Genomic DNA, 121896 nt, shown 5'->3' on the forward strand with positions numbered 1-121896 from the left:
AACCATTTTCAAATCTGTATTTTTATTTTAATGATAATGATTATCATGATTAATAGCTTTCTATTTACATTATGATAAATTTGGGTGAGCATCACTTCATCGCAGGCTAGTCTGTGCTTAATTCCAGCCTATATACCCACAAATGAAGACCATGTAGGCCCTAAAGGCACACCAGCCTACACTGCAAGTTTCAGCTATAGGAAAGCACATGCGGCATTTCAGCATGCACTCTGGCAGTTTACCTTGATGCTTCACTACTCCACAGCTCTAACATCTCCACGCAAGAGTGGGAGATAAAAAAGAAATAAGAAATTACCCAAGCACACAGACATGCTCCTCTATTGTTTATGCAAAGGTACAGGGCATCTGCTTATATGCAAACATGCACACACCCACACACAAGAAAGAAATGTGTGGAGGGATTAGGTTGGTAGATTGCGGTGCGGAGTGTTGCCTCTACTGAGCACTGAGTGATTAGGTTTAGAGTTTCAACCTTGGGGCAACAGTGGGCAGGGAACATAGAGGTGTAAGTTTGTGTGTGTGTTGCCCGAGGCCAGAAGTATTATTGTACCGAGGCTGGGTGTATTGTTTCAACCCTGAAGTGTTTCTGTACACAGCGATCTGTTGACCCCTACCTGAATGCTCTTAAAATTGTTTTCACCACCAAAGCTTTGGACCACTTTCCCATAATCATCTGGAGAGAATGCATCATTTTGAGGGCAATTTCAGCAACAGAGAGGACCAAGGACGTTCTTTTATTACACTTCCATTTCTCTTCTGCCCTCTTGTTGTTGTTGTTGTTGTTGTGATTAATTTTGTCTCAGTTACTAATGCCTATGTCCACTGACAGTAATATTAGGACTCTATAATGCATTAGCTCTATCGTCTCTTAACCGGGTTACCTTATCAGCACCTATAACTTAACTACTTCTTACCTCTTTCAGCTTTTAACTGTATTGCCTATTCACAATAATGTAGTGGTTAATAAAGGCAGATAACATGACATTTTCATGGCCATCATGAAACAAAAACTGCTTCTTTTTTTTTTTACATCACCTTGAGGCTTTTTACCATTGATTTATATTATAAATTACTGTAAAGACATAATAATATTCTGTGTATCACCCACAAAATGTGCAATTACCTTTTTTTCTGTATAATATAATGGTATTTGAACTTGGTGGGTTTACCCCTCCTCTCAGCCAGTGGTGGATCTTCCTATAGGCTACATATATTGCTGCCATGGGCACCAAAAAAAAAAAAAAAAAATACAGCAAATATAATCCTAAAATCTATGGTAGACTGGCATTGTGAACATTTACACTTGTGCAGTGGTGTGTCTGTGCCGCTCTGCAGTTACACCTCCAAAACATTAGCTGGCGGTAGGGTTTCTGTGAAGTGCTATAAAGTTTGATTGGAGAAGTTTAGGAGTATAAGCCTATGACATTTTACATTGCATAAATTAGCGTAGTGGCTAGCGGACTTTCCTCTACTCATAGGCAGCCAAGATGACTCTAACACAAGACTTAAACTGCTATGTTATGGAGGCTTTATTGTCTTAACAATTTATTATGTCTTATATGTGAAATAAAAGTATATAAAAGCTTTGTTTCCACTGAGGGAAATGGTTTTCGGCTCAAAACAAATAGCAAGGAGGTCTGCGTCACTGAGATGTGTAGTTTCTGGGGGAGTGCACATCCGGCTACGCGGTAGGCTACGGCGTAGGGTAATCATCTACGAAGAGATTTATTTGTGTTGATTTATAATTTTTGTTTGTAATATAAAAGATAATAATAATTTTGGGGGGAGGGGCAGGTTTGGCACTGCTTACAGCCCTTATTGTTACGTCTTTTTTTTTTTCTTAACAAAAATGTTCTCTTTAAAAGATAGATCATATCTGTAAATTCTGTTGTGTTTCAACAGAGCAGAGACAATGGCCACCCCAAAGTCAATATAATCTCTTCCTTTTCCAATCTGCCCAGAATGGTCCCCCTTTTTCACTCACATAGTGCTATAGAGCTAATCTAATATTAGCTCTGCTCAATGGAGGTAGATAACCTTTGAGTCAGGGTACTTTTAAGCCTGCCATGGCCTGAACAGCTAATGGTGTATGTATAGTCTAAGCAAGTGGGCACAGAAAGCTTCATTGGCTACTTAATGGTGACTGTTTAATCGAATTCTTTTCCCTCTCTTAATTCCTTGTGTCTTTTTTATTGGTAATGTTTTTCAAAGGGAAGTATCCACTCACTGTGTAGAGAAGAAAGCGGAGGTGGGAACCAGATGTACACTCTGAGTGTGTGTATGTGCGTGTGTTTGTGTATGGGGCCCCATGGCTCAAAGGATAAGACATGGATAAGACAATGGTGTTTGCTGCTGGCACTAAAGGCTCATCATGGGCGGCCCCAGCTGACACACACAAACACAAACATATACACGGGGAGAAATACACACTCCAGCTGGGACAGTACCCAATGACAGGCCAGGGACTCACAGATGCCCAGGTGGCGCAGGAAACCCTGGAGCTATGCCCAGACTGGCATAGGAGAGACTGCCTACACACTTAAAAGAAAACGATCACACACACACACTCACACATATAGAAATGTGCACGTATACAGTTGCAACGGCTTACACACACCTATAAAGCTCATGTTCCTGTGCACTGACACACACACAAAAGCACACCCTTGCTCACTCCCCACCTTCTCGCAATTAACACTGCTCCTATAGCTCGAGGCACAGAGGAAATGAGGTTTTGGTTTTGTAACTGTGTGTGTGTATGAGAGGGAGAGAGAGTTGTAAGAGGTAGAAGGATTAAGGAGGAGGTGGGTGGAGGGTTATGGTTGGCGAAGGAAATATAATGTGTGGCATGGAACTATGTACTCAGGGTACGGTAATGACTGTGCATGAGAAGTGTGTGTGTGTGTGTGTCCGTGTCTATGTGTGCCCGGATGTGTGCATACCCGTGTGTGTGCATACATGCGCCCACATTAAGTCGTTCCCACCCATTCCCTCTCTAAGTATCATGTTCAGAGGCTGCAGTTCATTCCTGTCTGTCTGATTGTGTTGTTGTGCAGTCATGGCTAATTACCTTGATAGTCTGTTGACAGCGCTGAGACAATTAAACAGCCAAATGGAAAACAGGAGGGGGAACTTGTCTGAAATGTCCTCTCTGAGAGTTGAACTAAGGAGTGATTCATCTCCAACATGTGTTCATAATAGGAAATCGTTTACAGGCAAAAGGGATGGAGTTTGTTTAGTAAATTGTAGGATGCCTGCTCCGATGTTAGCTTCAGAGTCAAGGCGATTACCCTTTTGTTTGTCTTGCTGTTAAGACATCTCAATGTATACATCTCAAGCTTGTAAGAGAACAACTTATTCAACATAATCATGAACTTCTGAAGAATGGAGCATTATCCCTGTAAGGTGATCACCAGATGAGTTGATACGTTGATACAGGCTGCTGGTACAAAACAACCAGCATCCAGTTTGCCTGACGATGACTAAAACCCCTCCCAACCAAAAAAAAAAAAAAAAGTAAAAAGAGCCTAAATTAAATCAAAAACCAGTTTGCTTTACATGGACTAACAAGCACAAACAATTCACTTTAGTATTCCAAGTATTTAGGAAATAATTTCAAGGCTTTCATTTCAGTATGAAATTGTATGTCATTATACTGAACATCTGTTTCTCTTCATCTGTTTTATGATATTATAATCGGAACAATATTTGTTTGAACGTTTTGACCCCTTTTTTATAGTTCTTCCACATGATGTTTACTTTTTTTCTCTGCCTTGCTAGGGGCACGACTCTATGGATGGCAATGCTGGTCTGCTGATTGGTTCAAGACTTTGGTCTGGACTGAAATATCTTAACAACCATTGGATGGATTGCCATGGAATTTGGTAAAGACATTCATGATCCCAAGAGGATGGATCCTATTGATTCTGGTGAGTTTTCATTCAGTAGCACCACCAGAAGATCAAAGGATTCACTTATCCAGTGAAATATTTCAACATCCACCAAATGGATTTGGACAACTTCTTTTTACAGATGTTCATGTACACCTACATTTGATTTTTAATGACTCTAGCTTTTCATTTCGCACAATCATCAGGTCAAAATGTTAATGAAGTCCAATACTGTGGTTCATGACTAATACCTCTCAAAACTAATGAAATTCCCATCAGCCTCAGATGTACTTTGTGTTGAGTGCTAATTAGCAATGCTAACACGCTGAACTCAAGGCTGTTCAGTGAAGGCTGGGACATGGTCTTTGACCCGATGGAAGCTATGGGGTATGACACATGCAGAGTGTAACTGGAGCTAAGATGATGGAGGGTTACAGCAGATAACACTAAAAATAAAGCAATGGTGTCTGTTCAGGTGCTCTTAAGGTGCGCTTTTTTTAGCCTCCTTGGGTGTGCCTGGGCTAACATAGCTTTTCAGGTATGCTCCAATGGCGGCTGATATAACATACAATGTTTTCATATATAAAGCATGTGTTTATGGTGGGGACCTTTTCATTGCAGGACTGTAATTCTCACCCATTTCTTTCTTTTTTGTATCGAATATATTCTGACTCAAGGCCAACCGTGGGCGCCCCAGTGAAACAAATCAATCATCTCCATATTCTATGATAGTGCGCCAGCTATTGAGATTTCACTGGGCATGACAACTGCAGACTACTGTTGAGGACCAACAAACAACTGGTTGTTTTTTAGTGAGCCATTGCAACAGCAGCAACTGTTCCACCAAACAGGGTATTTCAAACCAAGACATGATCTTTTTATAACCATAAGCAAGTGCTGTGTAGTTATGACGCATAACCACACAATAACCACAGCATTGTTGAAATGTAAAGTTTCAACATATCTGCTTCATTATAACATACAAATGTTACATGTCCATGATCCACAGTACAATGGCAACATCTATTCTGGCGATTGCGTTGTCATTATACCTGCTGAACATCAGTATGTTAGCATTGTCACTGGGAGCATGGGGTTAGGATTAGAGTGAGCATTGTGTGGCATGCTAACGTGCCACTGTGACTAAGTCCACCCTCACAGAGCTGCCAGCATGGCTGTAGACTTTTAGGCTTGTTTATTGTTGCCCTGTCCTTATTTATGCAAAGACACAGCCCACACACCTCAGCTCTTTTTCAGACTACCATTTGAGATAACTTTGTGAAAAACAACCCGAGACAGCTGTGAGTGATCACAGTGGCAATGCTTTAACCAAATCTTATCATTATTTTACCAAACTATCTCTGAATATGACTCTACACAGCACCCCCAGGTTACAGTACAGTCTTTACATAATCAGATTTGGGAGCCTAGCTTGTCTGAAATATCAAAAACCCATTTCTCCCATCTGCAGACTCCACATATAATCTTTATCAGCCTCCCTGTAATAGAGAAACCTGCATATATAAGCCAGGTCTGTCCCATAGGTGATAGCAGCATCCATTATGTACACACATTACATACAAATGGAATTTGCATAAACATGATTAGGGAATTAAGAGGGTTAGGGGTTAGTGTCGCTTGGAGGCTGGGGGCTGGGCTGAGAAGAGGTTTAAAGATGCATTATGGGATTTCTAACAATGATTTTTGAGGCATTTCTCATAAGATTGCATGTATTTTATACAGATGAGGACAACTAAGAGAGGAGATGTCATGCAACAAACATTGTGAGCGGAATTTAAATCCAGAACAAAAGCCATAAATGGTACTACATGTGGCAGCTGAATCACCACTTCACCCTGGGGAGCAAATAAATTGCGGGTATGTACACAAAGGTTCTCAAAGGCTAATGGTTGCCTATGGAAAACAATCTCTTGACAACTTTGCTCCTAGCATTACACAAGATCCAGGATGATTTTGCTTTTGGAAGAATACAAATATTCTCAAACAATTCACAGCATGAAATGCATTTCGACCTCCAAGCGCTGTGATGTGTAATCAGTCTTTGTGTCGAGAGCTCAGTCAACCCGCGCTCTAACTCAGTGAAATATACACGAGCAGGGCCGGCAGCAGGGTGAGCTTGGCACCAGAGTTGTCGCTGTAGACCGATTCCAGATTGGGTCTCTAGGGGTGAGGGTGGATGGGTGGTGGGGGTGGCGGTTGTGGTGGGGGTACAGTTGGCAGAGTTGTTCACACACTTAGGGCCAGGCCTGAGGGTGTGTGTGCGCATGTGTGTGTGTCTGGCTCCTGGTGTGTGTTGGCAGGATGTGTGCTGGCAGCAGCCCCGTCTGACACCACTACAGTTGGTCCCCTCTGGATATCCTTCGCACCCCCTGCTCTCCTGCTCCACAACCTGCCCTCCCTCCACCTCCTCTCTTCCGGGGAGGAGGCCCGGGTGCCTTCTTCCCACTTTTCATACTTCTCCCTGTCGTCCTCCTCCATCGCTTCCCCCTGATTCTGCATAAATGAGTTTCAAGGGCCAGTACTGATATTATGAGACTAAAATTGCCAATGTCCAATATTTGCATGCGGCTATAGCTGGCATTTAAAAGGAAAAATTAATTTGCTAAAAAATATAACTGAACGCTAAAATAATGAAACATCATCTGCACAGAATATAAAACTTTATTGCGGGTCTAACAGGCTGTTTTCAGGCCGCTTTGGTCAGAGAGGAACTGCCATCATATTGCCAGTGGATGCCATTTGATATAATATAAAAGCAGTAACTGGCCGATGTAACTGCAGATCATCCATCATCACATAACTATAACCAGATATGCACGACAGACCCATCCTCCCTGTCTTTGTTTCTATTTGGGAGCTACGCCTGTGCACCAAAAAGTTTCCATAAAACATCTATGAATTTCCTTTTCAACTGGAACAGATTTCCTATCAATATTACAAGTTTCAGCATCGAGGAAAACCTCATATCTACAGTGGTTTTAATTTAATGAACTGTTTTGTAAGCGATTTGATAAGCCTGCAGAATTAGGCTGATATAATACCATCAATGGAAATTAAAACGTGGAGATGCACAGTTTTTACATGGCAACAGTAAGTTCCTCCTTCCCCCTGCCAACCCTCCCTCGCCTCTGACGTCTTTGTTCCCTCTCTGTTCCTCATCTGTTCTACATTCAGGACAGTAGTCCGCCTGCTTCTCTAAGTATTTTCTTTATTTACCATAAGAAGCCTGAGACGGCTCCAGTTTTAAGGAGACAGCGGACAGGAGGTTCTGTATAGATCAGCCTCGGGCTAACAGGAATACATTTTGTTTCTTGGGTGTGTGTGTTTGTGTGCGTGTGTCGTGTTGATTTGGAGGGGGAGGGCATGGAGGAAGAACGGAGGGGGGGATCTAAAACCACTAAAACTTCTCAAGGCACCAAACAGCACATCTGTGCAAAAGTGAACTGAAAATTTACCGTGAAGACACATTCTTTCTTTCCTAAGTTGCTCCGGTGCCCCACCCCCCCGGAGCACTTACTCACTCCCCCTCCCTCAAGACACCCCCACCCTTGTCCCCTCCCTCTGTGCCTCTCTGTGGCAGATGGGCACTGTGTGTGACAGCAGGGTCATTGGGTCACATCCACATGGGGTAGGGCTCTCCTTTTGTGCGTTTGTGTAATTTGACCTTTTGCATGCACACATGTATTTGCGTGATATTTTTCATGCGTGTGTCTGCTAAAGTACATGCTCGCGTGCAGATTTTTGGGCCTCCTTTTTTTAGGGCGTTTGTTTTTTATATTTTTACGTGTGTGTTGTTGCATATTTGTGTGTGCGGGAGCTACTGTGTTTGTGTTTGTGTGTACAGGGGTATCCAGTGCAGCCATGTACAAGGGAATTGGGGGAAATGGTTTGTAACCCCCGAAACAGTTTGTAACCTTAAGCAGCCCCTTTTAGCCTCACCGCACACACACACACACGTATGCAGACACACACACTCCCACGCCGTGCCTCCAGTCTCAGACATGATATGCGTGACTGTGTCTGTGTGGCACAGTCACGCATGTTTTCACGAGTGTCTGAGCATGTGTGTGCGAGAGTGTGTGTGGGTAAAAGGGACACAGACTGCATGGATGAGAGTATTTATATGCATGAGTGTGTGTGACTGAATGTTTGTGTGTGTGTGTGTGTGTGTGTGTGTGTGTGTGTGTGTGTGTGTGAGTGTGTGTGAGAGCCATTGTGTATGAGACAGAAGCCTGAGGGCATGCTCATCAGCAGAGAGACATAGATTTGCATAATGAAATTCCCTCTATCGCATTGCCGCAGAGGACAAAATAAAACAAGACCCTTAACAAACCCTTTAAACACCTAGGTGAATACAACAAAAGTACACACACGCGCACACACACCCTTATCCTTTAGACCTCTGATTGTACCTCAAGCCTTGCAAGAGGCTTTGAAAGTTTGTTACTATAGGTACCATTGCTGTTGTTCTGCATGTTTGAGTGTGTCCCTTCTCTTCTGCAACAATAACAACAATGCTATTCTGCTTTGCACTTGTTCTCCTCTTCACAACTGTATGTGAATAGCCTTTGTGATGTGTGTGTGTGTGTGAGTTTGATTCTTTCATAACAGCACACAGACAATCAGGAGCACATCCAACCTTTCATGGCTAGATTTGTCTGTAAAAAAAATCTCATCACTCTGACCCGGTCATTCAGTTGAAGAATCTACTCTCGAATGAGCATCGTGTGAACGCCCCAGTCGTGTCTGTGTATATGTGTGTGTGTGTGTGTGAGTGAGAGAAAGACAGAAAGTCTGTGCTTTCGTGCGCCACGGTGCTATCAGTGTATCTGTCAGGCGAAATGATAAAGGCAACCGGGGACCTTCACATGTGCACGCCTGGCAGACAGGAAATCTCCCATCACCACTGTTCTCTGCCTGCCTGAATGTAATGTGGTACACGCTTCAACTGCAGAGAGAGGAAGAGAGCGAGGGGGAAGGGGTGGTTGAGGTGGTGGTGGTTGTGGTGGTGGTGGTGGTGGTGGTGGTGGTGGTAGTGGTGGTGGTGGGGGAGTGACTGGCCGATAGAGGAGGGGAGGTGAGGGCACAGAAGGAGGCTGAGTGACAGAGAAAAAGGAGAAGGAGAGAGAAAGAAATCAGTTGTTTTGGACACAAATCATTTTTCCTCCAAAGGACACTGGCAGCTGTTGCGTGTAATGGTGAGGGGTGAGGAGGGAGGGAGGAGAGAATGGGGGAGACGGGGATGCCGTGAAAGAATTGGGGAGGAAAAGCATCCTTTGGCTATTACAGAGCAGACCTAAAGGGAGTAGGAATGTGTCTGTGTGTTTGTGTGTGTGTGTGTAGGGAGGGGGTGCTGGATCTATACAGAGACCACCTGTTTCATCAGAGGAAAAAACAAAAACATAGATTGAGCATGTCGGCAAACAAGGGCAGAAGCAGCAGAGGATTTCACAGGTCTTAAGGATGTTATTCCTCTCTGTGCTTATAGACAGCATTTAACTACTGCTGGCAGCGGGTCTGTTGAATGAGGCCTTCCACACACACTCAGCTGGCATTTCCAACCCCATAAAACAGTGCTTTTCCAAAACGCTCTCCACTGTGCATACATTCACATCCAGTGTGTATGGGGGGAAACCAATTGAAAACACTCATGTATGGCTGTAAACTTTTGCAGACGTGATTAGGCCCTTCTGTGTAGCAACCACATTAAGCCAGGTTTCTGTCACCTCCAATTGCCTCCGCGATCGCTCATTTTGTTTGTCAATGAAGCCAATCACAAGGTCTCAATGCAGTGACCCAGGAACCACTATTAGGCTGCGTTCAAACCAACATTAGCCCTGCGTAAAAAAAGCCCTTATTTATCTTAATGAGGCCACTAGGTTCAAGCAGCAGGGGTGCCAACGCCAACGTACAGGATAGCACACATTCCTGGTAGATTACTTTGAAATAGGAACACAATATTTCCTCTGTCTACCAGGTGAAATAAAAAATGATTGTCATTGTGATGAATTATAAAATCCTTTCTGGAAATACTATAAACCACTGTGCAGTGTTTCAGCAGTTGATAAGCCTTCAAACTCATAGATCTTTTACAAAAACGACCCCTCCTGAATCAGATTACACCGTCTTGCTGGTAACTGAAACAACATGCCGTGCACAGAGCAGGCCAAATTGCAGGCTTTTAACACATTTCAGTCTGAACGCCCACTTAGCCTGGGTTAACATGTAGTACTTAGAATAAATAAATTCATACAGGTCTAATGCCAAAAAAACAAAAGATCTGACAATGACAGAACATCTGTTGTGTGCTCTGTTACTGAAACAGAAAGTAGGTGATAACAGTCAGAGGTGTCAGAGAGGTCTGCCAGATTAAATTGTTCTCCTATTGTTGGGTTGTGAGGCGCACTGGCCGTCGTGGCCATAGCCAGAATTGCAGGTCATATGACCTGCTAAGTTCTCCAAAATACTTTTTTTCCATTAACCTATGCAATCACTACAAAAGAAATGAAAAAAAACCAAACTGTTTTTTTCTGACTATCACAAACATGACAGAATGGCATGTTTTTAACCATTAGATCTTATAAAAAAAGGTCTCAAAAAGCAGTATCTGTAGCCTATATTATTTTCATGCTACTCTTGTAGGTGTCATAGCCCTTTTCCACCAAATGAGCGCATGAACGTGAGTTTTTAAATACAGCTAAACCTGCTAAAAATAGGTAGTATTTTGTGCTGGCCTGTCATTGCATCTTACTGGTAAGGTAGCTAAAATGAACGCGTTCATCTGGGTGTTGTGTTTCCATCAATGCCAATCAGAACTGGAGCGAATAAATACCTGTGACTAAGGCAGAGTCGCAATTGGTGTGAATGCTGATTGTAAACTTTCCCATTACATTAAAAATCCAGATGTTAGCGGGTGTCACCATTTTCTTTTTGTGCAGTAGAAAAGGGGCTTCAGTCAACAAAAAGTCAGTTAGGAGGAGTGTAAGCCAAAAATTGTAGACGCCTGATGAACCGGTTTGTGCAGAGCTTTTATTGAAATGAATGTGGCACCACCTTGGAAGAGTATCCAGTTCTCTTTAAGGAGCTGTACATGCAACATTCACAGGATATCTGTGACTCAGAAGCCCCTTTTACACTGCCAGATTCTCGGCGAATGTTGGGACATTTTGCAGGCAAGCTGCGAGCGTTTTGACACTCAGAGGCGGATTGGCGAGTTGATCTGAGGTGCCAAATCTTCCACCGTGTAGGGTAGTCATATTGGCAGAACCCTTTTCGGTTTAAAAAGAACAAGGCCCCCGCCCCTTCTGCCACGAGAGGGGCTGTTGATGACTTGTGGGAGGAGCTGTTGATGACGCCTGCGCTGATAGCAGTAATGAGCAGCTAATAGCAAGAGGGAAACGCAAACCTGAAAGACACTGTAAAGATGAGCAACTGGGGAGACAAGGAATTGCATGCCCTCCTTGCCCTCGCAAACGAAGAGGCCATTAACTGTCAAATGACAGGAACGGTGAAGGACGGGCCAACTTATGAGAGAATTGGCGAAGGACTGACCAGCCGCGGCTTCCCTCACTGTTTACATCACACGCTGAGCTTCACGGTTTGTTACTTGCTCATGCCCCCCATTGCCCCGAAAAAGGCGCATTCTGTATGAACAAAAGTAGGCAGGCGACATCTCGCTGCAATCCCTGATTTTGTTTTTATACTGCCAATGCTGAAAAAAGACTGATTGGGCTTTCCTGCACATTTGCACAATTCCTATTTAAAAAGGGCTAGAGTCTGGGGCAGGATTGTCTGCACATGGCTCTCAATATGGAGCTGGCTGTGCCAATGGTTAGCAGCTAACTGTGCTAACTCAGCTAACAGCGCTAACAATGTTAATAGTACTGACAGAGCTAACAGTATTAACCTGACAAGGACCCAAAGGAGTGGGCGCTATGCTTCCACAACCATATGGTCCTAATATTAGTGTTAACCATTATATAAGCGCAGTAAGAGCAGTGGCTATTAGCTAGCCAGTGGGATACACACTCACAAGGACACACATGCACTACCATGTACACACGACTGGATCATCTTCCACAACAACAAACAGAGAGGCTTGTATTACAACACACACAAAAGGATTGTGACTTCATTTTCTGCTCAGGATGCCATGACTCCACTATATCTTTACATCGCAAATAGCTACTCGCTGCTATATTAATGCTCTGAATGTTGCATACAGCTCATTTAATGCATCTCTGGTATGTCTAAATATGTATGTCACCTGACAATACATTCTGGATGTGTAAAACGTATGCATGTGTGTGCCTTGCATGTAATTTTCTCAAGGAGCTGTACATGCATAATGTGTCTGGTAACATGCGTGTATGAGCATGTGCTTGCATGTGTTTAGTGTGTGTACAAATGTATGTGCATATGTGTGTCTCTGTAATTATGTAAGTACTTTGTACTTAAGTGTCTGTGTAATGTGTTCATGTTTTTGCATAATGTATTTTATAGGACAACAGCACCATGTTTGTGTGCATACAAGTGCACTTGCATGTGTTTGGCGTTTAAGTATGCATAAGTACTTTATTGAGGCATGTGTGTATACGCTTGCTGGTTGTGTAAGTGTTTGATGCAAAATGGGGCGTGTGTATGAATGTCTGTATGTACAATACAGGCATGTACATTCCTACATGTGTGTGTTAACAGAACATCTGCGTGAAATTCCATGTTTTTCCAGCATCAAAGCCATACACGTATTTACTTTGTGTGTGCGTGTGTGTGTGTGTGTGTGTGTAATAATCGGTGCCTTTTGAGATGCTTTATTTTAGTGGTTTTAGTGGTTTTTCACATGTCTCTCCCCCATTTAGAGATACAGGAGTGTTTTTTGACCCCCCGCCCATCTCATCCCATCAATGCTGCCCCCATCCCAGAGATAAAATCTCTACCCAGAAGCCAAACTTCTTCACCTGCACCACTTCACAAAACTCTTCTCCTGCTATTACGAACCACTTACCACACCTCACACACCAGCTAGAAAATCAATACTTTTACTGTGTGTGTGGTGGTGGTGGTGATAGGGGGCTGATGCCATCCCCCCAGTTTGCTTTCAAAGCAAAACACCCTATCATTGAACCCCTGCTCCACACACACACACACACACACACACACACACACACACACACACACACACCACATTCAAAGTCTCCACTCAACTACCAGCACCCCCGCTCTCTTCCGCCCCTGCAACTATTCAAACACTTACACACACTCGCGCACCCTCGCACCCGCATCTTTGAAACAAAGCGCGATGAACACCTTTGTCTGCAGCCAGCTGCGCGGTGTGTAGTCTGAAATAGTTTGAACGCAGGGCATGCACACACCACGACGACACACACACACTCACAGATAAACTTAATGAGGACTTGGTGAATGTAAAGCGCTAACTGTACTGATGTCATTGGTACAGTGAGGAGCAGGGCCCCTTTGGTATGCTGGCCACACACACACACACGTCTCGATACTGGGCCTTGTGTTCTGTTTCCTTTGGCAACGGAAGTTCAGTATTTAAGAGCGCTGCTAGACAAAACAAATACCCTTCTGCACTCCTCTGTCTCTCACTCCCTCTCTCCCATCATTCTCCCTCTTACTCTCACCCCATCTCCCTCATGCCTCTGTATGTCTTTCTCTATCTCATCATCTTCCTTTCCCCCCCACAGTCCCCTCATCTAGTTTCAATCTCCATCATTTGTCTTCCTCTTTTTCCTCCCCTTCCTGTCTTTCTCCCTCTTTCGTATGCCCTCTCTCTGCCCGGTTCGCACACTAACACGGCTCAGTGCCTCCCTGGACACACACCATTCTCCATGCTTATTGTTCCCCCTGACAGCTTTTGTAGTAGGGAGAAAAAGCGACCTCTCCCCTCCTCCCTTCTTTCTCCATCGCCCAAATTCAGCAACTCACCCCCCTCGTCTTCTCCTCCCTGCCTGCCTTCACCCCTCTTCTCCCCTTTAGTATAGGCCCTCACCACCACTGATCCACACACACACACATTCCACAAGCGTAAAAGGTCAAAGGGTGCAGCTGCCTCAATAAAGAGATGGGGGAGGGAGAAAGGGGGGAGAGATGGAGATGGAGAGGGAGGCGGGTGACTCATTCACTTTCCTCCCTTTCTGCAGTGGGCAGAAAGAGCATCAGGGTTGGGGGGATTGTTCGGGGGGTTGGTGGGGGTTTAAGGATGGAAGGGAGGCTGGCTCGTTTTTTGGCTCGTTTCGCAGCGTTTTTAATAGCAGTTGTTGTACCTCTTTCTCACACTCTGTTTACTCTCTTTGGCTGCAGCAGATGTAAACACAAACGGTTGGTTACAGCTATTTACCAGAGAGGATCCTTGGCCGTGTCTGCTTTGTATTTATGGCCGCTAACATGCTGGATCTGCTGTTGGCTAATGGACAAAAGCCTCCACTGCTGGGCGTGTTTTGGAGCTGAACTGATTTGTGGGGCTGATATTGGCCTTTTTGTGTAATATCAGATAGCAGCCAGTCATGTCATCCACCTCCGATTAGATGAGGACTTCTATTTGACTGCAACTGCTTGACAGCTATTTGCAAAACCTGCAATTTCTATGTTGTCCATTACTTCATCTCCTAAATACAGCAGTGATATTTACCCAGGATTGAATAGATGTGGTGGGTCGCTTTTCTCGTAACGGAATTTCATCAGTTGCTGTTTCACTGAGGTCAGTAGGAAACGGATGTTTGGAGGACTACGTTTGAGAGAGAAGCAGATTTTCTCTGAGACTTTGAGAGAGGCTTGGTTGGCCACTGGAAGCTTCATGGAGACGCATCATGTAACCTAGCCATAGGCCCTTTTCATGGCAGACATCTTGACATGTCAAAGAAGAAACGCACATGTGTAAATAATCAAATTAATGATGGCTGAATTCAGTTTAGCTGCTTTGGTTTCATGGTCCTGGCATTGCGCATGCTGGCTCACTGTCACACTGTCATGGCTTACTGGGACACTTGAAAAGAACAGAGCCATCGTAAATGTTATTAGTAACACCTGCGCTTTTCCTACTGTGACAAGTCAAAATGTCTGCCAAGGAAAAGGCCTTTTGCACTACTGACCCATTCTTATTCAGTATGTAGACCTCTCTAGCCCCCTCTTTGTGTCCATATATGATGTGTCATTTGTTGTGTTTTGATTTGAAGTATAATAGTAAAAAAGTGGAGCTTTAGACTCTGTGATATTTTGAATGATGAGACTTTTTGATCCTGATAAACTCACAGTTTTGGAGATAATACTGAATAAATGTACATTTTAAGCATAAATCTTATCAAACTGGATACTGAGACTTTCCCCCAGCCCACACAACCTCATAGGTCTTTTGTTTCTACCCTGCAAGGGCTAATTTATATTCAGTTTACATATGTAATTACATACGTTCATTTCAAATACTGATGGCACTAAAGGGCAAAGTCCAAAGTTTCTGACAGCAACAAACATCGCAATGTCAGAGGAGTTTGTAATAATGTGTGTAATACTACACACTGCCCCTAATGTTTCCAGTGGTACTGCTCTGTTTCATCCGTATCCGTAAGCTTTCAGAAAACATGTGCAAATACAGATGAAATTAACACAAACACACAGAATGCTTGGTTTGTGTCCGTGTATGCATCTAACGTTGAGCATGAGATCATGAGATCAACACTTCCTCATATCTAAATGATAGAATAGGTTGATTGCCAATACCTCCCAAAACAATATATATGACTGTTGGAGAATCCCACAAGCACACATGTGGTTAACATTGTAATACAGTCGCAGTTTGGTTAGGTTAAGGCAACAAGACTGCTTAATTAGGTTCAGAAAAGAATCATGGTTTGGGTGAAGATAAATACAATTGTTACGTAACTTAAGTTAAATACATAAGTTAACTTACATTACGTGCATAAACTAAGTTTCATACATTACACATAGTGGTGCAAGTGAAATACGTTATATTAGTTACCTGAAATAACTCAACACTGACTTTTAGTTTCACACTAACATTGATCTCCTGGGTGAAAGTCCTGTGCTTGTTTGACTCATTCATCCACCCAAGCTCTTCCTACACAGACTTTCTCGCTCTGTATACCACGTCACCTGACTTCCCTCTGCTACCATCATCACTGCTATGGCTACTAGAGATTGCTTCACAATAAATGTAAAATATGGGTTGGAAAAAGCTTTGTACCTATGGGGTCATTTTTTTAAAGAAACAGTTTTGAATATTCATATCAACACTGGTATTCACACTGGCCTCCTACCACTACAACTGTAGCCAAATAACCAAGGTTTTTTACAGACGGTTTAAAAACATGGCCTACCTTCCAAAAGAGTAGATGGCAAAGTCCTTAAATTGTAACACAGTCCAGAACAACAGATCAAACTATTCCCCCTATTCACCCTCCTATCCATGTGGTACAAATCAACATCTCCCTCAGTTCTCTCCTGGCATCTCTCAGGTGTGTCACATCAGTGGCTAATTACAAGTCAGACCCTTTCCCCAATGCGTGACATCAGTTCTGACCTTCAAGTCTCTTTCTACACAGTCCCTGCTCAACTACAGCACAAGACTTATTGTAACATTTAAGTACAATCAAAAAGGAAAAAGGAATCAATATCTCAGTGATGCTAGGTGCAGATCATTACGGACCTTTCCTACAGTATTCGTCCTGAGATCTTGCAGCGGTGTTTTTTATACAATAAATATCACGTTAATATTACTACAGAGACAGATAATGTGTTTAAAAACGACACAATAAACTTTTCACAACTGCCACTCTCACACAATGATTGATATCTTTAATACCAAAAACACAGTGGGATGCTGCTGAAGGTAAAATATATCTGATTTAATATCTTTTAAAACACCTGGCTGTGGATCACAGCGGTTGTCCAAGGACTGTAAGTTCCAAAATCAGGGAATGAGCCAGAGAACTGTGAAGAGTGAGAGAGAGACTGACATTATGAATAAAATTCTACTCTCATGGACCGCTACTACCTGCAAAAGCTAATGGGAGGCTGCCACAGCACAAGTGGTGTGAAATCCTTCTTGATGGATTGAAAAGTGTCTTTAGGGATCCAAAAGCTCGCCTTCTTGAGCATCTCAAAGGGTGTGGTGCTAACCAGGATGACTTTGGCATGATCACATTTAGACTTGACTGAGTGAAAATTAAATCAGATTTCCTTTGAACAGGATTCGCTTTGAACTCTGCCCAGGCATCATTTAGAGAAAGGTCTCATGACACAATTTGATCGTGGAAATGTGTGCAGGTAGAAATCCGCCTCCCTGTGGTTAGTCCTAAACTTTGAACTTAACATGAAAAACTTCCCGGCTCTTCATGCAACCTCTCATCTCGTTATGCACACACTTCCTCGCAGCAATGATGATGCATTAAAGACTTGAAATAGGTGTGACATGCACCAATTGGTATGATGAAAACTGTTCTGTATCTTGCATGTTGCGCACTTCTTTGCAAAACAGAGCAAGTCTTTTATTGCTAATTAGTGTGGCTTTACAGTACATGAAGTTCCAGCACATTCCTATCAAATTCCTGAGATACTTGAAAAACAGCACAGATACAAAGGGTGATTCTGGTAAGGAAGTTCTGTCTTTTCTTCCTCCTCTGCAGGGAGGTCAGAAGTCAGGTTCTGCTACACAACACTGTACCCAGCTGGTAGAGATTCACATCTAGAATGCTCTGAGAGGGCTATCTGCATATTTTTTGCGCTTCAGTTGTTTGAACTATAAGTGGAGATTTCTCATCTCAGTCTTAGAAATGTATGCAAATCAAGTTGTGGCACAAACAAGCCCACGAAGACGAGCACTGCTCATCCAAAAAGCCCCCCTCATCACCAATCGCGAGAGCAAATTGCGTGCTTCAGCTGTTAAGACTAATCCAGCAAGTCTGGCACCCGTACACCCTAAAGCCCCTACGTAACTGGAGCTTTTTCTGTTCTGATTTGAGATTCTAAGATGGAAAACCCTTTCCAATGCTTCTACAGCTATTTCTGATGTAAGTTTACAATGACGAGTGATTCAGAATGGTGAAATTGCACAAAGGATTTCATCCCATTTTTATTGAAATCTGGTAAAGAAATATAAAAATATGGATAAGTATTGTAGTGTTTGAGAATTGTACGCAACCTTGATTTTTTCTGACCTTGCTTATAAATACTTCAACATGTAAAGTTACTAAGCACATTTTCTAAATAAGCACAACATTAAGTAATAATTTCCTCCAATATTTCAATAATGAGAGACTTAATGTTTTAATCCACTACATCACAGAGGTAAATATTATACTTTATTTTGGTTTGACGGCATATTTACCTGACAGAATAAGGGCTTAAAGGAAGTTTGTAAGATATAGGAGGATTTAATTGCATCTCGCGGTGAGGATTATAGACAACAACCAGCTGAAAATTCTTCCAGTTAATTTTCGTTCAGTGTTCATCATTCAGGAGGTTTTTACTAGGAGCGAAATTATCCACAGAGGCATCTTCCTCTTCAAAACAAACGGACTAGGTAATTAAAAATGTTAAGAACACTGAATAGATCAGTTTCACATTATAAATCTGTGCTTCTCCACAGCTGTTTGGCGCATCACAGACAGGCCGCTTGTGCCGCACCTGCTAATGTGAGCTTACGTTTTTCTCTGATAACTTAATGAGTGCTCACCTTATTTCTGATCCAGACGTTCAGGAGGTTTTTACCAGGAGCCAAATTACCCGTTAAGGTCTCCTCCTCTCCAAAACAAATGGACATGGTGATTAAAACCATTAAATACACTGAATGAAGCAGTTTAACATTACAAATCTGTGTTTTTCCAACACTGTGTGGCATGTGGGAGCGGGCTGTTAGCTCAGCATCTGCTAATGTGCGCTCACCTTTTTTCTCTGATAACTTGAGATCCTTGCAACTTGCACGTGATACCTGCAGAGGTCTCCACCTCTAACTACAGTGGCCGGTGTGAAAACGTGAATATCCCTATGAGCCAGTGTTTGGTTTGTCTGTTCTGGGCTACTGTAAAAATATAGTGGTGCAACATGGCCTCCTCTGAGGATGAGGACCAACTCCCTATGTAGATATAAACGGCTCATGCTAAGGTAACGAAAACACAACACTTCTTATTTACTCAATTTTTTACACACTCAAGAAAACATATTATATTCCATTTTTGTCAATATATCCTTCTAAATCCTGCACACTGGACCATTAATAGATAAAACATACACCGAGCTTTTACAATATAAAACACTGTTATAGTGTAGCCAGTATGACAGACAGAATTGTGTTGGCTCCGAAAGAATTTTCATTTTCATAAAACATTTTCCAAGAGCTGCTTTATGGTAATGCGCAGTTAGTAATACAAATGTTTATTTTTGCACATTAAATCTTTAACTGTGCTCAATATGCCGTGATTGTTTCATCATTACTTGACTGGCAGTGCCTTGGGCTTTGTGTCCCTTCACATAAATTTCCTCCTTTGAAAGAGTACAACAGCAGGGTTGTATAGAGCTGTTAGACCAACTACGAGCTAGAATACTTCTCACAGGTTTGTGCAATAGTCATGTAACACTGTGAAAGAAAGTCTTCACAATGGATGCATATACTTCCATACTTTATGATTTGGTCATTTCGTGCATTTTCTTCCTGGCACAATTGACTCAAGGCTCCCGTGTCTTGCTCAAGGACACGTTAGTGGAGTATATGTTTGTGAACAAAGAACCCACAGCCTTCAGCTGTGGCATTCTTTAACCACAGGACCACCCCGATGCCAGTAACACAGCCTCTTTGTCAGAAAGCGTATGTCAGTTTCACAGTGAACTTGAAATCTAAGAAGATTTTTTAATAAATGAGGTTCCTGGTAAACTGTCAGATGAAACAATAGGAGGGTGTTTTGGAAATAAACTTCAGTCGTGACACACCCGCTCACCAGTATGTAGGGTTTGTTTTGCAGGGTTAGATTGGAATGTCTCTGAGAGTGCGGTTTATGTAAAGTCTGCTCCAGTTTGTTTATCTGCTCTGGATGTCTGTGTATGAGTGTGGAATGTATTTGTGTACAGTATCTGGCTGTGCTGGAGTCCTGTGTTGTTCTTTTGTGTGAGTGCGAGTGTGTGTGTGTGTGTGTGTGTGTGTGTGTGTGTAAGAGAAAGTGACACCTGGAAAAGTACTTTCACAGTATAATTACTTACAATACCTGGATAAAAATAGAATTAGTGAGATAATATACAGGTTTTAGGTTTTATAACCAGATTACTTTCACAGTTTTCATTTGAAATCTCCACATGGCCAACTGAAATTAATTCATCCCACTGCAAAATATTACATTGTGAAGTGCTATTGCCACGATAACCACATAAAAAGTACTCTTATGTAAAGTTGGTAAATTAGGCTATTACTACTTGCAGCATTAAGCATTACATAGCATTTAGACTCATGCATTTTATTGCTTAGAACATTTAAAACCCCAATGAAGATTTAAGCTGCTATCTAAGTATCGTAAAATAGTTTGAAATTTTATATTACAAAGTAGGAGTTGTTGCACCAGTACATTCCCTACAACACAAAATATTGCTTTGCCTTTTTGTTATCAGGGTTCAGAGTTAATGCTGATAAATTCACTTTATAACTAATCTAGGTCACCCTACATGGACACAACTAATGGTTACAACTTAAGAAATTACATGTGAGCAAAAATGAATATGCAATATATAAAATTGTTCCTTAACATCAACCAAATGTACTTTCACCCACCATGTTTGCCCATATTATGACGTCAGCCAGCCAGCCCCCTGTCAAGTTTTCTGTTCTTGCATGTCACAGTTTACAGTAATAGGCAGATTTAAAACTCAAAATTTATGGTAATTTTTGAAATAAGTGATACCCTGGTTTTACCCAGAGGTAGACAAAAGCAGGTTTCTCATCTCTGATCAAACTGGCATTTTTTTCTATCTGTTGCTTGCAGATTTTATCAGCTGTTGCTAGCTAGCTAGCAAATCAATGCTAATGCTGACTTAGTTGAAAATACAGTTTCCAGCTGGAGCTTCATTTCTGAACAGGGCATTTTCTAATGTAACTTGTACCCCTACAAAATAGCTAGTGCAGCACGAGCCACTGATGTGCTAATAAGCCTTGGAAAACAACACGACTTCAGTATGTTATTATGATAGGTAGCCTAGGAAGGTAGTTAGCCAGATGTGCTAATGTTTACATCTTACCTGGGGCCTGCAAATTTGCGAATCCTAGAATAGTGATGGAATGACCTGCCCTACTTTTCCTATGATTGGCTAGTACCCGTTGCCTTTGTTGGTTGGATTTCTTAGGTGTAGGCAAGAAGAGTGGGATTGGTTAGGGTTAGGTTATATCAGGGTAAGCAAATCAGAATAAGGCAGAGTAAGGATTGCCATTCCTTCAGTATCATAGGATTCATAAAATCTTGTGGGGCCCATAGAGCAGGCCGTGCTAGAGCCAAGTGGCTGACTTCCAGTTTGGCCCTCCACTAACTTGAATAGAAACAAAGCGATTTAGTTAGCCAACCGAAAGGATCAAATCCTGCTAGTGAAACAAGTTATTTCGCAAAGGTCATTGTAATTTGACTTTTGGCCACTATGTAAAATTGACTTCAGCTCAGCTCAGCTCAGCTCAGCGCACTTCCTGGAGGCTTAATCTGTCCTTTACATTTGTGTTTTTAAAGCCTTATGGACACTGCTTCAACATGTGAAGAAATCCAAAGCATGACAGAGCTGCTGTGCCTAGTTACAGTTGCTAAGTTATGATTGGACAAGTTCTGTGGAGGGTTTAACCAAATGGTCAATTTGATGTGATTACTCCCTGGACCAGAATATTATGCCTCCTATTATGTCTTATTTTTTAAATGCAAAGAAAGAGAAAAAAAATAGGCCTAAAAGCAGTCGGGAATAATGATGAGATCTTTCTAAAGCAGCTGAGGATCAAATTTAGAGGCAAGGCTTTTAAATTGAACACAACCTACTTTGTTTATTTCCTGCGGCTTGAGTTGTGTGCATAATGGTGTGTGTGTATGTGTATGTGTGGTAGAGGGGGTGGGGGACTTTGGGGGAGTTGTTTGCGTGACAAGCAGAGGCATTACAGAACTTTTGCTTGTCTCTAACAACGAGGGCTGCAGTGGCACAATCCACTCAGGAATATTAACAAGTTAATCATCTGAAATTAATGCCGTTATATCCTGAAGCCAAACACATAATGTACAACATGCTCCCCCCCACCCCCCCACTGTGCAACCAAGCTATTTTCTAACCGTTTTCCCATCCCTCCCTTTCACTCTCTCCATCAGCTCTGCATTTGCAGATCGCAGCTGCACTTGTCATCAGGCCTGTTATTAACTGCAACATTTTTCTCACTCTGAGATGGAGGGAAAGGTACAGAAAGGGAAAGATTCGGGGAGGTGGGGAGAGAGAACAGGAGAAAAAAAAGACAAAAGACGAGTGAGAGACAGGTGGTGAAAGAGGAGAGAGATTGAGTTAGACGGAGAGCAGAGAATGGTGGAGGGAGGGAGGAGGGCAATGAGAGCAATCTTGAGGCAGAGAGAAATAGCTGCCAGCATCAGTACTGTAAAATCATGGATTTTCTACGATAATTCCTCCTCTGCTGAGGTTTAATTACCCTCTGCCAGAGCTATCTGTCCGCCTCCAGGTCTGGCCACACACTAAAGGCCTTTGCATCCAATCAAACAGCTTGACCTTTTAACCCTTCATCTCTTCTCCAATCATGACATGACATTTCAGGTCTGTCAGGTGCGAGCCATCCGTGCACTCTGTGCAGCTCTCCTCAGGGTGTTAAGGCGCTACACTACATTAATCACAGTGACATTGTAATCACAGCAGTTTTACCCTGATTCAGTATGCAGATTCCTGGGTATATTTCTTTGATTTAGAGCGTTGTCTCCCTCTCTCCCCACTTCTCCCTTACTCTCCTCTTATCCTTGACCTTCACTCATTCCCATGGTAACTGCGTCTTACTCGAGGATTGTTTCGTTGGTAAGTCAAGTGGGCCAATCCTTAGGTTTTAAGTTGCGCATCAGCGCCGAAGCTTTTCAAAATCTAATTTAGGGGATTATCTCTCTATTGATTTCACTTAAAACTGATTCTTTTCTCTTTCCATCCTTCTGCTGCTGTGATAAAGTATCAGGGAAGGAAGCGGTGTGTGTGTTTCTGTGTGTGCGACGTATCAAGCTTTCCTTCCTCCACGGAGTTGAAGAGGAGGCTCAGCCGTCTCACTTGGCAAAGCACATAGAGCACGCAAGATTGCGCGTGTTCGTCTTTGTGTGCCGCCGCGTGTGTCGTTCCAACTTTTTGGCGCCTATCTGCATCTGTCTGTGTGTGTTCATGCAGCACACACACACACACACACACAAACGGCTATCATCCTCCATGGCATTAATATTCATCTGTGTGTGCATTGAGCAGAACAGATTAGCAGGAGTAATGATGAGCATGTAATGATAAGGGGACCACAGCAGTCCCGATAGTCTAAACAGGCCTCCTTTAAACCCGACTGGAAAGAGGCAAGCAAACTCATTACGGCTTAACAGCCATTAGATTAGCATTAGTTCCTCTTTGAAGGGAATATTGCTGCTGGTTTCCATGGATTAGCAACAGTGGTGAGCCATTCAAGGAACATCATCACTACTGGTTTGGTATTACAGTTAGTGATTTGTTGGCAGCGACCAGCTGTTTCCTATTACTATCCAGTCAGGGTTGGTTTTTGCAGATTAGAAATGCATACCGATCATCCAGGTACTCTACGGGTAGAACTAATGGACTACTGACCCACTGGCTTTTTTTCTGAGTATAGGAAGGCTGTGGCAATATCATGGGATGAAAATTAGCCAAATAACATTGCATACGACTATTATGGACTGTAAAAGTAGTATAAGCCTTAAACTATAAGTTACTTGTTATGAAGGGCCATAGAAATATAAAGGCTCTCAATTTTAGGGCTCTGCAATTACTTTATTCTCCATATTTTGCATCACTTTGGAGAAAAAAAAACAGTTACTGCTCGCCTAAATAGAAGCACCAGTTACCGTATGCTTATATAGATGACATAAACAGGAATGACACCAGCAAACCAGGACATCACTTTCAACGTCACTGATGACATCAATGGATTTACTGAGTCTGTGGTGGATTTTATTTGTCAATCAAAAGAGGCAACTGTATCCAGAACTACAGTTAAATCATTCCACAACCAGAAACCATGGATTACGAGAACCAAACACACACACACACACACACACACACACACACACACTCTGCAGCCTACAACTTCAGGCTGCAATCTGGAAACATGGACAATTATAAAGCAGCCACCTATAATGTATTAAGAGCAGTTAAAGAGGCAAAAAAAGGACTATGGGAAGAAAGTGGATCTGCAATTCTAAGACGGCAACCCCAGAAGCATGTGGAAAGGTCTACGAGCTATCAAAGATTACAAGACACAACTGAGTCCGTCATACCCTTGTGTGTCATAAAGTCCACCATCATTCCTGTGCCCAGGGAAAAAAGATCAGCCTGTTTAACACCCCTTTTCTACAACATAGAATGGGTTCTGTTACAGTTCCTGACCTAATTTTGAATTGTTCAGTGAATTTAGACCAAAAATAAATTGGTTCAGAACCCACAAAGTTGGCTCTCAGCTTGCACCAAAAATGGCAGTTTTTTCTTAACCTGAGGAGTCAGTGGGTGTGTCATAATCTATGCACTGGGAAGAGAGTATAGATTAGGAAATAAAGGAGAAATCAATTGAGGAAGTGTTGTCAAAAAAAGAGCAGCCAGTGTTCTCAATAGTTGGTCCATGCTTATTTTTTGGACAAAATTAATCACCTGTAATAACAGAACAAAATCTCACAGATAATCAATGCTAGCTGCAATTTTGTTACTACTGTTTACTCCTGTTGTGCATTGTGCAGCACTATGTGTTGATGACACATCCTTGATTACAGTGGCTCTTTTTTAAAATGGTAGACACACGGGCTGGTTGGCTAGAATCCTGAATGTAACCTGTTCACGAACCACAGCTAATTTAGTGGAAAAGGGGTATGAATGACTACTGCCCAGTGGCACTTACCGCTGTAGTGATGAAGTGCTTTGAACAGCTGTTCAAGGGTTACATCTGCTCCTCACTACCCAACACACTGGACCCACTACAGTTTGCCTACCATGCCAACCAATCTACCAAACAGGCCATAGCACACATCCTCCACACCACCCCATATCCCCTAGCTATGTCAGATTGTTGTTCACTGACTACAGTTGAGGGAATTGACAGGATTACATTTCACTGGATTTGTAGGTTATATGATTACATTTGATGTTACTGTTGCAGACCTCTGCTCAGGTTGAATTTGGGTGGAGCTATGCAGGGTTTGTGATGTCACCAAACTAAATGTATAAATATACATTACAGAGGTGTAAGATCTCAGGTGCAACAAGAGTGTGAAGTAGATGTAAATCAAGCCCAGTTTGCACATGACCACATTCCTAAGAAGAGGTCTGTTAAGGTAAAATGAGTGTACATTGGGTGTGTAGGAGCTTTAATGTTTCCAATGTGCAATGGCGTTATAGTAATACATAGGTTTTTTTTTGGTTTTTTTTAACAGAGCACATTTTGACATGTCACAGTAGGCAAAGCACAGGGGTACATAATCAAATTAATCATGACCGAATTGCATTTACCTGCTTCAGTTCCAGGGTCCTGGTTACGGAGCATGCTGGCTCACTGTCACACAGTCATGGCTTACTGGGACACTTGAAAAGAACAGAGCCATCGGTAATGTTATTAGTAACACCTGTGCTTTTCCTACTGTGACAAGTCAAAATGTCTGCTGTGAAAGAAAGGCCCCACAGACGCTGCAGGAAATGACAGGAAGTGGTTTAAATTTGGCCAAGCTCTAATTAGAAACCACTTCTGAATTCCAAACGCTAGTCACAGTAAATAACCAGTTTTGTTTACAGACAGGTTATGATTATGGTTTATGAGATTATGGTTAAATAACTTGCTGCTGAAGTGAATTTAAAAAGGGAAGAAAAGGGGAGGAAATGACAAAATTGCTGCAGAAGGAAGCAGTGGCACTGACTGAAGGTAGATTAGCAGCCTTAGCAGGTTGCTGGTAAATGGAGGTTTACTGTTTGCCAACTTTCATTGTACTTGCCCTCAGTTTCAGTGACAGGTTGTCATGGCAGAGGCAGTGACAAGTGTCTACTAGGATCAATGCCGGTGTGTTGCAGTGTGAAAGACAACACACCGACATGTGCTAGTGTTTGTGTAGTTGAGGTCAGTGAATGTGAGTGTGTGTGTGGCATGTGATCTACTCTCACACATCACAGATCAAAGGGTAAAGGCAGCTGCCTGGTCATCTCACCCGAGGCCACCCTGGTGGCACACCACGCTATGGAAGGGCCTTTAAAACACACACACAGATGTACATCCACAACCGGATGAGGCAGATTTCGGAAGGGAGCAAAAGACGCTACCAGTTACCATAGAAACGTGCCACAAAGCCAGAGGGAAAGAGGGGGAAATAGAAGAAGAAGAGGGGTGTTAGAGGGGGAGATAGAGAGTGAAATCAGCTCTGTCAATACGTTGCCAAGCAACACTCAACACTAACGAAGCTGGGTTTGATAACTTGTTGATAACACCAGTGGGGGAGCCAGTGTGTGTGTGTGTGTGTGTGTGTAATGGCAGTGTTATTAGCAGAGGCAGTGAAAGAGCCCCTGCTGAGACAAGCCCAAAGCAGAGATAAGGGGAGAGACCTTCTATTAAAGGCAGGGTTACTTGTGGGCCTCAGGAACTCTTGCTCGCTCTCTCACACTCTCTCACACTCACACACACACACACACACACACACTAGAACAAAAGACCTCAGCAGACCCTCACACAATAATGAATCACACAACAGGACCCAAAGAGTGGTGCTTAAACATTTTTGTTTGTTTTTTTTATTCAACCTTTTTTTCCAAACCAGGAATGTACTAGTTTTTTCCTCTCTTTTGAGGTGTGTTGGGGGGGGGGGGGGGGGGGGGCAGGGAGGGAGGGGAGGAAGGAAGGGGTCGCTGTGATGAGTAGACAAAGGGGTAAGGAGGAGAGAAGAAGAGGAGGAGAGGACACAAAAAAAACCCTTCTCACACAGAGGTGTCCCAAATACAAAGTCTCAACACGTTACATACGAGAGCCACCTTCGCTCCGCGGCCTCCGCTTGCTGTCTATTGGCACAAAAAAACCACACACGCACACTCACACACATGTACACACACATACACACTTTCACCAACGGTAGAGGTGAGGGAGCTAGGCGGTAGCTGCTGCTTTTTTTTCTCTCCCCCGTTCCATAGAAACAGCACTTTTCTTCTTTCTCTTTTCAACATGACAACCAGTGGCTGTGTCCGTGGTTTTTAGAAACACGTTGAGTCGACCAGTCAAACACAAACAGTGAGAGCCAGAGACACAACTTGAAATAACATCGACATGGAAATCAAACAATAGAAAGGAAAAAAAACTGAGTCCGAGAGATACTTGACATTCTGCTGAGGGGGAGGGGGGACAGGGAGCGAAATGGACTGAAAACGGGGCAGTGGCTTCTTCATCAGAGTTGACGCCGTAAAGTCCGAGGAGATTTGTTTCCCCCCTCGCAGGCAGAGGCCATTTTCGGATGAAAAACACTGTCATTTTGGATCGGAGTGCTCCAAAGTGTTGCAGAAGTTGTTGAAGAGAGAGAAACAGACACTTCATTTGGCTTGGAGGATATTTTAGGTACTCTGAGCATGTTTAAATAGACATAGACTTAACAGCATACATAAAAAAGAAACAAAACACAAGTCGGTAGTTGTACAAAAAGAAGAATTTGAGGTGTTTCCAGCCTCATTTTCATCTTTGAAATCAATTTCGATACAGTCAAATACAATCCAAACTCATTCATGGTATAAAAACATATCTGAACATCATCATCGTGTTTTGAACAAAGTCATTTGGGACGAATGTGACACTTAAGTATGAAAGATATCTCATTATATGATGTTAGATACTGATACAAAACACAGCTGAGAAATGTTGTAAGGTCCAGATTTAACACTGGCTTCACACAGAAAACATGGCTACATCACTGGAGGCCTTATGTGTCTGAAAGGAAAAATAAAAAGCTTAAGCTCTCCACTGCCACCCATTTTACACATAAGCCATAAACATGTTTGAGCAACACAAAACAGCTTTTTTTTTAGTATGCACATGTGAACATATTGCACCTCTGAACACAGCGTTGTGTTATTGCCCTCGAGGTCGAGGTGCTGGGCACTGCGTGTTTGTGTGAGTGTGTGTGCGTGAGGGCATGTGAAAGAGAGGAGAAAACACACGGCACACAAACGCTCTTTTCATCCCTCCCGTGTCCATCGGGTTAGTCTTAATCACAGAAATAGAGTCATATGAAAGCAATCAGCGTTTCTGTTGAGTGTGGGTGAAAGTGTATGAGAAAGCAAGCGGCAGCGAGAGAGAATGTATGTCATTCAATGCAATCAGTAGGCATTTGTGACAGTCATTAAAAGGTGTGAAATTTGTGTTAGGTTTTGTGGGAGGGGGGGTGTGTGTCAAACAGAGTGTACCGACTGCTGGGGGGGGAGTTCTCCTGTGTGATTTCTCCTGTGTGCGTCCGCAGCTAGGACTGTACTGTGTGTGTGTCGTTATAATAAACGAGAGAGCGTGTGTGTGTGTGTGTGTGTGTGTGTGTGAGATGCATTTCAACACAAATTTTGGCGGAAAAGGAGGAGCAAATCTGAAATGTGCCACCTCACGTTAAGTGTGACCGAGTCACAGTAGATGTGTGTGTGTGTGTGTGAGAGAGAGAGTGAGTGATGAGATCTCTCCTTTCCGTGGTTAAAGTTCAACTCCTCCAAAATCCGTTTTGGCTGTTGGTTCCGTCGCCTTCGTCGAGGAGGCTCAGACCCCTCCGTTCAAAGAAAATGTTTCTCTCCTTTCGCCAGTCCCTCTGTCATCTGCTCTCTCCATCCTTCCTTCCTTGGGATCCTTCATCTCTCACTCCTGCCGCTCCCATCCTTCCCCTCCCCTCAGCTTCTTTTTCTTTAGTGTGCAATTCCTTCACAGTCTTTTCTTTCCTTGTCTCCCTCCCTCCCTTCCTCTCTTTCTCTCTCTTTTTTTTTAAAGTTCTGCATTCAGACGCCGCTTTATTCCTCCTCCCCAGACAGCACTCTCTCTCGCCCTGTTCTTTTCCCTTTATTCTTCTTTTTCATTTCATCCCCTCTCACCCCCCCTCTACCCCGCCATCACCACCCCCCCCCCCCCCCCCACTTCTTTTCACTTCTGCGTTTCAAAAAAAGTGTTTGAAAAAAAAAAAAAAACTTTCATAGATGGTTCTACCTCAACACTTCCACAAACGAGGTCTAAACTTCAAAACTACAGCATAGTACAAGGAGCTATAAAAATATACACAGAGTTCAGAGACCCTAGAGGGGTGGGAGGGGGGGTGGGGAGAAAAAGGGAGGGAGGGAGTGAATGAGAGAGGGAAGAGAGGAAGAGAGACACAACCTCTGTTCGCCGGGAAAATTAAAAAAGGGATTAAATTAATATACAACGCAAAGGGAAAAGGCAGGAAACAAGGTCGTTCTAAGTTGTGGAAAAAAAAACAAAAACAGCAGATAAAAAAATGTCTAGCAACAGAAGTGTAGTTTAAGAGAGTGGGTAAAAATAATAAAAACAATAGAAAACAGAAAAAAAAACATCTAGAAATTATTTACTGGATATTCATATATATAATCTATAAGTGTTGATAGCGATAAAAAATCTCACTTTTTTGATATTCGCTCACTATTTTGTTTTGGTATTTAAGACAAGTCTAAAGAACGCACACGTACGCACAGTCACTCACACACAAAGCGTAAGCACACACACAAACTAAACCCCACGCGTGCATATGCAAACTCATATGCAGACTTGCTGTACTGAAAGCACACTAACTGCACGCACACGTTCTAATGTGGAGCAGCAGCGCCATAATTATTATCCAAGTTGTATGCACACTCGCGCAGTCACACACGCACATTATTAAAATATACAAGATTCTGAGTGTCACCGATTGGTCAGACCTCCTCAGGCCTGGGCCTGGTCATGTGACTGCCGCCCGGGGCTTGCTGATTGAGTGAGTCCGAGGCCCCCTATTTTCTCAGGAGAAACGAACACAAACAAACTAGAATCCTATTGGTGAGTTAGTGGCAGGGGCCGGTCTCTGGTTGGCTGATGGAGCTCTGAGGGGTGGGGCGTTGGGCTAGGCAGGTATGGCCTCTGGGAATCAGAGTTCTCTGGCGCTAAGTGGGATCAAGGGTGTAGTTTTTTTTTAGTTGTAGTCCTTTTCTTTTTCTTTTGTAAAACATCTCAAGTCCCAACGCCAGGTCCATACTCCTAGAAACAAAGTGTGTTGCCACACACACATACACACGCTGGCGGTATGGGGACGACTCTTCAATTCAGCACGGGTGGGTCTCGTTTAGCTCTGAGTTAACAAGAAGGGGGCACTCAGAGGCTCTTGCCCATTCGTGAGGGCCTTGTTAAGAAGGGCTACGACTTTGCCCTTAACACACGCTTGGTGGCCCAGTTGTGTGGGAATGGGGTGGGGTGGTTTATTCAGCTAAAACACAACTGTGGCCGGGCTCACGGGGCAGTGATTTGGGGGAGGGTCCATGGGGCAATACTGGTAGTATTGAGAGGCTCAGGGTCGGAGCTGTGATGGCGAGCTTTGCTGTGGCTTCATTTGGAGCAGGGGATTGGTCGGTAACGGGTAGAGGGAGGTGGATGTGTCCAGTTGGCCAGAGCAACGGCCGTCTCATACTTTGTAGTAGATATTGGCCGGGCTCTGAGGCGGCATCTCCTGGACGATGTAGACGGGGTGCCCGTAGTCTCCGCTCACCTTCTCGTAGTGCGGGCAGTAGGCTGAGTCCGACGTCCTCAGTGGGATGATGATGTCGCTGGGTTCGGAACCGTTGTTGTTGGAGCTGCTGATGCCTCCGCCCCCTCCCCGCTTGGGGCTGGTGAGCGAGGACAGCGACAGCGGAGGGTGGTGGGTGTCCGAGTGCTTGGCGTGCCGCCTCCTATAGCACACCACGCAGATCACGGCGGTCACCAGCAGGAGGAAGGCAGAGCCTCCTGCCGCGCCGGCGATGAGGGCGATGTTGGAGGGTTGAAGGGGGCCGTTCTCACCGCTGCCCTCGCTCCCAAAGCTGTTGGGTCCTCGAGACTGGGTGGAGTTCCCTGCTCCGCCTGAAACAAATCAGAGCAATCTTACTCCAACATCCACAGTATCACAAGCTGCTTTCTCTTTGATTTATATATGCATATGAATCATCATGAATATATCAGAGCAATAACACAGCTTGCTTTCACAATTTGTGTTTTCATGAGCTTTTAAACAAACATACCAATCCTTATGGTTCTGAACCACAGTGACATGAGTAATGGCACTGGGTTAGCTCTGCTAGTGAAGGCTGCGGAGACTTAACCCAGTGGAATGCGGCAAGTATGCAGCAAATCTCACAGATGCTTATATGTGGTCTCTTTATTGATGTAATGAAGTGGACAGCAGCGCTTGTAAAATGGAGAGGGATGTCCATAGACTTGGAGTGAGAGAGCCCCGTGCAGTATATACTCCTGTGGACAGCCTGGCGAAGCCACAGTGTGTATCAAGGTAACACACTCTATTTCCCTAACCTTAACAACTGTATTTACTTAGCATTACAGCCGACCACATGAAGAGAGCCTCCCCGGTTCAGCTCCTACCACCAGACCACACACTCTGCCTGCCTGCTGGCCTTCCCGCCTGCCTGTCTGTCTTTCTATCTGTCTGTCTGTTTATCAAACTGTCTGTCACGCTATCTTTCTGTTTGTCAGCCCGATTGCTCCCTCTGCCTGTTGTGTGTCTGCCTGAAACCTAAGATCTTCACAGCCTTGGGGCTCCGAGTTTTCTCTGCAGGAGGTCGGGTCAGAACTCAGCAGGTGAATGATGGTCTGGACGTGTGTATGTGCATCTTTGTGTGTGTGTGTATGTTTATAGAGTGAGGTGGGGTGGGGGGGTCTAAGGCTCTGGCACAGGACCGTGTGAATGTGTGTGGCGTACTGCTTAAGGCCGGTAATGTGAGTCCCTGCTATATAGAGCCTTTGGATTGGTCTATCATTATTCTTGGCACACATCGCTTTCTTCTCTCCCTGTCCGTCTCTCTCCTGCGTCTCCTCTGCTTCCTCGCCCTCCCTCTCTCCGTGGTTCTCTCTATCTTTGGGTTATTGTAGCTGTAATGACCTACCTTGCTCTGAGCTCAGTGCCTAGCAACACAAAACACACACGGACACACTAAGGTCTGAATATACACAACCACGCAAGGAAATACATGCAAACACACCACCTTGCTGGGCCCCCCTGTTGGGCTGGACTGACTGGGAGAGCAGCGCTAATACCAGACGTCGATTACACTCCCTTCTCGTCCTCCCGCTGTCTTCCTCCCTCCATTAACCCAACATCCCTCATTCTCCATCTCCATTATGATCGGCGCCTTTCACCGGCTCTCTTTATTATATCCTCTTCCTTCACCTTTCCTCCTCCGCCTTCTCTTCTCGCTCCCCCTATTTTCCACCTCTCACTCCCTCTTGTGTTTCCTTTTTTTCATCTTCCAAGTCCAGACTTTGACACCTTCTTTTCCCCTTGATCCCACTTTTTTATTTCATTAGTGGATTTCACCTCAGACAGAGACGTTCAACAGGTCAAAAATGAAAGAAAAGGTCAAGGTGATAACATAGTTTTGTCCTCGCTGTTGAGCCAGCTGTACTTCCCCCTCTATTTTTTGAGTGTGATTCACACAGTCAATCATATATACAGTTTTTTAAACATATTTTTTGGAACTGTTTCATAATGCTAGAGACACTATCATTTCCCACCAAAGTGTTGCACATGTTTTATGCAAATATCTGAAGATTTTGTCAGCATAAAGTGTGAATCAGTGCGTGTTTCCATCAACAACCTTTATATGAATACATTCAGGAGGATCCGAGAAGATTACATAATTAATGGAGCACCAGTAACTCTGATGCATCGTGGCATTTCATCGCAGCTTCCCACACAAGATAGCTTTTTTTTGTATGAATTAATTTGTCTCTATCCATGTGTGCTCTGTGGTGTTTTATCAACCACTATGGTGATACAGAGAGAGCTTGATGTGCACCAAGGGCCCCTGCCTGGCCTCGCACCGGGGACTTTGTGGTTGCATACGCTCCTGACACCCTTGCTCTTTCTGTTTTTTTTTGTTCCTAATGAATACCTTTTATTTTTATACAATAAAAGATGCAGAAGCAGCGCATTTGAAAAATCCATCCATTCTATCTTTTTAGTACTTTTGGATAAAAAATTCTCACAGTTTCACTCATGTTATCTGAAAAGCACAGTCTCAAAATGAGGAACTGCCCCATTGACTATGGCAATAAGGGTTGAATTTCACGTCTTGGATTGATTGGATATGGGGTGTTATGCAAAGATGCTATCAATCTATATCTGTTTATTTCACACAAATGTCTGTATTCAGCTTTATACTGGAGGTAAGTGTGGTCTAGGTTGGAAGCTGTTAAAAATGATTAGATTGCTCATTGCTGTGTTAAACTTGCATTATTGGCATCATTGTCTTATTACTGTCAAGTTGTGCACAGTGCCAGGCTTCAATATCAGATCATGAAGTAAAACTATCACCTGTGCAACAACAGTGAGCTTCATCCTGCACGGTTCAACTAATGTGATAAAAACTTGTTGAGAATGAATCTTGCCAAATGCCTGAATATTAAAACTGAAAAGGATACTTCACCCTCCAAATAACCATTTATGCATCAATTACTAACTGAGTGTTATGTTGAATTTCTATAGAAAACTTTGCTTTACTTGCATGCCTCCATGATAAACAAAGAATCCAAAAATTCCTGATTGACTTAAGTCATTGGGTCCATGTTTAACACCCGAAAAACTATATCAAAACATCAATTTACAAACTCTAACACAACTTGTGCGGTATAATCCAAGTCGTATTTACCCAGTTGTATACTCAGTACTTTTTAAACAGACAGTCCTGTTGATGGGGATCCTAACTAAAGTATACACTCTTCAAAGCCAGACTCCATTGACAAAAACTGTAATTTTACCTTGCTGAATACAGGAGCTGCTGGTCCATCACTGCCTTGATCTGTTAGTTTGTTTATGTTATTGTGTGACTTTGGTGTTTTGAAGGGTTAGTTTGGATTCACCAAAGTCACACAATAACACCAACAAATTACCGATCTAGGCAGTGGTAGACCAGCAGCTCCCGTGTCCAGCGAGGTAAAATTACTGTTTTTGTCAATGGAGTCTGGCTTTGAAGAGAGCATAGATAAGTTTCGCTTAAATCAGGCTCCCATCGGAAAGGGCTCTCTGTTCTGGAAGTACTCAGCATATGACTGGATAAATGAGACTTGGATCATAGTGCACGAGTTGTGTCAGAGTTTGTAAACGGATGTTTTGATATAGTTTTGCTGTTGTTAAATGTGGACCCCTATGACTTCAATTCATCAAGAACTTTCTCTGTTTCTGTATCCTTTCTTCACCGTGGAGGCATGCAAGAAAAACAAAGCTTTCTTCATGAATTCAAAGTAACACGGGGTGAGTAATTGATGCATAAATGGTCATTTGGGGATTCAAAGTGTCCCTTTAAACTACCTACACCTCCATGCTGAAGGCTATTAGTTTACATTGGGCAAACTTACTTACTAGCAGCTCCTCGTTACATTGAATCAACTGGATTACTGTGATACTGAACAAAGACAAGCTCTTAAGTTTTAAGGAGCACCTATTTTCTGTGATTTCTAAACAGATTCACGGACTTTTATCCCCAACAGACAACTCAGATCCAGCCACCACTGTAAAGAGTGAGTTATTGGTCTGTGTATGTGCTGTCTGTGTGTTTTGATTTGACTGAGTTATGACTCTGAGGAGGAGTTTGGTTTTGTTTGTAGAGCGTTATCCGTTCATATCCCAATCATGCATTTGTTTACATCCCTAGAGAGGACCAGATGAGACAAACAAACAAAACGACTGCGGATAGCCAGCAATATTCCAGTTATTAGCTGAGATGATTCACATGAGGATTAGAAATTCTGGCATAACTATCGTGTCAGGAGTCAAAACAATCATTTCAGACAAGTGTGTGCTAATATGTCCTCGTCGGAGCGTCACGAATGTGTAAAATCCCTCATTATGTGTGTGATGTAAATCAGTCCTGCAGTGTGTCCAGTGCTGTTTGTCTCATTCTAGTAAAAACAATGCATACTATTGTTGCTTCCTTCACACATGCAGTTCTCACCTACGTGAGGTATGGACAAGTGATGGGACAACGTGTGAATGCCCTGATTCATGCATTTGGCATTGTACACAAATTCACCACCAAAAACGGGGGGAAAAAGGAGAGAGGGAGAAATGAACACAGCTGAGAGCAGATCATGTTCTCTCTCCACCACTGAATGACTTTGAGGGAGAGCATGAATCTAGCCTCTCTCTATTTCCATCTCCTTGTTCTATTCCCTTCTCCTTTTTGCTTTTCAATTATTCTTTTCGTTTTCCTCCTTATGTGCCTCCCACTTCTACCCACTCCCTTCCATCACTCCCCGTCTCTTCGTCTCTCTCCCCTCATCTTTCCGTAATTCTCATTTCTTTCTTTCTTTTTCTCTCTTGACGGAACTACAGAATCCAGGCCACCCAAACTAATGACAATAATAACTCTCTGAAATGTCGCCGCCGGTCTAGCCCTCTCTCCTGCCACCCTCTCTCCCTTTCCCTGCCTCTTTCTTCCTCCCTCTCTTTTTCTTGTCCTTCTCCCAAGGTAGCTATTAGCCATCCATTCCCCGCCTGCAGCACTTAGCTCGGGGGGGCCGGGCGCAGAGACCGGGAGGAGAGGGAAAGAGAGCAGGGGAGAGAGAGAGATATGGAATTAAATAGAGAGATCCACAGATGTCACCGCTGCACATTCTCCATCTGTCGCCTTCTCCCTCCCCTCTCCCCACTGCTTTTCTTTCTATCTACCAGTCTTTGCTTACTCCCTCCATCCATTTTGTGTATGGATCCGCTGTGGATTATCTTCACTTGGTCTCCTGCTTACCTGGGTTTCTGCTGGTGGTGCGTCCCGCTGGCGGCTCCTTCTTCGGAGGCAGCCCATATGGGCCTGTGGAGGGAAAAAATAAGGGTGGAATATGAGCAGAGTGGAAGAAATACAGAGACTATCTTCCGCGACAGCCAAGGCTCTCGGAATTGGAACCAATAAGTGACATTAGCGAAGAGGGAGCCAGCCAGAAAGAGAAATAGCGACAGAGGAGCTTTAATAAAGGCTTCCCCCCCTTCCATTCCCATTATAGGAGAGCACATATTGATTGGGCTTCAATGTGCCGTGTATGAGCACTTTTCCATTTGTTTGAATGGGGAACTAAAGAGAGGCCGTTTGTTGTTTTGGCCAGAGTGAATTTACACAAGGCCATAACGGCTTGTAATCTGTAGTCGCTAAATCAGGCCATCTGTCTAGCAAGCCCTCAGTAATGGTGATGGCATTAAAGTGCGTTTATGTGACACATGCAAGCACACGCACGCATGCATGCACGCACGCACGCACGCACGCACGCACACACACACACACACACACACACACACACAGATGCAACCATTGTACAAGTGTCACTCCTCACCGCTGAAAGAGATGGTTCAGAAAATACTAATTTTGCTCGCTTCTGAGCCATCTGGCTAACAGTAGGCTGCAGGAATAGAGTTTTATATCGGGATATGACTATTCAGCTCTGCCATTTATGCAACATTTTAAGAAGAAAGGCTGTTATTGGTCATTGCAGCAGCAGGGGAGAGCTAAATGGATATGACGATGGGGTGCTTATGGATAAAACTGTACAATAAACCCACAGAAACCACTCACTGCGTCACACCCATGCACAATCTGGTGAATGTGTGTGTGTGTGTGCATGTGTGTGTGTGTGTGCACAGCCATCAACCTATACATACTGACATTTAGAGAAGTGTGAGGCTATTGGCTGGTTGCTCCCTCATGACAGTCGACCAAACAGAAGGGGCGGTGCTGTCTGGATCAATAGAAACTGCTGTGTGGTCAACAGGGGCTAACGGAGGGAGGTTCAGGCTGTGTGTGTCTGAGAGAGAGTGTGTGTGTGTGTGTGACAGAGATGGAGAGCAAGCAAGATAGATAAAGAATAAAATAAGGGAAGACAAGTCAGTTTGTGTGTGTGTGTGTGTGTGTGTGTGTGTGGGGCAAGGGTGCAAATGTGTGTTTCACGAGTGTGTGTGTGTCCCTTGGAGCGAAGCAGAGCGGCATATCTCATCAGAGATCACCACAAGGCAGCACGCCGCTTATTTAGATGACAAACAATACAGACGTGACCTTTCAGCCACATAGCAGATAAGACAGAAAGACAGAGGAAGAGTGGAAATAACAGAGAGGGGGGACTGAGAGGGAGAGTTGGAAGGAGAGATGGCTGGCATGCAAAGTGAAAGGGAAGTGATGAGGACGGGGAAAAGGGGAATTTAAAAAGGAAGCAAGCAATGTTTCTTGAATGAAAAGGGGTTAAAAAAGGCAAAAAGGCAAATGCAGAGGGAATCGAGAAGAAGTGGAGGAAGTACAGAGGAGAAAAAAGGCAAGATGACAAATTAAAAAGAGGTGTGTGTGTGCCTCTTCATAGTAGTAGTTGTGTAAAAGTGGCAGAGAGGCTTGAATGTGTGTGTGTGTGGGGGGGTAGCATTTCCATCGCCCATGTGGTGAAAAAGCCATGGGAAAATGAAAGTGTGTGTTTCTATTGAGCCGAGCTGACAATGCTGATGTTGTGGCCTGATAGAGCCACAGCAGCGCCACTTGGCTCTTTTGCTGAAGATCACCAACAATACATAAGGCCTGATAACACAGGATAGGCTAAAGGAATAGAAATAGGTGAGTGTGTGTGTCATGTGTGTGTGAGGGGGGTCGTGTGAAGGACAGGTGCCTATTATGTGCAGGAATGCGCAGGTCAGTGAAAATGCTTAAATGCACCTTTTTTCCTGCCGCCTCTCTGAAAAGCCTGCATGTGAGGGTCATTACCTGTGAATATTTCTCCAAACAAATTAGAAGTGTGCGCAGCTACGAGTCATTAAAAATCCCTGACTGCGTGCTTTAACACTGAATGGAGTCATTTTGTTATCGTGCTTGCTCCTGGCAGGTCAGCTGTGAGGGGAAATGTGTGTGTTCTGGTGTGTCCGCACGCCTGCATGAGCACCTCAGTTTGCATGTCTGCGCCCCATGTGTGCGCTCATGCCCTCGCGTATGTGAGCTAATGTTTATACCTGTAATATGAGTCCCGCGCAGGGATGTGTGAGTGTCAAAGTGTGGGTTTGAGTGTGTGTGTCCAGCGTGAGTCAGTGGTAGTTAAAAGGCAGAGTGAAAAGGGAGTCAACAGGGCTCATTAGAGCTGACTGATCCCACACTTCTCCGCTGTTCTCACCACTTAATGATTCCTAATATGCTCAGAGAACACACGCGCGCCGAGTAGTGATGTACGTGTGTGTGTGTGTGCGTTTTGTATGTGTGTGTAAGAGAGCGGGAGATAAGAGGGATGGCTTAAAAAGTGGAGGAGGCTGCGTGTCAGATAAGGAATGTGTACTGCTCGGTGCTGTACAGATGGGAGATGGTGTGAGATGCAGTGGACTGGAGCCAATGGTTGTAGTCACACTGTGTGTTAAGTGAGCGGTTGTGCGTGATGCATGAATAACAATGTGTGTGTTATGAGGGAGTGTGTGAAGAAGGGTCCATGTGTGGTGGCGTCCAGGAGTTACACATATGGGAGAGCTCACGTGTGTGTGTGAGAGAATGAAAAAGTAATGTAGGACGAGAGAGTTGAGAGGACTTACTCTGCCCCACTTTCAGGACCACCTTCATGCCTTGCGTGGCACACACTCCTCCTCTCATGCTATCCAGGCCTTGACGCGTCCCATCTGATGTAGCTGGAGGGGAGGAAACACAAAATTGCACAATTAGCCAAGTAGCAGGGTGGCATACACACAGGCACACACACAGTGAAAACCCATCCGTTAAAGCCACACAAATTCACTCTCTCTCTCAATCTATAGCCGACGCCAACAACAGCTTCTATTCATATGGTCAGCCATTCCAGAGTCAGCGAGTGACATTTGCAGAGGCAGCAATTTAAAACTCCACCAGAAGCTCTGAAATGTCAAACTACGAGGCGGCAGCACTTTAATAAGTCCTCATTTAGCAGTCCGCTGGAATGCATTAACACCCCTGCCGCGCCGCATGGACTCAACCGCTTTCAGTCGAATGCAATTGCTGCTGGGGCTGGGAAAATAGCAGGAGAGGGGGGTAATCTAGACAGGCATAGACTGGCTGATGGAAAAAAAGGGGATGTAATCCAATCAAGGGCGCATATAAAATAAAATGGAGCCCCTGAGACACAAAACACTGTGTGTAGAAAGAAACTGGACCGGTTAGAATACAGACTGTGTTGAATGAGTGAGAGCTCCAGTTTTAAATACCCCATTACTATCACTGCTTATGTTTTAATTACGCGAATTAAAGGGAATTTTTCGATTTGAAATTGAGGGACTGATGTGGTAATACAGGCAATGAGGGATTTAATATGCATTTTTAAGCTATTAGCGCTATTATTACACTGAAAAAATTGAAACAATTCAATCAGAACGGCAGTGTCACATTTCAAATCAGCATCCTAACCCGTATATCGAACAAGCTTCCTTCTAGGGGAGCCAGGAAGGAGGCCGAAGGAGGTCAAGCAGTGCTGACTAAGTGCACAGGCAAGAGGGAGTGTGTGTGCGCGCATCAGTCCCTGTAACACTTATTCTTACATAAAGCATGTCAGCGAATGCATTACAGATCACTGGTCTGCAGGTCACAGAGGCTGGAGGAGGAGGAGGGAGGAAGACACAGAGGGAATCAGAATGGAGGGATCAGACAGAAAACAGCGGAGGGATGGAGAGATGAAGATGCAGGGATGAGTGTAAAGGCCCCTTTCACACCTGCAGTCCGTCCCTGAAATGTTCAGGAGCAGGGATCGATATTCGGGAAATCTGTACTGCCAGTTTCCTGCCACAAGGACAAGCACATAAAGGGTTATGGCGATCTGACGAAAAATCCTTTTACGAGACATATTTGAATCTGTGACTCTGCCGTTTAGCATTATGCAAATGCTTCTGTGGGTGTTGACTGATAAGCAGGGGTGCACCATCAGGAGAGGCACACCAGGCAAATGTTTAGGGCCCACACAAAAAAAATATTCAGGAAAAGGGGCCCCTGATTACACAACATTGGCACATTTTGGCAAGGACAACAATAAATTAGGCTTGCCGGGGTAGCTGGTGTTACATGGCGCACACTGATTACATTACTTGCCCACTGCCCCTGCTGTTGCTTTGCTTTTTTAATCTCAACACTTGTTTGGACAGATGCTTCAGTCGCAGGAGTCAGATTTCTGTCATCATGTGATGAGAGTGATGAGAACTCACCAACAAGATGGTGGCAGAAGATCTGGTGTCCAAGCTAAAAGCTAGGGGCCTTGAGGGGCTTCTTTGTCTGGGGCTCCCCCATAGTCTAGGATCACCTCTGCTAACAAGCTTTTCAAGAATGCATCCGACCTCACCCCATCTTCTTATCTATTATCTATTCATTCTTCTGTGGTTTTAAGTGTTGCATTACAGCCATCTGCTGTACTGTCCCTTACTCCATCTATTTCCCGGCATTGCCACGGTATGTGTGAAAAGGCGCAAGATGAAAATATTCATGAATGTAGCGCATGTGTGAACAGTGAAAATCACTAGTACGGCTTGAAAGCTTATCCCGGTAATTTACTGGGAACTGTGTGACAGAGGTCAGACAAATGAAAGGAGGATGAAAAGAGGAGCGAGGCCTTCAAAGTGAGAATCACACCTCTGCAGCTGCACACGAATGTTCACTCATCACTACAGCCGTTCAATCACATTAAAAACAGTTCTTGCTGATGTGTAGCCAGAGTGGCTGGTAGAAAATACAGAAAACATATTCTTCCTCTGTCCACCAGCTCGCCCAAACACCCCTGCACACACCACCCGTCTATCCTTATTTTCCCTGCGTTAGCCCTCGGGGCTAACCCTCACCTTGTCTCCTTAAAGAAATATAAAAAATCATTTTCCCCCCACCACTTGGCTTCAGGCTATAGATTAGCCTGTCTGAAGCGAGGCAAAGAGGGAGGGATGGCGGATGGCTCTGGAGAGAGAGATGGAGGGAGAGAAGGGAAGGTGTGAAAAAGAGGCAGCTTTACTTCTAACACCTCCGTCACTCTCTCTCCCTCCATCTCCGCAGGATGCAGAGTGTGAAAGCAGGAGGAGGAGAGAAGCAGGCGGGGGTCAAGGCGAACAGCAGTACGGTGGGAAAACCAGGAGACTGGGATGGATGAAGGGATAAATAAAGAAGGTTTAAATGGAGTGCTGTGAAAAGTTTCTCAAGTTTTGCTACTATTTGTTGTGTCACCAAAGTATTTTAAATTATAGTATTTTTTCCCTGTGTGAGACCTGTGTAATAATTTCTGCTACACTAATGTAGGAGGAAAATTAAATTTATTTCAATGAAGTTCAAATAAATGGAAATGGAGTGTGCCAAATTCAGAGCAGCTCTAGTTTCATCAGGGCAAAAATACTTTTCTAAAATATCTCTGGCTGCTCAGATGCCAAATTCCGGTTGTAGCAACATATTTTGAACATTATTCAGGGATGCTCAGAGGCATTCCAGATATATTAAAGATTGGGCCTCATGCAAGAACCACTATTCTTAAAGTGTGTGTGTGAGACATCTTACAATGTGCACCTTTCATAAACAGGTGGCACCAGGTTTGTGCTGTTGGTGAGTCTGACTTGTAACACTCATACAAGCAACGTCACAGAAACAAAGTAAGAGAGGTTTGCGATAACATTACAAATCTATTCATGCACAGGGTCCAATGTATTGGATGAAACAGTATAACAGTATATAGAACATTTACTCTCCACCCACTCCATCTCAATTTATGCCCCATCTGATATTTCGTTGAATTTCACAACTTGTACTTAAGTGTTTAAGACACCATTATGCTATTTTTTTTCATACAAAAATTACCATAACTGTTTCATTTTAAAGCATAATAAAATAGACATTAAAGAGGCAGACACATGTGGTCCTAATAACTAATGAAACACAAACAAAACATATTTATTTGTAGTATTTTTCTGCATCTGTTTGTAGATTTCCACGTAATAATGACCAAATCAAATATGAAAATATTTTTTAAAAATAATATCTATTTCTATGTGGGACTGTCTCCACTGTAAATGTATAAAAATATCTATTTTATTTAATAAACTAATTGAATGAATTTTATCATATTTAATTTTTACATTAACTACATATTCTTGTGCAGAGGCACAGTGTATGACGACAAAATGACTCGGTTAGTATATGAATGATTTAATATTTATCATCTATCTTAACTGTCTTAAAGCTAGAAAACATACATACCCTAAACTGCATCCCCAGACAACAGGGTACCAATGTGATGAAGATGGGCCGAGGGGCAAAAACCAAGCGCTCAACCTCTGACTAAAGAAATGGATGAAGGATGGAGTAAATACCCTTAACTGGTCTGAGAGAGATGTGCTGAGGACTGTGATTCCTGAGAGTAATAACTCCTGACACACGAAGGAGGACAAGAAGGTGACGGGAGACGAGGGTGGTGAGGAAGACGAGGGCGAGGAAAGGAGGAGGAGGCCATGCAGGGAAGCGAGGCGGGGAGACTGATTGCCTGTGACAAGCTGTTGGTGATATGATGGGGACAGGAGACTATGTGAGACGATCGAGATGACCCACAGCCCAGTGGACGAAGAGGAGAGGAGAGGAGAGGAGAAGGAGGGAGGTTGACAAGATTCATAGAGAGAGGGGAAAGTGGTAGAAGAGACATAAGTTAAAAACAGAAAGTAAGGAAAGAGTTTAAATGACATGATAGATAGCAGAGAGGTAAAAGAGTCTAATGTCTCCATTATGGAAAAGTGGTGCGGTAATGGATACAAAGAAGGGGGAGACAGAGACCGAGAGCAGGGGAGCCAAATTGAACCAGGAGAGCCTCCACATATGTGATTTTGCAAATGCAAGTTATTTTTTTAACATCGTAATCAACAGGTCACAAATACCACAAAAGCAATTTTTGTTAAAACAGTGAACTGTATCACCACAAATCCTCTTAAATCCATTAGGCGTTTTACAGGTGCCACTATTTCTGTAAATCTCAATTTCACAGGAACGGAGTGAACAAAGAGATCATGGGTGCTTTGTCCTTGGATCGAAAATATTCCACTTTACCCAATCTTGGTTTCTAAACACAGCAAATGCGGAAATTTTTCCTCGCACTTGAGGGGGAATAGATATCACAGAATCAAGGTAGAAATAATCACAGAACATCTGTGAAATCCTGATGAGAGACAGAGATCAGAGCGGGAAAGATGGAGAGATGTAGAAATGGCGTCAAATCTTTCCCGCCTCACTTTGGGAGGACAGAGAGAGAGAGAAAAAAAAAGAGAGTGGGGAGGAGAGCAATTTGGGATGAGATAAGAGGAGAAAGGGAGGGAGAACAACGGAGAGAGAGAAAGAGGGAGACAGGGGAGGGAGAGGAGGGATGAGTAATTGAGACAATGATCAGCAGTGATGGGGGGGATGTGAAGCGCCAGAGGACAGAGGAGAGGAAGGGCGTCGCTCTGCCACCCTCGTTCGACAGGAAGACAGGAGGGAGAGGCGGAGGAAGTGGAAAAACTTAATTAATGAAATAATACCGCAGTCAACCTCAATCAGACTGCACAGCGCCGTGGCCCTGCACACAAGGAGGCAGGCAGCCAGGCAGGCCGGGGGAGGAGTGTGTATCTAGTCCATAGAAAAGATCACAGAGTGGATGAGAGTCTTTCTTTGTGTCTCTCTTGTTATTACCAAGGTCAGTGCTGGGCCAAACCTCGCCTCTGCCTCCATTCTCACTGCTGAAGTTGACCCTACTGTTACATAAAAGTGGAAGATGACCCCAGCGGAATCATATCTCACATCGTTCAAACCCCCACGCCTGACATGCGTTCAGCTCTATATTGACTGCCACCGTCTGCAGTGGACTATGCAAAGCAACTTCATTTGCATAAAAACGCAGCCCCGGACCTCAATGTTTGCCATCCCACTCTATTCCTTCCCCCTCCTGCGGTGTGTCTTGTAGCCCTGGTTGTATATTCCGCACATGCTGAGTGACAGCCGGCCTCCCGCAGCAAAACACTTGCTCCTATGTGAGTGATGTGAATTTGTGTACATGCTGATGTTGTTATTTCCATCACGTCCTTCTGTCTACTTTGGGACACGACTCACATTTCACTTTGCTCAAAAGTCACGAGGAGTGCTGGTTTACTGCCTGATTTCACATATTTCTGGTTGAAATTGGATTCTACAGTGGGACACGGTGTATACAGTCCAGGGTTTGGCGCAATATGTTGTGTTAGGAAATGGAAACAAAGTTTTTTTGGGGGTGATTAAGCCCAAAATGTACTGCTCCAAAGCTGCATTATCAACCAAGGAAAGTGGGCAGCTGCCCCAAGGCACCACAAACACAGAGGCTCCAAAAGTCAAAATCTTTGAAGAATATCCACCAATTCATTACAGAAATGAAAAAATAAGTGGCTATAGCTAATATTGTCACTTAATCCTGATGCTGCTGTCATGCTGAGGGTCCCTGTGCCCAAGAGCGTAGGTTTGGTTTTAGAGGTGGGGGTAAACAGACACGTTATTGGGGCTTAAGTTGGATTGGGATTTTCCAATTGATTGAAATGCTTTGCACATTGCAGTATTACTAATAAAAATCACATTGTTTTCTTTCATAGAGATCACATACTTTATAATGAACATATTTAATAAAAAACATTTGCATCTGTGCTTCAAACAGCTATGTCCTTGTGCTGAATTAATGTTTAGTTCTAGCATCTATTCAGAATACTGACTGGAGATCAAAGGCATGGGTTTCATTTCAACAACTGGGGGAACACAGACGTCACAGATTCTACTGAATTGTTATGTACCAATTTGTAAATAAAAACCTCTGCTACTGTCATGTTTTTATCGGGGGGTCAAATGCACATGTTGGAAATATTGAGAGGGACGTGTCCCCTGCGTCCCACCTGAAATCTACACCCCTGCTGGATATCAAGTTGAATAAAATGTGTTTTTGGTTTTCTGTCTCTTTTTTTTAAATACAAGGAAAACATTTTTGGTATTTTTTACATCAGCAGTAGTGCCTGCAGTCTTCCTCTCAGCCTGTAGTTAAGGCAGCAACCTGTATGTAGCCTGGAAGGCAAAACTGGGGCAATAAAATGGCTGTTAAATAAATATGTGTTCAATATGTTTTACTTGAAGATGACAGAATACATAATGCACTGAGAGGAATGGGGTAAGCAGGGGCCCGCAGCTCAATTTTTCCCCAGGGGCCCAGGCAGATTAATGTCATTAAAAATGCTATGAAGCTGCAGGTTTTTTTATGATAGGAGAGATTGAGGTGTAGCTGTCCAAGTACTGCTCTTGTGCATAAATACTGTATGTGTGGCCAAGCTATTGCAACAGTCCAAGCTCGCTACTGTATCACATACACACATCAAATTACACACACATGCCTGGAGCGTGAAGTGGAAACATCTTTTCCGATGACAGATAGATTAAAGGGAGCAAAGCTGAGAATGTGGTGCGCAGCAAAACAGCAGATTAAACAACAAACGGAATGAATAAACAAGCAAACAAGGGCCAGGGAGGAACAAAGCTCGCTCGCGCTGTGCTGTCTCACGTTCCACGAGCACAGCGGCGCCCCCGCTAGCCTCTGGTGTGTGATGGCGTGTTAGCCGCGTCACAAGTGTGTCAGGTTAACGAACGCGATGATCTCGAATGCAAATGCAACGTGAAAGACACGAATGCAAGTGGGTGTTTTTGTTTTGCTCGGGGCACGGTGTTGCATGCTAAGGCTGGAGAGGTTTGAGTGTGTATTTCTGTGTGTGTGTGTTTGTGTCAGTGTGTGCGTGTGCAAAGTGTTCCCATCTGTGCGAATCAACCTAAAACCAATGTGTTGCTCCACAGCAGCTTTGCCTTTAAAATCCCCCATTTAGTTCCACTTGTTTGGCTTTTGGACCACATTCTCCACCACGAAACTAAGTTTGTCACTCGGGTGGACTGTGAGTGCGAGTGTGAGTGTGTGTGTGGGTGCAGAGAGTACTTGGGGGTGGGATTTACAGTTGCCTTCCTGTTTAAATTTGTAGTCCTCACTCTCCAGAGGTTCCATGAGCTCCATGTGTGTCACCTAGATGATGAAGAGCATATAACCTGATCCCCTTTCCCTTGAGGCAAAGCTGAAGGATTCATTTTCTCTCTCAAGTCCGAGCTGCCCCCCAAAAACTCCTGGATCTCGCCATCGAAATTTCCTGTAACTAAAAACGTCTTCATAAATCTCCTATGGCGCTTTTATAACCTGGCTATGACACATTAACGAAGCGATCGCAAGCCATTACCTCGTCGCGGCGGCAAAGAGGGGAGAAGGCATTAAGTTGTGTACTGAAACAGAACCGGCATTATTTTAGCTCCCCCTCGAAAAAACACACCGGCCAAGTATTATTTTCACATTCCACCTCCAAAAACACAACACACTACATTACTTCCAACCTAGCATGAGGTTTTCCAAACTTTTTTTCTGCTAAGAGTGCAGGTTTCTTGTTCTTTTGTTGCACACAAAGGCCCACTGTTGACTGTGTTGTGGTAGCACTTGATCCACAAATGGGACTGGCTACAAACGAGGACGACACAAAGACGTCTGCATGTTTGGCGCCTCTGTTACACAGCGACATGACGGTATGTATGTGTGGTTTGGAGACAGGACAAGAATGATGATGTGTTTGTTACATGAGCCAATGCAAGAATGGGAAGAGATTTGTGCTGATAAAGACTTGTGTTGTTGAACTGTTGGCTTGTTAAAGTGCCTCTTATACCTTAGGCGACATGCTGTGCTTAGAGTGGAAAGAGCACCAAAATATGGCATTTAAAGATACTTTAGTTACTATGGTTACTGTTTGAAAATCTTCTTACTTGTCTTTTTCTTCAGAAGAGAATATTTAATCTGACCCATGCAACACTGAAAGGGTTAGATAAATCTAATTACTTTACTACCTAAAGTGCACGAAAAAATTAAAGCCACATTTCTGCTGGCAACCAAACTGGCTGATCCCTGATGGGATGTCTTCATTTTTCATTTGTACTCTGCAATAATGTGATTTAAAATGCAGACAAAGTATAAAATTTGTACTTGTATAAAAGAAAACTTGCTAATGCAATCTGTGCCATTTTAAAGGGGTAGTTTTGATGTTATGAAGTTGGGTTGTATGGGGTACTTACCCATAGCCAGTAAATTACAAACAATAGATGTCAGTGTGAGTCTGAGGATGGGGACCAGCTACAAAATGTATTTTAGTCACCTTAAAGAAATCTCACCTAAACAAAATCATTATCAGTTTAAGTGTATGCTATATTGAGAGTATTTTCAGCACTTAACCTTTCTGTCAGACAGCCTGTTCCCACAGAGAAGCCGTTGATGGCTTAATTTCCCCATCTATGCTCTCGTCAAAGCCACCAGACTCCATTGAGAAAAACAGTAATTTTAGCTAACTGAATACTTGAGCTGCTGGTCTACTGCTGCTTCAATTAGTTAGTTTGAGTCATTGTGTGACTTTGCTGAATCCGAACTAATATTCTTAAATGCCAAAGTCACACATTAAGACAAACTAATTAACTGTTCCAGGCAGCGGTAAACCGGCAGCTCCTGTGTTCAGCAGTATTAAATCACTGTATTTATCAATGGAGTCTGGCTTTGAAGAGAGCTATGTAACAGCTTCATTTTCCTGCTGGAAATCGCTGTCTGATGGAAAGGTAAAGGCGTGAAAGTATTCTAAATATATCATACGCTCGAGCTGATACGGATTGTTTTAGGTTGGACTTTTGTTTGGTGGTCAAAAATACATTTTGCTGCTGACCCCTCCTCAGCAGTAGATAGCTTAGCTTCTATGTCAGACTCCAGCTTGCTTCTCCAAACTGGGGGCGTGCCTGACATATCTACTGTATGTAATATACTGTTTATGGATATGTACCTCATACAACCCTATCTAAAAAACCCCCGTAACTTTCCCTTTAACCTGTGTCCTGCACAAGCTTTTGTGAGAGAGCACCAGAGGCAATGGGACCTGGACAGGCCGCCATCGGGAGCCAAGTCATGGTCACAGGTTAGACTCACATGATGTGTCACATGCTGACCAAAAAGACACATACACACATACATTCAGTAATAATCTCACGCAAGCCCCCAATTTCACACATGCATCCACAGAGGACACCATACCACAAAATCTGGACATGTCACATACACACACACACACACACACACACACCCAATCCACCAGGGGAAAATGATCTCAGTGTCTTTGCTTGCGTGCGGTTGATCTCTCCTCTGTGCCCGATGACATTTTAATTCTCAGCAGTTATTCGCTTTCCATCCATCCCGTTCTATTACAATCATCCCCCCCCCCCCGCCTCTTTATTCGCCCTCTCTCTCTCCTCTACCCCTCCCTCCCTCTGTCTCTCCGTCTTTCCGTGTCCCGTGCGCTTGGAGGGTGGGCGACTCAGAATCACATCGCATTAACCTCCAGCACCAAAACACAACAAACTGGGCCACAGCACAGCAGCCTCCACCCCCCTACTCCCCCTCCTACCGCCCATCAGAGTCCCGAAAAGGAGGACTGGAGTGTGGAGCGCACCTGATCTCTACATCTGACAAACACACACATGCATGCACGGCGCTGAGAGGGACTTTGATTGCTTGTGACAGATCCGCTGCCATTTTATGATTTAGTTCTGAGGCGGTGAGCAAAAAATATTGTTGGAGGCCTGAAAAATGCTGCTGTTTTCTGTCACATTGTTGTTTGCCTTTGACTGAATTCTTATCATGATTTATGAGCCAGTGTTGCTTGTGATAATCTAGTTGGGTGTTGTCGTGCTGTGTGTGTGTGTGACCTCACTTATGCATTCGCTTACATCTAAATGTTTGCGGATGTGTACAAAGGTCACATGTGTGTATGTGTATGTATGTAGGGCTGTAATCACCTATTTAACTGTGGGGGGTGGGGAGATCATTTTCAGTGTGCATCTTCTGTGATGAAACCCTCCTGGAGGGATCTGGGGGGAGTTTCCCAGGGAGAACAGCTAAACTCACCACTCTAAAGCATTTTGAAAACCCTATGTGATTTATGTAATGTTTCTTAAAAGGTTAAACTGTTATGATCATAGAGGGGAAAACGTATGTAACATTCAACAAGTCCTCGAACCCATTCGACCACAAAGCTAATTTGTTCCTACCCTCTAATACCACACACAGGAGTGTTTCCTACATTAACACCTCTACTGCTGGGAGGAAATCAACACGTCCTTATACCTAAACAACAGAATACTGTTTGTCAATGACTCCCAAAACATCATATATGACTGTTAAGACTGTTAACTTATGTTACGTATATGATATAAGTTAACTTACATGTGTAAATTAAAATAAGTCAAAGGTGACTTTTGGTTTTTAGATGGGACATTAACTGCTGTCTCCTGGGTTAAAGTCCTGTGTTTGTCTGAACCATCCAACCACCCTGATTTGCCCCCTACATGGACTTTGTGACTCTTTATGCTACATCACCTGACTTCTTCCTTTGCTCCCATCATAATTACCACAGCCACTAAAGCCCACTGTCAGTATGGGTCATAACAGGCTGCTTCACAGCAAATTAACTATGGGGTTGTTGTTTTTTGGGTGGAGGACAGTCTAATAATTGAGGTGAAATATCAAATCATGGGAACATCAACGATTCATGCGTCAGACTGACCATCCCACAACCGACAGCGGGCACAACATGAAAACTTCAGAAGATGTAAACAAGTGTCTATCCTATGACAAAATAGAAATATATATATACATATATATATTGAAATTATAGATAACCTTGTTCATGAGCTTTCCAATAATCAGAGAAGCACACCGATATGTTTATTTTTTGATATCGGTGTCGTTAGTAGGGGTGGGTCAACTTTGAAAGCCCCTTTCTCCTGAATGGTTGGTGATTCTGGTTGATCAAACCATGTTCTAACAGTCTATAACAGTCTCATTAACATGTTGGGAAAAATGGGGTCAAATCGAAAGGAGTGAGGTCAGAAAGGTGATTGATTTCTGTTGAAATGCTGGTTGGATGTTCAAAAGTTGCAAGCAATGTTTCAGATGCTCGGCATTACAAAGCCTACTCGCAAATCAGGGTAAAACAATTTAGGTAAGTGTGTGTTTTGACATTTATTTTTAAAATTCTATATGAGAAAAGATACCTTACTCTAAAGGGTCTTATGGCCCTACTTGAAAACTCCTGTACCTTAATAAAAAGCATCCCAATATTCCAGACTTCTTCATGTGTTTCCAAGTTTTATTTAACTTTTATTTACACATTGTCCAAGAGTCCCTGTCCACCTTAAGATCAGACTTGAACAAATCATTGAGCCACGAACAAATCCCAAAACTCTTTGGTCTTTAAATGTAGATGTAGACAATATATTGTCAAGTACACGAAGTCTAACAGGTGTCTGTGTTCACCTCCTCAAAGTCACCTGTGCTGCCCTGTCTTCACCTTCCTTCTCCCCCCGATTCATCTGGAGCAAATATGAGACTGTCAGTGACTGTGTGTCTAAGCTGGCCTGAAGACTCACTCACTTCCTCCACGCTACCTGTGTCTGCCCTTTCTCTGTCACTCCCTCTGTCGCCCTCTCTGTCCACCGAGTCCATGAGGGTCAACATGACATTATTTGGTAAACTACTGCATGCTGTTCATATTTATGCAGCATGGGACTACATGATGGATGACGTTAGGTGAATGTAGGCTGTTTCCTTCTGAAGCTTTAGGTTGATCCTCTCTTATTTCCCTCCTCTGCTGCCATCTCTCTTCTCCTTTCTCCTTTTAGTTTGCTACTTTATAACAAAGTTAATATGCCACAAAGAGCAACTTGGTTAATATAAGAAACTTCCACAGCTATGGAATCAGCTGCTTATTTTCCTTTTTCAGTTCACTCGCTTTTGTGGTTTTCCAAAGACAAGCCTGACGTCCTTGTTTGCTTCTGGGGTTATCGTTATGGCGTCAAACACAGGCCAAAAGGCCAAAGTGCAAATACTGGGCACGCAAGACTGCAGATTTCTTGCAAGAGCTTGAGAAATGGCTGGGAGCTCATGCCAGCTGTTTATTTATATTAGTAGAATGTAGGCTTACCCCAGCATCACTTTGCTGTTCAGTTTAAAAATATTACAAAAATAAGGTCACAGATTATGTAACCTATGCTTTGCAGTCTTGACAGAACGAGTATCCAGTCTAGCCACAACCCGAGCAAGTGTTGATTCTCTCTCCTTTGATGCCAGATCAGTGCGTTCTCGTTAAATGCATTTAAAGGTTCACCGTGTGCCGGAAATTTGAGTCAATTAGTGCCACATTTTATGCGTGTTATACGAGCCTAAAAATGGTCAAAAATCTATATATTATCGGGGAGTAGGGGGACAAATTGATATTTTCTGAACTGTTTTGTGATTACGCCCCAGCTGCAGTTCATAATCTGGTTTGATAAACAGCAGCATAATGATGACTGTCGAACGCAGCATTAACACAGTATGGTTGCTGTGTCTCTGCACATCAATAAACAATCTACGCACAAGCCCCTAAAGCTGCTTATAGCCTCTATAAGAGATATATATAGGGCAGCAAGGGGTCATTGTCACTGTCAGAGAGTGTGGGGGGTGGGGATAAGTCATCAGTAGGCATAAACACAGCGGCCAAATTCTTCCCATTCATTCTAACGTTAATTAAATGGCGAAAAACAAATCGTGGACGAGCAAATGTAATAAGTCTGACTGCCCGATTCGGAAAATAATCCACGCCGAATAGATGTGACCGCCAGAGCATAGACATGCATAATGGACCAAAAGAAAGGCAGGCACAAAGCGAGGGAGGGGAAAAAAAAGCAAAAGAAAAGAGGGAGCCATTAAAAAGAGGCCTAGTGACTGGGTGGATGAGCCTTGTGTAACATCAGTAAAGTGCTAGCCATGTAGGACAGTCACGACCAATGTTCCTTACAACTGGGTCAATGTTCCCATCCTGGGGCAGCGAGGGCATTCTGCGTGTTTTTTTTGTGTGTGTGTATGTGTGTAGTGAGTATCTATCTGTTAACTTCCACAAACCTGCTAGAAACTGCTATCCCTGCAATCCCTGTCAAGTGCACCTCTGAGTGGACCTCCATGCATATTGAATGAATACTTCAATGACTACTTATCAATACTTAATGAATACTTATCAGTGAATCCCTGAGTGACTTCTACAGCACTGATTTTTTTTAAAGGCTTTTAAAAAGGCATGCGGAGCCCTTTTTAGATGCAGCTCGGTACGTAACACACCCCAACATCAGCGGGGTAGAAAAGAGGAGGCTGAGCGGGGCCCGGTGAGTTCACGGTCGCGTTTGAATGTCTGAATGTGAGATTTTCCAGTGCTGGCTGAGGTGAGCTGATTTGCTGCAGTCGCACAGAATGAGAAGTAACACGTGAAGATATCGCGAGGAATCTGGCTGCTTGCAGACTGTCTGTGCATGTGTGTCCTCGTCTGCTGGTGTCTGGTGGCATGTGTCCGTCTTAAGGTTTGTGTGTGCGTGTGGGTAGCCGTTGTGCATTATATCAGACACTAGATTGGAGGCCTGGAGAAATGGGTCAGCGCCAGCCTTGTCGTTCCCTCTCGCTGTCTCTCCTGCTCTTTGCTCATGTTTTTTTTTTTTCTTTCCCAGCCTCTTTTATTCCCAAGTCGCTCCCAGAATAAAAACGAAACACCTCCGGTTGTCCACTCCTCCTGCGGCTGCCTGGATCTGGGTTAAACCGGAGAAGTCCATCACTCGCTCCCCTGTTCCCCCTCCTTCCTTTCTCTTTTTCCAATTACGGTGAAACACTTGCCATCTCCTGACAGTAAGATTGAAGAACGCATGAACATGAGCACCGTTGAACAGTGTTATGATCAACAATGATGATTTTGATGAATGTACATTTGTCATGTTGCTGAGCCGACTTCTATGTCTCACAGTCGTGGATGGATTACTTCGCAGGCCTGCCGGGCACAGGGGCCTTAAGTGTCAGCACCCCTCAATCCCCCTTCCCTGACTTTTACCTGACCAGCACAGACCAGCCAGACTTAAAATGACACCAAGACTACAGAGAGCCAAAAAAATACCACAAAGAGTGCAAATGAGCTGAAATGAAACACAAAATAGCTACAAAAAAGGGCAAAACAATCACAAACACAAAATGACCACAAAAGACACAAAAAAACCCACAAGGAGACACAAATCAACTACAAAGAGACACATAACCAAAATTTACAAAAAATACCATAAAGAGACACAAAACAACCACAAAGAGACACAAATAAAAAAAAAATACCCCAAAGTGACACAAAACAACCACAAGGAGATGCAAATCAACTACAAAGAGACACAAAATGACCAAAAAAAAACAAGAAAATCACCTAAAGGCGAAATAAAACAACTACCAAGAGACACAAAACAACAAAAAAGACAAAAATACCTGAAAGAGACATAAAACAACTACAAAGAGACACAAAAGGACCAAAGAGAGACAAAAAATACCTTAAAGAGACAAAAAACAACTATGAGGAGACACAAAACAACAAAAAAGACAAAAAAATAACTAATAACTAAACAAGCAAAACCACCTCAAGGTCTGTGTGTCTGTGGGGGAGGTGGTGGGGCCTTCTGCATGTCTGAGCCCAGGGGCCCACTGTCTCATAATCCGCCCATGGTCACAGTGGATTTCCACCATACTTGGTGTATTCGTTCAACCTATAGCTCAGGGCCTGGTTCATGGTGACCGGAGCTAAGTGTTTCGTCAAGGTGGTCACAGTCTTACTCACACACGCCCACACACACCTGTTGCAAAACCAGTTGGAGGGGGGTGAGACACGACACAGGTAACAGGATACCACAGTCATGACTAATAGTACTGGAGAGATTTCTCCCTCTCCCTTTCTTAACATTAATGCCTCCATTATTCATCCTGTTGTCTTTTTTGGGCCAGTAAGTTGCCCTCAAAACCCTCCCCTCCACTCTCCCATGTACGCACACACTCCCGCACACACAAACACACCTGTGCGAGCGCACAATCACCGAATAAAAGCCCTCAGTCTCGCATTAGCCTGATTTACTGTCTCAATTTAAGCATGAATTCTGTGCAGTGAAGAGGAAAACAGGAGACAACTACACCTAACTCGCAGTTCCACGTCTTCTGTCACTTTGTCATACTTTCATCAGGGGGGAGGAAGGAGAAAAAAAAAAGCCGTCTGTTGCAGCAATCACTCGGTAGCTCTTGCTTTCCCTCCTCTCCAACATTTCCCTCTGCCTCTCCTTTCAATTATTGCCTTTATGTTTCCAGCCTTCCTGCCGTCCCCCTCTTTGTAGGGGCTTCCTCTCAGGCAGAACCTAGCTGTGACATTGTCTGTCATTGCGGGATTACAGCATTGGCGCCTCGCCACAAACATGCCGAAGACGCGGAGGAGGCGACCCTTACGCTGCGTGCATTCTGCTCTGCCACGGGGTACAAACCCTCTGACTAGAAAAACAACTCACGAAACACTGGATGTATCTGAAGCCAAAACTTCCCTCTGGGACACTGAGCTGTCAGATTGCCTTAATATAAGTGACTTTGAGTCAACTTTGTAGCTGATGGTGACTTTTAGACAATAGAGATATTGCTGAGAATTTGGCGCGATACTGTTTAGGGAGCGGTGAGAATACAGTTTGACCCTCATGGTTATTTTTGGATTCATTTATTGGCTTGTATCTTTCTATTCTTTTTTAAAATCAAAACAGAACTCAGGATTCAGTGTTCCCTTGAAATGCATTTGAAACAACACTTTGAACTGCATCACGTCCATCCGGCACTGGCTAATATCCATTTTTAATATCAATCGCGCAAAATTCTAAAGAAAACCCTAAAAAGCACCATCATGTTGGAACATCAAGTAATTCTGAGATTATATAAAACCTCTTTGAAGGACAGGCGGTCAAATAGCGCCGGGCCTATTTCTCGCTTTTGGGCTTGATATCTGGGTTATGCCTCTTTTGGTGAAATAGAAACTGGCAGTACAGGGGGAACAGGAAGGGGAGAATTTGCTCGACTGAAGGACAAACGTCTGGTAAAACAGGAAGCTAGGAACGATGCAAAAAAAAAAAAAAAAAAAGAGGGAAGTGGGTCAACGGTCTGAAGGGAGGAACGTGACAGCGATCTGTGACACGTAGCAGGAGAGAAAGGAAACGAAAGCAAGTGGGAAGATGGCGGCAGGGAGAAGGGAGGGGTTTCTAAATTAAGAAGAAGGGAAGCAGAAGGGTGTGAAGGAGGAGGAGGAGGAGGAAGAAGAGTGAGGGTGAAAATGTGAAGGAAAGATGGGAAAAAGGAGAGTCCACGGGAGGCAGGAGCTGTTAGAGAAAATGGCCTCATAAATGTCACTCCTTTCTGGGTGATATTAATGGCAAATGTCAGAACTTACAGGAGGTTAGGTCCCCTAAATACACACAAACACATGTATAAACGCTCCCAAACACAGACTTTTTTTCTGCCTTCAGACAATGACTTTTGAAAGGAGGCAGTGAAGGAGTGGGCCTGCAGAGGAGCTGTACATCTTAAAGACTGTAATTACACATAACTGTCAGTCTAATTAAGGCTTTTAATGAACTCCACCAGAGCTCAGAAAGGACAAAAACCGCCAGCCCGACAGAACGCGTGCGTGTTTGTTTGCGTGTGTGTGTGTGATAAATGATGCGCTCGAGGAAGAATGTGCGCATGAACGGCAACACAATCAAACATTTTAATGAGCCCGAGTGCAGCTTTGAGGTCCACCGTCTAATAAACATGAGTACCTGGGTTTCTCGTTTCTTACTGCAACACACACACACACACACGCACAAAGACTAATTATTCCTGTCCCACTCTCTATGGTGATAAAGTGTTAAAGCTCTGCCCACTGCAGAAGCGTGATCGGACCTATAGGAAAGACCTTTGGAACAATTGGATTTGCCATTAAGGAAAACTTTATTTAAGATTTTAGTTTAAATGCTTAACAACAGAGAGCTAATCTGCATTATACATCATTAAGCTCAGCTGCTGAAACTCTTGGCTGCACTCTCTTGTTGGCTGGCCAGGTATAGGAAAATAGATTGCACTCTAAGGCTGGAAAAAAGTGTTAGGTCTTGATCTAGTGGCAGATACAGGGCGATAACCAGAATCAAATCTTGTTTGATTTCGGGTGGCCGTGCTAAATCATGTGTAAAGGCGGCACAGGGTACAATCCCAGTTGTGTAGTTTTTAAAGGGTCAGTTCACCCAAAGTACAAAAAATAATTCTCACTTTTTCTCTGCTGATATAAAGAAGATCTGTTAAAAGCACTGACACTTTTTAAAGTAGATACAGAGAACTTTCCCCACTGTTCACCCCTTGGTGTTTCCAGTTAGTGTTATTGTTGCCACTGCTGTCATAAGGACAATTGGATTGCATTCAGTTTTCCTCAGAGCCTGGCAACTACCACAGTTTCCACCATTTCCACTACCGAGGATAGGAACTGCAAAAAACGTATATTGATACTCTTTGGTAACTGGGGATAGGTACCGATGGGTCACATGGATGGGTGACTAAAGGGGTCTGCCAGGCACAGAGTATAAGGGGGACCCCCTGGCACTCACCTGCAAAATGTAACTCAATTTAACACATACTGACCAGGAAGAGATTCAAAATGACCACAAAGAGGTACAAAGGAACTGCAAAGAGACACAAAACAACCAAAAATGACACAAAATTGCCCAAAAGAGGCACAAAACCACAAAAAGGTGCATTACTACTACGAAGAGATGAAAAAAAAAAAGGCTAAACAACTATTACGTTTGTCCTCTTATATAGCACCTGCAGGGGGCCTTTTGTATATCCGTGCCCAGGGGCCAACTGTCTGATAATCCGCCCCTGCTACCGATAGCTACCGGGAAAAACAAATACGTTATCCTGTTCCTGTTTAGTTGAGCAATGGTTATTGCACTTCCTTTGTGTCGTAAACTGAGCCTTCATTTTGCCGGGAGATCTTACCCGCTGCATAGTGAAAGCGAGGCTTATAGGGAACCAATCAAAGCACTGATGGTGTCATTACTGTATAGCCATTACATTGTGCAATCAACATTTACTTCATAATGATAAGTTGAAGCAAAAAACTTGATATCCACTTTAAAGGGGAACTATGCTCTCAAAATTCATACATGTTATTCCTATGGTCTAAGACAGTCCAAAAATAATAATAAACATGAGCAACTGTCTCCCAAATCCATAAACTAAACTGCTTAAACACATAGGGTATGAAGTCTGGAGCTGCTCCATAGACAATGAATAGGGAAAGACGTTATAGATGACACTGAGAGCCCCCAAGGGAATGATCTGAGTATATGGATACATCTTCTGTTTCAGAACTGAGAACACTACAATACAGAATAAAGCACATTCGGGTAGAAAAAAGGGGACAAACATCCTGTGGGTCCACAAAATCTCCCATTCATTCTCTAAAGAGAAGCTCCAGATTTCAAACCCTATGACATCACAAGTTTGAGGGAGAGCAGCTCATGTTCACACATACCAATAGGACTTTCGGCTAAGGAAATACTGGAATTCTTGATTTAGGTGGTTTAACTATTACTGCTATTATAATTATTCTATTACTCCTACTTTTACTTTTGCTATTATTATTTCTTTCCATGTCAGGGGCCACCGCCACCATCCATTTTAGGACCCCATATTCATAGATCAAGAAACACTGGAGACATAGAAAACAGTCTCTCTTTTCTTTCTCCATTAAGTTTCCTTCTTTCATTACATGCCTTTCTTTCAACCAGCGGCTATGTCATAGACTGTAGACACTGTGTACACACACACACGCGCGCACACACACACATACACACAGAAGCACTTTAAACCTGGCTCAGTTTGAGTGTTTAAATGCACCAGCCAAGACTGAGCTATAACACAATCCTGACGAGCATGGAGGTCCTTCTAATGGATCAACACAGACTCAATTCAATGCGCCAGTGTGTGCATACTTGCCTTAAATGTCCTTGAACCATGACTGTAATACTTGAATCTTGCATTTGCCTGCATGTGTGTGTGTGTGTGTGTGTGTGTGCCTTTCCTTTGTAATGTATGCATTAGCCTATACGGGCACATACGTTGTAATTCAGAAATGTTTGACTAATCTTTACCAGTACAGGCCCCCTTCCCATTCCTCACCTCCCCCCCACCATTATTCTTGTTTCCAAAAGAGGAAAGCAGGGGAAACACACACACACACATACACAGAACATGAGAGCCAGCCAGCCGAAATAATACATCTTGACATCTGTGCCTGCATACTGCTCGGGGGAGAGATTGGAGAGGGAGAAAGTGGAAAGAAGAAGGGTGAGATATGAAGGGAGGGATGATGGACAGCAGAAAGCACAGGGCAATTATATACTGTTTGTGTGTGTGTGCGTGCATGTATACTAAATGTGTGTGTCAGTGTATGTTTCTATATGTGTGCAACAGTGAGAGAATGGGAGTGATGACAGTTGTGTTTGTTTAGTTCCTCTGTGATTAAAGCAGCCCGCTAGAAGCTGTGTGCTTAGCTGTACAGCAGTCTGTCTGTTTTTAGCACGTGTGTGTGTGCTACGTGTGTGTGTGCACATGCATGTTTGTCTCTGCTTTTCAGAAACCAGGGTGTATTTGCACTCTGCATGTGTCAGTCTGTCTTCAGTTTTGAGTCATGGGAGGGTCTTGGGGTTGACGCATGCAAGCATGTGTGTGTGTATGCTGCAGTCTGTCAGCACCTCCTCCCCAAATGTGTGTTTTAAACGTCTAATCTCCTGGTCTCGTTTGCTTAAGTGAAATCATCCTCGGATGTCTGGTGCACATGGGACTGGAAAAACCTGTGTGTGTTGCCGTGTGTGCTCATTAACACAAGGTAGCTCTCGACGCCGTCCTGAGGTTTGTTTGCATTCTTGTCTGTTTGATGGAGACTTTATTTCATCTGACAGCTGAACGATATCTGTCTGTCTCTGCCTGCCACCTCAGTTTCAAGTTCAACAAGCTTTATTAGCCTGATAAGATCGTTTACGCGCTGCCATAGTAAAGTACACAACGCTGAATCTGTCAAGGTTGATGAAAAGTGAGAACAAACCTGTGTGGCAACTATTACTGTAAATCATACTAAAAACACAGAACATTCGTGTCACAAATATTTTATGGGTAGATGATAAAGTAACTGAAGGAATGTGACTCCACTTGAGAATGTGCAACTTATTCAATACATCAAGATCCGCCACTGAACGAGAATATAATGCTTCAGTAATCATGCCTGCCAGGATATTGTGATTCCAACAGTTAACACAAATTCAGTCAATCCCTGTGAATTCTGTGCGACCTTGCAATTTTGTCCACTCACCGCAACTTTACTGCAAATTTGCTGATTTAAAACAGGTAAAATGTCATTTCATTGTGGAGCTGCGTGCAGTGCATCGATTCTCTCAGCCCCCTTCTCTCTCTCTCTTTTTATCGTGAGACTACCACTGTGGGACCGAAGCTCTGTGCTTAGGACTGAGTCACACGGACACACAGTGACAGGGCTAACTGTTAGCATCACATGGCTAACATTATCCAACAGTTATTAACAGCTTTAACGACAGAGTCTGGCTGTTTTTTTGACATCAGTGAGAGATTAACAGCTGGGTGTCAGATGTTAACTGCTGCTGTGAGGCTTTCGCCCAAGCAGCAGAATATAACGAGTAAGGTTGAGATCCCTTTGTGCTGTGTTAGCTTGTGCTAGAGCAGGAGGAGAGCTGCTTATGGGCTCATTGTGCAAGAGCACTTTGGCAGGGGGATGCTTGTGTGTCTTTGTTCCAAATCAAATCTGCTGAGACAATCTTATTCACATGCAGTTTTGTTTGTCAGATAGAGTTAGTTACAAAAGTTCTTTGTATTTTAGGAAGTTTAAATCTAATATTCTCTTTTAAGTGTATTTTTCATCATGTTTTGATGGTTTAAAGTTATCGTCGTGTCCTGATCTGGAAACTTATAGCAAAAATTTCATTTTCTGATTTCATCTTTTGACTCATGCATGTGAAATTTGCAAGTGGAAAAGTCATTATTCTGCTGGATCTGATAGCAAAAGGAATGCATGTATCTCCTCACCGCTCACTTTTTCATGCTGTCTTCGAGTTACAGCAGAGAACCTAAAGAGGATAGAGAGCAACTAAAAGAGTAATGAGTGCGCTGTGCAGAAAGAGAGAGTGAGGGAGAGAGGAGGAGAGTGACAGACACGCAGGATGACAAAAAAAAAAAACAGAGAAGAAGAAAGAAGAGGTGCAGAGGAGAGTTTCCCACCTGAGTGAAACTTTTAACAGGGTCAAGTATGGGGTTCTAGTGTAAAAACAGCTCAGGCTAATTCATATTTTAAACGTGCCATTCACACACACACCAACACATCCAACTCCCGTAGGATCACCAGCCCACTACTCTTACCTCCAAGGACTGCTCGCAGCTCTTTTAAAGGCCTAGTTTAGAAAAAAGAAAGCTGCTGTAGCATGCCAAAACACAGCAGATGGGAGACATTTTCCACTCACAAACTGACTGTCAAAATCTCACATAACAAGAACTGATTTGGTGGTGTAAGGATTGATATAAGTGTGATGTACTCTCGACACTCGGGGAGCAAAAAGAGTGCACTTCAACGTCAATGTCTTCAATGAGGGGTACTTAGCTAAAAATACCAGTTCCACAGGAGTACTCGGTGATAAAAAAAAAAAAAAAGGTAGAGCACAAATCACAGCAAATAGACAGAATCGCGTTAGCATCTCACATAACGCACCAGCCCTAAATAAACTATGACTAATTTGTCACTCAGCGTCATATTTGTGGGTTGAGCGACCTTTTTCTTCCCCGACTGCCGCCGCCAAAACTTCTTCGATTACTTTATCTGTAATCCGTTTAAAGCAGCGCGCTCCAAGTGCCGTAAATCTGTCCCGCTCCTCTAATCTTCAATTCATCACACATTTCCTAATCACACTCCAAAAATAACAAACCTGGAATTACTTGCTCTCGTCTTTCTATACGATGAGAGCCGAGCCAAATGCAAGCCATCAAAGGTTTATGGCGTGCGTATGAATCACTAAAGACTAACAAACTACCCAGTTCACCTTGTTATACTGTAAAATAAAAGAAAAAAAATAGGACTTTATTCTTAATTAAAGCTTCAAATAATTTGAAATGGACCTGCAATAATGTAATAGTGCTTTCTTGGCAAGGTCAGGCTTGTAAAAACAGTTCTTAAATCTTCGAAGGGACAAACCTGGGTAAATAAAGGTTAAACCAATAAAACAGACTGGGCATTAAACCTTGTCTTCCCTCCCAGCCGGCTGGCTTCCAGAGGCAATGACAGCAGAGCAGTTGCTACAGATGAGGTAAGACGCTATTTGCCACAACAGGGCCCTCTTCTCTCGCAGCGCCACCAAGAGAGCAACCGAGCAAGGCTGGAGGTGCCAATGAATTAGTTCACTGTTTTCACTCATTATACCGAACTGACTGCCTCACTTTTTCTCTGTCTTTATTTACACCCTTTTCTTCATCTCCGACTTCTCTGGCACCACACACACATAGCCAACAAAGACCCCGCTCATAATGAGGGCATAGCGGTGTCTGAGTGTGTGTTATTCTTTGTGTAGTTAGTGTGTGTGTGTGTATGTGTTTGTCTGTGGAGGGAGGAGGATTATGGCAGCTCCAAAGCTGTGAATAGGGGCCAGGCTGGGCCTTGGCCCTGGCTGAATTAATTACTCTAATTAGCTTCTTAATTGCATATATTAAACCAGTGGTTAGCAGGGCTGGAGCCATGGTTAGGGCCTGGATCTGAAGCTGGAGCTGGGGGTGGGTACAGGCGGACAAAGGGGTATAACACACAAACACACACACACACACATAGAAGTGGCAAGCCAGCTCCACCTTCCCCCACCCACTTGAGGTAGTCTGAAGTGGAGAAACGAGACCAAGCACTCCCCTCCATGATGAGGGTATTCAATTATCCACCCCCGCTGCATCATCAATATATAATAAGCATATATAGCGGCGGCAGATGTGTGGTACTAATATGGACGATAAGCCCCCCCCAGAGGGAACAGTAAGGATTAATATTAGACCTACAGGGACTGCTTGAAGCAGTCTTCATCTGAACTCTTCACTGTATCACTTATGCAGTGCTCCCCCCTCCCAACATTCAAGATGCCAAACCCTGTCGCTGATTTGCGACTGTCGAGCCTCGCCCCGTCTGGCCCCCGCAGCGCGTCACACAGACTTACAGGGACCATGACAACATCAGAACCATTAGTTCCACTGCTCGTTCCACTTCCCAGCTTTTTTGGCTTGTGCGTTTTGCGCATTCTAAGCGATTATCAAAACCATTGGCTCTCCAGAGCGGACAACATGCATCAAATTAAGCTTTTTTGGCTTGAGTTGACCCTAGAGTAAAAATAAGCCAGACTGGGAGAGAGAGAAAGAGATCCTCTTGCCAGTAAAGGTGGAGGGTGTGTGTGTGTGTGTGTGTGTGTGTGTGGAGGGGAAAGATTTGGGCTCTGACGGTGAGAGGCGGGGGGGAAAAAATTGCAGAAAATGCCTTGTTGTATTTGTGAAATGCACCCAAAGTATCTCACAACAATGACGATTAGTCGAGAACAAGTAAACAGCCAGTCCGCTAATGAATCTCCCTTCAATAAACAAGTGAAGTACACGTGCACACACGCACCAGTGTGCACGTGCACGAGCACAGACTGATAATGATGTTCTTTGTGGAGTTTTTTGGGGTAATTAGGGCCGCTTAAATGGTGGTTAAAAAGGATTTGCAGCTGATTGTTTGTCCTTGTGTCTTTGAGCCGTGGGCCCTCTTGCTCCACCGAGTGTCAACACTGTCTTCTTCTACTGTCTCCTCACAGCACACAGAAATCCTCTTTCATCAGCCCGTCCACAGACAACCCTTCCTCTGCTTCCCTCTTGTCTTCTGTGCGCTCAAATTATTTTAGCTCGTCCGTTTCCCTGTAATTTACTCTCTCTCTTTCTCTCACTTTTCTTCCTCTTGCTCCTCCTCTTCCTCGCCATCTTCTTCCACTGAACAGCTGCCGCGTCCAATTCATCTCAGAGAGCACCATAATCTCCCTCACACATGGCAAAGATCACGCCTGTTACTGGCATACAAGCCCATAAAAAGCCCAGCAGTGTGCATCAGATTGCTGTGTCTTGCAGGGCTAGATCAGCATTGTGGAAAATATACTAATTTGTTTTCTTTCTGGAAGTTAGAGAGGTCTGATATCAATTTTGTGTCTGAGTCAGGATGCTTCCAGTTTCCCACTGTTTTCACTCGTTGCGCGTTGCTCCAACTATCTTCTCATCTCACTTTCGAAAAGAAAGCATGAGCAGATACACTGTGTGTCATAAGACAGCTAATTAGGCTAGCAGTTTTTCTGCTGTTTTCACTCTTTAAGCTAAGCTAGGCTAATCACAGCATAATTCCAGCTGTCTTCTTGTCTCACCTTCTGGAAAAAAAAAAAAGTATAGATACGTGTAAATGATCAACTAATGTTGCTTTTTGATTTTTATTATGGACAGAGCTAGGCTAGTAGTTTCGATCTGTTTCCACTCTTTATGCTAAGCTAGGCTAACTCTGCCCTCACTCCAGCTTTTTTTTATTCCACTCTCAAAAAGCCAGAAAATAGGCGCATTTTCTGAAATTTCGAACCGTTCTATTAAATGAAAAAGGGAGGACAGATGGTTTATCGAGACACATTTCAACACAAAGTTTGTCTGTGTGTGTAAGCAAACACACACACACCATGTCTGCATGTTGAGCTACGCATCTGTCTGTGTGAATGTTTTCATTATGTTGATCAGGGGTCATGTTTGCGTGAACCTGGACACTAAATCAAAGCTATATTAGCAGGATAATGCCTTCTGCTGATGGCAGAGGTCAGTTGAGAGGTGCGCTTGTTTTGAACTCCCCCATTTCTGATTGCTGGGTAACACATCCTTCTGCAAAAGGTTCCCCAGCAGAAGGCGACAGCACAATGATGCCTTTGTCTGTCAAGCTGCGGCTGAGAGCAAGTAAAGTTTGTGTATCTGTGTGTGTGTGTGTGTGTGTGAATGTGTGTGAGACAGACAGACAGTGTAGGAAGGTTAAATGAATCATACAATGTTAACCAGGCCCAATCCAATTAGGGAGGGATTCTTCTTGTCTGACCTTTAACAGCAGAGACGTATTCACACTCACTCACGCAATCAACCCCCACCCCACAAACACAAGTATGCGTACGCAAACTCTCACAAACTACACAGTCACACACCAACACCCACAAATGCACACTCCACCCAAAGAGACACACATAAGCACCCAACCAACATCACACACATACCAACACACTCACACACACACACACACACACACACACACACACACAGCCGATCTCACAGACAGTAGCGCGGCTCTGATTGCTGACCTAAATCGGCCAGGCGATCTGTCACTTTCTCTTACTCACACTCAGCACACATCTTTTTTTCATCTTTTTTCCTCCCCTTTCTCTTCTCCCTCACTCTTCTTTTTTCTTGCCCAAATATCCCTCGCTCTCTCCCAGTGTCACTTTACATCAGCTAACTCCCGTCCCTCTCCTCTCCCCTATTATCTGTACCACAAATACCTTGGCCTCATTTGTATCCCACAATATAGGTGTCACATGCAGTATGCTGCATGTTTACAGTGTTTTCTCAGTGATCTGCATACTGTATTTAAGTATATGAATGTATTCTCATGCATATAATGAAGATGCATACAGTGAAGCTCGGGGCGATCTAACGCTTAATCATTAAAAACACTTGAGTTGAGTACAATCTTTTTAAATAGAGTCATCTTTCCTACTCTCCACTTCCCCTTATCCATTGAGAGATGCAGATAAACTTTTATCTCTAGAGGGGAAATTAGCTGAATCCATTGCACCAAACCCCTGCTGGCCTATTCTATTCCATTTTCCACTTTTGCACTTTATTTGAGGCCATTTTCACACATGAGAGTTTAACTGAAGCGGTTTGCCCCAAGAATTCGATGTGTTTAGTGGAGTGTGAAAAATGTGTTGCGGGCTAGAAAAGCAGTCTCAGGTCCACCTCAAAAATAGCTGTCAGGGGCGAACTCGAGGCATGATGTCTCCTGAGGGCTGCAACAGATGTGAAAGTTTTAACACAGTTGGAGTCGGAAAACGTGTAACACAATTTCACTTGTGTGTCACTGTATGTACAGTAAGACTCGTGGTAAAATGAACAGGTAAAAGGTTTGGCACATCATAAAGTCATATGACATAAGGGCATAGGACCAACAAGTCTGTTTACTGATGGGAAAGAAATCCTTAACATTATCAGCCACATCATTTGGTAAGGGTTTTCCTTCATCAAGTCATAGGCTCAGTCCCAATACACTTCCTTGCCCCTACCACTTAGCCCTTACCCCTTCGGTTTGTGCGTTCACATCTGGGGGTAGGGTGCCCTGATTTTTATTGGGATAGAGGGATGGGTGCAATTTCAGGGCTACATGACCCAAACAAAGGATTCCAGAGGCAGAGTCCAAAATTCAAGATGGCTGCACAAGCAACAAAAAAACCCCCCACAAAATATATTTTCTTCATTATCAGAGATTTAAAAATGATGATAACCATCATATTATCATAATTTATTGTTGTTTTAATGTATTATGGTCCTTTTCTTTATAACAGTGGTAAAAATAAGCGCTAGTAGTATGCTTATGTCTAAGTAGCTAGCTAGCTGGCTACACTGCTATTGCTGATTTGGCCAAGACAGAGTTGCATTGTGACATATTTACATGCTGCATTACTCCCCTAAATGGCATGTGATGCCTGAAATTTAACTGAAGTCCAGCAGCTAAGTTGCTGCACTTGTTCCTGCTCCTCTAATATCAGTGCAGACTGGCAGGGTGGGAGCATGGGTTGCTAACGTTGGCCTACATAGCTCTGGTAGTGGCCTGGTAATGAAGCAGTATTCTTTTTTATTTGATTACTTGTTTGATTGATTGTGAACGAATCACAAGCTTCTGTTTTTCCACCAGATAAATGGCAAATGTCATTGTGATGATACCATTATTGCCATAGCCGCATCTGTTTACGTAAATACCATTGGCGACTACTGACGACGTATCAGGATAGGGGAAGATTTCAAACACCATCCCTTGTAAGTCTGTTCCAAATGGCAATGGGGCGCTCAAAAATAAGGGGTAGGGGTAAAAATATGAAATGGGATTGGAACATAGTGTGGGATTTCTGGTTCCCTCTTGAGATTACCAATCACATAGTTTGTTACCCTACTTGAGACGGTTAAATATCTGGTTAAGTATGTGCAATATTTTGACAAATTCTATACTCTATGAAAGCAGAGAGCCTCAGTATTCTGCATGTGTAAACTACTTTGATATCTCAAAAGAAAAGCCTTACTTTTTCATGCCTGTGTGTGCTGCAGATTTGTCTTAGTATCACTTGGATTAATTTGGACTTTTTGATCATAAACTCCAAAGAAAGCTAGTGCACAAACAAAGGTGCCGCTTGTTAAGGGGTTTAAAAGCATTAAACACCATTAAATTAATGAGAGAAGTGTATAATACGCTCCATGTTTAAATGAGATGTACGACCACTTTCCCAACACGTATTCAAGTTTATCTCTTTATCTGTGACAGAAGTAAAAATGGGATGCTACACAACCATTTAGAATTCAGTGGGATTACTCTGTATGAAACAACCCTTTGCCTCGCTCTAAGCCCCTCACTGTGGTCATCTCGTTTCTGCCTCCTTCGACCTCTCTTCTCCCTCTTTCCTGCAGCTTCCTCTTCTCTCCCCTGTGTCTCTGCTTGCTTTAGAGCCTGGCAGGAGGCTCAAATCTGAGGGCTTAAACTTGATCAAATATTCAGCAGATATAGATTTCTCACAGTCCCTGGATTCTTCACCTCTTCCACCCAGCTGCTTTCCATCGCTCCCCCCGCCCGTCCTTCTCTCGAATCTCTCACTTTTGCTCCCCTCGCTGCAGTCGCAAACAAAGTTGTGCGCCGCTCACAAACATACACACACTCGCACAGACAGCCACGCACGTATGCACATGGGGAATCATAAACTAACGCGGAGTGGCGGAGAGGTGCAGCTCATTTAGGCTGCAGTGCAGTGTTTCTCTCCGCTTCCTCTCCTCCATTGTCTCTTCTCTCTCCTCTATTTCACTCTCCGTTTCACTAATGTTCCCCCATCTTTCTCTCTCTTCATCTGTCTCTCACTCTTCCTCTCTCCCCTCTTTCTGCCCTCCCTCTCCCCCATCTGGATTCTGTCATTTATTTCAGCTTAACCCTGATAAATAAACCAGTGAGTACCTCTGCATTATTGAACACTTCGACATTGCTGTCTGCACGCACTGCGCTGGCCCTGTGCTGTCCAACAATTAGACCACACACACACACACACACACTCGCACACACACATGTAGCCCCACCCTGTCCCATGTTGCACACAGAAACACCAACCAAAACTTGCCATTAAAGACACACAAATTCGCATAAAAATACAGCAGGGGAAAAGAGACAGATGGATGGACAAGCAAGATAAACAGAGAGACGGAGGAGAGGAAAACAATACCGAGTCAAAGAGAGAGAAAATAAAGTTTGCAGAAAAGAGACTGAGACACCATGGTATGCAAACAACTCCCATACAAACACACACACGCGCACCAACACACCATTAACTTTCCCGCAAAACTTAGAAACGTACCCACACATGCAAACATGCACAAACACACTTATTTTTCTAGGTGTGCAGGCCCCCGTCAGCTCTTCTATTATTCATATTAGCAGGGAGTTGTTTATCTCCGCTATTGTGCGACAGCAAGCACCGGGCTCTCCGCAAAGCCCCAGGGGGCCCTGCTCCCTAAACACACCGCTGGGAGTCATTCATGTGCACACAGACACAGAAAAATACCTTCATGTCCATCCTACATAGGCATACATGCACATGCTAGCCGCATAGTCGCACACAAAACAGACACACAATTTCATACCTCTACCCATGCACACACACACACTCACTGACTCACACACGTACACACTGCCATCTGTCTGAGTATGCAACAACAACAACAACACTGCAGTCCCATAGCGACTGACCCGTTCACTGCAACCAATCTTTCTGTGTGTGTGTGTCTTTTGGGTGTGTGTGTGAGCTATTTTCAGATTTGTGTGTGTGTTTACAACCACAAGCCTGCCTGTATGCCAATGTGTGTGTGAGTGCATATATTTATGAGAAAGCCCCCGTGTATGGCGATGTGAGCATGCATATGTTAGTTCGAGCACCAAGGAAGATTAGTGACATGTGAGTGTGTGTGTGTGTGTGTGTGTGCGTGTGTGTGAGTGAGTGAGAGAGAGAGAGAGAGAGAGAGAGAGAGAGAGAGAGAGAGAGAGAGAGAGAGAGAGAGAGAGAGTGAGAGAGAGGTCACAAACATATGAGGTCATATGTATGTTGGAGCCTGCAATCATTCACTGCTGGTGTGCACACTGCTGTGTTTAAACATATATGTGTGTGTGTGTGTGTGTGTGTGTGTCCTATTCTCCTGACAGCAGCAGCGGTGATTGAAAGTGGCCGCGTTGTTTCAGTGTCACCCTGCAGATGAGAAGCTGTGTCTGTGTGTCAACTGACACTCACATCCCATTGCCACCAGCCACACACACAACGACAGACCTGTCTCTGTCTGTTGCCATCGTCTTCTATCTTTCTTACTTTTTTCTCCCTCTCCTTTTCTGCCCTTTCATCCCCGCACATACATCTTCTTACATTTTGTTACTCTTACTTCGCATCCTCCCCATCTCTCCTCCTTGTTGTGTCGCTCAGCCACTCTATATCTTTCCAGCCTTCACTTCCATCTCTCAGTGTACAAAGAAAAAGACATTGGTTTGACAGCTATCCAGGCCTCTTACTTGTAATGTTGTTTTAGTCCATTTTTGTACTTGATAGAAGGTGCTTGCCACTTTGGACCATAAACTGAACATGATTAATATAAAAAAATATATAGAAAAGTATATTTAGGCGCAATTGAATAACACTTGTAAGCCATTTTATTTTGAATTTGCCCAATTTTAAAGGTCCAGTGTGTAGGATTTAGTGTGTAGAATTTGCCACCAAATTCTACACACTGGACCTTTAACATATCTTTCCTAATTTGTCTAACAAAAACAGTACATGTTGTCATCAGGTTTTACAGTACAGGGATGATTTCTTTAAGTAAAAACAGTTCACAGTGAGGTCTGTGGATTATCCAGAGCAACATGGACGCTGTTTCTGAAAATGCTGCTGTTGATTTTTTTAATATCAGCAAAAATATCAGGAGGAAATATTTCAAAACCTGAGCAAATTAAACTAAAATGATCTGCTTGGCTTGATACCACAAGGAATATGTGAGAATTTTTTTGTTTTGGTAATTTGAGAAACCAACTCTTTAAAAATCAGCTGATTCCTCCCATGTGTTCCCTGTCCTTCAAGTTGCAGATCAGCTGCACGGAGACGGTTTCCTCTCGCAGTTCTCATTAAGTAAACACGTCATCAAGGCCGCACTCTGATTGTGAATGTGTGCGAACATGTGTGTGAGTTTGTGCATGCATGCGCGGAGTGTGTGTTACACAAGGCCCTGGCGCCTGCTTTCAAAGGATTCATTAAAAGCAGTGAAAGGCTTGATCTGCGGTTTGGGTTGATGTACTGAGCTTGTCTGTGTGTATGTGTGTGTGTGTGGTGGGATTTGAATGGGGAAAAAAAGAAGGAGAGAGGAGAAACGAAAAGGGTGGAGAGATGGAGTGAAAGACAGACAAAACTAACAGAGAAAGAGAGGGGGAGAGTGTGTGTGACAGAGAAATGGGTTTACATAAACTCTGACCTCGTGTTATGAATGAAAACATCAATCAATGAGTATAACTAATCAATTTCCCCACTCTTTCTCTCCTCTCCACAGGATACAGAAGCAAAGAATTACATTTAATGGGATTCAAGTAATCTGATTACAAAACAGTGGCATCTGTGATGCATTAGTGGCTGCAAAAACAAAGGAAACTTTGGATTTTCTTCAGACTGCTTCCTTGATTTTCTTAAGGCATTCTCTCTTCAAGTGATCAATGATACCACTTGTTGATGATGTCAGCACAAATTATGATGCGGAAATGACATTTCTTTGAGTTTTTAGTATCACTCACCGTGCATCACAGTGGCAAACAGCAAAGGAAACTGATTACCCAGTGGACTTTAAGCAAGTTACTCGTAATCTGTAATAGGTTTAACTTTGAAATTAACCTCCACTGCCTGGTCCCCTCCTGCTGCTCCACCATCCAACCCCTCCACATCACCGCACATACACTTTCTGTGTGTGCCTGCATGGTCTGCACTGTGCAAATTAAATCACGTCATGCTATAGGTTAATTAAAACACGATTTCCCTGAGGCCTGCACATACACGGATGCCCTCGCACACATGCACAAACATCCATTTACTGTTACTGAAGTCAGGGACAAGCCAGTCCACAGTGTGTTCAGTATGCATGAAATCTTCCATATAAGGCCAGTAAGCACACACACGCCACAGCAGATACGTGGTTCTAAATGATTAGCAGGATTAACAGTTATTAATTATCTCACAGCCTCATTAAGTACACAGAAGCTCTGGTGAGAGACTAAATACAATTCTTCATTAAGAGCACATGATCAAAGACACACTGCACGCAAGCTATCTGGTGACGTTATCAATAAGATAACAGCACCAAATGCTCCTTATGATCAGCTACACCCCCGTCTCTTCACCTGTCAAAACTCTCTCTCTCTTTTCAAATGTGTGAGTACACTTGTGTGTGTGTGTGTGACCTTGTGTTGCAGCCGTCATTGATTGGGCTAGAGCTGTCAATCGATCAGTCTGGTCTGTGTGTGGAGATAAAGGTGTTTCTATCTCTGGACACTTCAGTTGCCAGGTTTGAGCACAGAAAAGAGGTGGTAAAAAATGAGGACTGTGGGCCACATTTGGCCCTTTGTTTGCATATTTCCAAGCGTGTGAAGGGTTTTTATGACTGTTTTTACTTTACTGCAATGTAATAAAATTCAAGTTTAAGACAGATGTTGTGAAAAAAGACTTGTTTATTGATGGAAGTTCTCCAGTGTGTACTGGCTTTGTGCACAATAAGCAGTCGACTGGGTGTGTTTGACACACAACCAGCCCAGTTGCCAGAAGAGAATGTGAGCATTGTACATTTCTGCAAAACACAGATACACTATGTTTGTACATTTCATATGTATCATATCAATGTTTCTGAAGTGATGTAGCTTAGATTACATGTATATATGTTGAATTTCTCATTAGGAGGAGGGGATGTATGCATGTTAATATATCAATAAGCCAATCTTTTAACATATGTGCTTTAACATAACATATTTTAAATGACAAGATAATCTAATTTAGCTATCAGTGTGTTTATGTATGCTGTGAGTGTATCTTGCAGCCATATTTGACGTGGCTGTCCAATATCTATCAGTCATGGAATCAGGTATCAGAGGGTATCACACTGCATTAATTTTCCTCCCTACTTATCACGCCAAAATTCCTGTATCGCTGGGTCCCTGGGTGCAAATGCGGCGCACTGATACACACACATGCATACATGGTGGCTTACTGTACTACCGCATTCTGTCTCACCTCCTCATATCTAATCTAAGCGAAATACTTGTATGTTGATAATGATGCAGGGCGCAGGAGAAATGTGCCCAGTGCCTCACCTCTCTTCATAAATACACCGGGTATGAGGACTGATAGCGGAAAAACCAAGCGCACCTGAAACCGGCGAACAAATATAGAACACAAAGAGGCATGAGGGACTTCACAGACTTCGAGAGATCTTATATTCTCTTTGTCTCTTTCTGTCTCTCTATCCCCGTCTGTCTCTCCATCTCTGTCCCAGCTTCCTGCTCCTCCTGGCTCTACTCGTTCCGTCGTTTTTAGGGTTTTTTTTTTTTTTCCAACTCGCAGATGAAAAGAAGTGAAAAGAGCATTTGCACACCTGAGTGAATAGAGCTTGCAGGTGTGTGGGAGGAGAGCTATGGGAATCAAACAGGGTCTCTCTCTCTCTCTTTGTCTATCCTGCTCACTCTCTCACTCCTGGGGTGTTTTTACAGTGCCTGTGTTTGTATTGGAAACTTGTGGGTGTGCAAAAGTGTGTGTATACATGCATGAGTGTGTGTGCTTTGTGCGTGCCTTGCTCCAATTGTGAGCGCCGAACGCTCTTGGCTCTCAGTTCGTATTTAAAAACAACCCACAGGTTTCGGTTGACGCGACCTTTACTTGCAGATTGTTCTGTCCGATACAAACGCTTGGCCTGGCTCGCCTTGATGACCTCATCAGGTCTTCACACAGGCCTAACTCCAAACAAACCTTCTGGATAAACCAAAACAAACTGTGCTGCGCCATTTGCGGTCACTGCGAGGCTGGCAGTAACAGTAAACAGGCCCGAGGCCAGCACAGCAGCCGAGCAGGACAAAGACTTAGCAATGACAGACACACATACACACACACTTAGAAACGACACTGAAGCACAAATGTAACCATACTTCACTAAACACAAAATCCCACACAAGCTGCACAGAAGGACAAATCCAGGGACATGCTGCAAAAAATGAATAGAATAGAAGGTAGGTTTTTCTTCTGCTTAAAGAAACATCGCCGGAAGTTTGCTTAATTCCACAAAAGTAAAACAAGTGACATTAATAAAAGCCAATCAGATAACCCGCAGCTACAGCAAGGTTTGATTTGGTAAAAGACCCTAACGTATCCCAAAAACAACTGGCTCATCTGGTCATTTTTTACAGTGTAAGTCATTTACTGTATCCACCCATGGACCGGATCACACACAATTCTCAAACCTAATTACTCTAAACACACCCGCCCAATCATCACCATCATCACTGAAATAAACAAACACATTCAGGCACAATCAGAAATCAGCCATGCAATCATAACAACCCCCCCATCACCCCCCACGCACTGCTGCAATAAAGCAAAACACACACGCCCACCAACACACACTCCATCCCCTCATCTCCAGTGCTCGTTCTGCCTCCTCGACTCACCGATGATGTAGTAGTCGTGCATGCTCTTGAACTCGTGGCCCCACAGATTGGGCGAGAACTCCTGGAACTTGATGGTGAAGCGACGTTCGCGGGCGGGCTCATCGCAGGTCAGCACGATGTTGGGGGCACCGGTCACCTCGCAGCGGTCCGCCTGTTCTCGCGACGACACGAGGTAGAGCTTGTAGAACTCGTACTCTGGCGTGGACCTGGCAGTGTCCAGCGGGGGGCAGATGAGGTCCAGCCGGTCCCCGATCTGAGGGTACAGAACGTAGCCCTTGTCGTCCCTGAACCTGGAGGGAGGAGAGAGGGAGCAAGAAAATAGAAAGAAAAAGAGAAGAGGGAGGGAATAATTAATTAAAGTGCTCTCTGCAATATAAACCAGTACAGAGCCACCTGTCCTTGGTGCTGAATGAGCAACAGATGGGTCCTTTACGTCTCTTATTTCTCCTACTTCTCTCTTATTTTCTCTCCTTCAGTGGGAACAGGTGCTTTTACAGAGGAACTGCTGTGCAATCAACTGCACAAATAAATTTGTACCACACAATCTCACGTAATCCCCTGCTGACCTCATGAAGTGGTGGAGACGAAAGTAGAGAAATATGACCACCAGTTGATGATCCACATAGAGGAAAATAATCACCAATCCAAAACCAAAATGAATTCAGTTATTAGAAAAACATCTTCTTATTTCTTATCTCTTTTTCCCTGTCAACTACCCCACAAAAATTACCTTCTGCTTAGAGATGTTTTTCAGTGATCAAAATCTTGTACAGGGCTCATTTATGCTAAACGATAGATTACACATATGGACACTGATGGAGCCTTCTGTGTGTACCATGCGTTCATGTCGTCCATATTTCTGCACATTCTCTGAAAGCTTACGGATACAGACGAAAAGGAATAGTACCACTGGAAACCATGGGGGCAGTGTGAAGTAGTTCAAGCGAGCCACGACCACAAGACAAGACAAAGACATTTAAATCAGTAATATTGCATAAAGAATTGACCATCCACATGTTGCAATGTACTTAATGGCTTAACCGCATTCTATAATGCTGCCTCCATTAAAAGGTACATTATCATGACCTCCTCCACTGTTTGCTGTTGTCAAAACCTTAGCGGATGTGTCTATCCCAACATAAAGGTTGCACAGAAATACTTGGAATGCATATACATGTAAATGTATGCATGGGAAATGAAAGTGAAATATTATAGACAACAACAAACCAACAACGAAAACTTTTACTTTTCCACTTCTTGCAGAACTAATTTCCTTGTGTTTTCAGCTCTTCTATTTGGAAGTAAGAACTGAGGCGTGTCCGTAGAGGAAGAAACAGGCAGACAACTATCGCCGCACATCAGCAGAACGAGGCTGCCGATGCCAAATCTCAGGTATGTACAGTTAATTAGTTTGCTAATGAGCTGGTTTGATGTCTGTCATCCACTTCTGATATGAATGATGTGCAGTCTGTTTGTTTATAGCCGAGCTGATGATTTGACACCTGTCACGTATGGGAAACCTGCAGCCTGAAGTGATTTAAATGCAACTGTTTGACGTATGGTTTATTTATTATCATCATCATTAGAATGTAACTGTGGCGTTTCAGTGAACAGCTCTAATGGAACATGGTCTTAATGAGGTTAAATGGCTTTCCTGGGGTAAACACTGCAGTAGGTTTTGAAGAAATATATTTCACATAAAAATGGAAATGAATTGTGCATATCTGCAAAAACCCAAATTGGTCAAAATCCAGCTAGAAGCCGACATCAAGTGTTTTGTTTTTTTTGCAGCAAGGACTGCTGGTGGGCTCGCTGTGGCTGCACAGCTTTCAGAGGTCTTTCCAGAGCAGAGAACATGAAACCCAGCAGTCAGCGGGACATAAACTCAACAAATGACTCAAACTCTGTCATTCCCCTCACAGCACAGGGCCATCTCTTGCTGATAAGGCCAACTACTATGAGTTATCAACTTAGCTCCCGAGGCCTGTGATGGCTTTAACACTCCATGCTAGCATGATTGGCTAACAGTGGGAAATCAGAAAGCGGTCTATGCACACCCATAGTGACTTTATCTCAGGTTAAAATAAATGTCACTACTGGCAGAAAAAGAAGGGAAAGTGTTTATAGTAGTAAAAGATAAAAAGGAGGAGGAGATTTGCTGGATTTTCTTGACTGTTAGAATTCTCACAGAATGCTAAGTGACACTTTGATGTTTAAGTGGGAGGAAGCAAACGCCTGTAATGTTAAGAAGCCCATTTTCTGTTAACTCTGACTCAGACGCTGCTTCTGTTTCCAACAAATCCACATGAGCGCTTGGGAGTCACAGCACTCAAACCTGCTTAATTATTCTCTCTGTTCTGCTGTCAGACAACTGTTTGACCATTAAATAATAAACAATACAGGATCACAAAGCATGAACAGAGTGAGAATTATGTTGTGTAACTGTTCTATTAAAAAGACTAAATAAATCCTACTAATGTCACTTCAGCAACAAATTACACTTGTATTTGCCTAGATGGACTAAATCAGTGACTATTTTCTTTCAGGATTCCCCTCAAAAGCTGAAACAAATAAATGCCAAGTAATTATTCACATTATTAGGTAATAATGAAAGGGGCCAAAGTGATCTTAACTGATATAACTTCATCTGGTAAAGAATAAACCCTCTTTTTTAATGCACGTTTCTCATAAGTTGTACTTGTGCAAATTAAAGGGGTAGTCCAGAGAAGTAATACTTCACTTCCATAAAGTTGAGGGACTTGCGAGAGGCAGATTTTTCATCATACCTGTAAGAATTGAGGCAATAGAGGCTGAGATATGTTTGATTTCAAGCAGAGTTTATACTTCTGCATTGAATGGACACCGTACCTACAGCATAGGCTCTGCGTAGACTCGTACCTTCCACTGTAGCCTGATGTGCACCTCACCAGAAATGTAAACTGAAATCCATTTCCCTCTTTGGAAACAAAATATTCTTTACTTTTATTTCCCAGATAAGAAACAATAAATTGTGAAGACAATAAAGCCCCCACAAAAAAGCACTTTCAGTCTTGTGTGTGATTCATTCTGGCTTCTTATGAGTAAAAGAAAAAGTCCACTAGCTGATTAGCTAATTTATGCATCAGGATAATGTCAAAGGCTTACGCTAATAATGTTAGCATGTTGTATACAGTAGGTTAGGAAAATGTTTCAAGTGTAAGACAAATGTTTTATGGGTAAATCTTCTTTTGGATGTGCCAATAAATTTCATCTAAGGGAGCAACAGTGTGCGGACATTTTTTATGTTGTTTATTGCTATTCTTTTTGTCCTGCACCTGCGTTAAACAGCTTTTGAATGTGCGCGTCTGCTTTGTCTTTTATGTAATTAATGCAATGTAAAATGCCATAGGCTTATGCTAATAATGTTAGCATGTTGTATTTGAGGGGAAACATGTCTAGCAGAGGGCGGTTGGTTTATCTATGAACCTTATGAGTTGTAATGGTGCCGAATTTTGTGCTTTTGTTTAATATAGTTGCTAGCAAGCCATGTTTTATGTGAGTTTCATATGTTATTTGAATCAATCACACTTTCCTGCACTTCACAGAGGCTCAGTCCAGAGGCATAGAAACCTGACTAATGACGTTATTAACTAGTGTTTGGGAGGTGTGATTGCAGAACGCCTCACAAGTTTTACTCGTCACAATGGCGTGGGCCCCTTGCATAGGCTACAGCATAGGTCCTGCATAGAGCTTACGTAGGCCTACATTTATAAATCAGCCTTTGGTCCCCGGTGTGAGTCAAGCTCCAAAAACACGGGATCCTACATTTTCCATAATGCAACTTTATAGCATTTTTGTTAGACCCTCACTGCCTGCTACACGCCCACATCTGTAAAACTCCACTCCCTCACTTTTAACACAGGCTTTCAATTAAAAATATTGAGGTCTCTAAGCCAAAAATGGGATAACTGACATCGCTATGACATCATTAGTGTGAAATCTCTCTGCAGAGCCACAAAAGACATAAAACTGTTTTCCCAGGCTGTGTAGCACGAACCTTGACAAGTAAACTGATCTGCATGTGTAAAATCGGTGGAATGCCCCTTTGAAAATGACATTTTAAAAAAATAAAAGACTCAACGCCCCCCCACCCCCACCCACCAATATTTTAACAGTGAACATCAGAGCAAGATGAGCTTAATTTTGCTGTCAGAATAAATGTTGTTAACCTGGAGCTTGATAGCCTTGCTGTTATCAGATCATCTTTGTTTTTGTTCCCATGTGAATCAGATTCATTTAACTTCCTGTTCCGCGGTTTTCCTCTTGGTCATGCATGCCCTGGAGCTGACAGAAATGTCATTATTCTTGCAGCTATTTTGTTCATGCTGCGAGACAACACTGTACTTGTGTTATTTAAAGCACCATTAAGGTCAATATCAGGTTATACAGGACACATTATTAGAGGGATTTTGTCTCTTTGTTGTACCTGCATCTTTCTGACCAATCCTCCCCTTCCATGCAGGCTACATCTCCCTATAGTACTGCGAGCTAACAGCCTTAAACCTGCTGTAAATTGAGATGTACGCTTTATCTGTTGGTGTGTTGGCTGCCGGCGCACACCGGAGGGGAACTTGAGAAAGCAGACTTGAGCGGCGGAGGAGCTTTAGCTGAGGCGGGCCCAGAGGCCTGCTGGGAAGCCACTGTTCCACTTCTCATTACCTGGGTCACTCGGGGTTATCAGGCAATACTTAGACTGGAGAGGCAGGCACTCAGCTTCACTCAACACGTACGCACACACACGCACATATTTCACCTTCCTGTCGGCTTCAGACAGGCAAGTGCAGGCACTCACACCATTTATAGAGTATGAACTGTAAACATGGTGGTGGTTCCTGAGGCGTCTGCTGCAAAGCCTAAACAGAAAAATCTATTCAGCACACACACACATACACACACAGAGGCCCATACAAATGCTCTTCTGCTAAACACAAAAGGTTTGCCCAAACACATCCACCCACATCCAAACACACAGGTTTAGTTTTCCCTAAACATGAGCACTGGAACCCACTGACACACACACGCACACATGCACACACTCTTCTAAAAACAAGCACCTTTTGCTTCCTGCATGACGCATTCTGTGAGTGTATCTGATGGTAGCCTGAGTCACAGTCAAGCTGCATTGCAGAATGGCAGAGCAAACACACACACACACACACACACACACACACACACACAGACACACACAGAGGACGGTATGAGTGTTAAGGTAAAATGCCACCGGGCAGGTGCAGTGCTCGAAAAAGAAAAGAAAGAAAGAGGGAGAAATCAGTGATGTGAGAGAGAGGGAGGGGAGTGGAGAAAAAAATATTGAACATGTCAGGCAAGGTATGTAGCAACAACAAAGAAATGTGGTGAACAAGCAGAAAGGAAACGGAGACAAAACACTCCACAGAAGGGAAAGACCTTAAAATATCACATGGAAGAGGAGGAAAACACAGACAAATGAGAGGGATGGAGAAGAGGAAGAAGGAAAGACAGACAGTGACAGTGAACTGCAGCATATTCCTGCTACAGAACTCAATTTTCTGATAGGCTCCGTGTTCAGGGTGTCAGATTTGCTGAGTTAACCCAGAGTTAACCTAGTGTGTTTGTGCACTGTAAACAGGATGGGGGTGGGGACACCTTGACCTAATCTAATCATGTGGTAGAGCAAGAAAAACAGCATTTATCTCACAATTCGCACTTTCCCTCTCTTCTGCGTGACATCCTCAGTGTCAACAAACCTTGACAGCATTCAAACAGCAAGTATGGTGATATACAGTCACTTACATGCAGCCTTTTTTCTCTGTAACTACATGTATTAAATCCACTCTTAAAGTCTTGTGTAAAGTGCGAGGCCGTTTGCGAGCCTTGTGAATCTCCACGATGCTGTCAAACACACTTCCAGTGGAGAAGTGCAGAAGAGAGGAAAGGGAAGTGAAGTGAGGTGAACTTATAAACAACTTTATAGAGTTCGTCTGTGACCACATCTAAATAAATCATCCCATTCAGACACAGCCCTGAGCACCATTACGTTTTCCCTTTCCTCTTTTCTTTCTACGTTTTGCTCTGAGAGAGACACTCTCTCTGTCTCCATCTGCTTTTTTTTTCTCCCCTTCTCCCTCATCTCTTTTTGGCTGTCCACTCTCTCCCTCTCTCCCCTTCCCTTTTTCTCAGCCGTTAACAATAGAGCCATTCATGTGGCCACACTTTGAAACACGGTGTGGGGGGGGTTGGAGGAGGAAGAAGAGATGGAGGGAGGGGGATGGGGGGGGGCTTTCCTCTCTTTTCTCCGCCGCGGCTCTTTTATGAGGGCAGAAACATCATTTTCTCAACCCAAGCGTCACCCCGCCGCGACCCCCGAGCTGAGCTGAGAAGACTCAAGTGTCAGTCTCCCTGACCTCCCCCTCCACCTCTTACACCTCCTGCTTCTCACCCACCACTCTCTCCCACCCTTTCAAAGCAGTTGTCAGCATATAAACTTGTAAGATGTAATAGATATTAAATTTGCAATAAAAATTAACGAACGACGACAAAAAAGAACACAAGAGATGTAAAGACAGCAATGGCCTCCCCTGTGAGCTCCATGTGTGTCTGTCTCTGTCTTTTCTCTTGTCCATCTGCATGTTGTCTGCAGTTGTACCTGCTCTGGGCGGCGTATCGGACAGCTCGAACATTTCCCAGATTCCACAGTGGCAACCCGAGATGTGTCCGGACCAAAGCCGGGGACACAGGTGCAGCCGACGGGGGAAGAGGAGGGGGGACAAGAGAGGGTGTGTGTGTGTGTGTGTGCCACTCTATGTCTGTAGGAACATGAGAATATGAAGGCGGGGTGAGGGAGGGCAGATGAGTGTGAGCATCGAATCCGTGAGAGAAAAATCCAAACAAACCGAAGATAGTGTGGAGAGAATTAGGTGGGAGACAAAAGAGAAGAGGTGGGATTCAAAGTGATAAAGCATGAAAACAAACACATAAGGACAAAGAGAGAGCAAGAAGTTGGACAGATTGCAACAGAGCATAATGTGGATAAATAAACTAGTGTAAAAAAAAGGACAGAAGGAGGATGGAGAGGAGGGAGAGGGAAGGACACTGAATTTGGCAGAGAGCGCAAAATAAACTAAAATGAAATCAGCGTGGCGGATTTACTCGAAACTCCACATCAACTTTGACCTCCCCCATCCTCTGTGGGGGTTTTGTCCTTGAGCTAACCACAACCTGGTGCGAGCGGGAAGCCGAGGAGAGACAGCAAAGGACCGATCTATTAGGGAATAATAAACGATGGCGGTATTCGGTTCTGTGGCGGGGGAGATTTATAGCAGGCCCTGCGCATAAAGCTGTCTGCACTAATCTCATGGTATACACAGCGTAATCACACACACAGGGGCCCTGAGTGCTCCCCCCCTTTTAATGTACACACACTGTCAGACGCACGGCGGGGGAGCACGCACACTAAAGAGTAGCAAACCGATCGGCTACGGGAGGAGCACACACTGTATAGGACAAGCGTGCACGCACACACACCCGCTGAGCTGCAACACCTGCAGGCCATCTAGTAGCTGTCTAAAGTAAATCCGCTGGGTCTCATTTGCAGGAGAGGTGCTTTCCAAAGAATGCCACAGTGAGCAAACGCACACACACACAGCGGAAAACGTCCATTTTGAACATGTCATTTAAGCCCACATGGAATTTTTTAAACCTCACTCTTGAAGTGAAAATTCTGCGCCATAATTAAATTTACTCCAATGCACTTTCATTTGCTTTAATGAATTTCCTTTCAAACAAGTGTTAGAGTCTTGAAAGAACAAAAACGACTCCTCTGGTAGGAAGAAAATGATTCAAGAGATTTGGATATGTAAAATTATCTCACTCTACTGACAGACTGTTTTACCTACTTTAAGAAAAATATTATTCTAAGCCTCAGTGCTGGATTAAATCACTTGCTACGATGGAGATTTTTTGCGGGGCACCCACACAGAGAGGGGACTGCGGCAGCTATCATTTTCCACTGTTCTGCTGCAGCAATCAGTACCCCTATATGCTGTGCAGCCCCAGACACACCAGCCATATATAATGTAAAACATATGGTTGGGAGTATATAAAACATGTATTCACCCGATGCACAATCCGTCTTTGACACAGTATTTGTTGGAATCAAATTGACCTGTTGTGCTCAGCACGCCTCACCTACATCTTCTGCCTGCTGCTCCATCTGATACGTTTACAATAAAAGATTCAGGAGCTTTTAAATTTTACTCATGTTGCGTTCTTTTATCTTGACCTCGTCTTTGATCGGCTCTGTAATCGAAAAGGGATTTTTCCACGTTGGCAGAAGCCATCCTGTGAAATATTACTGAATTAATGCTATGTTCGTGTTTTTATATAATTATTTAGTCATATATCAGTCTGAGAGGATTAAATTGTTCATTAAAAAATCATGAAGTACCTTGGTTCCCCGCTGTAGCTTTATGTAACACTCAAGTTAAAGGACGTTTCCCGATTCCTGTATCATCTCTGACACATTATTTGTCATCTTAAGCTGTTCTCGGGATTAATAATCAATGATCATGATTTAGTTATTTCAAATTCAGCATCATGCAGACACGACAGCCTCTGCTTCCATCAGTGCACAGGGCAGACAGACGGTTTTAAAATATCCATAATCATGATTACTGTCTTCATTAAAGAACCATATACCCTGGAGAAGAGCTGCAGAAAGTGGTCTTTGACTGTGTGTATAGAGCTGCAGAGGGATAGAGATACATTTGTACGAAATAGAGGGAGACAGAGAGGGGTTAGGGAGAGACGGGCGGGGGGGGGGGGGGGGGGGGGGGGGCTGTAATGTAAATTGATGAGAGTTTGAGTCTCTCTAGAAGGCATGGCCCAGATACCTCCGAACATTTCTATTATGGATGAAATGGTGGAATGGATGTGAGTTCAACGGGGAGAGAAAGAGGGAGAAAGAAAGTTACGAGCAGGGTTTCCATCCAAGAACTTTTGTTCTGGAAATGATCCCTTTAGTTAGAAAAAAGGGGGATATAAACAGAACAGTTTCGATCAACTTTCTTATGTATTACAAGACAAGCTTATCCTCACCAACCCCTCTGTCCCGCTGGAAGGTCAGTCAGCTCAAACTGAAGCCCTGTTTATATATCTGTGTTGAATCTATGCCTTAGGTATACCGTAGGTAACACAGACTCACTGTATTTCAAACATTTGTCTCCTGAGGAGGGTCTTACAAGTCAACGATAATATGAGACCAATAATATGAGAGAAATAATGAAAAACTACCAAGAGACACAGAGTCAGAACTCCAGACATGTACTTCTCTCAGTCTCAACTCATGGCATCCTGGGCAGTACGCATTTCTAAAGAGAAACTATTATCTTGCTCAAATGAATGAAGTAGATACTTCTTGGATGGTCAAAGGGAATGGAAAGTATCTATTAAAATAATGTATGTCAAAAGGTCAAGTGTGCCCAATACTGTGAAGTCCAAATACAGTAAGTCTATGTTACAATGTAGCTGCGTAGCCTCCACCATAGCCTGACGTGCATCTCCCCAGAAATGTGACTAAATGCCATGGCGACGCATACCATGTATTTACTTTTATCTCGTAGACACAATAAAGTCCCCACAAACAGCATTTGAAGTCTTGTGTGTGATTTATCTTGGCTTCATTAGAGAGGAGGAAAAGTCTGCTAGCTGCTAGGCTAATATATGCAATGAAAGATACCATAGGCTTATGCTATTAACGATAGCATGTTGCATTAGTGGGGAAAACGTGTCTAGTAAAAGCCAACAATTTTGTCTGTAATAGAGACAAGTTTTCTACATTTGTTAAACGTTGTTGCACTAGTGGCACAGAAACCCCTCTGCCAACTAGTGTTTTGGAGGTGTAAGTGCAGAGTGCCACAGACACACCACCGCACAATGCTAGCAGTGGTGTAGACCAATGCACAGGCAACTGCCTAGAGCCTACATACAGCTATAAATCAGCCTTGATGTGGCGCAGTCAAATTTTCCTCAAACACACACAACTGTATTTCAAATTCTAGTGGAGACCCATTTTAACAAAAGATACCAAATATTGAATTTGTTGGCACAAAAACTCAGCTTCCAGCACCCTCATTTCCAGCCACAGCAGGAAGCTGTTTTCTGTGAAAAATAAACCGACTTCCTGCCCAGCACCAAGCAGCAGACAGAAAAGTTAACAAGTAGCTGGTGAACATAGTGGAGCATCTAGCAGCTAAAGAGACATGTATTCCTCTCAGGGGTTGGTGGGCCAAAACAAAGCTAACAGCACGACTTATAATTGATGCTAACATGGCTAAATTTGCAATGGTTTGCTAACATTCGCTGTAACAAGGGGATGATACTTTAATGTTGTGTTTTCAGTCTGTTCCATTGAATCTTAGTAGCCAAAAGAAAAAAACATATACGGACATAACAGAAGAAAAATGGATATTGAAGAGTTAAATACAAAAACCCGGAGAGACAGAATGAGAGATAAGCCAACGATGAAGAGCAGCGTGAACAAGGAGAGAGGAGCACAAGGTTGATGTAAAGTCAGTGAGCGCTGGAAAGCCCTCAGGAATGTTGGTGGTGAGAAACGACAACGGCGGTAATAGTTTCCATATGGTGAGAGAGGCAGGGAAAGAGAAAGAGAGGAGGATGAGAGGAAAAGAGGTGGTGGAGAGAAAGGTAGAGAGACACTGATGTTGTTTGGGAGGGAGGGAGGGAGAGATGGGAGGTGGCAGTCAGCAGGTAGGGATGCAGAGCCTTGTTTGAATAGTTAGTTGGCATCATGGGACTTTGAAGGTAACTGTGTCCTTGTCATCACACTCACACACACACACACACACACACACACATACACACACTCTCTCACACACTCATCCTCCTGTCCAGAGGCGGTCCAGAATGCTGCAGCGTCTGTGTCACATCCAGTACATATCACACCCAGCGTAACCACGGAGACACGGGATGGAGGCACGCTGGATGCCTTGGCATTTGTAAAGAGCACGTACACACACACACTGTGTTTGCCTCTCCTATAAACACACACACACACACACACCCTTCATCTCCCTTGATGCTATGCTCCTGCTGCGCTCAATACCTTCCATATGATACAATGCAGCAGATGAGCGTATCACATTAAGTTGAAACTTGTAGCTGCACCATGAAGAGAAACTAGAACTAACTATGGAGAAAGACTTCTTCTCCTCTTTGAACAAAGCTGAACAACGCATCCATATTCAGGTCAACAGAAACTTTTCTCAAGCAAACACCTCCCTCTCTTTTTTTCCTCATCTCTTTTTCTCATTTGCATCCTTGTTCCTGTTTTTTTTTCTCTCTTCGTGTTTCTGCTCCTGCATCTCCAGCTCAGAACTTTTGTTCGTTGCTTCTTTTGACTCCAAACATTCGCCAGAAGTGAGCTCTACACACTGCTCTGTATTCAATCCTGTGTCTCACCGAGCCTCCCCCCTTGTTCTGTTTTCTCCGTCTCTCTACACCTTTCTTCGTTCCTGTCTTTCTTTTCTTTCCAGCCAATCATATGTCACCTCACTTGTTCGCAGCTTTGCTTTGATTTGAGTTCGTTCAAAAACACTTCAGTGGTACGGAAATGGAATAATGCAAAAATAACTAGATATCTCTGTGAGCCAGGAAAATGTGACATAAAAACAAATGGTTCAATAATTACATGTTCTTTCGCAGCGCGCTTTAAAATCCACAGTATGGTACCCCTGGGGCCTTTTAGCAACATACTTTTAAATATCAGTGTTTTAAACGTACTTGCTTTAGCTCAGTAGTGTCTATTTTTACTTTGGTGTAACATTTATTTTTATATCGATAATGTTCTACTTTGTATTATGGTCTGTATTAAACCTTGCTACTTTTATTGTAATTTAATACATATTACAGTGGTATTTTCTAAACCTGGCCTGATTTTAAAAAGGCTGTTACTGTCCTGAGAAAACCACATATCCCCACAACATTTACTTTTGATTTGTTAATAATAAACATCACTGTTTCAGCTTTGTGAATATGTTGGTTTAAATGGTTTATTCAGGTTGAAAAGTACCCACTAAGGAAGACTCAGTTTATTTGAAAAATTCAAAATCACAAAGTTAAGAGATTTTCATTGGACTGCACTTATATATTAATCTCTAAATTAATAGTCAAAGACTGTTTTCCCATGTCTTCAACTATCAATAATGATTGCTTTTATTATTCATAAATTGGTTGATTATTCAGGAAACAGTGACAAATATCCATCCAAATTTCCAGGAGCCCTGTGTCACCTCTTCAAATGGCTAATTTTGTCCAACTAATAGTCCAAAACCAGAGATATTGTTTCATATTCAATATTCAAGACATTAAATTTAAAGTTATATTACGCAGGGAAACCTACAACTCAAATGCCAGAATAAATATTGACATTATATGTTTCTGGAAACCACAGATATGTAACATTTGTACATCATTATGTAACGGATATGTTGAAATTTTACATACAGGCACAAAATCCACTTTGTTACCGTTAGGAAAAGATGTTTTGGCTTAAAATACACATTTTCAGTGGCACAATACTCGCTGGAAATGCACTTAAAAACAACCAGTGTTGTTGGTTGTTGGTCTCGAACAGTGGTCTGCATCTTGGCAGCCATCTCAACGTCACACCATCCACCATCCCATCCACCTCCAAATGACAAAGTCAGCTCATTTACGTTATCAGAACTATGTCACTTTAGGAACATAATACATATTAAATGTACAAATGTAATGTATCTGTGGTTTGCTGGACTGTTCACTCCCAATATGCTCATCAAGTGACTGGAGTGCACCTAATGTTTAGAGGCTGGAACAAGCAAATACTTTTCATTTAACCAATCAATTAAAAAGTAATCGGCTATGTTCCTCCTGTCTGAAACTGTTCAACCTTGAATATTTTGTCATTTTTCTAAACAGTGTCAGTTAACATTGGCAGGATTTCATGCTTCTGTCTGAAACTGAACATGATGACATGCACTAACCAGCAGCCATAAAGCCACAGTGGAGGCATGTTGTGTTCTAACTGAAGGAGCTGCTCCACCATGAAACCCAACCATTCCTCCGGGGGATCATGAAAACCTAAAATCATACTTTTGACGTCCCTCCTCATGGCTAAAATATCCCCCCATCTATTTCTTTTTCTGTTCTCACTCCTAAACTGTCTGAAACCACCATTTCCTCCTGCTCCTGTGTCTCTTTTCCTCCCACCCCCTCTTTCCCCATTTTCAGCATGTACTCCGGATGATTTGCAGCAGTCTGGATTGGGCCCATTAAGGTGGTCTAGTGGAGGTGTGTGGTGATAGAGCACTGCAGGTCCTGACAATTCTGCATGTGTGTGTGTGTGTGTGAGAGAGAGAGAGAGGGAGAGAGAGGGGAAGAGATTGAGAGGGCCCCCCCAGTTCACAAATGGATACACCTACACATGTGAACCCCTCAACGGTGACTGAAGGAGACCCTTGAGACAAACACATGCTACAGACCCCCTATAACTCCCAGTGAGGTTTTTAGTGTGTTTAAGTATATAGCTCATGGTGACATACGTGCGCACACATACATGGATAGTGGCAGCTGGTGTTTATGCCTGTTGTGGGAAAAGTCTTTGAGCTCCAACTCTTTCACTCCAACCACCTCACTAATTTAATTAGGTCACTCAGGGCTCTGGAGGACTGAAGGTTATAATGCATGCAGTGGCTTTTATTCTCTATGCTTCACACACACACTCACACAGACACACACACAGAAAGAGAACCATCCAAGAGCCGTCCCTCTGGGAGTGAAGGAGTGAGGTGAGACGCTGACCTGCCAAAGTGTGGGTCACCTACGTCTCCAAAGCTCCCCGTATGTGTGTGTGTTTCCACATGGGTTCATGCATGTGGGCGTTCTCCGGAGGGTCCCCTCTCCCCATCTGTGACCCCAAAGGGCCAGTTGTGTGTGTGTGTAGGCTCAACTTTGCTCCGGAGAGGCCACAGGGTGTAGGGAGTCTGAAACTTTAGCTAAAGGCGACTCAACTTAAGCTCCGTCAGGCCACGGTGTCAGGAGAGCAGTGTAATCCATAGGGGGCCCCTAGGGGCCACCAAATATGCAGGACCCCTGGGACATTTTTTTTTTTTTTACAAAGCTGCTAAGTGTGTGAGCAAAAGTGCATGCCAGTAGTATATTTATGTTTATTTGTGCTGGAACCTTAGCGTAAAAGATAAGGCTGGCGTTATTCTATATTTTCTTAATGTCAGCAAATCTCAGTGAAGACAAAAACCAACAGTGTTTCCTTGTCTCTCCAAGTAAAGTTTCCAACTCCTGTATCCTGTGAACTCAGCTCTAAGTTCCTACTGAAGACATTAATAAATATATAGTTTTAGAAAGGCATTATCATTTCTTAAAACAGCTGGGTACTGTAGTTTTTAACAAACATTACTCAAACAGGAGTAAATGCTTTTGCTGAGGACTATTTTTAATTGTGGAGTAATATGCATATCCTGCTCTAGTGACTTTTTCTGGTAGCAAGCATCCATTTTGCATGTTATCAGCTAATTAAATTAGGGTTATTAGGGGTTGTCAGCATCAAAGATATGGGTTAAAAGGCTCCACAGACTGACTCTGCACAGACTAGTGGGTTTAGAGTGCTGTTATCAGCCCACTGAATGACCATTACTATCATAAGTGGTTTTGTTAGGCTTCACTTTCCTTAGATTTAGGTTCAGAGACTATGCAGTTAGGTTAAGAAAAAAACATGGTTTGCCCTAAAATAAAAATAACCTAACGTTGTGGTTTTACGTGTGGTTTTACACAAGCCCTGTTCTCCTAGGGAAAGTCCTTTGTTTGACCTGTCTACTTAAGTGGACTTTCTTGCTCTTTATACTAATGTTACTTCTCCAGACTTCCTCTATTGCCGCATAACAATAAACACAGCAGTTTAATGCACTGATAATGACACTGTAGACATGTTAGTCAGTGTAGCAGGAGCCATCTAAACCGCATCTATGTCGCTGATAACCACTTGTGGTGCCTATTTAATCAAGTGACAACATTCAAACTGGGTGTAGCAAGACGGTATACTGTATGTGGGGACTTCAAGTTAACTACAGTGCCTATGAGCATCATAATGAAGGAACATCACCCTGGTTGCCAGAAGAAAATGTTGCCAGAAGAAAACATTGTTGCATGTTTTATACATTTCATATCAGTGTCTCTGAAGTGATGCAGTATATGAGGTGATTTTGTCATCGGGAGGCGGAGGGGCTAGTGGACGGCGTGTTACCTATACAAGTCACCTGCAACACTGCAGACCACTGTCCAAGACAGACAAAGAACAACAAGTTTTTCCAGCAGGGACAGTACCACAAATGACACTGCTGTTTAACCTTTCCTGCTGGGATAGTGCCACCACAATTGGGTATTTCAGACCACACCATGATCTTTTCCTAACCCTAAATGATCAGTTTTTTTGCGCCTTAATCTAACGACAGCATTGTTGAAATGTAAAGTTTCAACTTACGCACTACATAATAAAGAACAAATGGAACGTGTCCATAGTTTGCAGAAATGTATAACACCAACATGTTTTCTGGCGATTGGGTTGGGAACGTATCACCCAGCTTATCAGCATCGCCGATTAATGTGTTTCTAATAGTTTTTGTTGGTGAAGTTTTGTTCTATCCAAATGTCTCATCATTCAAGCTTCAGTGTACGAATGCAATGAGAAATATCTCTACATTTATGTTAGGGATAAGGCTAGTTTGAGGTATGGGAATTATTATACTCAAAAGAAGGTTTTCATAAGGATATAAGTCCAAGGATATGTGTATGTTTGCTGTGTGCATCCCAACAGGGGCCTTGTGCATCTGCAGCAGTGCTTAATCCACCATTCGAAATGGGAACCTGGCTTCCATTCCGTTTCCCCAGCGGCTCCGAGCAGCGCTACCCGACTCCCAGACTCTCTGCTACTCCGACTCCAGTGGAACGCATCTTGAAGCGATTTGGGGCTCAAACCCTCCGCTGCTCCCTCTTTTTTTTTCTCTCCTCTTTGGCTCTCTAACACCCCCCACCCTCACGCCTCCTCCCGTTCTCAGCTGAAGGAAGCTTTAAGGGCTTAGGGGAAAGCGCTGGAGCGGCAGTCCCAGCTCGACCCAGGGGTGGTGGAGCCCCGCGGTAAAATCAACAGTTAGCCTGCTGCAAGAGCAGGGAGTCCGAGCAGTCAGGGAGGGATGCGGCCATGAAAGTAGGACAGACAGGGTCTAGGGCTATAGCTGACGGCTGCGTCAATTGCAAACAGACACATATAAGTGCAATCACATGCATACACACACACACACACACACACACACACACACATGCCCGCACACAAACCAAAGAGAAAGCCTCCAGGTCATCAAAAATCCTATTCACTCCCGTCAGGATATTGAAGTGTGTCATGCCAATATTTCAGTGCTGATAGCTTTGCCAGAATGTGTGTGTGTGAATATGTGTGAGAGTGCACGGCTGTGTGTGGGCGTGTGCTTGAGCACGTCCGTGCGTGCACCTCGCCACTTCTCTCCCACTTTATTTTCTAAAGAGTGGCTTTTTCAAAAGTCGCCCGGGTATTTTCAAGGGGCCTGTCTAATTCATGCAGGTGAAGTGTTTTAAAGTTTCCATTCCCCGTTTACCTGCGGGGCCTGAAGAACACACAACAGAGGTGTTGAAATAACACCTCTCCCCCTACCCCCTCCTTCCTCCGCACTCACTTTTATCACAACTTCTATCCTTTTGTCCTTCACGTTCCTCCTCTCCCTCCACACCTGCCTCCTCCCGCCGCACTCCTTCTCTTTCTTGCCATCTTTTCCTTATCCCTCCTTCTCTTCCCTGCTCCTTCGCTCCCCACCTCCCTCCCTGCTCTCTTCTTTACCTCATCCATCCCTCATCCTCTCTCTCTCTCTCTGCCTCTCATAGTGTTTGAAGCAGAGTGTTTGTCTCTAGGGCTGGATGATTGACAGCTGAGAGAGAGCCAGGCAGCTCTCTGGTGACAGATAAGGACTTTGGCTCTATTACTCACTGGGTCCCACAGACACACACAAACACACACACATATAAACTCTCACTCGTCCTCCCACATGCACACGGATTCACTTACTCGCCTGCGCGCACACATAAACACACACTCCGGGTCCCATGCTGCTCCCACAGTTCGGCAGGGAGCAGACAAACCTATTTGCATTAGGAAGCAGCGTGTAAAATAAATAAAGAATCGGATGAATCGAGGAATAAATAGACAGGAGGCACGGCTGGGGATGAGTATGACTGATTTGCAGGGTGTGTGTGTGCTTGCTCTCTTTTTCAACCTCTGGGCTCCCGAGTGGGGAGAGCGGCAGTGCGGCAAAAGAAACACCCTGCACACCCTGTTGAACACACACAAACATAAACACACACGCAGTCAAATATACATGAAAAGATTCTACAAAGCCCAAATCATTATGGTAATGAAAAATGAAAGGGTCTAAAAATACTGTTTTATTCCTCCCTTTGTTTCGGGGGGATCTCCAGAGAGACCACTGGCTGACAATGAGAGAAGGAAAGAGTGAGACAGAGGAAGAGAAATAGTGCTTTTTCCATGAACATCTCCCTCCACAGCCACCCAAATCTCTGGATTGCAACACTCTCTTCAAAGAGAGAAATTGGATTGAGTGCAACTGGTTCAAATTGGGTGCATGTTTATGTTCTTGGCAAAAAAACAGAAACCTCAGTCACAAGTTGATTGACAGCTAAAAGTGAGAGGAAAGATGGCGAGAAAGAGAGGCGGCGGGCGCATAAGCAGGTGCAACATCAGATACGGAGAGGAAAAACTGAACAAGAGCAGGAAAAGAGAGCAAACGTGGAATTAGAGGAAAAACACAGAGAGTTCAGAACTTACGTAAGTTTGTGCAAGAGTGAAAAATAGGCTGAAAAAATTTTGGGGGGGAATGCAGAGATGCAGAACAAGGAGAAGAGAGTGATGAAGAGGAGGAGGGATGGATGAAAGACTGTGAGATGTCATGCTGGGTTACAGGTGTGAGGTGTCAGGGGGGAAACGAGAGGAGAGATGCGGAGAAAAAGATGAGTGAGGAATAATTAGGGCCGACCCCCGGCAGAGGAGCGTGGCAGGTGAATGGAGGGAAAGCGAGGGGAAAGACGGATGAACGGTGGGGAGATGAAGAAGCGAAAGGGTTGAAGGCAAGGACGTGGCGACATAGCAGGGGAAGGGGAGAGAGAAAGGGAGAGGCTAAGGCATGACTAAAGAGATGGCAGGCTCAGCGTGAGAGAAGGAGGGAAGAAAGGAGAGGAGGGCAGCCTGGAGGACAGAGGTTTAAAAGTGAGAGGAGAGAAGGAGGAGGAGGAGGTGACAGAGATAGACGCAGAGCATGAAAATGGCCTTTGTCATCCCTTCTCAAACACGGAGATGGAAGACAAAGGCAGCGTGAGCGCGAGCTGCTTTTTCCAGCATCTCTTAGATGACAATAGCTATTTGTCTCCTCATCAGAGAGCGCGGAGAGGAGAGAGAAGAAAGTACAGAACGCACTGTTCTTCATGTCCCTTCCTCCTCACTTGCTTCTCATCTCCGTCCTCCTCAATCTCCTCTCCACCCCCTCCCCCTTCATCTCTCTCCCCACGCCGCAAACACCCTCAAACATAGTTGCGCTCCCTCTGCGTGCCATGGATCTAACTCTCTGTTAATGGGTGTCAGGCGGGGGGGTTTGCAGAGGGACCTCCACACCCCCGTCCTCCCTTATTTGAGGTTAGAGGTTAAGGGTCACGCTTGAGTGCTGATGGTGCATCCTGCCAGACAAAGCAGATTAACACACACACACACACACACACACACACACAGGGCGAGCAGTGGTATGTCACCCCCCTCCCAGCTTGTTCCCAAGCCTCGGTCTCATTGGGTGAGATAGTATCATATGTTGCAGGTTGCACCAATGAGAGGTCAAGGCCTCGATTGTGTGCACGGTCAGCGGTCAAACCACCTCTTGCCACAGGCGGTGATGTCACTGCCGAGTTAGTATTCATAGCGAACAAACTGCAGATAAACACTGGGCGTCATTTGGTTTATTCGGTGCATTCTTTCTCATCTCATGTTTGCCATTTAGTCAACACCTCTATCCACCACACACACATTTATCTTATTATCAGTACTTAATGCAGAACACACCTGGACACAGTGCCATGCTCCACTTAAGATCAACCAAATTCAGTCTCTAAACTCAATAAGAATCAGAAGAATGTTATCTGGGCAGTGTTTAACTCTAAATTAATTTCATTCAGTCATCTAGTCTGACCCCGCACTGGCAGGGCATTTAAGATAAGATTAAAAAAAAAGCTTAATATGCAAACTCAATTTATGCTATCGGCTTAAATAATGTAATATTTCATATCTGCTCAGTGGGAAATTGTCCTATGGCTTCCCCAACCTGGGATCTCCACCTCAAGGAAAGTTTCTCTAACCACAAGGACTCAGTGTTGCTCCACAGAAATGTTAAGATATTATATTAGTAGGGCTGCAACCAGTGGCAGATCCTCCTATAGGTGGCACAGGTGCTTCTTTTTGTTGGAAATCCAAAGAAATCAAACATAATGGGATTAAATGTATGTGGAGGGTTTGAGTAAAAGAAAATGACATGGCAAAAGCCACACTGGTCGCAGTTAAAAAAAAAGGAAACAACGAGAAGATGGAATACCGCATTGACTTCATGTTTATTATTTTTGTTAGCTAAGTTGTTTAGTTTTGTTGATTTGTAATTTGCTCTAGTTCTTGTTAGTGATAATTACAATTAAAAAAAAAAAGTGATAATAATTGCTTTGGGGTTTGTTTGTTTTTTGGTGTGTGTGTGTCTAACAGTCCAAAACTCAAAGATAATACACTTGCAGTGACATAAATAAGATAAAATCTTCACAATTAAGAAGCTGAAACCACCAAATGTTTAGCATTTTTCCTTGATACTTAATCAATGAAAACTTAACTTTATTACCTTACTACTTTATTGACTTTATTATCCATTGTATTGACTGTTTTCTGTTTATATATAAATATATATAATTTCATAATTTCTTTTTCAACGTCTGGATTTTTCAATTTCATACAGACTTCTTTTTTAAAATTTTATATTCTAAATTTCATTTTAATTTAATTTTATTTTATTTTATTTTGAAAGAAAGTAAGTAAGTAATTTATGGGTCATTAAACCTTATTGTAAAAAAAGAAAAACAGACAACATCTGCCGAGGTAGTGATAACATTTAAACCACTTTCCAATACAAATCAACTTTTTCAAGAATTTTCCATACTGAAACAAGAAACGTTGCTGCACTCTAATTCTAAAGATGAAACTTAATTTTGTTAAATAACTGAAGAAAGCTGATTTGAATTGAAAACCATTTGGAAAAATCTTGCTGCACTGACACTTTTTTTTTTATAGTCAGACTTTAAGGACTTGGTGAGATGATTGTTCGCAGTGTAAAAGCAGTGTTGTGTTCAGCCGAAGAAAGAATGTCAAACAACAACAGGTCAGTTTTGATGTCCTTCACTCCACTGTTGATCTGTGTGTGAGGCCTTGCTTCTGATCTGGCATCAGTGGGCAGCTCTGCCAGTGTGTTTAGAAGTGTTAAATGCCCCCCTGACCTGCTGCAGTCTGTTATTAGGCCTACCGACTGCCAGGCCTGCTAACTCATACTGGCATCAACGCCCACGCCTGGCAACACACACGCACACACACATCGGTCAGATACACAAACTCACATGTGCAAACACTTACAGGCAAACATGTTACACAGACACAGACACACACACACACAACGGGCACTCAGCAGAGGGTGAATAGCCACTGATCCTCCTCCTCCTTCCGCCTTATCAGCGAGTTGCGTTCCGCCTTAGCCACGCATACTGTACAGTCATTAATCATGATTCTCATTAATTATCTATGCACCCGGCTGGCTAATTAACACATCAGCTCAAGCAGAACTAATGCTGCATGCTAGTTCACCTCCCACTCACACCCAACACTCCACAACCCACACACACACACAAGTATACACACCCTACAAACCAACTCCAACCCTGCTTCTCCCAAACTTCCTGTCTACTGCGAAGAGGAAACGGAAATGTGAGAAAAAGTTCTAATGTGACAACACAGTTACAGCATTAAAAAAACCCACCAGCTGCAGATTAAAGAAACATTCTCCAATGTATAACCAGTCTGTGATGTTTAAAGTCTTGTGTCGTAACTTAGCTCTTTACTTGAACCCATATTTGCTCTTCTTGTTGTGTCAGAGTCATGTCATCTCCTAATGAATGACCGTAAACTGCCACTATCTGCAGGTGAAGGCAGTAGTGCGATCATTATAAAAGCAAAGGCTGAATAAAAAATTTACAAAGCCACCATCAACCTTGTTTCTCCTTTTAAAGCTGACTTTGTAAGCATACTGTGGTGTATGCGCTGCTGCTATGATATTGAATGCATTAATGCTCAGTGACACCAGAATCAAAGGAACTGCATGCGACATCCATAGACTCAGTTTGAGACAGGATTGCCTGCACACGGTTCTCAACATGGAGGTGGCTAAACTAGCAGCTAACAGGGCCAACAATGCAAACAGTGCTAACAATAGCAACAGTGCTGACAGAGGTAACAGTGTTAACCTGGCGGGTGGACATTGGGCTTTCATGCCGCCACCATGGGTTGGGATGGTCTGATCAGCACTAAACATGATATGAGCATGTTTTAAAGTGGCGTCGATAGCTAGCAAGTGGGATACATACACAGGTACTCACTTTCACTAATGTGCATGCACAACTTGACCAACTACCTCAACAAAGAACAGAGGAGCTCAGATTACAACACACACACACACACACACAGAGGAAGTGTGAATCACTCTCTGCTCAGGACACCATTACTCTACTATATCTGGTTACATCGCAAAAAGTTGTTTGCTACTATATAAATGCTCTGAATGTTGTAGGCTTATACAGCACCTTTAAAGTAAGTCAAATTCACTCATAAGGGTGAAGTAACACCTCAAATCTTTCTTGTGAAGTTCAGCTTTGAAATGGTGACACACAAGTTTGTGCTGTTGAACTTTAGAATCACGGTTTTAATAGAGAGGAGAGATGGAGAGTCCAAAACAGCAAAATCGACCGTAGCCTTTTAGCTGTGTTGCATCACCCAATTTTAAATAGGCTAACCATGCTCTGCTGGTGTTTGAACTGCTTAAAAAAAAAGAGGCACGACAGTTATGAGACAGAAGATGACTATAAATACAGTACGTTCCTTAAATAAACTATGGATTAATTTTATCCCAGCTAGCTTGAAGCGCTATTGCAACTGACTAGCGTTAGCATGTTCCTGGCTGCCTAGCATGGCAGCGGTTGGCCAAGGTTGCCAGCTCTCATGTATCATGCTCTCACGCTGCCTGAACAAATGTCACACCAAATATAAGGGAACCTTGAAGTCATTCATGTAAAAATACACACGTTTCAGCAGAGCACAGGTTGCATCCTGAGCTCCATCAGAGCTGTCAGGACATTTTTAATTTACTGTAAGTAAAAGTCCGGTCTGTTTACTATGGAAAGTCCAAAATATTTTTCAGTTATGCTGCTTAAATTCAAAGTCTCACAGTAGTGGCATTATTGTGTGAATGGATACTGTGGCCTCCCTTATCACAGTCGAGTAAATGACAAAACATGGCAACACAATGTTACAATTAAAACACATTCTCTCATAAGTTACAGTAAACCATGATTATGCATAGGCAAGATTTTCAGTGTTTAGAAAATCCCACCAATAAAAAGACTTTGTTGTCAACAAAGAGAGCATCTTTGGGGTGATGTATATTCATTATTTGGGGTTTCATTGTGTAGTGGGACTGCATGCTTTTTTCCCAGTTGACCATCTATTTAGCATTTCAGCACAAATTCACATGCCTCCCATGTGGCTCTCTGCAGTGTGAATAACCTCTTGTTGTTTTTGTATCCCAAGGTTTATGCTGTAAAACTAAAGATTTGCCAGCACATATCTGCACTGATATTACTGAGATATTTATACCAATTTTCTTCAACAGTTTCTGATATTTCAAATGATAGATCCAAAAGGAAAACACTACATTTTTTATCGGAAATCCCCCGTACTAAAGGAGTCCAAATAGGAAGATGTGAGGAGAGGGACAGATAGTAAATAACATCCCAGTGTGTAGACACTGCGGTAATTGAACTGGATGAATTGGAAGCACCTCCAGCCTTTACTTGGTGGGGAGTGCAGGCTTTAACCACCTCACACCAATCACCACAAGGGCCTGATTTTAATTTGGTCATTTCTTCTTGGTTAGGCCATGTGGGGACACTTGGGAGCGGACAGAGATAACAAGCAGCGAGATGGATTCAAACCGACTCCATTCTGAGTTGAGGTGCCACATCCTGCTGGGATATCTGGCCGCTGCATGTGGTTTATATGCTGGTCAGCTTCCATAGTATTTACTCCCTTTAATCTCCCATGAGGCCTTGGGGCTGGAGTGAGATATGTGCCTGGGGGTAAAACGGAGGGTAATTCACACTCAGACATGGAATTATAATGTTTCCATGCATGAAGCCTCTGAATAATTTACAGCTTTCAATGGCTTAACATTACTCATCCTGTGAACATACACACACACACACACACACACAGGTCTGGAACCGCCCAGGCTGCGGTGCAGATTTAGTCATCGCCCTCGCCTCACCAATCTCTCACTGGTGCATCACTAAATACAGCCCCCCTCATCTCGTTCTTTCTGACAGGCTGTGCAGCATATAATTATGTCCCCCCTGAAACCAGGGCGGTAATCTCACACACTTGTCTGGCCATTATTATGGAGGCTCTGGCTTCTCTCTGCCCACACCCTGCCTCCCCTCAACCTCTTTCATCCAGCACTTGTTCTTTCAGCTGAGCTCTGATTTCTCTATCTCTTCATATCTCCCACTCTCTCTTTCTCTCTATGGGCCAAAAGCCTGAATGAGAGAAAGAATGAGAGAGAGGGAGAGAAAGAGAAGCTCTGACATTAACGAGATTGCTCGTTAAGAAAGGAGGGAGGGGGAGAAGGAGAGAGGAAGGGAGGTGGGAATGGAGTGGCTGTAATTGGGAGGTTTTTGGAAAGGAGAGAAAGAAAAGACAGAATTAGGTTTCCATCCAGTGCCTGTCTCCAAGTGTGTGTGTGTGAAGCAGATACAGAGGGGACTAAATATAAGGTGAGAGAATGACTTGTTGGATTTCTCAAGAGGTGCTAAAGGTCAGACACACCTATCAATCAGATTCATACAAAGGGCCCGGTCTGGCCCTCACCAGCTCCCTCCATCTCTCTTTGGAGACAAAGAAACACTTTACAGTAACAGGCTGCTGGAGACTATTTCCTCCCAGAGCTTGTAGCTGCTGCACTGTCAGCAGGTCCATTACAGAAATGCATTTCATTGGCATTTCACTTCTTGTTGGGCAAAGCTGCCTCACAACACCAGACACATCCTGCAGAGACAGCTCGGTTTATAGCAACATAAAGAAGTGTCGACTTCCCTCTGCATGTGGATATATTTACTCTTCCCCCAACATATTAAGCCTCAGTGAGTGATGCACACTACCTTTTTTGTGGATTTATATTTTCCTTTTGCAGGATCTGAACTTCTCTTCCAACTTTCGGCTCATAATACTTGCTAATAAAAATTTTGAGAAACTGATATCCCAGTGTCTGAATGAGCGAGCCACCCCAAATAAGCCCGTGTGTGGCTGAAAGCAAGGGGCTTTGCATTTCTTAACGTGCAAATATGTGCCAATAAATGTGTGTGTGTGTGTGTGTAAATCGGTGTAATCCCTCGCTATGGGACGCCCTCCCTTCTTCCTGTGCCAGATGAGGAGATATTCTGCCAAATTCGACGGGCAAGTGGGCTGCCAACTGCGAACATACACTCTCAAACCGCACACCAAAAGCATACACTGGCATGTGACGCATGCATATAGGACACAAAGAGCCGTGTGTGTGTGTGTGTGTGTGTGTGTGTGTGTGTGTGTGTGTGTGCAGAAACAGACACAAACACAATCTTGGCTGGGTGTGGGCAGGTTTATTCTAGTCTATAGGTCTGGAAGAAATGTTGGAGGATTAGGGCGAGAGCCCACAGAGAGGTAGATGGAGGCACTACAGGAGGGATGGAAGGATGATGAAGAAGGAGAAGAAAAACGTGAGATTGCAAAGAAAAGATAGACGGAAATTAGATCGAGAGGCATGATGATGGAGGAATAAAAGCAGGCCAAGCCGACGCTATGAAACAGTTAACTCCATGGTTTATACAGCAGGATGGATTATCTCTACCTCTCTGTTTCCCCCCTCCTGCTCCAATCTCTCCATTGTGTGCCACTATAGAGCTCTATGGAAGCAGCGGTGTGTATCTGTGTGTGTGTGTTGGGAGGAGAGGGGGGGGGATTGAAAGAAATTCCCTCTCTTTCTCTTTCTCCAGCTAAATTAATAATATGAAGCTCTCTATCCCTCTCAGTCTGCTTTATCCTTTTATTCGCCCCCCTTCTCCGCTTTATCTCAGAGTATTCCTTGATTCTATTATTCCCTTGGCTGTATGCTGGAGTTATAGGAGTATATGCTGGTGTGTGTGTGTGTGTGTGTGTGTATTCAAAGCAAGCTTGACAGGCTGCACACCAAACTGAGCATGAGAAGTTTTTTGCTGGTGAGAGACTGCAGGGTATGAAAGAGAGAAAGAGTGAGAAATAGCGAGAGATAGATACAAGTGCGACAAAGGGAAAGTGGAGGGTGAGAGGGAGAGAAGATGGGAGAGAGACGCGGGGAGAGAACGGAGGGGGGGAGAGGGAGAGAGAGGGTAAGGAGAGAAGTGAGAAAGAAAGTGACGTGCAAAGGCGGAGGTGTGAGATGAGACCAAATAGATCAGAGTCACAGTTTCTAATAAGAGGTATGACATGTTCTCATCTTTTACCTTTCTTCTTTTTTTTGTTCTTAACCCTCTATCCTCCCTCTGTTTTCAACCTTTGCTCCCTCCCCCTCCCTTCATCTCTCCTCTACCTTTCCTCTTCATCAGTGCCTGAACTGGAAAAAAAAAGCTGCCAGAACTCTTAACCAGCTGCCAGAACAGCATGCATGCAGCATTCGTGAGCACGAATTATGCGCAAGAATTGTTAATTTGAGGGTATAAATTGCTACTTCATGATACAAAACACTAGTAGAACTTCATGTGCACTAATTACCTGCTGGGCTCTGCGCATACTGTTTATGGCTAGAGGATTTTGCAGGAATCTAAGCTCTAATCCAGAAGCTCTTTGCCTGAACTAGACCTCATATTGTACCTCACACCTCCTCTCACCTCTCACCTTTTACCTCTATAGGCTTTGTGAACAGGAAACAAGCCTATTTTGGCCAGCGCTTATATTGTTTTTCCTTTTCCATGGCCCCAGGTTTGCCCACTTTAATTGTGCTGAAGTGTGCTGCTGCTTCACATTAAAAGTTTTACAACAGTGAACCGGTGGGAGCCATCTAATATGATGCATCTATGTCAAGGGCGTAGGTTTCGTTGCAACACCGGGAGGGGGGGGGGGGGGGGGGGGGGGACACATGTGGAACTGAGCACCAAATATTTTTCTGCATTCTGGTGAATTTTTTAGCATCAATTTGTGGTAGAAATGTCTTTAATTCCATCAAAATAAAAGTCCTCTGCTACTATCATGCTGCCATCAAATCTTCACCTGTGCTCTATGCAATGTGGCATTTGCTCTTGAGTTTCTTGAGTTTGCTTCATTAGCACTGCTATTCCTGCATAATGACATGCACATACATAATATGCACATATTCAGCACTATTTGCTCAGCAGATCAGTTTTCAGTATTGCAGGGAGGACAAGTACAAGCAGAAACAGCCACAGTGAGCTGTTGAGCTGCAGACAACAGGCGCTACATACACCTCATGTCATCAAGGTGAACTTTTTTTTCACCTTGTCATGCTGTGCAGGGGGAAAAATACTCAAACTCTGCCGTCATGGCTTGAATGGTTGCAGCTGCTCACGACTCGGCTCGGTGCACCCACCCATATCGAGAAACGGCAGCACTATGCCTAAATTCATCCAGTAGAAACTTGTTGTATTGATTACCAAGTAAAAGACCTGCAGAACATATTGTTTTTTTACTCATTATCGCAATGTCATCACATTGCAAAAGGCGATATTGGGATTTTTTTTTTTTTTTTTTTTTAAGAAAACTGCACTTGTGTTCAGTTCAATGTTCAATTTGTTCAATTAAAGAATGTTGGAAATAATAATTTCCCTTCATTTATTTAATTAAAGAAGAGATTTTTTTTGTATTTTGGCACTGTGCTGAAAGCAGCAAAAAGGCAGCACTGAGTAATATCTGTTTAATCTTTAGTAATATTGTTATGGTGATATTCAACGTTATCACATTTTCTAGGGCTGCAATAACTAATCATTTAGTTGTCAAGTGTTAAATTAACTTCCAACTAATCTGTTAATCAATTAGTCCATTTTTTTGTGCTTTTGTCTTTTAGTTTTTAAGAAAAAAGTCAAAACTCTCTGAAATCAGCTTCTTAAATGTGATTTTTTTACTCCCCTATGACAGTAAACTGACATCTTTGGGTTGTGGACATCATTTCGGGCTTTGGGAAACACTGATCTACATTTTTAACAATTGTTTTGACACTTAATTGACCAAAACATTAATCAGTTAATCAAGAAAATAATCTATAGATCGATTGACAATGAAAATAATCATTAGTTGTAGCCCCAATAAGTAATGGCACAGTTCAGGCACTGCTCCTAACCCTCTTTTTCCCCTCACTTCCCTCTCTGCTTTCCTCACCCTTCTTTCTCATCTCACTCCCTCCCTCCCCTCATCTCTGCCAGTGGATGTCTTTAATCAGAGCGTCAATCAGAGTGCGACGCGTGTAAGAGAATGAAGCTTAATCCAATATAAGATACACAAGATAATGCAGCTGTTAAAACCATCAGCCGCCTGCCAGATAACAACCCTGTCACACATTAAGTCTCTCTCTCTGTTGTCTAACATCTCCCTCACTTTCACTCTTTGTCGAATCTAGCTTTCTTAATGGTGAAATGAATGGCTGTTAAATGTCAGCATCTCTCCATCAGTTGCTTTTTTTTCTAATTGAAGTCTCCTTGCGTCATAGTCTCCTTCAGGGTTATTACTGTTAACAAGAAGTCTAAATCTAGCCATGAAAAACACTGCTGGATAAACTAAAATTAGATTTAAAATTGTGGTAGAAAAAAAGTTAATCAAATCTTGCCCGTGAAGATATTAAATTAAATAATGTTGTTTTTTTTTTTCCCAAAATACAAAAACAATCTTTAACTTTTAAAAGAAAGGACTTGTGACATACAGAAATACCTATCAAGTATTACATTATAAGAGGCTAAAACTAAACTACTAAGATAAATAACAGTGACCTAAAAGTGGGAACCCTTGAACCTGAAATGAAACAGAACTTTAATTAAGAGTTGATGTGAGAGTGTAAAAACCCTGACCCAAAAATCTCTTTCACTACTAACAGAAAGTTAAATTACTTCGATGCACGGCTGGCTGCTGGATGTTGGATTAAAGCAGCGGGAATATTCAAAGGATTGGGGCAGATTAACCTGTTAATGTGACCTACTGGCCAAACTGGTAAGATTATCAGTGAGTAGACACAGAGTAACAGAGATTACATGCAAAATAGAGAGTGAAGTTAAAAACAAAAGGAGACAGCGAGAGATAAAACAGGACCACAGGTGGGCCAACCGGTTAAAAGGGGTGAAGAGTGAAGCTTGTCTGCGCACTGACAGACGTTTAAACTAAACAGACAGTTAACAGACAGATAGATGGAGAGATAGTTGGCGAGGAGAAATGGGGAATTAATGGAGGGTGACTGCTGGAGGAGGGGCCTCTGTCACCACCTTGTAGGACCCGCTGGAAGCAGTGGTTGGGTTTAAAAACAGCATGGTTAAGGACGGAGAGATAAGATAGGACTGCGAGCTATTCATCACATTTATAGAAGAGGTGACATTTAGCCAGACGACAGCTTGGTGCATGTGTGTTTTCAAGGTGCACAGGCCACAAAAACACAGAAATTGGAAATCAGGTGCGCAACCCAATCACCAGTGAAAAACGTTGGCTTTGTGCATTTCTGCAAACCGAATATGTTACATTTCCCCAGTAGTTAACAACACTGTGGTTAACATGTTGTTAGGTTTAGGCACAAAAACAACTTAATTATGGTGAGGAAAAGATCCCGTTTTGGCTTTTTATTGCCACTTTTGGGGGCACAATCTCTCCCGGAAAAGCAGTTATGCATCTGCAAAAAACAACTAACTTTACATGCCACTATTCTTGCCATTGGGTCGCAACAAAACACACGTTTAGTGCCTAAAAAGATACTGGATACACAGTAATAGCCCTTTGTATACAGAGATCGCACTATAGGGCTGCTACCAATTCCCTTTTTCACGCCGCCTTTGTATTTTGACACACAACCAAACAACGGCAGCTTCATGCTGCTTTAGTCTAGACAGCATGCCAGCATTGCGGAGGCAAAAGAGGCGTGATGTGTAAACAACAGCGTTGGCCTCTAATGTGACAAATAACGTACGCGTCGGCAGCGCTATATAAACAATTATAAAAGCATAACATGGCAATAACAATCTTATCCTCTGATCAGAGGGTAAGGAGCTCCCGTACCTCATTGGTTTTTTCAATTTGCAGATATTTTCAGCCACTGCGCTTCTTCTTTGAGTTAGCTGCTAACTGCTAACAGCTATTTCATAAATCTCCTGCAGTGGGTACTACACATTGTCAAAATATTGCACCCTAGTCGCCCATTATCCCGTCCTACTGGCTGTCCCAAATACAGACATTGTTTCGGCACTGTTACTACGTCCAGTGGCACATTAAAGGTAACACAACTCCGTCCCTTCACACCACGATTGTACCTTTTATACAGAACAGTGAGGCAGAATAATGGCGTGAAATTCCTGCCTTGATGAAGCAGGGTAAAAGGAGCTAATAATTCGCTAAAACACAACTGATATTCTTGTTTGTTGGTCTCGAACAGTGGTCTGCACCTTGGCAGACATCTTGCTCGGCTTATATATTACGTCACCTTTGAAATGTTGATATAACAGGCATGAAACGCGCAAAAGTTCATCATTCATGGTCTGCAGAAGCATATCATGCCAACATTTCCTTCGAACAACTGGCCTCAGGTGGGAATCAAGGATTGCAGAAAAGAAGAAGTTGGTGTTTTGTATGTAATTCTGCATTAAATGCATCAGTAAATGTTTCTTGGAGAATGACCCTGATTGCGAGAACACTTTAAAATAAAAAACGAAGCGAATGAGCTCATTATTTGCACTTGTGCTTTTCTTTTCTTGTTTTTTCTAGTTCTTTGATTTGTGTGTAGGCGCAGAGGCTGATTTCCTCAAGTCTGAGTATTGGACACCTGTCACCTCCTAAACACACACACACACACACACACACACACACTAACACCTGTCTCTTGTCTAGGGTGAGGCGTAATGCACGGGTGGGACCAGGAGATAGAGAAAGAGCGAGACGGGCTTTGGAGAGAGAGAAACGGGGCTTACAGAGGACAGAGGGAGGACGGATGGAAAGCTGAAGATAAACTAAGCTTCAGACGGCGAAGCGAAATGTGTGTTGGGGGAAAGACGCACTTTGTTGCGAGAGGACAGCGGACACGGGGACTGACGGGCAGGTTTGAAGGTGGAAAACAGGGGTGGGGATGCAAAAGGTGACCTGGGAGAAAGAGGGAGGAAAACGAACGGCCAGAAGAAGAGAGGGGGGAAAAGGCAATGGGAGGAGAAAAAGCCAGGGGTGAGGAAGAGGGAGGGAGGGTCCGTGGGTTCATAATCCCCTTACAGACAGCTTTGTTGAGTGATTGACAGCCCAGCACGCCACGTTAGAGCCCCAGCACACGGAGGCCGCTGTGGCTGGAGGGATTATCTCTCCCCTGGCTTACAACCCCCCCACGCCACCTCATCACCACCTCATCACCCTCCACCCCTCCCCTCGATAGGGTCAAGTGGTGCAGGCCAGTTTCTGTTGTTTTCACGCTCTCTTTTCATGCTCGCCCAGAAACCGTGTTTTGTCTCGAATGATTGTGTTGTTTTGCAAATAATACTTAATGCGGTGATGGAAGGGCAGGGGAGGAGGGGGGTGGTTGGCAGCGAGGGGGGGGTGTACACAAACCCACGCAGGGCATGTATACAAGTGCACGCACCCACGCATGACGCATGCCTGACATCCACACAATCACACTTGCGCGCACACACACACACACACACACACACACACACACATAAAAAACTCTATTCAGCATGCAAGGGCATCATGGGGGTACAGAAGCACTTTAACAAGACCTTGAGTGAATTCTTTTGTTCTAGCTAAGTACCACCATAATAGAGTTAGCTCGCCCGTCACAAGAGTGATTACATTTAAGAGGAAACATAAGGAGAAAGCAAAGGTTTTGATTAAAAAGGAGATAACGTAAAAAAATACAGCTGAATTACAGCACTTATGCACGATAGCGGCATTGTTTGGCTGCTCTGAAGCAGCTATGTTAAGGCTTTGAGAAATCAGATAATACTTGCGATTAACCAAGTGCCAGAATACACACCTCAGAGATCGGACGTGTTGCAGTGCTCAGCTGTGTACACACACACCACACACATATATATAACGGCCACCCAGGACTAAGGTTCCAGATGGGCTCGGCCTAACTGGGACCAGTGGCTTTACTGAAACACACAAAACGGGAAACCGAGTACAAACAACGCAGCAGCTGCGTGTGTGTTAGCTTGCAGGGACACACGGGCGTACTTTTCAAAAGACCGTACTGCCAGAGAGTTATCGGCGCCACGTGACAGAAATAGGCACCGCACGCAAATAGCACAAATTCAAGGTACAGAACGGCACATGTTCACCACAGTGACCCACAGTCGTGCCACCCATCCATCAACTGGAAAACCAAAGAACACAAGAGAGAGACTGTCGAAAAGGAAGGCTTTTGTCCACCCCCCCCACCCCCCCCGAGCACCAGCATTCTTCTGGCTTGATTTTCTTTTGTGGGGAAGTAGAGAAAGAGGGAAAAAAGAAAAGGAAGGGTGAACGAAAGAAAGGAAGAAAGGAGGGCGCTCCATCTGTTTTTTTCTACCCCCCTCCTGTGACTGGGGACCTGCAATACAGCTGCACTCCAAAGGAGAGAGATAAAGAATAAGAAAGAGAGAAAGATTTTTGGAAGGGAGGTTAGAGGACGGGGTAGCTAATGAGGGAATGGCTTCCTGATTTCCAGAGAATTTTGAGGGAGTGGTACATCTGCTCATGGATGTATGTGTGTATGTGTGTGTGTGTGTGTGTGTGTGTGTGTGTGTGGTTGCAGGCTGAGCTCTGGCTCACAGTTGCTCCCAAATTACTTTGACACCGCAGTGATAGGCAATCATGATTATTCATCCTGTCTTCGCTACAGAGGACCTATTTACCGCTGGACAGTGATGAGCGAATTGAGGAGAAACAGAGACTACACATCAAAAACCACCCACCAAGAAGAAGAGAGACAAAAAGGACCAGACTGGGGGAAAAAAGAGGAGGAAAAGATTAAGGCATTTCTTTTTAAAAAAAAAAAAAAAAAAAAAAAAGAGGGAATACATTTTACTGTCTGCCAACTAGCTGTAACATGATAACGGCTTGGATATGTAGAGATGGAAACATACACTAGTGGTGAGGCGGGCAACAAGAGAGAAAGTGAAAGAAAAGACAAAAGAAATGAAGGGGGGATTAGTGCGGAGAAGTGGACTGGTTTTACAGACGACGAGAGGGGTAAGAGTGCGTGTGGGAGAGTGCGAAGCCCGAGAGCCGAGTGTGTGTGAGGGCTTTCAGTGGAAGCCCATAGGCAAGGGGGGGGGGGGGCTCTTTTGTTCACGGGGAGCAGAGGGAGGAGGATAAAGTGAAGGAGGGAGAGTGAGAGTGTAGGGAAGGAGGAGTGGAAGGAAGGGATATGCTACTGACGGAGAGGGAAGGAAGAGGGGGTGGCGTGTATCTCCGAAGAAACTCAACCCCTCCACTTGGACTTTTTCCAGCACTGAGAGCAATAACATTTTTCATCTGTGCATGCATGAGTATGTGTGTGTATACAAGCCCTCCACTGTGTGCATGCGTGCCTGGCTGTGTGTGTGCCAGTGAATGCTGGTGTGTGTTAACTCTGACTGCAAGACATGAGGACAAAAGGGAGGAGAGAGAGAGAGAGAGAGAGAGAGACAGAGAATGAGAGCAAAGGAGGGTAAAACCGCTAAAAAGCAGCTCCGTCACTTGAAGCGCGCTCTGAGTCGTGTATTCTAACCAGTGCTGGGGTATCAGATGATGGCATGTGGACGGGGCAACAACAATCCACTTCACCGCTCTTTCTATACAAGATGGATCTTGTTAGAGTTACTTGTCCTAGACAACAAAGCACTGCGCAGCACTGCATATACTGCAAGCGGGAAAAAAATGACCATTTGGAGGCAGTCAGCTAGTTTACTTTCATGCTCGGCCTTAAATCATCGCTTCAGGTTGAAATACTTTTATGTCCGCTTTTCAGGAAGTGGGTGAAACAGCCTTGTTTTAGTTTGACAACTACGCATTTTTGAGTTTATCCAATGCAGGTCTGAAAGAGGTTCATAAACCCAGAGGCTGGATATTTACAGTCCAAAGAGAGAGATGAAATCCAGCTGATGTCAAAGTCAGACTGACATGACATTAACTATCTAAGCATATGTAACTAGAATCAGATGTCGGGCTGCATCTAACAAACATTTTCATTATCCTTTTCATCGCCCATTATTTTGTCAATTAATTGTTTCGCCAGTAAAATGTCAGAAATAAGAAAACATGCCCTGTGTAATTTCCCAGAGCCCAAAATGACGTCTTCAAATGTTTTTTTTTTATCAGATCCAGTGTCCAAAAATCCAAAGCTAAGTTACAAATTCTCACATTTAAGAAGCATGGAACCAGCAAACGTTTCACATTTTTTGCTTAAAAAAAATGACGAAAACAATTATTCAGTGATCAAAGTAGTTATCAGATAATTTTCTGTTGATCTACTAATTAATGGCTTGACTGATATTTGGTGTTCTAGCTAGGTGGTGATTAGCTTAGCCAAGCATACCATAAAGACTCAAACAAACAACTAACTGTTAACCGCTGCTTCCAGTCTTTATGCTAAGCTAAGATAATTAATTCGAGGTTCTAGCTCCTTACTTAACCCAAAGTGTAGTGTACCAATGGCACCGTCAAAACCACGGATTCAGGCAGCCAGGGTTTCCAACGCCACATACCTAAGGAACCAATCTCACCAACTTGCAGGGTGGGGCTTTCAATATCATTATCATGCCGGTAAGACGAAACAATGTGTATCAGATGAGAAGCTTGGTGTAGCTGCATATTGGTATTTTGCAAGCTAACTTCACTTTTACTTCAACTTGTGAGAGCTGGCGGGAAGCAAATTTGCATTCCTAGGATAGCGATGGCATGACCTGATCTACTCTCTCTCTGACTGGCTAGTACTTGTTGCCTTCATTGGTTGGATTGGGTAGGCTTAGTCAAGAGTAGCAAGATTGATTAGAGTTAGGGTACAAATGTGAGAGTAGGCTTATCAGAGGCAGAGTAAGGCAAAGTAGGGCAAGTCATGCCTTCACTATTCTAGGAAACGCACATCTGCAGTCGAGAACAAGGTTTCTCTGCCATTAGTAACACATTATTAGCTGTTTAATAACGTAGTCAAGCTGAAGGCTCAGGTTAGCTGTTACTGTTACATTTCTGATGTGAGAGCGATGAGCTGAGTCGAAGGTGAGCAGGTATGCTCAAGAAGCAGGCGAGCAGCTGAGAGATAGAGGCGGGAGCTAATTTACATGCTTGTGGTTCCATGCATACTAAATGAGGCAACAGTGTGGAGTTGCATCTCAGTCATTTTAAGGCATAAAGGGATTATTTCATGGAAATAAACCTCTTAATGTGTAATTCTGATGAACAGAGATGTGTTTTTAGGGTATTAATCAATGCCACGTGAGGAACGTTAACTGTTCCTTTGGGTGATTATTATACTGTAAGGGTAACGTGACTGAAATATGTGTTGTTGCTTTCACAGTTTCTGTTCTTTCATCAACATCAGAGCAACATACCAGCAGAAAACCTCGGGACAAAGGTTGCCTGCGCTCAGCCACAAGCGAGAAGTTTTTTTTAAAATGGAAAAAGCAATTTAAAGAGAGACACTTGGCATGTGTTACCTCCCATCTCAGTATGCGATCTCCACACACTGAGATACAACAACTGACAACTTTCAGTGACAGCTAAGTTACCCCACATGAAGCCCAAACCTCCTGCATCCAAAACTGAACTCATCCTAATCTTATGTTTCCATCTTAATCCTGCATTTTTAATGTCAATCCTACTTAAATCATATTCAACGCAGAACCCAGGAAATGGAGCATGATTTTTTTTTTCCCTGCGCAGCTAGCCAAGGTCAGTTTCCCCATAGACTGAAACAACGATGGGCTAATGCCAAAGCCAGATGGACCACGCTCACTGTACGGTCTTTTACCTCCTAATTAGAACTATGCATATGTTCACACGCACGCACGCACACACACACACACACACACGAACACACAAAAGCATCCGTGGAGAAGAAAGTGTGAAGCCTGGAAAAATAATCAAGGTGCTGGGCGTTAGTGATGGAGAATATTACAAAAGATCTGTGGCAGAGAAGTAGGCCTGTGCTCACATGGGGTAATAAATGAGTTTGTTTATCAGTGAGCCAAGTTTCCGGATGATTGGTCGTTATAGCAGCAGGGGCAGAGCAGGACGAGGTTCCCAACCAAAGCCTCTTAGCATGAGGATCATCTCTGACCCATTGTAAGTCAATGGGTAAAGATTATCTTAAAGCTAAGATGCTTTTGGAGTAACAGGTCTCCACATCTCCCACACAAGAGACCAAACATCTACTGCAACAGCCAGAGGATCCACACCCCCTCCAAGCACCCCCCGCACAAATAAAAGCCATGTTTTGTTTTGTAGTTGAGCAGTGAAGAGTTGCTCTGCTTTGTTACTAGGCTCCTTGCAGGCAGGGTGATTCATGTATGCTTACTTTTGTGGCTGTGTGTGTTTCTGCAAATCTCCGGATAACAGCTTCTTATGCCAAAAATATAAAATGAGATATTTAAAAGGGAAAAAAAGCCACCTGTAACCACTTACAAAAGCAGCCACCGGCTCATGTGCCTCACATTTCTAGGTCCATTTCGTTGCACGTCAGTGTATTTTTCTTATTCCCCGACATGACTTTGTGAGTTCGTGTTCCACCTCAGCTACAATGGAGCACAATGAAAGGAGAGCATCCCGGCAAACGTCAGGTTTTGGAGTGTGTTTTGCAGAATCAAAGAGCGAGGACTCCGAGACTCACCAACAATCGCATGGGATGAAATCCATCAAAGAGGAGCCAGAGACACCGTTTGACTGTAGCCTCAATAGACCGGAATGAAAGACTGTCTAAGAAATACTTGGTGTCTTGTATTCAATGTATTATCATCTTTCTTTCCCTTACAAACATCCAAACATTCTCTTTTATGAAATGAAAGGTGGGTTCACCAATAAATGTAAATTACAACACTTCATCCTGGAGTGCAATGAACTTCAAATATCGATTATACAGTGGAACAGTGGAGCTTTCTTTTAAAGGAATTGATTTAGCTTTTGGCAAATTAAGTCTATCAACACATTGTTCAGCTACAAGGCATTTGGCATCATTTCTGCCTCTGTTAGTCCTGCGTACTGTGTGTGAAGTTTAAGCACAGTGTGTGTGTTTGCAGCATCTAATCTTATCGTATGAACTGTGGTAAATACAGAGAAGGGAGAAAACAGCTGCCAGTCTCTTAATCGCTCCACGCTAAGTTTATCAAAGAGCTCATTCCGCCTAAAAAGTCAATGAATTCCTCTAAAGCTTACCAGGTTTCATGCTGGACTTCACAGGAATAAATATTATGGGACGTGTCAGTAATGAGGAATGAGGGGCCGGCCCAGTTGTATGTGAGCAGGAAGCAGCTAGTCATGGTGGTGACCTATGGATCATCAGTCACTCTCCCTGTCTGGGCTGTGTCACATCAGCCAGTACCACTGTCAAACCATCCATCTCTCTCTTAACTCGCCTTCCCTCACTGTCTCCTCCATGCTTTTTGTTCCCTTCTCTCCTCTATCTTCTCCTGATCTCACCCTGACAACACCCACTTCTTCTATTTCTGCCCTCTCGCTCATATCAGTCGAAGATGTTTGCCAAAAACTTCAGCTGTGACAAGGCACAGCTGTCCGACAGCAAACCCGCTCATTTGTCTCTCTTGTGTAGACACACTCTCTCTCCCTCTCTTTAACATTCAGTTACAAAACCATTTCGGGCCGGCGTCCAATCAAAGCGCTGCATTGACGTCCACTGGCAGACGGCGAAAGGAGAGTGATGGCGTTTCAGTGTGGATGAAAGTGATGAGGACGCAAAGGCTGAAACTGGAATGCATTTTACAAGTTCTGCATAACAGTGTGTAGAGCTATGCAAAAGAGGACCACACCTTGATGTTGCATAAGGGAGAACAGGTATGAAGAGACTTAACACACAGTGCAAACAAAATCTCCATTTAATCAAGTCATTTTGGTCTTAAAAAGTTTTAAAATCCTTATTTTCTTCAAAGAAGTGAAAAAATCTGCCAAAACACTGATTGGAAATCACTGCCTGGGAACCAGACGAATCTGTGAGCTCATGTTTTATTTGCTCTGGCTGATGCATCTGGTCCCCCTCTGCTTTTGTCAGATTTTCAGTGGCCTGAGACGTGCCGGGCCAATCACAACCGTTTATCTAATATGGGTGTGTTTGAGATAAGACCGTAAGGAGAAAGGCTGTTAAGGGTTTTTTTTTTTTGTAAACAACCACAATGGCTGCAGCTGATGCAGAACTTTCTGTTGAAGCTGCGATCGTGTCGGTATTCGTTAAAAGAAAAACAATCAACTGAACTAAAAGAGCAGTGTGCAACATTCAGGGAAATTTAGTGGCATCTTGCAGTGAGAATTGTGGATTTCAACCAGCTGAAAATTCCTTTAGTATTCCGCGTTCAGAAAGTTTTTACCTGGAACCGAATTATCTGCAGAGGTCTCCTCCCCTCCAAAACAAATTGACTGATTTAAACCGGTAAAAAACACAGAATTAAGCGGTGTCACATCACAAATCAGTGTTTCTCCGACGTTGTTTGGCATGTCCGAGCCGGGCCATTAGACTAGCACCTGCTGATGAGTTTTACCAGGAACTGAATTATTTGCAGAGGTCTCTTCTACTCTAAAACAAGTAGGCCGGGTAGGTTAAACCGGTAAAAAGAAACTGAATAAAGCAGCTTCACATATAAAATTTGTTGTTTTCCAACACGGCTCATTGCGGAGGGAGTTCTAACTAAGGTGGCTGATGTGAAAATGAGAATGGTCCAGTCTAGTCAGCGTTTGGCCCATTCTCTGCTTCTGTATACTTATCCTATCATATTCCATTTCTGCCAATATATACCCAAAATTGAACACACTGGACCTTTTAAGCTTTTACTGAGAAGAAAGATGTGCTTTTTGTACTTCTGAAAGTATTTATCCAAAGCTTGATGTATAAACTCAGACTCAAACTTTTTTCCCCATGCTTTGTGCTAAGTTCTGCCTTAATGTGTGGTGGATTGGCCATCTACACCATTGGGGCCTGGTCACTCAGCAACACATCACATGTTGTAACCCACCGATAACGCCCCTTTGAATTTGAAAATGACTCGAAAACTCTTCAAGGTCCCAGACTAATTTCCGATTTAGTCAGGTTATGTTTTTCAAGTATTTCCCAGAATTGAGTGTCTGTATCTTGAGGATAATGCAGGTTGCTGCACTGGAATTGAGAAATTTTCTACTTGATTGTAGAAAATATGTGAAACAATGTGAGTTTTATTGGAAACAGGCTGGAAAAATCTATAACAATGGCAGACTTTGGCCAGAAAATAAGACTTTACGACTCAATTACAGACTGAAAAAAACAAAAGACTTGTTACCGTGCGAGTGTACATGGCATACATCAGAACGGCTTAGAGCTTGGAGATCCTAACACACAATTTAGTATTCATGGCACAAACACACACATACCAGCACATCCTCTGTCACTAACCAGAATCCACACACACACACACAAGCATCAACTCCCTCCCGCTGCTATCCTGTTTATCTGGAATGATGCCGAAGCCACAGTAGCTGCTGCAATTCGAACCCAGCCCAATGTTGTGGAGATGTGCACAGCAGCTGCAGAGCTGGAAGCCTCGTGATACTGAGCCTAAACAAAACTGAAGAGCAAGGAGGGGAGGATGGAGGGATGGCAGAAGAAGAAGAAAAGGGCTGAGGGGAAGAGCTAAGAGGCTGGAACGTGAGTAAAAGGAAGGACGGGGAAGGTGATGAGCAGTGTGACAGAGGTTGCCTCTACGTTGCACACCCGTGTGGCCTATAAAGTCCACGCACACTTTCGTACTGGCTTCTCATCCCACCAGTGCGCTTCTCTGTGTCACCCGGGGGAGGAGGATTGACCTGGCCTAGTCCAAATGCTGCCAGGAGGATTGGATGATCCTTCTTAGGCAGGGTGTGCTGTGAAGCAGGCTAATGAGAGGCCAATGTGTGTGTGTGTGTGTGTGTGTGTGTGTGTGTGTGTGTGTGTGTGTGCTGTCTGGCTTTGCTAAGGGGCTCTGGGTTCAGCCACCCAGGGCAATCTGCCCAGTGATGTCGGGACACATGTGACCCCCTCAGACCTATAGGGCTTGGATTACTGTTACCCTTACTACCATTGTGAATGTGTTTGTGTGCGTGCAGTATGTTTCTGGGGGAGAAAGTTGCTTGTTTCTGCATGTGTTCCAACATTCTGAACTGGCTCAGCCAGCCACACGCTTTTAATCTCCTTCATCCTAATCATCAGCACTTTTAACAATTACCAAAATCCCAAAGTCACTTCTAAAGCCCCGGGGACTGGGGAAGTAAATTAGTTCTTTAGCTAACCCCAGCATATTTACAACACCGCTTTATAGCTGTTATGATGTTGATGAATGTGCACTGCCCCTGCCAAATAAACTTATAATCGAGTGATAAAATAATGAATGAATTCCGAGTGGAACAACAGTCCGTGACGCCTGCCAATTTCCCTCACCTCTCCCGTGTGTGTATGTGTGTTTACGCACATCTGCCCTCCTGTGTTCACTGTCTCATTGTGTGTTTAATGCATAGGTGTAGATTTTAGGGGACACATTTGTCCTCCCCAATAAACCCCTGACAGTAGCAGAGGACTTTTATTTTGACAAAACTGAAGACATTTACACAGAGGCACAAGCTGGTGCATAAAAACTCCTCAGAATGCCGAAATAGTAAGTGTTTGATGCTCTAAACCAGGGTCTTCCGCATATTTCAGGCCAAGGACCCTAGAGAAATGGAGCAGGGACTCCCTGCTACATATATTGTATAAAATTGAGGTGCACTTGAGAACTTGAGATAATTCACTGAATATTTTTTGGCCTTCTTTCATTTTTACTTGCCTGTAGCTGTTAAGTCAGCAGAGGTTGTAGCATGGAAAGGTGTGTTATTCTCACCCACTGCACTTTCACTGGTGGTTTCTGAGGTGGACGGTGTGTCAGAGACTCTTGCTCAAAAAGTTACAAAACAATCCATTGTGGCTCATTGAAAAGTCCGTACACTTGGAATAATAATACAGCTGATTGGCCAGTATGTTTCAGTAGTACATTATTGTTAGCTAACTAGCTCACCTCACCATTATGGACAGGTGCTGCACAGTAATTTCACCATACATTTATAATAATACCTAGATACCGGATGCCAAAATGGCACCTATTCATTCCAATGGAGTTGCTCACCTGGCACATACAGCCAAAACAGTTCTAGCTACCGGGGTTGCTTACACGGCCCACTGAATATACGCACTAGTGTTTCTCCAGCTGGCCCCACCTGCAAATTCCTGCTCAGCTCATAGACTCTCTGCTCCAGGAAAGTTTTACAAATATAAACCCTCCATGGACAAAAAAAATCATAATAGAAAAATAGAAAAAAATCACAACTGACCTATGAGGTGTTCTGTCAACAGTGTTACAGACATCTCTTTTATTTATATGGTCTATGGGGAAAAAGCTTTTTGGGTCGCAGGGAATTTTTTTGCTGCAATACTGCAAGTGGCCACTGGGAAAAATTGGCTGCAAGGCTGAGCAGCGTCCCTGGGGCGTGGATTTAGCGTTAGCTAGCTAACATGCTTGCACAACAATTCATGGGTAACAGTTAGCCTATCAATAAAGTTGTGTACTGCAAATTAAATTTATGAACAGGCCAATTTATCTTTGCTTGTATGTTGAATTCATGTTAATGTGTATTTTCATAGACATTTTAGTTTTAAGGGGAAAAAAATTAAACTTAGATTATCAAACAAAAGTTTGGCGGCCCCTCTGCAGTAACTCTGAGGAGCTCCTAGGGGTCAGGAACCCCCTATTGAAGATTTAGGCTCTAAACCTTAAAGTGGAGGACGCCCAAACTCCCCGTTTTATACGTGTCGGCCCAGTGTTGAAACAAAACCTATGCCCTTGGTTTAATGCACACTTGCACATGCGACAAAGGAGATAAATTAGGACCACACACTTGTTACACATGTGTCTGACATAGATGGGAGGGGAGGTCGAGCCCCCTGCATCTCTTTTATGTGTGTGTGTGAAGGCATCTGTTGAGAACATGTGGCCCAAGAGATCTGTCTCTTCTCGTCTGTATTTTCACAGTCCGACTGCATACCTGTGTCCATCTGCCCATCTGCCCGCCTGCAACGCCCAGAGAAAGAACGAAAAAGAAAAAAAAGGTTCCAGCCTCTGGCCAGATTTGGCCGCCTTCTCCTTCTCCTTCCCTTGGCCTTTCCATTCTGCCACATCAGCTGAAACCTCTTTTCACAGCTCCTGTTGCTCTCAGCTCGTAAACTTACACACACTCCTCTTTTTCACCAAGGGAGAGGGAAGTAGGAAGAGAAAGGGAGTGAGGGAGAAAAGGGGGGCTTGCTTTAACAGGCAGCTCCAGCAATATGGTTCGTATTCTTTCCTTCTCTTCTTCTCTCCACGACATTCCTTTCTCTTGTTTTTACACTCCCTCACTCCTTAAACAAAAAAAAGAGAAGAAAAAAAAAAAACGCTCCTTAAACAAAAAAAAAAAAAAAAAAAAAAAGAAAACACTACCCAGTGGATATTCTCTAATCATTTAGCCTAAGGATGCGTGTAGGCTTACCAGGCTCCTGCTTACTTATCCACACAGCCCAGAAAAGCCTCGTTGCATGCATGCATTATTCATGAAGGGGAAACCTACGGGTGGATTTTTTTTACGAAGGGTGAAACCGGGCGTGGAGTTTCAAACATACAAACAATCAATAAACGAGTGGAATGCTGCTCCTTTGATATGACACCCCGTTTGACCTACTAACACTTATTCCACTCTCCGCGCTCAGTCCCAGAATGCCCTCGCCAAGAACATTTCCAGTGATTTTCTTTTTTTTTTGGAGTCTTTTCTCTGGTTTTTTGTAGTTGAAACACTTAGCCCAGTTAGCTAGTCTTTTATCCGGCGCCAATTAGCCGGCGATTAATGAATTATTGAGAAACGGGAAGGGGGGGATTAAATTTTAATGTGGATCTTAGGGGGAATAGTTGTATTACAAGTCACCGCGAGCGCAGAGAGAGGAGACGCCCACCCTCGGCAGCCGTTTACAATAATCTACAGCCGTTTACGAAAGTATGGAAAGAGAGGAGAGGGGGGAAGAGAGAAAGACCGTGAGCGGAGGGAGGGGTGAATGAGAGGTTTTGGCCTTCAGTACAGACGCTGAAATCAAACTTGCAAAAGGGCCAAGAGCTACAAAACTCCATATGCTGTGATCAGAGGAATGACCAAAGCCAACATTACTTGAAGTCATTTTCTGTGTGTGTGTGTGTGTCCACCGGTGTGACCTACAGTCTTTGATCCATGTGTGGTCACCTGCCATGCCAGGATCCACTCCACCTCAACCTCAACCACCCCCCCTAAACTCCTGAGCAGTAATGTAAGATTCGATCTTTCATTAGGGCGCCCGTGTAAGGCCGATAATAGGAGATGCTGAGATAAGGATAATGTATGTCTGGAGGGGGTGGTGGTGGTGGTGGAGGGAGGGGGGACTCTTCCCCAAGGTGATCGTTCTGGTTCAGTTCTCTCTTCCTCAAGCAGAACCTGTATTGGCACTTGAGACTTAACTGGTATTGATTTACTTAGGGTTAGGACTGTCTCTACCCCCCTCTGCTCCCTCCATCGCTCCTTCTGTTTCTCATTCACCTCCTGGCACCTGCCTCGGTTTATATTCCTCCCTGCACACCTCTGTCTCTTTGCTTTCCGCCGGGCCGGAGCAATTTCAACTGATGGAGCAGTCAATAAAAGGGTGGATGCAGCACTTGATGGCCGTAAGCATTTTTGATACTATATTTTTCTGTAACTTACGTCAGTTTTATTTATGTTGTATTCCAGAAATTAATCAGGTAGAGAGGTGTGTGTATCCTCCAATACACCCACGGGTGCCTCCTTTTCCCTCTTCACCTCTGTCACTCCTAACACATCTATGGGTGCGTCAGTGGCTGCTGTAGCGCTATAATTAGTGGCTGGATGTGACACATGTTTCCAATTTGCTACGTCTGGTCACTGCACTGGAGGAGGGGGTGTGGGGGAGTGAGGTAGAGATAGAGACAGACGGGAAGTGACAGGAGGGAAAAGGGGGAAGAGAAGGATGGGAGGAAGCTGGGAGAGAAGGAGGCCGTTGATATAGAGGCGTCACGAGAGGGAGAAAAATATGAGAAAGAGGGTGTAGGAGAGAAGGAAGAGAAGGAGCCAGAGATTGCTCACAGAGGCGGAAAGAAAGATGGGAGGAGAGGTGGAGGGCAGCTGCAGGTGGACGGTCTAAACTTCAAAGCAGAACATCCAGTGGAGGTCTCGGGGTTAACAATGTGACAGTCCATTTGCTACACAGACGAGATGTGAACCATACATGTGCTCCTGCGCCTGATTGATACAGACTACTGCTTCTGCTTACTTTTCGCCTCATTTCAGAAGTACAAACCAGACGTGTGTGGGCTCAGGACTTCTGGACCTTGGAAGATGCACACAATTTGGACAAGCATGGGCTCTTAACATATTTTTTAGCCCAGGGCCAAAACCTATTTTGCCCGAAGGCAGCTGAAACTAAAGTAGTGCTCTTGTCATGTAGAGACCGAGGAGAGGAGAAACAAGTACATAGAAGTGTGTAAAAAGAGCCAAGAAAATAAACTGGAGGAATGACTAAGCTGATTAACTATGAATAGTAAGCTTCATGAATAAGCTTCGTAGTATACAATAGGCTTTGTATTTTGAATATATGAGTGAGCAAATCTGTGGAAATGACTATGGAGTCTGGCGTCAAAGCCTCCACCCCTCTAATTGCCAGCCAGGCCCCGTTCTTTAAGCCCCAACACCCACCTAACACTAAACTCCATTAGGAGACAATAGCGTGGAATCACCTGTAAGGCCTCAAAAGCCCGAGCTGTTAGCTTCTCAGTGAAAATTACCCTCCCGTGTCCAACTCTACTCCCTGTTGGGTGAATCCACCCACTGCTGACAAAAAGCCCTCATTAAGGGCTTCATGCCTGGCTCCACAGCGGGGGCCCACGCACAGTCACATCTGTGGAGAAGGGAGAAACCGGGCAGGCCATAGCCTACAGCACATTAAAAACCTGTTAGACTCTTAAAAAGCCAGTTGCATGGGTGTGAGCTGGAGATGGCAGGGCTGCCTACAGCAGAGGGTCGAAATGTGCTTTCGTAGTTCTTTGCAGTATAAAGTGAGTCATTGAGGCAAAGGTTCAAGAAGTGGGAGCCACGCAGGGCCAGTGTTCCTTTGACGCTGATAGTTTGATGGCCTTTGTACAGTATTTATTAAGATGAAACATAAAAACAGGGGCGTCCGAGTGGGGGGACATGGGGGTCTGAAACCCTGAAACTCACTGAATACATCAATTAAAAGGCTGAACTTTGTATAAGAAATAGTGGGAGCTCTCTAAGGCTCCTCTCACCCTTTAAAGACACAAAATGGTTTAGTCTGCCACAGCAAGAGCTGAGAGAGTGCTAGCAACGCTAGAGCACCAATGTACACTATCATGTCTTTCCCCGAGTAAGGAAAACCAGGGTCCACAAAAGAAAAGAAAGATTTTTTGTTTAAAAAAATCTGTACATTGAAAAAGGTAGGAGAGACAGAGATTGGAAGATGGGGGGGCCACAGACACTGCCTATGCATAGAGCCTAGAATTTGATGCTATGCTCCTGCATATGAAATATCATGGATCCAATTTGTGTCCACAAATGACGTCAGGTTTTGCAAAGTTGAAGTCTGGTGTCACTAAAGAATCCCCCCTTCACCTCTATACAAGCCGCCTTGTTATTCCTCAGCCCCCCCTCCTCTTCCTCACCGCCACCGGGCGTCTATTCAGACACTGGGAAATTGGCAGAGGTGTGAGAAAAGTGGTGTCGGTCGTTAAGGCCCGACGGCCGAGAGGTGTTTAAAATGACATTTCCTCAGCTAATGCCTGACACCTTCTCCAGAGGAAAAGAGGAAAAATGCAAATGAGCGTGGCCGAGTGGGCAGACGGGGTGTTCGAGAGGCCTGCGGGCCGGGGCCTAGACTTTAATCAAGGTCATCCGGCAACAGCAATTAGAGCATCACACACCACGTCTTTATTATCTGACACACTGCTTCTGTCTGTTCACCCTGCAGCTTACAGGGACTTTACCAACAAGAAGAACTACAGCTGGATTATCCACAACAATCAACGTGAGGGTGACAAATTCAGGGCAGCTGTGACACAGAGCACCCTGCCTCTGCTCAAGGTGTATACATTTATCTAATTACTCTGTGAACCTCTGTTAGACTGCAAACTATAGTGATGGAATGATGTTATTTTGGGATTAAGAGCAAAATAGCCTGATGGAACTTTATGGTGTTTGGTAGGCCTATGTCATGTTGCATTACTACAAGAGTGCACTTAGAGTTGCTTGCATTCTTTAAATGTTGTCTAAATCCCTTCTTTTCTGCAGAAGTTGCATGTCACACTTCCAACATGCAATTAAAGTAATTATTCCATCCGTGTTTTTCCTCTTTCGTTGGCTGCAAAACTTCCAGTTCAAACATGCAATTAAGCGACCAGTAAAAATGTGAGAAGTGCTCTTACCTTTCGTTCAGGGAATTCCAGTAGATGGGCTCCATATTGCTGGCCGTCGTCCCCAGTAAATCCAGTATGAATATCAGCAGGATCCAAAATCCATTTCCACTTCCACGACACGCCATTTCAACCCTGACACCCAGCATATGTAGCCCCATTTAACAGAAATGGGCGATATTTTATGCTGTTTTCAATGCTGTGGCGAGGAGATTACTCAAAACAATGGATGTGCGACTACAGCCGAGCAGGCTATAGGTAGAGGCAGTCAAAGTGTGGAGTGAAAGCCCGGTGTTTACAACCTCATGGATCCACAATTCATCAAATTGCACGGGATCAAACCAAAAGCACACTCGTAAGAAACTTGCTCAATCCGTGCGTCTGGATCTCCAAAAACGACGTTTTTTTCTGCGCGTCCACGGTCGTACTATTTCAGTGCCAATCCCATGACTTTCCCATTAATTTGTCATTAGTCCTCCTTTTTCCAAAGCAGTGCTCCTCTGCTCGAATATAACTCCACTGAATCGTATTTTCTGAAATTTATCGCCACCCAGGAGCTATTTCTGTTGCATTTCGGTGCGCCCTAATTGTCTTTTCCCGAACAATGTTCCCTTGTTCTCTGTGCCGACTCTGTGTGATTTCTCTCCCATTACCTTGTTTTCTCGAAAGAAGATCTACCTTCCAACATGTCAGGCTACGCTGAAAAGAAATATTGTCAGTCTGTTGGAAGGAAATAGTCGAGATCACACCAAAAAAAAAAAAAACTGTGAAGGCAAAGCGTTTAAAACCGAAAAGATGTCACTCGTGTCCACAGCTCCATCCTCATAAAGACATGTTGATGCTCGGTGGGCTTAGTCAGTGCGCATTGCAATCCTTATTCTCCTCTTTGGAAAAACACACAGGTTCAACACGGGCTGTAAATCCGCAAATCCTTCAGCAACGGATTCGTTGAAAAATTAAAAATGAAGACCAAAAAAAAAAATCCAAATGGGTGATAAGTGAAAGAATCAATGCAGGCTGCAACACAAGAAAACTGAGAGAAACAAACCAAAGAGCTAGAAAAGCATCCCCACTCTCATAATGTCGCACAAAGACCAACGCGAAACTTGTGAAGTGATTAAAAAAATAAGATGCGACTTGTGAGCATCAGTCCCGGTTGGAAATTGACGCCTATCTGCTGTAGCGCATCATTCGGATTCGCTTCTCGGCCGCAGGAAAAAGCGCTTCATTCGTTATCGCATCCGTCTCTCTGCCTCAAAATCCCACTGGTTTGACTTGCCCTAATGCTCGCAGCACATTGACAGACCGACTGGCTTGTTTGAGAGAAGGAGGAGGGAAAAAGGGGACGTGGATGAATGGAAAAAAAATCCCCATCCTCCGACTGGCAGGCAGGGCGCACTGACGGAGCGCAATTCTTCCAGGCTTTTTTCGGGGGGGCGGTATCGAGTCCCTTTTCAGCACCTCCTCTCTCCTCCTCCTCTCTGAGTTTCAGGGCCCCCCCGACTCGGACCTCTGGACTCCCTGGCGCTCTATTCTGCCTCCTTTCAAACGCTCAAGAAGACCCCCACCACCACCACCACCACCACCCCCCCCCCCCCCCCCCCAACCCTATAGACGCTCACTAACGTGCGGCCCCCTCTGCTCAACGCAATGATGGAAGAGCAAGAGCGCCCTCAATGCATTCCGTGGGCATCACATGTGGCCCTGGGAGAGGATTGCATTGAAAAAATCCAGCTGGTGGAATCTTATAAGGATATTATACAAATGTCACTGCAAAGCTATACATCCCTACAGGAGTATTTAAGGTTTATGAGATATGAAATATGCCTCAAGGTATAGTATGAGCTCATTATGGCTGTATTAGAGGGATATGAAAATATTTTAAAGTAGAATTACACAGTCTCGCTATAGCTTGGATATTTGTTTGGAAAATATTGCTAAACACATATATGAAAAAACCACAAAAGAAT

General features: G+C 43.6%; 1 protein-coding gene across 1 annotated transcript; it reads right to left on the reverse strand.

The window, feature by feature from the left end:
• Positions 1 to 30356: 30356 nt before the first annotated feature.
• Positions 30357 to 121495, reverse strand: efnb3b (ephrin-B3b). The gene is made up of 5 exons (XM_033609840.2): positions 119939 to 121495; positions 73502 to 73791; positions 38948 to 39040; positions 36159 to 36221; positions 30357 to 31263 (listed from the first exon to the last, which is right to left on the reverse strand). Exons 1-5 carry the CDS (start codon positions 120085 to 120087, stop codon positions 30830 to 30832), a joined length of 1029 nt encoding a protein of 342 aa, XP_033465731.1. The 5' UTR covers positions 120088 to 121495; the 3' UTR covers positions 30357 to 30829.
• Between the last annotated feature and the right edge of the window lie 401 nt (positions 121496 to 121896).

This window comes from Epinephelus lanceolatus, chromosome 22, assembly GCF_041903045.1.
Source record: "Epinephelus lanceolatus isolate andai-2023 chromosome 22, ASM4190304v1, whole genome shotgun sequence".
NCBI lineage: Eukaryota > Metazoa > Chordata > Actinopteri > Perciformes > Serranidae > Epinephelus > Epinephelus lanceolatus.

What these genes read in the sequence shown, in the direction of transcription:
- efnb3b (XM_033609840.2), bottom strand. Translation starts at nt 120,087, where the DNA reads ATGGGGCTACATATGCTGGGTGTCAGGGTTGAAATGGCGTGTCGTGGA. An exon ending in GCACGACTACTACATCATCG is followed by an intron (nt 39,041 to 73,501) that starts GTGAGTCGAGGA and finishes CCTCCCCTCCAG; the next exon opens with CTACATCAGATGGGACGCGT. An exon ending in GGTCCTGAAAGTGGGGCAGA is followed by an intron (nt 36,222 to 38,947) that starts GTAAGTCCTCTC and finishes TTCCCTCCACAG; the next exon opens with GCCCATATGGGCTGCCTCCG.